This window comes from Carassius carassius, chromosome 34, assembly GCF_963082965.1.
Source record: "Carassius carassius chromosome 34, fCarCar2.1, whole genome shotgun sequence".
Classification (NCBI taxonomy): Eukaryota; Metazoa; Chordata; class Actinopteri; order Cypriniformes; family Cyprinidae; genus Carassius; species Carassius carassius.
In genome coordinates this window covers 16,947,899-17,092,077 of record NC_081788.1, presented here as the reverse complement: position 1 = coordinate 17,092,077, position 144,179 = coordinate 16,947,899, and the positions used below count along the sequence as shown (strand labels likewise).

At 39.2% G+C, this 144,179-nt stretch overlaps 4 protein-coding genes and 1 pseudogene across 4 annotated transcripts; 2 read left to right on the top strand and 3 right to left on the bottom strand.

The window, feature by feature from the left end:
- Nucleotides 1–9,643, top strand: part of LOC132114935 (acylamino-acid-releasing enzyme-like) — a 14,288-nt pseudogene extending 4,645 nt beyond the window's left edge.
- A 20,888-nt stretch (nucleotides 9,644–30,531) lies between these two features.
- LOC132114536 (semaphorin-3G-like) lies at nucleotides 30,532–60,390 on the top strand. The gene is made up of 15 exons (XM_059522702.1): nucleotides 30,532–31,001; nucleotides 43,180–43,337; nucleotides 46,915–46,977; nucleotides 49,556–49,675; nucleotides 52,036–52,126; nucleotides 52,888–53,004; nucleotides 53,570–53,718; nucleotides 54,642–54,756; nucleotides 54,872–54,941; nucleotides 55,052–55,428; nucleotides 55,521–55,612; nucleotides 55,938–55,979; nucleotides 56,722–56,947; nucleotides 57,498–57,631; nucleotides 57,909–60,390. The coding sequence occupies exons 1-15, from the start codon at nucleotides 30,908–30,910 to the stop codon at nucleotides 58,374–58,376; spliced, it is 2,316 nt and encodes a 771-aa protein (XP_059378685.1). The 5' UTR covers nucleotides 30,532–30,907; the 3' UTR covers nucleotides 58,377–60,390.
- A 2,869-nt stretch (nucleotides 60,391–63,259) lies between these two features.
- On the bottom strand, nucleotides 63,260–92,008 carry LOC132114523 (semaphorin-3B-like). The gene is made up of 18 exons (XM_059522681.1): nucleotides 91,545–92,008; nucleotides 74,425–74,714; nucleotides 74,173–74,330; nucleotides 73,064–73,126; nucleotides 68,688–68,807; nucleotides 68,493–68,586; nucleotides 68,285–68,404; nucleotides 67,941–68,083; nucleotides 67,704–67,818; nucleotides 67,533–67,602; nucleotides 66,989–67,133; nucleotides 66,512–66,731; nucleotides 66,332–66,420; nucleotides 66,125–66,166; nucleotides 65,848–66,005; nucleotides 65,584–65,639; nucleotides 64,787–64,926; nucleotides 63,260–64,593 (listed from the first exon to the last, which is right to left on the bottom strand). Exons 2-18 carry the CDS (start codon nucleotides 74,540–74,542, stop codon nucleotides 64,108–64,110), a joined length of 2,337 nt encoding a protein of 778 aa, XP_059378664.1. The 5' UTR covers nucleotides 74,543–74,714; nucleotides 91,545–92,008; the 3' UTR covers nucleotides 63,260–64,107.
- A 7,337-nt stretch (nucleotides 92,009–99,345) lies between these two features.
- LOC132115180 (uncharacterized) lies at nucleotides 99,346–129,467 on the bottom strand. Its single transcript, XM_059523576.1, has 3 exons — nucleotides 129,371–129,467; nucleotides 128,107–128,232; nucleotides 99,346–100,028 (listed from the first exon to the last, which is right to left on the bottom strand). The coding sequence occupies exons 2-3, from the start codon at nucleotides 128,185–128,187 to the stop codon at nucleotides 99,480–99,482; spliced, it is 630 nt and encodes a 209-aa protein (XP_059379559.1). The 5' UTR covers nucleotides 128,188–128,232; nucleotides 129,371–129,467; the 3' UTR covers nucleotides 99,346–99,479.
- A 10,300-nt stretch (nucleotides 129,468–139,767) lies between these two features.
- Nucleotides 139,768–142,484, bottom strand: LOC132114521 (transmembrane protein 51-like). Its single transcript, XM_059522680.1, has 2 exons — nucleotides 142,117–142,484; nucleotides 139,768–141,233 (listed from the first exon to the last, which is right to left on the bottom strand). The coding sequence occupies exons 1-2, from the start codon at nucleotides 142,455–142,457 to the stop codon at nucleotides 140,831–140,833; spliced, it is 744 nt and encodes a 247-aa protein (XP_059378663.1). The 5' UTR covers nucleotides 142,458–142,484; the 3' UTR covers nucleotides 139,768–140,830.
- Nucleotides 142,485–144,179: the final 1,695 nt, after the last annotated feature.

Genomic DNA, 144,179 nt, shown 5'->3' with positions numbered 1-144,179 from the left:
ACTGCTTAGTTTGAGGGATGTGAGTGATATGAGTTTGTGCAAGCCTGAAAACATTACTATACTTTCATAGGGCGTAAAGGATGTGTTTGTGGTTATGTGTTCAGGGGGCCGGAGGCTAATTGACTTTTGGGGTAATTAGCATGTCGTTGAAAATCATTAATTTTACTCACTTTTCCTCCCTCATGCTTCCATTCGTGGGCCGGTCTGCAGCGCTCTGCTCAGTTGTCACTGTAATGGAGTCCATTAGCTGCCCCTGGCATGGGAGGTGATCAGTCAGAGAGTAAACTGGGTAAAAAGGCCAAAACTGTCACCAAACAACTTAAGCTAATAGCGTCACCACTTTACTTGATGAAATGTGTTTAACACGCTCTCATGCTTCACTTTTCTCCCTCCATCCCTCAGATAAACACACATGACCAACACCCATATATTCCAGTCTCTCCTCTCTGTCGTCCTCTGTCATTTTTTCTTTCCACTGCTCCCTCCTTTCCACCGTTTTGCCATTTAACTTCTTGGGAGTGATGGTGCTGGAGAATATTAGGTCACTTATAAAGAACTGACATTTCCTTTCAGAATTTGAATGTTATGACTTGGCTTTAAGGTGAGACGGGGTTCTGAAACACTGTGTGTGTTCTGCAAGCAACAACAAATCCAGCAATTCACCAGTGAGCAAAGAAAAAAAAATCTGTCTGATTTTGTACGTGCTCACTTAGAACTGGACTATGTTCAGAATAGAACACTAATATACTGTGTACAGTACACTGAATCCTGCCTATTACTAAAAATAGCATGTGACAGTTAATATTTCAAATATTATGCAGTGAAGTACAGTAATATGCATTGTTTTTTCATTCTTTGGCTGTGTCTTAATTGAGAGGCTGCATTCAAAAACCGAATGCATCACAGTGGCACAATTTCAAAGCCTTCCTCAAACGCAGCCTTGAAATGCGTCCTTCGTTTCCCAGGCCATGAAGGATACAACAAATGGATCAGTCGTGGACCAAACTATCCCCAGATTCATAGTGACGAGGAGATTTCCCCCTTTCATGTAAAAGGGCTTTGAGTACCCAAAAAAGTTCTATATAAATGTAATGAATTTATTATTATTATTGCGTATCAGTGACGACAGGATGTACATATATTATATATATATATAAACAACAGACAAACAAAACGCCTGTTTCTGTCAGGTGTCTGAATGAAAGTGTCTTTTTATGTTTAGTTCTGTAATTGATTAAATTGCATTAATTTATCATTTATGACTAGCCTATATAAATGACTATAAATGAATCTTCTGTGTGTGTGTAATTATGATTGCATTAATAGCAGTTCTTTTGCTCTGTTTGTTTTAACTGAGTCAGTAGATCACTTATTTTTCTGCCCTTGGCTTCATCGTGAGCACCGCAGTCTTAGCGGTTATTGTGGTGGGATGTTTTTCCCTCCCATATCTATGTCTCAGTCCAGAGGATGCTGCTTATCCAATACTAGATGGTTTTGGCTCTACATGACAGAGTTTCTCTTATATTTACATGCCCGGAAGGTAGGATATGTCTCTCTGTGTCCATTTCTAGTTATTAAATGTGTGCTTGAGGGAGATGGAGCAATTCTGCTCTATAGTGTAGGGTTCAAACCAAAGACTTTTTGTAAACCCAGATTTGTGATACCTCACCCTGGCATCAACCCTGTCGTATGTGTATTTGTGTGTGGTGTTTTGGAGTTAAATATTTTGACTGCAGTGAAAACACTAGTGCCATGGTATCATATGACCACACCAATAGTTGATACATACCACTGCAGTGAATTAATACCATATTCATGCCATTTGGTATTTCTGTTTTTGACCAAAGCTCTATATATTAATCCAGCATTTTTTTGAGCTCCTGTCACTCTGTCCTATAGTTTTCTGCATATATTTAAACACTGTTCAGTTCATGTCCTTTGTTCAGTTTTAAATGTTTAGGCTGATAAACAGTCCTAATGAGTGTGAACGCAATCTCCCTTTAGTCAGAGGCCTGCCTCTAATCACAGTAACAAACAGAGACAGACCGGCTATAATGTTTGCCACATGTTCCTGATCACAGATCTGCAGGAATTACGCCATAATCCTAATTCAAATGACCACAACTCTCAGATTGAATTGCTGCTTTACACTGGTGAAGTCACAGCACTGCTCATGGCACTGTAAACTTAATTCAGCTCTGAGGCACATTTAAACAGTTATATATACAATATACCTTATACTCTATGTACTTTAGCCATGTAATTTGCATCCCAGTTTGTTATTATCCTGTCTTTCACATATAGGCTACATTTTGACAGAATAGGAGTATGCTGCATTCTGCACAGAACATATTCTGGGGTTATTTTATTTAACAAAAAACAAACAAACAAAAAAAAAAACAATGTAACACAGTTCTTTCGTGGGAAGTAGGAGGCGGGAACCGGCAGACAATCAAATAAGATTTTAATTACAAAATAAACACAAAACAGCGCGTCAGCCCCTCACGGACGACTGACGCGCACAAATAAAAACCAAACACAACTAAAACCCAGGCCTGGTCCTCTCTCGTCCTTCACTGTCGTCGCTCCGGTTTTATATCCTTCCATCTCCGCCGTGGGACTCGAGACCGGTGGGTCGAGCAGGTGTCGCTCATCTCCAATCACTCCACCGGCCTCACCCCGTTCCCACGGCTCTCGGCTCCGCCCCACTCGTCACAAACAACAACAACAAAAAAACATGCAGAACAACATTTCTGGCATCTAGCTGACAGGAATGAATATGATTATTTTGTAGTTTAAATCCAATTTGAAATATAAAATAATTAGTTACAAGCATTTAAAAAATGGGTTATATTTATAATATAATTAAAATTCTTTTTTATTTCTAAAAATATATATTTTTAAATATATATATATAATTACTTATTAGTTAGAAGCATGTTATATGATATGACAAATTAAGAATTTTTATTTATTTATAATATTAAAACAATATTTATTATTATTGTTAATACTATTTAAAATGTTTTAGTTTAGTACATTGTTAGTATGTTGTTTTGGCAAATATAGCATGTTATCCTAGCTGTCCTAGCTATCCTAGTGTCTATCAAGTAAAATTTTCCCGGACTTCCCAGCTGCTCTCTCTCTCTGAAGGACAGCTGTGTGATAAAGTAAGATTGTTCTAACAGTTTTTTTTTAAAGCTTAACGGTAGCAGTTCTGTTGTTTTAGTAGGAGGAGTATAAATATCAGTGTTGGAATGTTTGAATGATTTAGAAAAGCGCTCACTAGAAGACTGAGTTTGAGGGTTTCAAAGGCCTTCTAAAATTGTTCTTTCTCTAAATGCTATCAGTCAGTGTCAGACTGCACATGGGCTGTATGTTTCTATAGCCTGATTCTACACACCTACCCACCTATTGTACACAATTCATCACTGGTCAAAAGGTTTTTAACCGAATGCATCCTTGAATACACATCCTTTCTCTTTCATTCACTTCATCCCTTTTAATCTGCCAGTTTTTTCAATACCAAAAAATGTTTTGGTATTGAACTCTCTCCAGCCCTTCATCACTCGCCCTCGATCAGCTCCTTTCAGTCCATGTTTTGCTGCTTTACTCAGATCAGTGAGGGGCCCACCATTCTCTCTCTCTCTCTCTCTCTCTCTCTCTCTGATGAGGTGTTGTGTCATTAAAGTTCTCTTTCCCAGGAGGCCAAAATCTTGAAGTGTGTTCTGAATGTTACTCTCTGAATAGAATCTTTTTAATCTCAGGTCTTCCTCTGCTGAGAACTCAGATAGTCTTCTGAATCCACCAAGACACCAATTGGACTTCAAAAACAGCTCAATGTGGATTTCAATGGGAAAAGTTTGTGGGTTTGTCATAGGCTTTGCAAAAGGAGTTATTAAAGTATTTGGCAGCACAAACAATATTCAATTGACATGCAATAATAATAATAATAATTATATGACCTCTTTCAGGGTGTCTTGGTGAAGTTAAAGCCGTCAGGCAGGGTGCGTTTGCAGTATGGTGTTAGCTATGATAAAACTATAAGAAAATACAGTGATCTGGATTTGGCTGGGTGCCTTTTTAGTAGGATCCCATCTCTCTCAATCAAGTCTGCAGTCCCACAAAAACACATTACTTTCAGCAGCTTAGATACCCAAACAAGGCAGAGACAAGAACAGCAGAGAAAAAGAAAGCCAGAGGGGATTAAAACAGAAGAGAACATAAAGAAGGTCAATCATAAAAAGATATACCCTTCCTTCACCAACTAACACAATTCACTTAGCACCCCGTCAAGCAACCCTCACTCTAATAAATCAGTAGGCAGAATGAACAACCACAGAAAAGACGAACCAATGTGTTCTCAATTAGCCGCCTCCTGAGGAGCAAGAGAGGGAAGGAAAATGGTGATGGGTGAGACAGGGGACGTCCTGAAAAGAGAACGAGAGGATGTAGAGGTGATGCTTTGCCCCAGATGATTTATGATTAATGGTTTAATTATCTGCTTTTGAAGCTTAACAAAGACCATCTGGAACTAAATGTGCATCCCAGCTAGAGAAAAGCAAGACAGTACATCTGACAAGCTGATCTCTCTCTCTCTGCTTGGTAGATCAGTTAAAAACAGGAAGTGGGCCGGTGGCTATATTGTCTGTTGCTCTCACTCGCTTTCTTTCCTCTTTGACATTCTCAATTCTCTTCTTTCAGCATAATCCACTATTCATCGCTCCATTCAAACCGAAATCCCACACTGCACAGTCATGGACACATAGACACACTCACTGTGAATATATTAGAAAGAAATGCCTCAACTCTCACATCACCATTCGGTTTGTTTGGTGTGGGGCTCAAAGTGAGTGAAATTTAATTTGTGTATGTGTGTGTTCTCTGTCTTTTGAATAAAAACTGCAAACATTACTTGGGCATCTATGGTCTTTAACCTATACTGAGATCCACAGTGGGCTGTGGGTTTGGGATGAGATACTTTGGAATACTGATATTTTAGAGAGAGTTTTGAAAAACAATTTATTTCCACACAATTATTAATAAGCACAATTGTTTTCACCATTAATAATAAAAAGACATATTTCTTAAGCATCAAATCAGCATATTAGAAGGATTTCTAAAGAATCATGTGACTGAAGACTGGAGTAATGACTTCTGAAAATTCAGTTAAATATTATTTTAAACTGTAATACTAATTCACAATATTAATGTTACTGTGTTTTTGATCAAATAAATGAGGCCTTGAGCATGCTCTTCTTTCAAAAACATCCAAATAGCAACCACATTAAAATGACAAAAGAAAAGATTAATTTCTAGTTCATCTGAAACATTGGGAGCACAAAGGAGGGTTTTTCTGTTAAAATATTTTAGTTTCAGCATGTTTGCATTGTGAAATCAGATTCAGATATCGCAGAATTAATCAATCTTTCCATGGCATGCACACATATATTCCAGTACATACTCATGCATCGCCTGTGCTGACATCTTCATAATTCATGCATCTCTGGTTTGTCTTTCTGTCAGCAGTGAAAATGCTGGTGTCGTATTCAGGTTAATTATGTGCGTGTGAGAGGAAGACACTTGCTTCATGCTCTACTGTCATGAGTGAAAGACTGTGAGTCCTTAAAACCAAGCATCGTCGCGGGATAGGGGTCATGATCCTTGACCTTGGAGTTGTCCAAGTTGTCGTCTCCTTTCCAAACACAAAAAGCAGAGCACAAACCAGCCTTGTACCAAGAGAGGTACTCTCTCTCACTGTATCCTTGCAGAGCTTCTAACAGACAGCGGATATTAAAGGAAACAGTTAAAACAGTTCAGGAAACCCATTTGATACTACACTCCCAGAAAAAAGGTCCAAAAGCTGTCATTAGGGAGATACCTTTTTAGAAGGTACACTTTTGTACCTTATTTACCTCTAAAGTGCATTTTAGTACAAGGTACATATTATTTATTTATATATATAGGTACCTAAAGTCTGCAATTAGTATCTAAAGCAGGGGTCTCCAACCTTTTTGTGAGTGAGGGCTCCCTGAAGGGATAAAATAGTCTTGAGGGCTACTTGTTTGATATAGGCACACACACACGCACACACACACACACACACACACACACACACACACACACACACACACACACACACAGTTTCAAGTTTTGAAAAATACAACAACAAACATTAATATTGTTAAATATTATGACTATTGAATATAAGACAAGTTTTTGTTGTCCTAAAAATAGGCGTTTTTGTCCTAAAAAATGGGGGGTCGTCTTATATTCGCGATATAGACAAAATCACAGGGGGAAAGGGAGAAAGAACAACGGCATAAATATGAAATAGTGCAGGGCCGGCCCTGACCAATTTGCTGCCCTAGGCAAGATTTTACCTGGCGCCCCATGCATCACAGCCCATTTCACCCTGTCATTGTGTTCATGATTTAGCATATATATATATATATATATATATATATATATATATATATATATATATATATATATATATATACATACACACACACACACACACACACACACACACACACACATTACAGCAGAACTGTTTCCAACACTCATAATAAATCATCATATTAGAATGATTTCTAAAGGATCATGTGATAGACTGGATGTCACATGTGACACTGAAGAATGGAGTAATGATGCTGAAAATTCAGCTTTTCATCACAGAAATAAATGATAATTTAAAGTATAATAAATTGAAAACAAGTTATTTTAAATTGTAATAATATATCACAATATTACATTTTTTCTGTATTTTTGATCAAATAAATGCAGGCTTGATGAGCAGAAGAAACTTCTTTCAAAAACATTAAAAATAGTAATGTTTCCAAACTTTTGGCCTGTACTGTATCCCCCCAAAACTGCACAACAGTCAAAATCACAGTCTGGGGACTCAGAACTCAGAACAACTGCTAACATTAAGTTTAAGGTAAAAATAACTGCCATGAAATTATAGTATCTTACTCCTATGCAATAAATTGTTCTTTCACTACATCTCTTTACCTCTGTCTTTATCCTCTTCTCTTCTTTTTGGCACTGTATCTATCGCAGACTATGCTCATTTATAATGTGTCATGTAAATTCGGCCTTCCGTCACAATCAGGAAACTTTCACAGTGTCTAGAACTGGCGCGAGCTGCCAGGCCCGTTTCTACGAGCTGTGTGTTAACAAAAGCAGTGCTGTCTACATTGTATGCGGCGTCGGGCACGCTACACAACAAATTACCAACAACTGATCGTGCGCGCGCTCTGTTTTTGACGCACTTCAAGCACTCGATGGGCGGGGAAAGATTGAAGAGCCGGACTTTTTTTTTTTTTTTTTTGCTTTATTTGGTAGTATTTCGAATTAATGGTTTTTAAATAGTAGCCTATTATAAAAAAAAAAAAAACTCATTCTGGCGCCGAGTGGCGCCCTTAGCATTTGCCTATACCGCCTATGCCGCGGGCCGGCCCTGAAATAGTGACTGAATTATATAATTTACATACTTGCATGTAAAATTAGAAAAGCAACATAATATCTGTGTTTAACTAAATTAAAACGCTGCTCCTCTGCCGCGCGATACGCAGAGAGAACAGGAGAGGTGCGCGCACGAGACGCAGAGCGAGCGAGAGAGAGAGACAGAGAGAGACAGAGAGGTGCACGCGCGAGACGAAGAGCGAGCGAGAGAGAGAGAGAGAGAGAGAGGTGCGCGCACGAGACGCAGAGAGAGAGAGAGATAGAGAGACGTGCAGATTCTAAATATTTTAAATAATTGAATTATTTTATTATGTTTTAATGGTATATGAAATGTCACCAATAGTTATTTTCTCATTTTATAACATTATCATAAAAAAAAAATAATGAAAGATTACAATTCAGGCTATTTATAGAAGGTGCTCGGTGGGCGACTCAGAGACTCCACGGGCACCACGTTGGAGACCACTGATCTAAAGGGTGTTGTATTAGTACCTTTCCAAAGGGTGCCACTACTCCCCTAGTGACAGCTTTTGAATCTTTTTTTTTTCCTGAGAGATTATATAGACATTGCAAGTAAATTGCTGCGGAAGTGTATATTGCTAAATCAAACTTTACTTTTAATTTTTTTGTCAATTATGTGATCCTGAAAACCAAGATAAGCTTCTTTCAGGATGTTTTTCTTATAAAATGTCTCAGAATGTCCTGTTTTTTATATATGTATATCAACTTTTCAAATGTACATTCTTGAGGTGAAACACCATATGATAATGCTGGACTGATTGTGGAATTTGTAATGGAAAATAAAAGATATCATATTTGGAAATGTGTTTATGTGGGAGAGGAATTCATGGGTGAATTTGCACTGTTTTCTATTTTATGCTTGTTAATTTGAAAGCATTTCTGTAGATTAGCTTTGAATGCTGCTAATTAGCAGGGTTACCGTAGCACCCGTTTCAGAGAAATATGAGTTACATGCTTGTTTTTGTTAGGGCTTTGGGATAAGCAGTGCATGAGCACATCACAGACATGCCGCTTGACAGCGCTGCACAGCTCTGCTGCACTACAATCCATGCTTGCCATCTGATCTTTTTAATAAAAGGGATAGATAACACAAATGTTAATGACATAATCATTGTCATGATTTACTCACCACCAGGTTGCTGCAAATCTTTTTCTTCCAGACTGGTGACTGACATGACAATGAATGGCGACTGAAGTGTTTAAAGGGTTGGTTCACCCAAAATTGAAAATTATGTCACACAGTTTCAATGGAGGGACTGAGAGCTCTCGGACTAAATCTAAAATATCTTAAACTGTGTTCTGAAGATAAATGGAGGTCTTAATGGTTTGGAACGACATGAGGGTGAGTTATTAATGACATAATTTTCATTTTTGGGTGAACTAACGTTTCAAAAAGGATGCAAAACAACTTAAAAGTATCATGAAAGTGATCTACTAGTCTAGTGTTCTGTCTTTCAAGTCTTCTGAATTCATATGACTGTTCTAGCTGTGACTGCTGTGAATGAATCATTGAGTCAGTGAGAAGAACTGGATCAGAAAAAGAACTGAATCGAAAAGATCTGATTCAAACAAATAATTCACTTTGCAGTTGGTCATTGGTGCTTCTGTGGTGAATGTCTTTTCTTTTTTGTGTCCCACAGAAGAAAATAAGTCATACAGGTTTTAGAATAACATAAGGGTGAGTAAATGATGACAGAAGTTTCATTTTTAGGTGAACATTCATTTTAAGAACAGATTCTGTGACAGGATACTGTCATGATGAAACCAGGATTACACCAAGAGATGAAATATGGCCAGATGGAAGGTGTTAAGAAGATAGGTAAAGCCTGACTGTATTTCTGCTTGCTACGAGATTTCATCCCTTTTTGCTGGTTAGCATTGCTTTCTCTTACTTTCTCTCATTCAGACGTTTGAAACCTCATCCTATGGCTCACAGCTTCACTCAACATACCTTCCATCTTTCCTTTCATCTCTCCATCTCTCATCCCCTCATTTCCCTCACCATTATTTGTGGATCATTTCTGTTTTTCCTTTTCTTTGCTCTCCCCCTCTGCTTTCTGTTCAGGCGAGCTGGAAGGAGACTCCCAGTTCCTTCATGGAGGTCCTGCAGCTCGTGGCTCTCCTCAGGGTTTCCGGGCTCAGGATTTTGTAATGTTGGGAGACTTGTTTTCCCTGTATGATGCTTTGGGGCCACTGAGTGTTTCAGGGTCCACTAAACTTTCAAGAGGGCCCCATTCTAGCATGAAGACCTACACACACACACACACACACACACACAGTCTTCCTGACTGCTAAACACCTGTTTGTAATAGTATGTGTTCGAATATTTACATTTAGAGACAGGGGTTTGAACTTAGTTTGGATTTAGCCTTTAGTCTGTTTTATCTAATTTGTTTTTCACTGGTTCTCTTACGCTGTGTTGAGACCAGCTTTGTGCATTCGAGAGATTGTATAAAGTCAATATCCGGTCATACAATAGAGTTTCTTAAGGGAAAGAGATTTGGCCTTTATTTGAAAATAGTTGGTCACAAAAAACGTGTGAAAGTGTTTTCATTGCTGATGAAAGATTTTATTTATTGGTTCTGTTTGAAATGAGCACATTGTTTTTCCTACTCTTATCAAATCAGTTAATTCCTTGAAACACAGTCCCGGGTCTGTGCGGCACTATAGGTTACTTTTTCTCTCTTGATGTTTTTTTGTGCTTTACAGAGGATTTCCCCCATTGTGTTTCATTGTGTTCATCTGAAGGTCAAACTTTTCCAAGAGACAACCAAAATACACTACTATTCAAACTTTGGGGGCCAGTAAGAGTTTTTAGCCCTTTGAAGTAAATCACTTATGCTCACAAAATCATACAGGATTAAGTTTTATGAAAATCGAAAATAGCAGGTTTTGTGTAACATTATCTATGGGATGTCCCCATAAAACAAGGAAACCTGTGTGTGTGAAAGGAGAGAGGCCCCTCACTGGAAACTGTTCGGGTTTTTGCAGGGGTCAGGTGTCATCATCGGGACAGCAGGGAGAACAGAGAATAGGATGACAGATTCCCAGAGATGTAACGAGAAAGCTGTGATTGGTGGTTTGGGTTTACAGAGAGCGGGTCACAGTGGTCAAACTGACAGGCCATTGAGCACACACTGTCTGATAGGCAACCTGCTGTGGAAACAGTGAAACGCTCAGGGAGTGAGAGCTAGTTCATTTAGAGACCGAGCGGAAAAAGAGGACTAAAGGTTGAGGAGAAGAGGAGAAAGGGATGCTCGGGGTCACTCATATGTTTGCCATGTGTGAAGAAAAACAGAAGAAATCCTCACATGAGAAATGTTGTTTTTTTGTATGTGTTTAAAGGGAAAGTTCACCAAAAATGTTCACCCTCACTTTCAGGCCAACCAAAATGTAAATCAGTTGTTTTTTTTTTAATTGGAGAAATTCAGTATTACATCACTTGCTTACCTATGAAGTGAATGGGTGCCATCAGGGTGAGAGTCTGAATGAAAGCTGATAAAAAACACGATAATCCACAAATAATCCACATGACTTCAGTCATCAATTCATGTCAGATTGTCAGAAGAGAAATATGCACAGATCGAGCAAAAACAGTCCAAAACGAATATGTTGATGGATTTTAATGTGAGAGGATTTTTGATTGGAAGAAGCGTTATGGACTTAAACACAACGAGAACAAGTGATGAAATGCTAAATTTCTCCAAATCTGTTCCAATAAACAAAAAAAACTTGTCTGCGTCTCGGATGGCCTGAGAGTTAACACATTTCTGGCAAATTTTCATCTTTGATTGAACTAAAAGTGAGCTATAAATCAATATGAAATATGAAGTTGATCGTATTTACTTTATTAATACATGCAATATTAATACACCGTATTATTCATCGGTACATTTTTTTAAAGAAAAAATGCCTTTGCAATCTTTCATCAAAATGTAATAACTTGCCCCACATCTGGAATGTCTTTAGAGTTTATCCAATCAGCTATGCCTTATATATCGTTTTTGTATATCCTGTTTTTCTCTGAATTATGTTGCATTACAGAAGTAAAATGGGTTGCAAATAACATATCACTTCACTTCAAGTGAGAGGCACTAGTTATTTGTTATAAAATGTTTTCTTTTTTCAAATTTGTTACATTTATCAACTTCATTTATCATCTTTTTTACTTCTCAATTTGTTTTCTCTCCCAAAAGGTAGAACAGACTGGCCATGATGAGCTTATTAAAACCACTGATCTGATAAATTATATTTAAAATCTGCCAAAGTAAATGTGTTGGCACATGCATTAAATAACATTACTGACATTCTTTTTTTATTTTTTACTTAAAATTATTTAGTTACACATTTTTTATTATTATATGTTTTTAATGTTTTACTTAATTTTTCTTTTTATTATTATTGATATCACATATTTTGTTATATGTTTCCAGTGAAAACGTCAAACTTGTTTCTGGTAACATATGCAGGGACTTTCCCCATCATTTAGCCCACTTATCCCAGCAAGCTTGTGTTCATCTGCTTTCTCTTTTGACTACCATATGAATTCAAATCAAAAACCTATTTGAAGAACCAAGTCCTTACCCTACATTTATCTTTTTAAAATAATCTGTTACCCTTTGTTGCATCAAAGTGATGCAGAAAAGATCTGTCACTACTTCTGTTTAATCTCAGGTTTGATGTTAACATGTAACTAAGGACTGACACTCTGATAACCATTTATTTTTAATCATATTTTTGGGGAAATTAACATAAGTTTGTGCCTTAACAGTAATGTCCATAAAAATGATTTTCAAAAGAAATGAAAGAGAGTAAAAGGAAAAAATAAGAGTGGTTTATCACTGAAACCTTGTGTGTGTGTGTGTGTGTGTGTGTGTGAGAGGGAGAGAGAGAGAGAGAGAGAGAGAGAGAGAGAGAGAGAGAGAGAGAGAGAGAGAGAGAGACAGATGTGAAGCGGCAAAGGGGGAATGGTACGATGGAATGCTCCCTAATGTGTTTATATGAAACTCTGTTCATTTTTCATGTTGGTTTTACTCAAGTGAGTGATGTGTGTGAACGAGATTGGAGACAGGATGGCTGTGGAATGTGCTGAACTGTCATTGCAGGTGCCTCTCCCAGAATGCACCTCTGTTCTTTGTGTGATGTCACGATAACATCAGTTACTGTGACAATCGCTGTGCTGTTGACCTCACCCCCCAGACCCCAATAATTTTACTGGGCTGGATTTGTGATTGGAGGGGTCAGCGTAATGGGGCACCCCATGTAAGGTAGCCACAGAGATCAACTCATGCCAGACTGAATTACAACACTGGCATATACACACACACACACACACACACACACACACACACACACACACACACACACACACACACACACACACACACACACACACACTCTATTATTCACAGTTCAGCCTCAGCAAGGCTCCAGTGCAGTCACACAAGATGAGTAATAATTACATGGAAATTAAACCTTTCATTTAACAATGTCATCTGTACCTTTGCCCTCTTCTGCTCTCTCTTTCATTCTCTTTGTTTCCCTATCATCAAGATGAATTGAGCCGAAATGCAATTCTTTCAAGTGCATGTGCCCACCATGTGTTCCTGTCCCACTGTGAGTGTGTGTGTGACTGATTGACTGTGGTGAAAGCGAGCTGCCAAACTAAACCAAACCGACATAAATCTACATTTAACCACAAAGGCTCCAGCGATTAAACAAAAGCTCTGTTTCAAAACGTAGTGTGCTGCCTCACTGCCTACAACTCACATAGACTCCTGACTTCTAAGACAGCATCTTAACTTTCATGAAACCTTAAATAACTGATTTTAAACACTTCAGTTTAGAAATGAGTATAAAGTCTACCTTCAGTTTTGAGTACCATCTCAAATTCAAATCAACAACCGATGTGTAGAACCAAGTCCTCGTACTACATTTATCTTTTTCGATAATCCTTTACACTTTGGTCCATCACAGTGCAGAAGAAAATATCTGCACTTTCATTGAAACTTTAGTGTTAGCATTTAGCCAAGCTAACAACACCGTGACTGTAATAAATATGTAGCACGCACAAATATTGGGTATGTTTTGTGGGGTGACAATTTTTAATTACACAGAACTAATTATATATATATATATATATATATATATATATATATATATACATACATATATTTTTTATGAATAGAGCATATTTGTTATTTATGTTTGTCACCTCATCCATATCTTGGCTTTGATTTGTTTTTGTTTATTTGTTTTTATTTTGTCACTAAGCATGACAATGCAAGGTTTTGCTTCTCCGGGAGGGATTTATGAGATTTTGCCTTAAAATCTGGCTATTTTTTCATGGTATTTTGAATAAAGTTTATTATTTGTTTAAACGTTTATTTATCAAAAGTACTTTCTCTAAATTGCCATTTTGGATTCTGAATTCACCACAGAAACACAGGGATACAGGGAAACAAGAATTTGGCTAAAACATGTCGGGAGCGCACCTTTGATGCCTTAAAATGTTGCTTCCATAGGAAGCTCAGGTTTTGAAATTGAGCAAAAAAAGGAAAAAAAAATGTGCGGAACAGCTGATGTGAGTTTTTGAAGGGGCTTGAATTTCATGGGTATGAGTATGTGTTATTGCACCATAATTTGACATAGTGTTGTGGAATGTGTTATGTGAAGTGTGTGCATGGGTGTTGGCAGACATTTCACACCACATAGAATTTTAAGGAAAGAGTGAAATTACTTTCTTAGCACATTTTCTCTCTCCAGTGTGCAATTATGCATGCTTTATTTTATTATAATATAATGAGGGTCTAACATTACCTGTAATTACCAACTCTTATCCACCAAATACACTCCTGGGTGCTGTCTGGCTGTGATTTTGTGTGTGCTCTGTTAGATGGTCAGTGGTTTGATTGAGGGCTTTATGTCTTTGAGAACATGATACAGCACTAGCTCTAAATAGAGCACATATACAGTATCCTGCTGCTGGTCTGGTACGTGTAACATATAAAACAATATGTTTCCTGTTTTCCAAAACTGTTTCATATTTTGCTGAATGGATTTCTCTGTCTCTCTGAAACAATCATATTATATATTCTTCACTGATTTGTTTGTTTATATGAGAAATCACAAGATTCTTGAGGGAGGGTGGGGGTTCTATTTTTTCCCTAATATTCATTCATTAATGTAGAAGGGTGATTTTATTGATGGATGAACTGTAGAGTTTGTGGAATACTCTTAAATTTGAATGGAAAGGAAAATTTGAAAGCGAGAACGTCCTCCTTTTTTCCACCACATTGAATTTGCAGACTGGGCAGAAATTGTACTATAACAGGAATTAAATTAAATACTCTTAAGGAAGGAGAATGAATAAAGCAAGGTGATAAAGGAAGTTTTGGGAGTGATAAAGCAAAGGTGTGGAGGGCACACAGTGAGTGGAGCCAGTAGACACAAAAGCGCTCTGCCCCCCCCCCCCCCCCCCCCTCCCGCTCAGGCCCAGAGGGCAGCCCAGTGTCAAACTCTCTCCCTGGGGCATCTTGTACTCCAGCCCCAGGCTTCCAACAGGCCTGTGGGAAATTTTGGAAGGTCCTGAGAAAGGCCAGACCCTTTACAACTCAGAGACCTCACTTCACCTGCTTTCTCTCTCTCTCTCTATTTGGAGTAAGCTCGCTCTTTAAGGCACCACTAAATCCATGTAGACAAGTATGTGGAAGTGTTTGTGTTGTTGATTTTTATTCTTTCCCTCAAAAATGTTGTATATTCTTGTCTGTCTACGTGTGTGTATACGTGCACACGGGCATGTGAGTTTTTGGCCAAAGATTTTGATTATAATCAGATATGTGTGAGAAAAGGTCAACAAAGTTGTGCAGATAGTAGTCCCTTCAAGCATCCAAAGTTTAAATCACAAGATACATTAGCTCTATAACCCAAACCACACTAATGATATGCAATCAGCATTATTCTTTACTTTAAACTGTTCAAATACCCAATTTCACACTAAGATCCATCCATCCATCATGGCTAGATGAATAACATTGATATTGATGTTTTCTTTAATCATTTAACTATCACTGTCCCACAGTTGTGGCATAGTTTCATAAGTGTACTTTGTTACCAAAGAGATGACATGTATTATTTAAGAAAACAGAAAAATCAAGGTAAATTCAAGGTATTCCTGTAACTCAATCAGTGCAAATGTATGCAAAAAGTGTTAAAATATTACGTTTATTGAAAATATATAAAATGCTAGTTATGAAATTAGCCTGAGAAAGACAAACAGCTGTTGTGTAATCTCAAACTGTAATTAGAATTCAACAATAGTGTTTCATAGAAATGTCATCATGTTCAACAGAAGCCAAATAACACAGAACTAGGGTATCTAACTCCAGCACTGGTTTAATCAGAGATGTTGAGATTGATTTTAGTGTGGAAAAAATCCATGCAGAAAAAAGGATATTAGCCAAAATGGAAAGTGTGCCTGATATTCAACTAGCCGTGAGATTAACAGTTCTTTCCTATCTTAAATAAAGCTGGGGAGCAGATGTACAGGCCCAAGGTGAGATGAGATGTTGCTAAAGCACAAAAGAGACAGAATTATGAGGCTGTAAGATATTATGTGTTACAGTACTTAAGTTTTTTATGAACTATGGGGTTTCTGTGCAAGTGTGTGCAGCACACGCAGGAGTAAGAATGTGTGTTACATTCTTTCAGATGAGATTGCTGAAGGGAAGACGTGTGATGATGGTTGTGTGTGTGTGTGTGTGTGTGTGTGTGTGTGTGTGTGTGTGTGTGTGTGTGTGATGGTGATGGTGTGTTTGTCGGCTTTGAGAAGGGAGTGCTGAATGAGTGAGAGTTTGTCACTGAGATTTGTTTTATTACAACCTGTCCTTCTCTCTCTCATCCCTCTATCATCAGTAATCTTCTCATTCTCCTTTTCTCATGTAAATCCCTCCCTCCATGAAGAAGGCTCCATCTCTCCTCTAACATTTGGCTGACTGACACATGGAGTGTTTGTATGTGTAGGTGGAGTGTGTGAGATGTTTGAGCACATGCAGTGACTTCTGCAGGGGGTCAGTTAGTGAATTGTGCATATGTAGTAAGTACATACTCATCCTTAACTTGACCATTAACTAAAACAGAAACACAATCGCTAAGTACACACACACATAGACCTTTTATTGCATATCTCTCCTACTGTGCGGTTGTGTAAACCCACACATCTGCCTGCCAAACACTTCTGTAAAGCTATTGCACATGCACATTATTACAATAGAAACCCAGTAACAGTCCAAACACAGATTTAGATTTAGATGAATCACCCATAAATTAATAAAATAATAAGCACCAAATCAGCATATATTAGAATGATGTCTGAAGGATCATGTGACACTGAAAACTGAAGTAATGGCTGCTGAAAATACAGGTCTGCCAGCACAGGAATAAAAATATAGTAAAATAGAAAACATTTATTTAATTTGTAAAATGTAATAATTGTAATATTTTAATTATAGTTTTTTTTAACGTATTTTTATCAAATAAATGCAGTCTTGGTAAACATAAGAGTCTTATACAAAAAAAAAAACATCTTACCCAGCTCAAAGTTTTTAGTATATCTGTGTGAAAATTATGTATTTATTTTTAGTCAGGAGAAAAAACCTAAACCTGGCCAAACCTCACAAGAAACTGAGTTCTGAGCTTCAGTCTCCAAGAGCTGAAGGGATGTTGGATCAGAACATTATGTGTGATTTCCTGTGATTTTTGCTTGTCTGACTGAGGTAAACTCTCCATGGGATCCGTGTCTACTCCTTACGGACCAGTCCTACTTCTCTATTTTTTCTTTCCTCCTTCTTCTCTTTGTCTGTATTTTCAGGCTAGAGACTGAATTATTCTGGCCTGTAATAAAGGACCAGTGTCTGTGGGGTGACAGAGCAAGACAGGGTGAAGGACGCTGCAAGGTCCTGTGGGAAATTATAGTTGTGAAATTGTGTGCGATATACTCGTAAGAAACCAAACTTTTCAAACACTTTTAATAGAGTAAAACTTATGAAACTCTGGATTGTGTCTTTTGCTGTCTGTTTATCTGCTTTCTCTCTGATGTCTCTATCAGTCACACCACTTAGTCTGTGTGTGTGTGTGTGTGTGTTTACCAGCAGAGGTGTGGTCCTCTTCAGTTGAACAACACAAGTTTATGTGATCAGGAAATCTCTACTCTCCATGCACAGACATTGGCAACTGACAATACTAGTTTGACCTTTGACTCTTGTACAGTCGGGGGCTGAAAAGGAAGGAAGCGATGTAATGCCTGGTCACTTGTGATCTGCATTTGTACTAAAATATATTAATATTACATACTTTCATCATTCATAGTCATTCAAACTGATTTGAAAAAAGTGTGTAAAACATTGTAGAAGAAATCAGTCATACATTAAATACTGCATAAATATATATAATTTTTTTTTACTTGCAATTCTGATTTTATATCTCTCATTTCTCTCGCAATTCTGAGACAAAAAGTCCAAATTGTGGAATATAAACTCATGAAAGCAAGAAAAAAAAGGCAGAATTGTGAGTTCAATTCCATGGAAGGAAGCTTCCATAGGGAACTGTCATCGGAGCCATGCAGAAAAAAAGATGCATGACTCTCTTGGTTATAAATTATGTGTGTTTACTGTAGGTTACTGTATGTGTTTAACAAGATAATGTCTCTCCATTAAGCATTTTGTTTCTTGCCTTTTGATGGGAGTCACTGGTTGTCAGTGCTGTTTTTGAACCTAGATTGTCTTTAAATTTAGAGGACAGAGTACCTCATCTTCCCTCTGTTCACATACTCTCTCTCTTTCTCAGTCACTCACTCCTTCCTTCCTCTGTGGGACTGAGGCTGTTATCGTGGTGGTGATTTGTGCTGATTATGAATGTGGAAATAGCACGTTCAATAGATTATCTCTCTTTGCAACTGCAGAAAATTAGTTCCAGAACATCAGACTAACCTGTATGTGTGCATGTGTGTGTGTGTGTTGTGAGGGCATTTGAATGTTCCCACAGCATTTTTCCTAGATTATCTTGTTTTGTGGGCTGAGGAACCACACACAAACATAAAGTCCTTAGAATGAGGGAGTGATGGTTTTTATGTCATCCATCTTAAACACTTACATACGCACCTACTGCCTTTTCATTTTTTTTTTGTCTTGTTGTCCAGTAAAAATATCAAAATGTCATTAAAACAAGATCAAGAAGCAAAACTGTGTAAGGTAGTAAGATGTGTTTTCAGAGAACATCTTTATCTGAAATGATTTATTAAAATTTTCTTGTTTAAGTGTATAATTGAGGGGCTAATCCTGAAATTGCAGTCAGCAGTGTTTGAAATCTATTCTGTTTTGAATGTGTGGTTCACAGTTTTGACAGCAGTGTGTTAGCATTTGAACAAGTGCTGTAAATCCACAGTGTTGTGCAGGTTGTGGTTAAAGTCATGGGATAAGTGTGTAGAGTTTTGAAAACTGTGTTCAAGCAATGAAAAATGAACTAGGGTTTGGTCCACATGAACTGCTGCTGTGCAGACTGTAGTTAGAGTTTTGCACATGTGACTCCAGTTGTGCCCACTGTCGTTTAGCAATCAAAAAAAATCATTTTCAAAGATGTGTAGATATATTAGTGGAACAGACAAAGACAAACATACTTAAGAAGTATGAATGAGAGATTTGTAATATAATAACAATAATGAAAAAATGAATATGTAGACAAAAAGCTGAAGACAAAAAAATGAAGACACCCATGAAGACATTCCTGAAGATTTATGTTATTTTCACAAAACTAAAAAGATCAAGTGAAGATTAATTAAGCCAGATAAGGTAAAATCCTTTTTGACAAAGTAAATCTTCTGTCAGCAGTAAATCAGAATATGTAGATTATGATAGCAGCCTTCATAATCGTATAAGCTAAGCAAAGATGTTTCTGTGGAGTTTACAGTAATATGACCTTATCTGCTAACTCTGCTATTAAATTAGGATTTGCAGGGGGTCTATGGAAGGCATGGCTTGACATGAATAATGTCTTTAAGTGTGTGTCTTTGTAGAGCTGACAAATAGTTTTGTCTTCACAAAGGAGTAAGTTGATTAAACAGATGAAAGAAAAAGGGCAGAGGTTAGTGAGTGTGAAAAACAAGGCTTTAATATCCACACAGCTGTACATATGAAAAATGAATTCCATGAGGAAAAGTCAAGATACACAAACTTGAAGATTAATAGAGTGTGCTAGATTAGTGTGTAAGATTAATATTGTATATGTGTCTGTGTCAGTCTGCCAGTCTCCTTCAGTCAGTATGAGTCTGGGAATTGCTGCATGAGGAAAAATATCTGTAATGTGAAAGTTTAAAGGTCACTGGCTGCCAGGTGAACTCCAGTGGTGCTATGCCAACTTCCTGATGATAACTGGTCAGCTGCCAGAGGATTGCTGGAATTTTGCTGGGTCATCTTCACATAGCATTTGTGATTGCTGGGACATTGCCATGTAAAAAATCAATGGCTGTCGATGTAAATGCCAGATTTTGACTGGGTCCACGCCAAAAGTCAAACTGTGAGTGAATGTGGACGGGCCATATGTGTTGTACATAGGAGGATAAATGACTCTTTATTAATATATACAGTACAGTGTGTTGCTCACAATGGTATATTGTCATCTTATTTTGTAGTGCAATGGATTAATTTGTTTAACCTTGGCAGTGGAGTTCACTGTCTTGAGTTTTGTGTTTGAAAAATGTACAAACCATCTGCTTCCCCTTACGAAAGGAAAATATATTTACCAATATATTTCTTAAAATATATTGTGATATATTGTAATATATTATTTTCCCTTTTTATTTTCTAATATATTATATATTTGAATACATTTAATAATATATTGATGATACACATATAATATAATATATTGCAAAATATACAAATGATTGCCATTTTCAATATATTGCAATATATTGGAAAAAATAAATATTAAATCCCATATATCAGAATATATGCCTAATATATTACATGATATTTTCCAATATACTGCAATATATTTTTGTTTCATAAGGGTCAATATATCATTTTGATAGCACAGGTTTTGTCTTTCTCTCTTCCACGTCCCTCTTTTTTGCTCACCCCTTTGTCCACAGGTAACACAATTCCCCTTTAGGAGGTTATGTGGTTTTAACCTTTGACCCCATGCCCCTTGTTAGTTGGTGCTCAGTAAGTTGTGAAACAATTGGCTGTTTGTGGTTCTTTGGATTCCAGTGGTGATTGTCGTTCAGCAACAGAAACAATCTTTTGCCTGTCATCTTTTAAAGCTCTATTTTGGGTGTATATTGTGTGTTTGTGTGGATTTGGCTCTGGCTAATCTGCTCATCTCTGGGGAGTCTGGACACTTGACTGTGTTGAAAGTCTATATATGTCTGTTCTTGCCTGTTATGAGTGTGTGTGCACAAATTAAAATTGTGTGGCTCATTTGTTCATGCTGTTGAGATTTGTACGTGTTCATACAGGTTTAGAAATGTTAATATGTTTTAATAATACTTAATATCTTTCTGATTTTAAGAAGCCTGTGTTTTTTTGGATAGCAGCCATAGACTAATGCATGTGTGAATGCATCTAATAGATGCAGTGTGTGTTCATGTGACTGACTATAAAGTTCCTGCTGTGGCTGGTTTGAGAGGGTAATTGGTGGTAATTGGTAGTAAATGTCCAGGAGGCACAAAGACCATTTCAACTCTGATCTGTAAACACAACTGCCAATACTTTACTGTGTGTGTCCACCTTAAATAAATTACCCCTTTGTGTTGGTGGATGACTGAGTGTGAATATGGCATGGTTCTGTATGTGTATATGTGTGTGTTTGCCTATGGGACCTATTGCCTTAAAGTCACACCGAAGGATTAGGACCAGGCGCCATATGGAAATGGGAAATTAGCCTGAGGCTCCATGTGTGTGTCCAGAAGGCTTTGTAGAAAGTGCACCGGTATTTCCATTGAGACGTTAAGGCAAAGCTCCCAGATTCCTGACAGGAAACAGACTTATAGTGGACCTGTGTATGTAGGTTAGGGAGTGACTGTGTATATTTATTGGGAAGAGAGAGGAATGGTGTCCTTATGTTATTTAAAACAAGTAATATATGTTCTGTTACAAAAACCTAGTGACCAGTTAACAGGGATAGTTCACCCCAAAATAAACTTTCTGTCATCATTTATCTTCATGTCATTCCAAATCCTTAAGACTAACTTTCTTCTGTGGAACACACACACACACACACACACACACACACACACACACACACACACACACACACAATGTTTTTTAAAACAATGGAAGTCAATAGTGGCCAGTGTCATTTTGGACCCCATTGATTTTCATTGTATTAGCTGAAACATTCTTTAAAATATCTTCTCTTGTGTTCCACGGAAAAAAGTATGTAATATATGTTTGAGGAAGAAAAATGTTGCATATGACCAAACCTATGTTTACTTTAAAGAAAATAATTGATAAAATAGTTGTGTAATAAAAAAGAAAGACTATTCTACCCAATATTTTGTATAACATTGCGAGCTTTGAATCATGCTAACATCAAACTCTAACAAAGTGCTATAGAGTGCTGCAGGAATGAGTCCTAAAACCCCAAAACAAGATTTCATTTGAGCACTTTCGGTTTTATTTTCCCAAAGTCATTGAGTTTTCTGATTGGGCATTTGATTAAATTTCTGAAATAAGATTTGTGATTAACACAAACTCAGATTATTTTCACGTTTTATTCTACAGCATAAACTACATGAGCAATACCACACTCTTGACATTTTTTTAACCGTCTTAATGTGATTGTTAACAAAAGTTGTAAGGAACATTAAACAAGGAAAACTCAAGAAGGAAAACTGATCTACTCACTAGTCCACCTTCACAGCGTCGTTGTGTTTATAAACATTTTCTTGCAAACTATTAAAACTCAAACTTTCCAACCTGCAGATTTTGAATAACGATGAATAGAGTTGTCGTAAACCCATAATGATTGTGACATTTGAGTGACAGTAGTGTACAGTGGTTTGTTTATAGTATAACTTTTAACTTCTGGTGTTTACGTTTAATCTTCAGAATTCATAAAAGTTTAGTTCATTTCTGAAGATTATCACAAAACTTATTTTCTGCAGACTGCAATTATACAAAAGCCAATGCCTTCCAGCAAAATTCCAGTCTGAATTGTATTGCTCTCTTTAAGTCAAACACATTTTACAATAATTAAATCGAATAAAATATTAAAAATAAATGAAGGAGGAGGTAGTCTGGTGAGTGGTTTGGCACCTGGAGCAGTAGGTGGGGTGGATCCAAAGTTTGCAACTTTATCAAGGGTCTTGTGGAGTTTTGGGGCTGTTTAGAGGTTCATTGGGGGCAAATTGACTCCTTTAGTGGAGGTTTGGGAGTCAAACACTTATCTTAAATAAATCTCAGTTTTTTAAATAGATGGAGGCAGAGAGAAAGGTATTTGTATGAAAAAAAGTGGGATTAAGGTGAGGTCTGGTCTTCATTGGGTTCAGACAGAGTAGCAGAGACCTATAAAACCTTCATGATTGTCTATAAGCTTTCTAACACCCTCATTTCCTCACACATAGATGGACAAACACATGCACAAACATTCTCTTCATGATCTCCAAATGTTTATTCAGTGTGCTTAAATTAAAATACCATAGCCCAGCTTTGTTACATCCGTACACTGAGGCATATATCACCATTTTATGTGGCATTCCCATGAGCACACCCACAAACACCCAAAAATCCTCTTGTTGGATATCCGCAATGGCTTTTAGTAGCATTATAAATCAATGTGATTCATTCCTTATGTTGCTGAACTTTGTGTGTGGGGGAATAAAGTTAGTAAATGAACTGGACACACCCTAAACACACATGAAATTCACACACTCACTTGCCACACACGCGCATATTGATCTTGTGTTTTTATTTAGAGTGTTTTAATATCTGTGCTTTATCGAATTGTTAAAGGGGTATTTAACCTCAAAAATAAAAATTCTGTCATCATTTACTCACCCTCATGTCATTTCAAACCTACTTTATTCTTTGAAACCCCAAACAAGATATTTTAAAGAATATTGTTATTTTGGTGACCATTGATTTCCAGTTCCTAAAAAAATATTTTTTTTCCACAGAAGAAAGAAAGTTGTATAAGTTTGGAAAGATGAATGATGACAATTTTATTTTTGGGGGGTGAACTTATCCCTTAAATTACTATTTTGGTCTGTTTGTTACAGAAAGCTGTCATATGACTTCAGAAGACTTTGAATATTATGCATGAGTGTTATGGACCACATTTATGACACTTTTTTTGTTTTGGCTCTTTTGTGTCTGTTTAGGATACTTAAAGACCCCATTTATTGTAACTTCAAACAGTCTTTAATTTTTCTTCTTTTCTATTCTGTGGATGGAAGTCATTTGGGTTTAGCGGGTTGACATGAGGGAGCTATTCTGTTAAACATTTATTAAAACCTTTTCCACAAAATTAAGCTGTGTTAACAGTTAAGACCACAGAATTGCTGATGCTGATACAGACTCCAGAGGCCCCCAAAAAGACAAAACACAGCATCCAGATCAACCACAAAACAGCACTGAAATAAAACCAGGGAAAGATGTGAGGAAATAGAGGGAGGAAATAGACTGGGGAGCAGGCAAAGTAAATCGTTTCATCCTTTCATTCACTATTTTCTGTTCAAACTGAGCAGCTGGCTCTAGATTCTGTTCTGAGAATGGTAATAGCAGAGGACAGGGAAGAAAAACAGAAGGATGGATGAAAAGAGGGAAAAGGTTCAAAGGTTCCACTCTCAGAAGTTTGTAAGCATGAGCACACAAACAGTATACACACACTACAATTAAAAAGTTTGGGATTTTTTATTATTTTTATTTATTTATTTATTGTTGTTCATTTTTGAAAGAAGACCCTTAAACTCACCAAGGCTGCATTTATATAAAATCAAATAAATGCAGCCTTGGTGAGTTTAAGGGTCTTCTTTCAAAAATGAACAACAATAAATAAATAAATAAAAATAATAAAAAATCCCAAACAGAAAACTATAATATTGTGAAATATCATTATTTCACTTTTTAAACATATATGTATATTTTACATTTTAATTCATTCATGTGATGCCAATGTTTAATTGTATTACTCCAGTCTTGTCTCATGGTCCTTTAGAAACCAGTTTAATATGTTTATTTGGTGCTTAAGAAACATTTATTATTATTATTATTATTATTATTATCAGTGTTAAATACTTGTGACTAAATGTTGTGCTGCTTGATATTTTTGTTGAAATTGTGATAAATTTGAAAAAGTTCAAAAGAACAGTATTTATTTGAAGTAGAAACCTTTTGTAACATTATAAATGTCTTTACTGTAACTTTTGAGCTTTTATGTGTCCTTGCTATATATATATATATGTATATATATATATGTATGCTTAATCGATAAATAAATAAATAATTATACATTACACAAATTAAAACAACATGATAATTTATAATTGTTTATAAAAATCTAAATTATTTAAAATATTTAAATATTTAAATGCAGTAACCAATCAGTATCAGTTAATTCTCAGAACTATGTAATAGGATTAAGTATTTTATAATTTATTTGACTGGAAAATTGTTGTTCAGAGCTTAATTTTATAGATCCCTGAAGCTCAGGATGATAAAGTGTGTGTGTGTGTACCCACACTCTACAAGCCAGCTGTTGTTGGTAATTGATCTATTGCACCATGTAAACATGAATCTCTAATATTCAGCTGTTCTCACAATAAAAACAGATTTAAAAACCACACATGCAACAATGGGTATTGATGTGCACAAACCTAAATATTTATTCTAAACCATTTTTATTTCAGAAATATAGATTCACAGACCTGCAAACATACAGACCGACAGGTCACTCAAAGCCAAACAATTCCCTCTAAACACACACAAACACACACTGTTGTGACAGTTATGATTTACGAGCACTGGGGCTTTGATGATAAACAAATAAATTAAATCAGAATGCCCTGGTGGTCAGAGGTCACGAGTCATGGTCAATGACAATGTCACTATGATCATCTGTGTCAGGGTCATAACCCTAACATTGACCAATTGCTGCAAAGCATCACGCCCTCTCCAGACCGCAAACTGGAGCATATTATCAGAACATCATGAGCAATCACATTTATTCAAAACCCTTATCAGAGTTTCAGGTTATCAAATTACCTCCTCAAATTCAGCGAAGACTCAAACAGACTCATAACAAGCCCAAACCCCAAAAATGCATTCCACATAGTAGCTTGAGCGTGAATATATTCAGAACTATAAGCCAGCATGCAGAATTTAGGGTGTAACTGTAATGTGGTTTTGGGTTCAGATCTGTTCATTAATCTTCCTATTGGCCAGGGAAGGTTGAAGTTGTTGAGTATCTGGCCAAATGCCATAAATACACACTATTCTGGAGAATTTCTCTGATAATCTTTCATCAAGTCCCACATTCAGAAACACATGCACACAAAGCCCCTGTCCTCTGAGATGTCAATTCCTATAAATACATGGACCATCATCTCTCAATTTCTCTTAGGAAGCTGGCAGTGAATTGTATGTGTATAAGTATGTGTGCTTCTATCATTGTTGTAGCTGTTATCAGTCTGAGAGAAATAGCTTGAAAAGAGGAAAGGGTGGTAAGTACACTGTAATATCCTCAAAAGGAAAATAAGACTAATAAGAAAAAGAGCAAAGGAAGAGAGGAGAATGAGCTTTGTGTCAGAGGTCACAGTACAATCAAGACTTTCTATAATTGATCTCTTTCCTCTTCATGGGGTCAAAGGTCAAGCCCCAGCAGGGATTTGTGGTTACCGCACATTTCAGATGTCTAGCAGGTGGTTCACACACACACACACACACACACACACACACACACACACACACACACACACACACACACACACACACACACACTCTTTAATGAAACAACTTATCATTTTTCTAGTATTTTCATTCTAGTTTTCTTTCTTTTCTTTCTCTGGTCGGAAATCATCCAACATTTAAAGCAGTTTACCCCAAAATTTAAGAGGCCTTTATACCCAGGCCAGGACCTGTGTGGAATACTTTTTTTATGATGGATGGAAACACTTTATTGGACTATTGAATATCAACACCCATTCACTTCCATATAAAGCTGAGAAGAGCAGGACATTTTTTAATATGCCTCCAATTGTATTCGTCTGAAAGAAGAAAGTCATATACCCCAAGGATGGCTTGAGAGTGAGTAAATCATGGGGTAATTTTCATTGATGGGTGAACTATCCCTTTAAGTAAATTAAAAGTATATACTATAAATTGAATTTACTACATTTTTTTTTTTGGCAAGTGGATGCAATCGATTTATTTTAGCTACATTTAAATAAACAAATTTTGCTCAAAGTTAATCAACTAAATTAATTTATTTAAATATACCAGTAACCATTAATTTTTTTTTGTAAATTCAATGAATCATTTTTTTAAGTGAAGGTATTTGAGAGAAGCAACATTGTTCATTACGTTTATTATGTTTATCAAAAAAAATTGCCATTAATTTTGCTTTAGTTTTAGTAATTTTAAATGTTACCATATCATTTATTTACTCCATTTACCTCTATAATTGTCCTAACTGTGAAAAGCTCTGTAGGATCGCTAAATAATTAATCTGCTGTCTCCCATTAGATGTCAATTAAATAATATTTTTTGGGGGGGGGCCAAAAAGCAATACTGTGTAGAAAGAATAAATGATAAAGTAAATTGCTTGCATACAGAATGATTATTAATCTACTACTAAAACATGGAGATGAGGCTCAATCCATAGAAACACACAGCATCTCATAGCTGTTCTCTCAGCCCCCCAACATTCTGGCTGTCAGTCTAAATCATTGCCTGAATCCTTCTGTATATTTAGACGTAAGCTGCTATGTTTGGACATGGAATGACTCTTTGCAGACTTTAACTACAAAATGTCCTAGACAATAAACTAAAAGTCTGTTAAAACAGGTTCTAGCGCTCCAGACAGTTTGCACTTGGCAAACAGTCAAACTGTGTCTGAAATCTTTCCCTATATAATACACATTCTTTCTCTCCTTTTCCCTGGTCATTTCTAATCACCCGTTGCTATGACACTAACAGCTTTGGAAGCGGTGTGCTGACATCATGCACCAATGACATCTGCTTTTTTCTCTGTTTGATTGTCCTGATCCAAAGATTCTGCAGTGTCTAAATACTCCCAGAGTATCAGGACCTCTTTTGACCCCCCGGCAGAAAAGCATGTTTTACAAAAGACACCTTTTGGAACCACCTCCCCAATGCAACCCTTGAGTTAATTAAAATCAGCAAGCCGCAACAATAGCAGTGGCAGATCAAGGGAGAAACGGAAAGAGTCCTTAAGTTATATGTTCTAGAGCAGTGGTTCCCAAACTTTTCCATTCCACGACCCACCTAGACAAGTGTAATCTATTTCATGACCCACCACAATATTTGAGGAAAAAAAAGGTTGATATTACTTTAAGCCTAATCTTACTTAAAAGTTTGATGACAGAAATGAAGTATTTAAGAAAAAAAAACTTTTTATTTTAGAGTAGGCCTACACCTGAAAAAAATCACTATTAATATTTAAGTTTTAATTTTTGTTTACAGACTTTAGAATATGTAGTGTCCATAAAAACGTTAAACAGGCTCACTCCAGTGAACTGTAATCTGCGCTGCTGTGTTTTGTTGCAGAAAATGCATTCACGATCCTTCCGTGTGTGTCGGTGAGAACGGAGCACAATCCAACACTTTTTTTAGAAAAAGCATAAGAAGCAAAGCAGAACTATCTAAAACTGTTTGGAGATTAAAATAATTGTGAAATAGGTAAAAAATAATAATAAACATGTGTCTCGTTTTAAATAAACAAAAAAAAAAAAACTGGATGACATTAAGTTCAGGCAGAAATTTATTTTAGCAATGGTTAAATTAATGTTCAGCAATATCTTCAAAAGATTTCTGAACTTTGGCAAATTTTTCTCTAAAAAGAGATGATACGTCAAGGAGTATTGCATTATTTTTTTGTGCATTTTGTTATGTGGAAATGTTTAAATCTTGTAGTGTTACAATTAACCCTGCGTTTGTGCACTGCTCACCCTGTACATGTGAAATGCTTTTTACAAACCGTTTCCCGAACGAAAAAAGTGCACAGAGCTCAAACGGACGATAGAAATGAATGAACATGGCCTACCTGAAACCGTTTTCGTAACATTTGTTTTCTGGTGTATGCAATCTCATGCGGAATATAGTGTATTGAAGTGAGCAAGTTTTTCTCTTTTAATAATGCGGACCGATTGAACCTTTTAATGACATTGCTCTGAGACCTTCACTGTTATTACAACTCGTGCGCGCCCGCGCTTCAAAACACGCAAAGCACGCGGACTTAATTGCAATTCGAAAATCACACTAAGGATATTGCAGTCCTTATTAATGTTGGTGGGCTATATCATTGTGACGAGTGGGTTCCCGGTTCCCGCCTCCTCCTTCCCGTGATTGAGAAGTTTTTAATGTGTTAGACTGGTGCCGAAGCCTGGGAGGAAGGAGGGACGCGCTGCCGAAGATCCCTCGGCACTGAGGTGAATCCGCAGTGCCATCGAGTAGGGCGAAGGAGGATGCTCGAGGCGGTGGGCTGGAGTGAGTTGCCGGGGAGACGGACGCTCCTCTTTTGTATCCTTCCGATCTCCTCCGTGGTTCTCGAGACTGGTGAGTCGAGCAGGTGTCGCTCAATTCCAATCACTCCACCGGCCTCGCACCGTTCCCACTCGTCACTTTCGTGCAGCCCTAGACTGAACTGTGTGTGTGTGTGTCATTGAAACGCAAATTTAGCTGCAGCCAAGTGACTTTGTGCGACCCACCTTGTTCCATTCTGTGACCCACAAGTGGGTCGCGACCCACAGTTTGAAAACCCCTGTTCTAGAGTCAAAATAAACAGAATAGAGTCTTCCAAAACATCCAGTCACAAACATTTATAAGCATACAGAGTATGTGCACAGACCAAAGACAAAGGAAACTGGTTACTGGAGGAAAGATAAAATACTTCTTTTTTTATTGTGAAAATGTGTAAAATACTAACGTAAAACGTACTTTCCAGCTTTTAAATATTTGTGATGCCACAATCCAACCCCCCCCCCCAAAAAAAAAAAAAAAATTAACGTTTTTTTTTAGGTACAGTGAAACACTGATGTTATGTTTTTATTAAATATATTTAAATAATAACAAATCTTAAAGATTGAAATTAAAAAATGAGCTTTGTTTTCTGTGAAAAGTTGAAGAAGAATAATGTCAAATCAGCTTAAAATAGATTGTATTGTCAGTTTGGTAAACCAGTTAATGTGATCCATCATCAAGACCAGTTTGAACAGTTTTATGACAGGAAATGACCAGCATGGTTCTGCTAGAAACCATGTAAAACCAGCCACAATGCAGGTTAACATGATTTCATGCTAATATCCAGGCTAACCATTTTATAGTTTATAGAATATGGTTTATAGAATTTATGGTCACAATCCATCCAGTCTTTCTTATGCATTCAGATAGCTTTAAACCGCTTTAAGCTCTTATGATTTATGAATGGATATAAACTATTTCCAGTATAGGCTACATAATAATTAAAAGTCAATGTTTTGTGTTCCTCCCAGTGGTGTTCCTCTACTCATGAAATCCGTTTGATTAACTTGTTTGGAAAACTGCCATGGATTAGTGTATGAATTATATAATAGCTTTCAGGGTCGAGTCCTGTCAGTTAAGGTGCAGTAAGAGTTTTGTCTCGTGCGGCAGAATGGAAAGCGCTCGTGCTGCCTACTGTCGCTATGGTTACCCGCCTCAAGCGAACGCGAGTACTGTTCGCTGGAGTCATTTTGGCGCTTTGACTAACTACTGAAATTTTGTTTGGAAAGGGTTTTTGAAGTAGGCTATACACTCATATGTAAAAATAGAAATACTTCTGAGAAGGAAACCAGTTACCCGCACCTTTGATACCACTAAGAAGCGCAATGACAGAAATGAACGAATACCGGGGGGCCGTTTCGCTCTCGAGGCGCTCTCGGGGGCGGGGAGGGTGTTTCTCAGGACTGAACGAACGGACTCCAGGAGAGAGCGAGCGAGCGACAGACAGACTGAGAGAGGGACGTGGGGAAATAGCGCACAGGGGCACAGCCGAGCGACTCGAGCTTCACCTGAGACCTGGGATCACACCACTCGGGTCCAGCTGTGGATGTGCAAAATCTTTTGCGCCTGGAGTTTGTTCAAACTTGTATAAGGGGACTCAGCCCTAAGAGAAATATTTATTCCTGTTAGTGTAAAATTTTTTAATTGAAAGTGGTCCATTCAACATGGAATTACCAGTTCTGGTTTTAGTGGCTGTGGTCCTATCGTTCGGAACCAGCACTAAACTGAACGTGCCGCGCCTTCGACTGTCATACAAAGGTAAATTACATCATATTTATCTGAATGAGTTCAACTTTTATTGATTCATTTTTTTCTCTTTAAAATGGAACACAAAAGCCAAATATCTAACGAAAAGATTTAAAATGACCTGGTTCAGCTTTATCTCGCGACTGTGAAGAGAGAACACGGTCCAGTGCTTTAAGTAGATTAATGATTATTTATTCTCACCGTTTGAGAGTTAAGGTTAATGTTGCCATCCCTCGGTTCATCGTGCGTGTGAATTAGTCTACACAATTTACAGTTGTATGTGATGACAAAATGCAAAGGCGCCTTTATTGGCAATCAATCAGAAAAATTGTAATTGCAAACAGAATCTGGACTCAAATATAACACCTACAGGATAGTGCAAATTGCAGACATTTACAAAACGTACATATGAGCTGTTATGTTATATGGAGATAAGTAGGCTACAGGTAATATGAATAAATAATAATATGAATTGCGCATAATATTGTATTGCACAGTGACATTGATTAAAGGTAATAATGCACTGCATTGTTTAATTTTTTTTTTCTTCATAATGTCTACTTCTTGATTGTATGTTTAAACTCGATTTTCTTCGTCAGTGTGTGAAGTGTATTTTTTACAGTGTGAGAGACCTATGCACAGAGTTTAGAGTTATGTTTCTAGTAACCGGTTTCCTTTGTCGCTTTTCGCATATTGCCTTCCACACATCCTGCTTTGCACATTGAGCAAAGCTTTGCGCAAAGTCCCTAGTGACCTTATCAGATTTAAATCTGAGCGCCCTGTTCAACACGATTACAGTGTCGTTTCCGTTATTGCATGGCAGTGAGTTTCTCTGGAGATGTTGTGGCTGGTCTTTTTTTAAACTGTGGGAAAAAGCTACGTCAGAACTCCAGGCTACTGTTTCAGCTGTTATCTATGGAGCCAGAAGAGTCTCAATAAAGATAAATGCACACACTACATTCACATATGCACACACAGGATTCATACATGCACACACATGATTCATAAATACAAACACAGGATACACAAATGCGCACAAAATTTGCAAATGCACACACAAAATTTAAAAAGCACAGAAGATTCACAAATGCATACAAAATTCAGAAATGCACACAAAATTCAGAAATACACACACAATTCAGAAATGCAAACAACATTTACAAATGCACTCAAGATTCACAAATGTATTTCTGATGCACACACACATATACCTTGATTTACAAACTGCTTGCGGTCTGTGAACTTCACTGCATTTGTGTGTGAATTTTGAGACTCCCCTGACTTGGCTCGACACACAAAATGCCCTTTTTTAAACAGGGAATGATCTGCAACCAATCAGATATCTCCCTTCTTTTAGCCAATCACAAGAACGCACTCCACGTGGGGGATTGTTTACTTATAAGCCAATCACATGAACACGTTCACACAGCGCAATATGCCTTTGGTGCGCATATTATAGCCTACTTATTTATGAAATTGTATGAAAATACAGATGTTTAAATTAAAATTCAGGTTTATTTTTTATTATTTTTTACAAAATATAAATTTAAAAATGTCTCAATACATATAGCCCAGTGACTGCAGAAAAAAAGTTAACCATGGATTCATAAATTTGCAATAGGCAATTATTTCATTTTATTGAAATATTAATGAAAGTTAAAAAAAAAACGTACACCTTTTTGAATATTTAAATATATCTAAATATTCTTTTGGATGCAATATAGAAGTCACTTTAATTATAATATTCGGTCCCTACATGAAGAGAGAGTCAGTGGTCTGCTGCGAGAGGAAAGTGACTCTCCGATTGCGAAAAGTGGGTCTCCGGCTGCGTGAGGAAAGTGAGTCATTCGCTTAGGAAAGTGAGTCATTCACTGCATGACTAGTGAGGAAAGTGAATCGTTCGCTGCGTGAGGAAAGTGAGTCGTTCGCTGCGAGAGGATAGTGACTCTCCGGCTGCGGAAAGTGAGTCTCCTGCTGCGCAAAGTGGGTGTCCGGCTGCGCAAAGTGGGTCGCCGACTGCGTGAGGTAAGTGAGTCGTTCAATGAGGAAAGTGAGTCGTTCGCTGTGTGAGGAAAGTGAATCGTTCGCTGAGGAAAGTGAGTCGTTCGCTGCATGAGGAAAGTGAGTTGTTCGCTGAGGAAAGTGAGTCGTTCGCTGCGTGAGGAAAGTGAGTTGTTCGCTGAGGAAAGTGAGTCGTTCGCTGCGTGAGGAAAGTGAGTCGTTTGCTGATTGGCTTATAAGTAAACAATCCCCCACGTGGGGTGCATTCTTGTGTTTGGCTAAAACAAGGGAGATATCTGATTGGTTGCAGATCATTCCCTGTTTAAAAAAAGGCATTTGTGTGTCGAGCCAAGTCAGGGGAGTCTCAAAATTCACACACAAATGCAGTGAAGTTCACAGACCGCAAGCAGTTTGTAAATCAAGATATATGTGTGTGTGCATCAGAAATACATTTCTGAATCTTGTCCTGTGCATTTGTGAATCTTGAGCGCATTTGTAAATGTTGTTTGCATTTCTGAATTGTGTGTGTATTTCTGAATTTTGTGTGCATTTCTGAATTTTGTATGCATTTGTGAATCTTCTGTGCTTTTTAAATTTTGTGTGTGCATTTGTGAATTTTGTGCGCATTTGTGTATCCTGTGTGTGTATTTATGAATTATGTGTGTGCATGTATGAATCCTATGTGTGCATATGTGAATGTAGCGTGTGCATTTATCTTTATTGAGACTCTTTTGGCTCCATAGTTATCCAAAACCCCGGGATCTTCATTACTCGAGTTCCCCTGGTGCGCGCTCACCTCCCCACGGTCAGACTCTACGAGGTGCTCGAGAAAGTTGGTGCTTTTTTATGCCTGTTTATTAGGCTACCGGATTTATAGTGTGCATTGAGAATGTTGCAGTGGCCTGAGGGATTTTGAGATGTTTTACCTGTTGTAATACGCTGCTACTTTGCTATTAAAGAAAACATTCACACAAAAATGAAACTTCTGTTATCATTAACTCACCCTCACGTCGTTCAAAACCCCCTATTCATTAATGAGATGTTAAGCTGCTGTTTCATTTACCGTTATTCAGCCAGTTTTCGCAGGCAAGATGCAGTCATTTCAACAGCTATCCGTTTTTTAATTTGCGTGAGGGCGAACAATTTTCACACTAGTGGATGACCTGCGTTGACCAACAGAAAGCTGCTTGGATTGAACGTGACTTGTGTGTTGCTGTAGGCTACCTGTGCTTCATACATCGATAAAATATTGACAATAGACAATAAACATTTTTCGCTTCAAAATTTGCTGGAATTATAAGGTATAATGACAGCTTCAATTACCAATCAGTTTAATTTTATGGAAAAAAGGATCCAATGATGACAGGCTGAACGTTCAAAAGTTTTAATTCTTAATATTACATTAGGAAGGTTGCAACAGTGTTTTTTTTTTTATTTTGTTTTTTTTAGTTTCAATAATTACATTAATTAAAGTCTAATATATAAGCTATATGTTTTTGTTTAACAATCCTTGTAAAATTCATTCAGTTCTGCCTAACACCTTTTTCTGTTCCATGAAAGAAAGAAAATCATATGGGTTTGTAACAACATGAGAGTGAGCAAATAATAATTTACTATTATGCTGGTCCCTATTGACTTCCATAGTATGTAAAAAAAATACTATGGAAGTTAATAGGGACTAGTAACTGTAAGATTAGCTATTCTTAAAAAATGTTTCTTTTGTTTTCAGCATAAGAGAGAAATTTCGTACATGTTTGGAACAAATTGAGGGTGAATATTTGATGACAGAATTTTCATTCTTGGGTGAACTATTACTTTAAGAAAAACTTTGCACAATCCTAATTTACCCAAGTAGGGATAACTGCAGGCTGGAGCAGTGGGCGTGGCGAAAGATTAGGGTGAGCCGAAAGGTATGGGGTGTGTATAAGTTTTCCTTTTAATTGGCTAGGGTCAGTTTTAGTCACCTTTTGCCACACCCATTACTCCGACCTGCATCTACCCCATTTCCATTTACCTGCAGGATGCAAAGAACAAGGTAGAGACCTGCACACTTGCTGGATCCGAGTCAACCAAGTGCTGTGTGGGACAAGAATTGATGGGCGAATTTGGGTGCGGGTAGGTAGACACTGTGTGTACAGGATGCGTTAAGTTAGAATTTACTCACCTCTCAAAACGCGAGTTCTTGTGCAGTGCTGAAATTTGCGTGCTCACAAATCTTCTCATTATAACCATTATGAAAGATTCATTGTGCATATGTTCATTGTGTTATAACAGAGCTTTGTGAGATCACGATGAACTGAGATGTTAGCATTTTAGTAATTATAAAGGGAACTTTGCTCGCACTCTGCCATGCCAAGCCTATAAACAGCCTATGCTGGCTTTTCTGTTACAGTGGTAAATTAACAGTGGTTTGTGAATGTTGATGCTATAATAACAAATATTTTATCGGGAGCATTTATGCTGTTGTGGTAAGGTGACACAGAACTTACTATTTCATTTAAATTTCATGGATCTGTCCCGCGCAGGCCTCTAGAACAAGGTTTAAGGTGGTGTCAGGAATACAAAGCAGTAGTTTGTATTAATTGTTTGTGAGTGCCTCTGATAAGCTCTTTACATTAATGATTATAAGCTGAGCTAGAAGCTGGTGTCTGGTTTCACTCTGTTGGTGTGAGTGCGTGACTGGAGTGCATATGTGCAGAATTCTAATGTGCCCAGTCCCTGCGTTGAGCTCTGATTGCATGTAATCGGTGTGTGTTCTTCTCCATGGATGCACTATTAACCTTGATAATGATCAGCTCAGAGACCCATCCAGTTGGACGTCACGGCATATACAGTATTTAGATTTTCAAAACTGATGGGTTTAGAATGCATGTTGGTCATTCTACCTACTCAAAAGGCTAAAGCACACACTCATCAAGCTGTCAGAGCTGTATGGATTGGTCTGGAGGGAGCATGTTATGTTTTGAATGGGAAATGAGGGATGGCCTGTAAATGCCAGCAGCTGGGAAGTATGTGTGTGTGGATCTGTGGGGTCCTTTGGTGGGTCAGTTCTGACCTCTGCTCTGTAAAATGTGCGTGCTAATTTAGGAGGAGACACACAGTTTTTCCTCCCTCAAACACTTTCTCATCCACATGCGTTCATATACACACACTGGCACACTTTTTTATTTTATGGTTGAACATACACAGAATCCCAGAGGTGAGCGGATATGTGTTTGTTTTAGTTTACATGAATGTATTAATGAGTTTTTTTTAGTCTTGCCCAGATGTTTGTGCATGGTTTGTGAGGTCTGTCACTAAAAGAATGTTTGATGTTTCTTTTGTTTTGTTCACATTCTCTCACTCCCTAAATATTCCCAGCTCCCTGGAACCGTTTGTTTGAAAGAGCAGGCCACAGAGTTTCATGTGAGTAAGATCGATGTTTTGAAACTCTCCCATAAGATTTCAGTTCTAGATTAGGAATTGCTCTAAATTTTAAAGGTGATGTTAGAACCTGAAGTGCCACACTATAGTGACTCAATTAGACATGCTCTCTCTTACCAAAATCCCTCCCTACAAATGTACAGTTGTGCCACTGAGAATATTGTAATCAGAGATGAAGCAGGAGAGCAACGGAATGTAACAAAGTATCTGTGACGAGTGGGGCGGGGCCGAGGGACATGGGAGCGAGGCCGGGGGAAGAAGGAGGCGGGAACCGGCGGACAATCAAAAACATTTTAATAACAAAACAAACACAAAACAGCGCACCAGCCCCTCACGGACGACTGGTGCGCGCAAATAAAAACCAAAACACAACTAAAAGCCCAGGCCTGGTCCTCTCTCGTCCTTCACTGTCGTCGCTCCAGTTTTAGATCCTTCCATCTCCTCCATGGGCCTCGAGACCGGTGGGTCGAACAGGTGTAGTTCATCTCCAATCACTCCCCCGGCCTCGCTCCCATGTCCCTCGGCCCCGCCCCACTCGTCACAGTATCATTCTTGCACCACAAACTGACAGCTGCTTATAACAGCTGCTTGTGAAGCTGGATATGGCATTTATCAAGAACAATCCTCTTCTCAGATGCTCTCTGCTTCCTGCATCCCATATATGGGTTGCTCTGTGAATGTGCAAAATTATTGATGTGCAGAAAGTGCTTCAAAGTCTTTTGCTTGGCAAAACAAGTATCTGTGTGACTTAACCCACATTTACAGATATTTCAGGACGTAATTCAGTGAAATCTGTCCAAATGGGAGTTTTCACAGTGATGCCAGAGAAAGGAGTTCTGGTTCCCCAAAGAACGGTTCTTAAGAGAACCATTTGTTCTTTGTATAAAGAACATTTTTCAATTTTTCCACTATTCTATTCTTCTATACCATGGTTCTTTAAGTATCTTTAGATGCTAATATGGTACTTTTAGGAGTGTAATGTGAATATCTTTTGCCATACCAGGAAAAAAAAATGCCCATGTCACCTTGTCCATGTTCAATGATAGACCTTTAAAGGTATAGATAAAGTACTGTATGTTAACATAAACAGTTCTACATGAGTTACAGTATGTTTGAATAGTTGTTCTACAATTTCACAAAGTGTAATTGAATATTTGAAACAATAAATACACATTTTTTGAAGCAAACTCTCGATGCTGAGGCCAATTGTATTCACATTAATGTGACTTTACATCAGACTTTTAAAGTGTATGTAAATATACTGATAAATAGATTGTGTGATGGTCCAAGCAGAGTACAGAGACTATATGGAGTGTGAATGAGAAAAAAATTGTTGGATGAAATGGAGACTTACTGAGGAAATTAATTTCAGATAGAAGGTTTAGCTCAAATACATAAAGGGTTCATACAGGTACAGTATAGATAAATACAAACAGGGGACAAGAACACTTTGTTTATACTTTGCAAAATGGATGCAGGTGGAATTTTTCTGAAAACACACATTCCCTCCATCCTTGTGGCGTCAGTCAAGAGTTTGCAGTGTAACGTAGCAGAACAATGAAGCATTGTGGCGGTTTCCTCCTGGTTTGAGTTGAGTTCGTGGCTTACCGCAATTAGGTCACAAGCCCTGGATGTGAACACACGCACTGATAACGTCTACAATGGCTGCTGGTCACTTGAACTATGATTTGATTGTTTTAACCCCTTGGCTGATGACTGTCCTGGGATCTGTCACACAAACACATGCACACACTTAATTGCAGCTGTAACGGTCTCGAGCACTCTGCACAAATACAGCTGCCCTCTATACACACACGCTAACACATGGAAACATGGCTGCTAAAAGGGATCAGGGTAATAAAGGAGAAAGAAAAGAAGTGTCAGAGAAAGCAAAGAAGGAATGGAGGTATGGTGTGGACAGAATGAATTTCGTGTCATATAGATTATTTGTGTAAGAAAGAATCTTTCTTTCTTTCTTGTTAAATGTGTCCGTGTGTAGCCATAACAAGGCGTTTTGTCTAGCTGGAGTCTCACTGTGTGTATGTGTGTACAGTGGGGAAGGCACTGACTCTCATGGCTGCTGTCCAGAGGGGTTTATCTAAACCCTCACATTCTGATTCTTGCTTTGGGGAGAGAGGGGATCAGGAGAGGCCAGGGCACAAAAGAAGACAGAGGGACTAAAAGAATGATACTGACAAAAGGAAGGCTGAGAAAATAAGCTAGAAAAAGTAGGTTTGAGGGGGAGAGGGGCTTTTATGACTTTACCAGTAAGAGCTGGTGTAGCCAGATTTGCCCTGAAGTAACGTGAGTGTGTGTGATAAATGAAGACAGACAGGCAGAGACAGAGCAAGAGAATTAGAGGAAACAGAGCAGATACTATGATACTGGAGAATTAGTTATGTGAACATGTACATGCTATCAGTGAAATGTTTGGACTCATGTACTCATTCTTTAATATTACTGTTCCCCCCATTTTTGAATAATAGGGAAATCATCAAAACTATTAAATGACATAAACGGAAGTCTGGGGATTGAGAAGAGGGATTACATTTAAACAAAACTCATCATCCTTTGTCTAGATTCCATTTCTGCACACTCCAGATCTGCACACTCTCCTTCATGAGGTGCATCTTGGGATGCTATAGAGATCTTATTTATGCTGGGTACTTCTGCCTTTTTGCCCCTTTGCTGTATGGTATAACTTATCTATTTAAAAATAAAGAGAAAGAAAGAAAAGTATATATGTAACAGTTCATTTAAATCGTAATATTGTTTTAAAAATATCACAGTTTTATTATTTAAATAAATACAACCTTGATGAGTATAAGATTTCCCCAAAATAATAAAATAAAAAATAAAAATAATTCAAAAATATTTAAAAAATGTAATCAACCCCAAACTTTTGAACAGTAGTATATTGTTAAACAAGTAGTGGTGTAGGAGTGTTTTTGTACGTTAATGAAGGTATTCAATACATTTTAGATGTCTTGAATTGTTTAAGCCTTAATCTGCTGTGAAGTATTAATCTGCTGTTGATGTAGTCTAATTAAATTTGTTATTTGAGAAAGGCTGTTTCTGAAATTTGTGAGTGTGTGTGCGCACTTCTTTACGTTGTGTATATTCAGTGCCTAGGGAAGATACCATGAGATCTTCCTGTTGATGTTCAACTCTGTGAATGGTCTCCCCTGCTGCTCTCTGCACCAGCCAGTAATCAATTAGTTCCACCACGCAGCTGCTGACAGAATCAGCCTGAAGCCCCAAAAAGATCAACCTGATACTGAAATCACACACACACAGATGCATGATAAAATTCATGCAGGTTATAAAGTAATACAGTATATATGTCTACACCAGAACGGAGAACATGATCAACTTCCTATGTTTAATCCTGAGGGTTGTGTATTCAAATATTACATATTCATGCTTCCTTTCTCACTTTCTTTCTTTTTATCTCCCTCTTTCTTTGTCTCTTAATCACATACAGACACATGACCCTTTAGACAAAAAATGATATTAAAGGCACACTGCCCAGTCGGCTCTAACGCAAGACCTCTCCCTTCTCCCATTTATATTCATTTTATTACAAGTAAGTGGAAATCTAAAAGGTAGGCCAGATGCCAACAAGCATGTGTGTGTGTTATTAATGGTTGTTTAGAAAGTTGGTGGGTTTCCACTGTGTTTTAGAAAACCTTCTGATGTAAGAAAATGAGTTTAGGAGAAAGAGAGGAAGGGTATACATTTTCTGTGCTCAATCTACAGATTAACGCCACTGCAGTTCCACCTCACTCTGGAAATTCTGGTTTGCATTTATTTAGTCTTTCTCATCTCTTCATTTTCCTCTTTTTCTCATTGATCTCACACATGACAGATGTGATTAGAAGCTAACTGATTTAAAGATCATAGGGTTTGTAGGAAACCTGTATTTTTATCAGGAGTTGTTTCTGTTATATACTGTAATCAAGGAAGCCTATAATACCTGGAGAAGGCATCTATTAGGATTCCCATTCATCTTACTGAGAGATGAAGTTACACCATCTTATAACTGTCCTGTGCTAACCAGGCAAACCCTAAGCACTTGTTTTTAACTATGTCATTTATTCTGACACTATATTTTTAGTTCTTTTCCAAAGTGTTACACATCTACTGGCACACATACAGCCTCTTACTGTCACACTGGAGTTGTGTGTTTGTGTTTGTGTTATAGAGAGAGTGATTGCCAACTCAGACCTCTGTGTAGTCTCAGGTTGTCATTTTATTATGTTTAATGTCATTAAACTGGGAATTGTGAACTGTTATTTTAAGTGGGATTATTTACATAGTGTGATTAAGTGAGCACCACTGCTCACTTTGGGGGAGCGAAAAAGTAACGTGAGTCTGTGAGGACATAAGAAAAAATGATGGCTTACTCACACAACACTCTTGAGCAGGGTGTAATTTATTTACAGTGCCAACGAATAAGACAGTCCACAGTAAACTATATATATATATATATAGGCAGAGCTGTAATCACCATAGACAAGTCCCCCCCGATAATTAGAAATGGCCAAACTGTCCCGCCCAATATTTGAAATTCTTGCACTGATATTTTGCACTCTATTACATCCATTACATATATATATATATATATATACATACAGTGGGTAAGGAAAGTATTCAGACCCCCTTCAATTTTTCACTCTTTGTTATATTGCAGCCAAGTCCATTTTTTCCCTCATTTATGTACACACAGCACCCCATATTGACAGTAAAACACAGAATTGTTGAAACTTCTGCACATTTATTAAAAAAGAAAAACTGAAATATCACATGGTCCTAAGTATTCAGACCATTGTATATATATATATATATATATATATATATATATTAGAATACTCTGACAGCATTTCTATTGCTGCTGTCAACCTGTGACCTAACAAGTACAGAGCGAATGACTTGAAGAGTCGATTCTTATTAATGAATCAAAAACTGTAAACAGGAACAGTTTCTCTTGTGAAAGACTTTGTAAATGAAAACCATCAGGCATAGTCCAAACAAGTCCTGAACAAACAACTCTTATGAGCTTGATTAATGAATCAGTATAGTTACATACTGAGTGATCGTTCACATGACAACATGTAATTAAAGATTCAGATAAAGAGTTTGGCAGTAATATTGTTTTCAGCTTATTTTTTCAAAATCAAAATAATCTTATTTGACAATGGAACTGCATTTACTTTTTCTGAAAATGTATTTCCCAGTTGTAGGCCTACCAAAAAAATGTGTATAATAATTTTAAGAAACCATAAAGGAACTAGAATGATTAGTGGGAATCAAAACTGTAATTATTCCTTATGATTCCCATCTCTTCTAAGACATATTATAAGAGAAAAATGGAAAAGAATGTGAAGTTGTAATGTATATGTATATGTCTCTGTTTAATTGTTTTCATAAGCTTGTGTTTATGGGAGACTCAGGGTCGATTTATGACTTATTTAGATCATCTGCCACCATTGTGCTCTTGAGTAGAGCACTAAACCACAGGTTACCTCAGGGGTTCATTGCATTTATTGTTCCTATATGTCCCCGCTGCATGAAACGCATCCGTTAAATGACAAATAACAGGGACCTGTGACTATGTATGCTTTTTTATGTCTGCATCAGTATTTCACTGTTTGGAGTCTGTGTTCTGGAACCCTTGAAAGTTTTTTAATATCATTGTGGAACTTGCACGCAAGATTACTCTAACAAAGAAAGAACAAAACTCTTTCTCTCTTGTTCATCTTGTGAGTTTACTTGAGGTTTATATAAAAAACCTCACACAACGTGAAACCCCAGAACTGTGTTTGAATCTATTTTGACCTCTTTGCCAATGATTGTTAAAATTCAAAAGTCTTTTGGTAAACTCCTTAAATGGCTGAAAGAGAGTTTGAATTTTTTATAGAGGAGTGTATTGTGAATTTTGTTGTTGCATGTGTGTGTTTTCATAATTAGGGTTCAACATTTGGCTTCTGTTTGTGCTCTTTTCATCTGCGCCCCATTAGTGGCTTTAGACACGTGCCACCCTCTCAACGAGGCCTCCTTCTTCCTTCAGCTCTTTCTCCAATCCTCTTTTCTCTCCAACCGCACATCATATGAGGGGAATGTGGAGGGAGTGTGGAGCTGTACTTCAGGATACTAGAGAAAGATAACAAGAGAATGTTTGTGGGTGTGTGTACAACAAATGACTGAAGCTTCTTTGGTACAAATTCCTTCTCCGCATTACTGGATAGTAAACGTCAGATATGTTCTGGCTTCCTTGTTTGGTGATACAACATTGTTGCTTTCATGCGATACAACATTCTTGCTCTCTCTGTGGACAAATTTATCAGCTAGTTATTACTCAATGTTTAAGATTCTGAGATGTTCAGGTTCAGCAGAATGCAAAGTTTAGCCAAGTATGGTTAAAATGCCTCTGTTGGATAAAGTAATATTTTGACTTACATTTGCATTTGCATTTAATAAAATAGTCATACCAATAAAACACAATTAAATTTAATTGACAACAAGAGAAACAGATAAAGAGTGGTTTAGTTCTCAGAGAACTCCCATCAGTCACATTCCACAAACTTCTCCTGCTGTTCTGGATTTAAGATGAGCGTCCTCTTTCAGCACTTCATCACCATCTTCTCCTCATAAATCAGCTTGGACTAGTAGAGACAGATTTGTTGTAATTTTTCAGTTTGAATGTGGTGTTCATTGTCGTGTCATTCATATTTCATGTCTCTTTCTCTCTCTCCCTTTCCCACAGATCTGTTGGCCACAAACCGTACCTCCATTTTCAGTGGTTTTAATGGAGATCTGCACTTGTCAGCTGTGTTTTTGGATGAATATCATGACAAGCTTTTCTTGGGAGGGAAGGATGTTCTCTACTCGTTGAGACTAGATCACAAACATGATGCTAAAGAGGTAAGACATACTATCACTGCGATAAGGTTAATATAATAAGTTACCCATGGAGAACGCAGGTGTGAGAGCCCAGAAAAGTGCTAGTGTTGAGGGTCTGAATGATTGAGGGTCTGTTGCGAGAGGTGTCATGTCTGCTCTACTGGAGACTGTTATCTACAGGCAAGGATACAATCAAAAGACACTTGCATGTGCTGAAACATTTTACACATGATTTGTAAGGGGCGTGTAAAGGCAGGTTCACATACATCCTTGTGTTTAAAAAAAAAAAAAAACAGATGAAGCACTACAAAATGGAAAGTCTTGTTTTAACTTGATAAGGTGTCTTTGAAGGGGTCATCGGATACAAAATGGTGTTTGTTTGAGTATAAATGTGTCTTAGCAGTGTGTGGACACAACCACCCTACAATGATAAAAATACAGTCACTCCTTTTTTTAATTCCCAATTGTTTTGACCTGAAACAGGTCACTGTGAACAGAGCTGTTTTTGACAAGGTAAAAAGGGTGTTGTTTCCTGCTCCCAAAGTATTCTGAAGACATTTCATGAAGACCCTAAAGAATAATACCAACTTGTGGACAATGGGCATCCAATGTCCCCTTTAAAACAGCAAGCTGCATCCCACTAGTCAAAGACATCCATCTAGCATTGGTTTACATAAACAAATACTTTAAAACAATGCAGACATGTCATTTACTTCACTCTAATGGAAATTCTGTTGGCATCTCACCACCACCCCAAATCCCCATTTATTTATTTCTATTATGTATTAAATATGATAAAACTTGTAAAAATATAATTATATTAATAAAATATTTGTAGTATTTATTAGAAATATTGTAAAATCATAACTATTTAAAATAATATTTGTAATTGTATAACATTACAACTATTATAAAACCATCATTGTTAAAGTGTCTTTATACTAATATAACATATAGAATATTATACATATTATAATATTTTTTATTAAAACTTTCAAAGGAAATTTTAGAGCTCAGGCTTTCTGTCACAGACAGCAGGCCAGACATGTTATTAAAAATGTTTACTAAAAAACACACAAAAACAGCTGCTCATAAACACACATTAAAGTCATGTTAATTGACCGCGCTTGTGACAAAGACTTGTTTAGACCTCACTTAAGACATATAGACACATAAATGGTCTTGGTTGATTTTACAGGTTTAATGTCTGCTGCCCTTTTCCTGTTATTCACAGTTTTGTGGTGTAGTTTATAAGATAAAGTTGTGAGTTATGCGAAGAGCCACAGTGTATAAATAGGCACTGGACTAAATGGACTGTAAAAGCAGAAGTGCTTTGTCTAGAGGGTTTGGCAGTTTTTTGTTCATGTGAATATGTTTTGACTCAAGTCACTGGAGCCTCAACCAGTGTGGTTGTTTTCATATGCAGTCTCCAAAGTATTTATCATTGTGTGTGGCCTTGTTAAAGGATATGAACAGGAAGAGGAGGTACATTGCCATGGTGACAGACACATGGGAGTGGCTGCAGCATTTGAGGTTATGACCCCGTGACCTTTGGCTCAAGGACATACGTTTTCTGCCTTGTTAGACCCTTGAGCATTCTGTAAGGCCACCGCACTACCACTGGCCACAGTTTTAAAACGTACTACCTTCTGTACTGAGAATTTTGTTACAGAAATTAAGTCACTACTGAATTGTTCTTTTCTGTAACAATGTGCAGGAAAAGTTTTTCACCTTTTTTTAGCCAGAAAACAAAATGAGGATGTTTGGATGTGTGACTTTACGTGTGCTAGATTGTTTTGTAGATGCTATCAGTAAAGCTTCCCTGCCGAAGGGGAGGGTGCCACAGAAATCTAGCAGTGATTCATGAGGTTGTTCTTTAAGCGGAAAAATTACTCAACCCTGATCAGACTTCCTTTTTTTCTCTTGGGCGTGTATTTACCACAAATCTCTATCACCTGTTGCCTTCATCTCAGCTGATCTCAGTTCAGTGAGAGGAATCATTCACTCATTCTTTTCAGAGGACTGTCAGGTCAAGGATTGACCATGCAGTGTTTCTCCCATGGTTAATAGAGATGGGTTAATCTTAAACGGTGCATCTGGTGCAAATTAAAAAGCTGAATGAGTGAGCCAGGGTCCTTTCTTTCACACCATGGATTTATAGTATAATGCAGTGTTTTATCATTAATAATGACCTTTTAGGTCAATACAACCCAACTACAGCCACATTTGGACTATTTGTAGTCCAAGTGTCCTGAAGAATAAAGGTAATTGGAAGAAGGAAATGATTTAATGCACAGGAAGGATGCTGGGTAACAAGAGATTACAGGTTTCGGATAAAGACAATGTCAAAATGAATAAGAACTTGAAAGGGTAAATAAAAGCAAATGACTCACTAATGATTTAATCATATGGAGGCTGGAACAGGTTTGAGGAAAATCATTTCTTGAGTGATATATGACATTTTACAAGCAGTAGAAGGATTTGTAAATGTCATGTGATGCAAAAAGGTTGATTAGTCAAGTGGCAGACAATTTTATTCACAATGACTAAATCTGCATTCAAAGTGAACATCATTTCCCTGGGAACTGAACCTGTGACCTTAGCGTTGCTCCAGGTTTGAGCTACAGGAACACTATACACTGTTACACTATTTTATTTGAATATATTTTTGTTGGAAATATAATCTTAATGTGTGGCTGATATATCTAATTACACAAATTGATAATTATAAATGTGTTATATTCTGTTCGCTGTTTTGCTGAAGAGGACCATATAACTTATGAAATTAAGCTTGCATACGTTTGCAGATCTATATAAACAAAAAGTCTCTGTGAGGTCTGAACCTGACAGCGGTTCTGTTCCAGACTGTTCTGTGACACATGAGAAATTAACGTGTCAGGATGTGCAGTCACTTATAGATGTTTGAATAGAAGACCTAGCAGATGAGATTGTTTATTTCTCAATCGTTCATAACATCAGGATAGGTTTTTGTAACTTTCACACTCTCAGAGTTGTTTTCATAAATCTATCTTTATTGTTGACATTCATGGAAAAAAAACCCCCAACAAAGCATTTTCGTCGCACACCCACCCTCAGCGACACTAGCTCACTTAACCCCACATAATAAGTGGAGTCAATTTGTTAGCAATCTGTAGCTAGATTTCCCTGAAGAGCGTAAACATTGGCAATGTGGCATTGTCGAAAACAGGGGGTGCGTTCAGAAAACAACCATGTGCCGGTGGTCTCATATAACAGATAACATTAATTAACAACATTATCTGAATAACAGCCAATATCTTTGCAATTCCATTTGATGCTGCTTTATTGGCATAGAAATTTGGCATGAAACGGAAATTGCAATATTCTTTTCTGCCCTATTGGGATGAATATCCAAGTTAAATGGATTCTTGAACAAGAAAAAAAAATGTAGGGCAGGACTTGATTTGTCCATTGGAAAATATCATTGGATCATTGTTGTTCTTTGTCCATTTTGAGTTCATGGTGACTTTAATTGGTGTCTGATTTTGTTATGTTTGGATCTTTGGCAGAGTAATTAGTCTTAACAAGTAAATGAGTCCGCTTTTCCTTTTATGTCCAGATCCATTGGCCTTCGTTGCCTGGGAACCGTGAGGACTGTATTCTCAAAGGGAAGGACCCTGAGGTGAGTAAAAAACAGGCTCTGGTTCTGAATACACAAAAAAAGCTGGCATACTTTATATGTCAGGTTCTTTCATGGCTTTCAAGTCAGCTGAAATCATCAAATGTAGTTTGTTGTGGAATTTTTGGTTAGTGTGATTCTCTACATTATTTCGTTTGGTTCAATCTGGAGTTTCAAACAAAAACATCTGTCCATCTTCAGCTATAATCTGAGTGAGCTGCAGTTGACATGCTGACTGGAGAAAAGAAGCCAAACGCCCATGAATGAGATTTGATCCTCTCACTTATTGTCTTGCTTCCAACCAAGTTTGTGTGTGACTCACGAGTCTCTTAAATCCAATGACTGCTGAAGGCTGTCCCAATGCACTGAACACAGATATTCCTTTATTGTTTGAAACCCCCTTTGCTTTCTTGTTCTTTTACATTTCTTTCTCTTCATGTTCAGCCTCTCCCTTTTCTCTTTCAGCACCATGAATATGTTAATTACTGTATGTTCCAAGTTAAATCTTTCCGGTCCTCTATCCCTAATGGTGGAGGGTCTTCCACCCCCACCCCCTCCCCACACACACACAAACACACACTTGTACAGAGATAGACTCTGCATCTGTTAGTGTTTAGCATGTTTCGCTCGTAGAGTGGAAACGTGAGGTGTCGTCAGGGTTACATGCTCTGGTGACTGTCCCAGCAGTGTTGTTTGTTGTGGCAGGTGAGTGTGATTTCACAGCAGTGTTTTAATAACTCTGTTGAGTGTGTGAGTATGTGTTAGGGAATTGAACAGGATATTTGTTTCGGATATGAACTCATTTTAAGGTGTTCTTGTTACACATTACTATCATAATAACATTTAATTATGCATACTTATATGTAAATTACCCTAAACCAAATTCTAATCCTAACCCTAACCATATAGTATGTATATGTAGTTAATTAATATTACTCCGTACTTAAATGCATAATTACACTGTAACAAGGACACCTTAAAATAAAGTGTAACTGAGTTTTATGTACCACATAACACAGCTTTGACCACATGACACTTTCCATGAATAGGGGATATTTTAGGATTAAACTTAATTTTTATAGTCCACTTTATATATTCCTTTATACATTCTGCTAACTCAAAGTAACTTTGCAACTACATGTAAACTAACTCTCATTAGAGTAGTAGTTGGTTAGGATCAGTAGAATAAGTTGACACGTACTTGCAAAGTTACATATAGTCAGTAAAATTTCTGATGGGGAATCATAAAATAAAGTGTCAGCAGATATTAAGCAGACAATCTACTAATACTCTAATTACTAGTAGTTCACATATAGTTGCAGAGTTACTTATAGTTAGTAGAATGTCTAAAGTGAACTAGCAAAATAAAGATTTACCAATGTTAGTGTATTTATTTATTTATTCTAGATTTAGAGGCACAAATACCTTTTTTTGTGACAACTATTTGAAACTTTAGATAAACTACTATAAACAAAACCGAGCATGAAAATATATAGTTTTAAATACATCAAACCTCAAAAGTGGTATTCAATTATTTATAAATACAGCTTATTTATAAATAATCCATTTAATTTATTTGAATATGTACATTTAATTGAATATCTTTTGCTACAATAAGACTACACAAATCAGGGTTTTATCACAAATAAGGTTTGTCCCAAATTTTGATTACATGTCAGCAAAAAAATCCCACAACTCATAGAAAATGAATGGAAAATTGAACAGCTTAATATAAAGTTTGACCTACTGAGACTGACAAACAGCATAATATATTTTAACATTTATATATACATTTAAGTTTTAGGCTCTGATTTATTCCATGTTTATGGAAAGAGTCTGGTACATTGCTGTTTTGGATCTCTGTCATTCTGCTGGTTAACATCTGGCAGCAGTTTGAGCATCTGCCTGCATCTTTTATGACCCTTGACCTTTTGCTCATTTATGCTCCACTGATTTTGACCCTACACAGTCAATAAAGCTGCATACAGGTGGCCATAGTTAGAGTGTGTACATGTTGATAGTGTGTGTGTTTGTATGTGTGTGTGAGACGTCTTACTCTTTCTGAACCTTTTAATAATTGGAACATAAGAGCTTCTTTCCCATGTTAAAAGCTCTGATTGGTCTTCAGTGAGTGGGGATCATTTTCTTGCAATTTTCTTGCTCTTTTCTCTGATCCATTAAAGTTTTGGTGATTCCTTATGATCATGAACTGCATTTGATGATTTCACCTCAGTGTCCATGTATGTTTGTGTAAGCAATTCCCAAAACATCATTTCCCTGGGAACTGAACCTGTGACCTTAGCGTTGCTCCAGGTTTGAGCTACAGGAACACTATACACTGTTACACTATTTTATTTGAATATATTTTTGTTGGAAATATAATCTTAATGTGTGGCTGATATATCTAATTACACAAATTGATAATTATAAATGTGTTATATTCTGTTCGCTGTTTTGCTGAAGAGGACCATATAACTTATGAAATTATTAAAAGCAATTGTGCTGTAATAATCAAGATTGTACCCTCAGTTGCCACCAAACATTTTAATATGAACTCTTTTTATGTGTATGTTTGGTACAGACGGAGTGTGCAAACTTTGTACGGTTGTTGCAGCCATTTAACCGCACTCATCTACTGGCCTGTGGAACTGGAGCTTTCCAACCCGTGTGTGCATATGTGATTGTTGGACACCGCGGAGAGGTAACACACACAAATACTCCCTCCCACTGCTTCACACCTAGTGTGTTTGTGTGTGCCCATCAGGAAGATCTCATTTACTTATGTACTGTATATCAGAGACCTAATTGTTTAAGCTCAGAGATCCCCAACCAACAGGTCAGCCCTTAAGGCCAAGACTAGATCATGAGAGAAGATACGAAGCAAAAACACACAAACACACATTAATTCAGAGGATTCAGAGCAGAGGATAGAAAAAGAGAAATAATGTGTGTGTCTATTCTGAATAGAATGACTATTCTGGCATTAGAGAGCTGCTCTTTACTTCCTTTGAGGTGTTTTGACTGGTGTGTCACCACACGGGGTGCCACAGTTGTCTGACAAATAGGCATTACTACATTGTGAAACTAAACTGGCACCAGAGGTTTATTCTGTCTTTGGCACCACTGGACACACCCATAGAGTGTCTAACATCAATGACAGTAAAAACTACTGCACTACTAGAAGTACAGTTCAGATTTATGATATGGTACTGTCTAGAAACTCAAAGTCAGATGATACTATGTAAAGGGATAGTTAGCCAAAAGTGTAAAAAAAAAAAAAAAGATCACTTACTCACCCTCATGTTGTTCTAAACCTGTGTGAGTTTCTTTCTTCTGTTGAATATGAAAGAAAAAAAAACTGTTAGTCAATGGATACAAGCAACTGTTTGCTTACCAACATTCTTCAAACTATGTGAACCTGAACCACAAAACCAGTTGAGATTACAAGCTAAATAAATAAGCTTTCCATTGATGTATAGTTTATTAGGACCGGACAATATTTGGCCGAGATACAACTGTTTGAAAGTCTAAAATCTGAAGGTGCAAAAAAATCGAAATACTGAGAAAATCAGTCTTTGAAGTTGGCCAAATGAATTCTTAGCAATGCATATTACTAATCAAAGATTACATTTTGATATATTTACGGTAGGAAATTTACAAAATATATTTATAGAACATGATCTTTACTTAATATCCTAATGATTTTTGGCATAAAAGGAAAAATCTATAATTTTGACCCATACAATGTTTTTTGGGCTATTGCTAAAAATATACCCCAGTGACTTAAGACGTTAAAATATTTTAATCTATATTCAACAGAAGAACAATTTGATATCCCTTTAATTGTGTAATCAATTTTGTATTGATCTGGCACAAAAAATATCAATTACGGTGAACAGATAAATATAATTTGATAAACAGATACAATTTATTTGAATTGGGTAAATTTAAATCTGAACAAACAATTTCACTAAAATGTTTTGTTTCCCAGTGCTGCATACAGTATAACAAAGAGAAAAGGGATTGTGTATGAGAGCACAGTCATTGCTTCAGCTCTTCTGGCTGTAAAGCTATGTGTATAATAGACCATGACTAGAAAAACAATGATGTAGCGTTGCGTAATGCTACTCTGGTACTTGTTGGAAAAAGCAGTTAATTACTTAAAGAGCTATGCTATTATAAAACCAGTTGAAGTACATTGATGCTACTGATAATTGTAGCAAGTAAAAGTTAGTAGTGTTGCTAATTTTAGTTAGCTAAACCCCAACACTGTTATTTCTGTTTGGGGTCAGTTTGATGCAAATTACAATAAACTAGTAGAAAATAGCAAAAGTGTGGGGTCAGTAAGCAATCAATACTTTAAACTGAGCTGAATTGACAGCAAAAACTTAATGTTACAATAAATTATTTTTCAAGTAAAAAATATTATGCAGCACAACTGCTTTCAGCATTGATAATAAGAAGAAATATCTATTGAGCACCAAATCAGTGTATTAAAATGATTTCTGAATGATCAGGCGACACTGAAGACTCAACTAATGACTGATGAAAATTCAGCTTTGTCATAACAGGAATGCATTACATTTTAAATTATTACAATACGAACTGCAATAATAATCCACAATATTCATATTTCTACTGTGTTTTTGATCAAATAAATGCAGCCTAGTCTGCATCTTCCAAAAGAATCTTACAGCCCTCTGAACAGTAGTGTACATCAGATCATGTTTCCATTTCAGACTTCACATTTTTACACCCGTGGTCTCTAAGATCCCAAAGTAATGTATTGTGACATTTTTTAAGCTATTAGTTTTGATTATAATCAGTTAAGGTGAGGACAAGTCAGGAAATATTAAACTGATCTACAATAATAAATATATCTTTAGAAATATTTAGTTGGCCTTGGGGTCTCTAATATCCCAAACTGAACATTATTAATCCCTGTATTGTAAAAATAAATAATATATTTCTTCACAAGCAAAAGAAATTCAGACATTTGTGAGCTCAAGTTTATTTTTGAGTTGTTAAATTGATGTGAATTTTCTGACTTCTTGTTGGCAGCATGTGTTCAGTTTGGATCGCACCACGGTACAGAATGGGAGGGGGAAATGTCCCCATGACCCCAAACTACCCTTTGCAAGCACATTCACAGGTACATTTCAGTGTGTTAAGTTTCAGCATCAATGTTCATGCCACTGCATGCTTGTGTTGTGTGTTAACATGTATGTCTGAGCACGTTTGTGTGTGTGTGTGTGTGTGTGTGTGTTTTGGCTCTTGTGTGATGGGTGGAGGTTTCTGCTTGTCAGTTTTCACTGAGATTATGTCCTGTTGTAGATTGACTGCTCTGATGGAAGAATTTGAGGTGTTCTTCAGTCCAGGTTTAGTGTTGTAGGGGTCTTCTGTATGTATGTTCATGGGTGTGTTACAGTCTTCTGTGGCACAGACACATCTCCCAGTGTGTATGTGTGTATTTACAACATTGCACAATCTTGGCTTACCTCGATGGACATTTTGCCAGATGCAATACTTTTCAGGACAGATTTTTTAAATTGCATGTAAGTGAACTCGGAGATACTTTCACACACTGACACATTGTACTCATGAGTTAAACATGGTTTAATTATAATAATAATACAAAAAAAAAAACAGTAAAATGGTATGATCTCATTTTAGATGATGAAGTGTGTGTGACTTGAAAAAAACTTTTGACTGTAGCCCATATTAGGTCTCACCTGATTTATACAGTAGGCGTGTGTGAGTGTGTTTTCAAGCTGATAACATGATTTAATGAAAAATTGTACAATGGGGCATATAATTGTTTTCTTTTCCTTCCTCTCATGTAAGAGATTGTGTTCTCTGCACTGACCTTCAATGCTCTCTCTCTCTCTCTCTCTCTCTCTCTCTCTCTCTCAGGTGGAGAGCTGTACACCGGTCTGACTGCAGATTTTTTGGGGAGAGACTCTGTGATTTTGAGAGGTTTAGGGACTCGCTCGCCAATGAGAACAGAGATGGATCAGAGAATCCTACATGGTAAAGAGTTACATTTTCAGTCTTATTTCTTATGTGTTTTATAACATTTTATGGTGGAAAGGATGGTGACATTAATACATTTTATTTGTAGCAAAACTATTATTATTGTATATCAGTTATTATAGTATTATTATGAAATCAGTGTTATTATTGAAATTAAAACTTGAAAAAAATTATTTTTGTTAACAAAATATCTATAAATTCGACTAAAATAAAAAAAAGGATTTGAGATATTATTATACAAATATTACAAAAAAACATTGGTGGAAATAAGCAATTTTAGTATTATTTATAATTTGTGTAAAATGTGTTATGCCATTTTCACACAATAAATGTTGCAATAGATATTTAGTCTTTATTCATATTTAAAATAGAATTTACAATGTTTTATAATGTATTTCCATATTTTAAATCCTGGAACAAAAGTGCTCTTTGATGGAACACCTATTTAGTAATGATTTCTCAAAATCATTAGTCAGATTGGAATGATATACTACATACTTCCAGCAATCGGATATGCATTATAATAGTGTGTCTGTGTCTGTGTGTGTTTGTGCACATACAGAGCCCAGGTTTATTGCGGCCCACCTCATTCCTGACAGTGCAGACAGAGATGATGATAAAATGTATTTCTTCTTCACTGAAAGAGCAACAGAGACTGCAGAGCGAGACGATGAAGGAGCCATACACACACGCATTGGAAGATTGTGTGTGGTGAGACAAACTACAACGAATACCACATACATACAGTACATCCAGGCACAAGTAGGACAGTATACTGGAATGCTTCTAGCCTTTTCAACCAACTGTGCACAGCTGCTGGATGGTTTACATGCCTCTGAATCACACACACACACACTCACCGATTAGCCCAGTTCACACAGACACACACATACACACACTAATACACAAGGCTCTGTAGAGTAAGGGGAGCAGTACAAATCTCCCTCTGTTATTCAGAGGTCAGTGTCCAAAGGGCCAGGGTCAATTGCACATTACTGTCACTTTGAATTCTATTCATTGTTCAACTTCAGCACATTCCCAAATCACACACACACTCTCTTATACTGCAGAGAAGGTGATTATCTCCACAAATACTGATTACACAGATTTAGGATCCTTTACGCCACCCATGTGTCCTCGACACGGTAAAACCAGCTGCATTGCTTTTTGGGAATCTGTTACAGAATTTCCCCTATGGTGCCATAATCTCCATAACTGCAGCTGCCCTGTGATATTTTGTGATATTGAACCATACTTGTTCCAATGGGAATGGTTACAACTGAATGTTTATGTATAAACAGGGTTCAGATTACAGGGGTTTGGGTTGTGACCCCGTTAATTAAACCACTTCAGATGAAAAAGTCAAATGAGAACTGTCACAAACTCCGCTGTACTAGGTATTGTGGGAAACACTTTTTGTATACTAGTTTCAATGCACTATGATTTGGAATGCACTAATTATTATATTGCATACTACTTAGGACGGATAGTATACAAAATGAGACGCAGGGGTAGTTTGTTTTACCCAGCATTCATTGTGTGTGGTCTGGGGGTAAATGATACTTGACTTTTTGTCGATCTGTTGTCCAGAAGTGAATTCAGCACTTCATGTTTTATTGTTTATGTGGTTTCAGAATGATGTGGGTGGGCAGAGGGTTCTGGTGAATAAGTGGAGCACATTTATTAAAGCCCGACTGGTGTGTTCTGTTCCTGGACCTCACGGCATCCAAACACACTTTCACCAGCTGGGTGAGACAGTAAACACATACACGCCTTTTTATGTACAATGTTATATAAACTTGAAATCGTTTTGATGTCTAAACCCCCCTTGTGTGATCTTTGACTGTATGTGTTTGTCTTGCAGAGGATGTGTTTCTGTTAAGGACCAAAGATGAAACCAATCCAGAGATCTACGCAATATTCAGAACCATCAGGTCCGTCTCAAATCCCACTGAAAGCACATCTGTTTATCTGTGTTATTTTTGGGTGAACTGTTTCATGAATAAGGAGTATGTAAGTTTAACAGAATATTTTCTCTCTCTAGTAATGTGTTTCAGGGCTATGCAGTGTGTGTGTATAGTATGGCTGATATCCGTGAAGCATTTAATGGGCCATTTGCTCATAAAGAAAGGCCGGACTATCAGTGGGGACCTTATGAAGGACGAGTCCCTTACCCGAGACCAGGAGTGTGCCCTAGTAAGATCACGGCTCAGCCTGGTCGTGCCTTCCGTAGCACACTGGAGTTTCCAGATGCTGTTCTGCAATTTGCTCGAACACACCCACTAATGTGGCGTCCCATTTACCCATCACAACGGCAACCACTGCTGCTCCGCACCAGCGCCCCATACAGGCTCACACACATCACCGTAGACCGCACACAGGCCGAGGACGGATACTATGATGTCATGTTCATCGGCACTGGTAAGACAGATTGTCATCACTTCAATTAACACTCAAGTATGTTTATAACCCTGGCTGACTGATTGAATAACTGTAACCTTTGACCTCTGCAGATATTGGGACTGTGCTAAAGGTTATCGTACTTGAAAACAGTAACTCTCTCACCAACGAAGAGATCACTCTGGAGGAAATGCAGGTGTTCAAGGTCTGTGAGCTAAAAAATGTGTGTATGTGTAATGATGTGTGCATTTATTTGTCTGTTCATGACAATAGCTGAATTTTCATCCATTATACCATAGCGGCATTATACCATAGTTGTGCTGCTTAATATTTTTTGTGAAATTTTGATTCTTATTTTTTTTCAAGATTCTCTGATAAAATTTCAAATGAACAGCATTTATTTACATTAGCATTCTTTTGCAATATTATAAACTCTCAAAAAATCTTACTGGCCCCAAACTTTTTAACATTAGTGTATATGTGTATGTATGCATATCTTAAGTTGTGTTTCTCATGATATTTATCTGCAGGTACCCACTCCCATAACCTCCATGGACATATCTGTGAAAAGGGTAAGTTCATGCTTCATGCACTCTCACTATATTGTTCCAGCAAATTAATGTAAGCTAAGTAACAGAAGCAGCACCATAAAATCATTTCCCACAAAATTCCCAAGGAGGTTTTTACTATGTGCAGAGAAATGGGACTCTGCTTTTTGACTCCAAAGCAATAAAACATTCATGCAAAACAACCAGTTGCTAAGTTATTCATCATGAACCAGGTTCTTTATATCCAAACCGTCTGACAGTTCACTTACTTCATAGAAAGTCCTGGAGCCACATGAGTTAAAGCATCTCCTCACACAAAAATACAAATTGTCATCATTTAAATTTAGTTACACACAAATCATTCCAAACTCATGATGTTTTTGAATGTAATTCAAAAAAGGGATTCACACTTAGCTCCTCATTCAAACATACACACAGTTCCTCAATACTAATTGTACCAGGTATGACAGTCTTGGTTGATTGGTTTTTATAAAATTTGTATTAAATAGTTACAAAGTTTGGTCATATTGACCACTTTTATGCTGCTTTTTTTTTTAAGCCTTTTTAGAACTTGACAACACCAGTCCTTATTCACTTTTATACGGAAAATAGCAGCCAGGGCATTCTCCTAAACATCTCCTTTTGTGTAAAAGTGTTTGGAATGATATGATGTTTGACTAAATAATGAAGAATATGGTTTTTGGGTGAACTGCAATATCTCTGTGGAAAATGGAACCAAAATGTTTTTTTTCTCTCTCTCTTCCAGCAAACTCTGTTTGTGGGTTCACAGACAGGTGTTGTCCAGGTGCCTCTGCACCGCTGCAGTATGTACGGTAAAGCTTGTGCCGAGTGCTGCCTGGCTCGAGATCCATACTGTGCCTGGGACGGACACACCTGCACACGCTACCTGCCAAACACAAAACGACGTTACCGAAGACAGGACATCAAACATGCAAACCCAGCACTGCAGTGCATGGACCAAAACCCCAGCGGTAAGAAAGAAGGAAAGAAATGACAGCATTCTTAACTGAGTGCAGCCTTGCTGCGTGAATGTCAATACACCAGCGGCCTCCTGAGTGAATTTCAATTGCATTTACATGTCAAAGAGCTCACTGATGTGAAATTGCAGGAGAAGAGCAATTCCTTCAGAGATTTTAAGTAAAATTGTTTAATCGTTAGCATTAGAAACTTCAGTTCACCTTTGAGCTCGTCTGTTAGGAAGATTAATAGGGTTTGAAGGGCAATCTCACTCCAGTGGGACTCTCTGTTCGGTGTGAAATACAGTAACTGATAGTGTGATAGGTGAACAGGCAGATCACTCTTTATCACTCATCACAGAAAAGAGAGAATGAGAGGAAAGAACAAAAGAGGTGTGAGTGATGAGTGCTTGAGTGATAGCATGCCAAAGATTAGAATGTTGGTGATGAAAAGGGAATATATATGTATGTGCACACTTATAATCCTGGACTGATCTTACAATGAACCATGTTGTGTGACTGTGCACAAGTGTCAGTTTGAACCATCATGTGTTTCTCTCTGCAGTGGAGGACCTGGAGCTGACTGAAGAACGGGTCGCTTACGGCACTGAAAACAACAGCACCTTCCTGGAGTGCATCCCTCGATCGCCACAGGCCACGGTCACATGGCACATTCAGAGAGATGACTACATAGAGGAGGTGTTTTGTTGATTTAATTATTAAAAAATATATCAGTTCTGTTTAAAATGTGGATACATTCTGGCTGGAAAACTTGGAACATGTCCACTGAACACTGAAATTAATCTTGGGAGCAGTTGTTGTAAAGTCACTCCAAAGAAAAGTAAAGTTCGCACTCTTTGTTGGAATATCCCATTTTGTTTAATTATGAAATTTATTATTTTAAGTTTGTTTTATTTGAGAAAGTGACAGATTTTTTTTTATCAAATTCCACTAATTTCTCTTTTCCTCTGTTTAGGTGGTATTGGATGAACGTATCACTAAGACAGACGATGGTTTGTTGTTCCGCCGTGTGCTCCGTCAGGACGAAGGCATCTATGTGTGTCGATCTCGGGAACACGGATTCACACGAACCCTCGCACGCTTCTGGTTGGACGTCTTACACACCGACACCCTTTTGGACCTCCTGTCACGTAACAGCAAATATAAAGTATGGTCGCCGTGCCCTGCCAACACAGTCTCTACCAATCGTGGCCCAGCCAGGATGTGGTTCAAGGATGTCTTGCAGCTGATTGGTCCTTCAAACCTGCCGCAGGTGGAGCAGTACTGTGAACGTGTTTGGTGTAATGAGAAGCTGAGACGCAAACACAAAAACATGATGGACAAATATCGGCAAGCGCAGGACTCTGTGCGGAGAGCACGAGTCCAAAAGAGCACAGGAGAATCCCGAATCCGCTCTCCACGGGACCTCCACTCACAAGAGTAAAATACAGAGCCACATGAAGCAATATGGACTTCCAATAGAAAGTGGACGTGATTTTTAGATGCTCTCATACACACACGCATAAGCATACTTGTTTTTGTTTGTGGTGATGTAAAATATTATGGGTTTTGTGTCTAACAATCCAAGATCTCTCTGTGTTAATTAGAGCATTCTTGAGCGTCCTTTCCAAAAGTTCCTGTGACCATGGCAGCCGGCTCTCATCATCTCACAGTAGACCATGGCTGATTTTACACATCTCACACAGCAGCTGCAAAACCTTTTTACTGGAACTAATGGAACTAGTAGATTGGAGCGCTGCCCCTGCTATAACAGGTGCCAAGAAACATACATTCATTTAAGATACATCTGGCTATGATACAGCTGAGTGTAATACTCAGAGACTTTTTCTCAACTGAGAACTATGGCAGCATTCAACAAAACTCAGCTTGCCGGTACATTAAGCTGTAAAGAAATAAAAGTTTGGACTAATTAGACTATTTTCTAGTAACTGAATCATAGGGTGACGACCGTTGAGACTTCAACAGAACTGACTTTGTTCTTAATCATCTTGAAACACATTGCAGTCATGAGCTTCAGAACTTTGTACAGGGTTCGTTTTCTTTTCAGTTTTTGTGATCTAAAGTTTTGGTAATACTTTATAGTAAGGTATGATTTATAACTTAATACATTAGCTAACATGAAATAACAATGAATTTTACAGCATTTATCAATCTTGGTTTTTACATTTTAAAAAAATTTTTTATTACATGCTTGTTTTTTTCACATTGTATAAAATCATATTAATTTATTATGAATGTGAATTATCAATGAACAATGATATATTTATAAATTAACATTAACCTTAACTAATAAATGCTGTAAAAATTGTTCAGTTTTCATGTTATTATGTGGCTCGTTATAATACACAACTCTGATTGGTCAATCACAGCATTCTGTCGTCCATGGCAACACTGTAACTAAAACTAGCCTAAGTACTTCACTACAGACTTTCGCTTTCTTTTTTCACAGAAACGCTAATGGTGCCATTTTGCGTGTCAGTTTTCAGTCATAGTGAACATGACTGAACTTAATATTACTGCAATATAACTGCCGTGTCATGTGCACTTGTTTATTTCTTCGGTGAAAAACTGTAATTTTTCCACGACGACCACCTGACTGTACATCACTCACAAACTGAACCTTATTATAAAGTATTTCCAAGTTTTAAATATATAGCAAACTCTAATGTAAATTAGACAGTTGATGTTTTACTATTTATTCTTTCAAACGCTGTTCAGCAGCTGCAGTGGCCTTGATATGAACATCTGTGTCCTGTCTCGCTGTTCACTTACTCCAGTTCACTTGTTTCTTTGTACACCTAGACTAAAAACTCCTGCATCACTTGAACCATTTGTTTATTTATATTTAGAAAGGTCTGGAAAAAAATACAGCTTTCTCTAAAAAACGTAGTTGTTTCTACAAATCTTTCCTGGAGAGCAACCGTTTGGCTGCAAACTTTCTCCAGTGTCTTTTCAGAACTTCAGGGAAAAATTTGCAAACCGCTGGAGCAAATCGAGAAAAAGAAACAAGCTCACTTATAATTTTCTCTTCAGTGCCCTGACATGACTGACTGCATAGACTAGTTGCACTGAAACTGCTTTTTGTGAATGTACAGCAGCACTGCTCTGATTTGAACTGCTTGTGTCATTAGTTTTTTTTTTTAAATACAATATTAAAACAATAATCTGAAAGGAGTTTTGTAACTCCAATAACATCAACAGCACAATTCCTCTTTTTCACTGTCTTTAAATCAGTCGTTTTGATTTTAGCTCATTTTCTTTGTAAATAAAATACACACAAGACCAATACATTGTTTTAGCTAGTGTGTCTGATATATTTATGTTATTTAAAAGGGATTCTTGCATGCAGAAAACTCCGACCTGTGTTTGGTTCAGTGATACATAAATAAAAAACTTTTAACAGAGAGTTTTCTGGGTTTGTCTTTCACATCGCGTCCTTGGAAAGCGATAAGGTCAGCTCAGAGCGACCCCTCTTAGAGGCACCCAGGGGTTGGGTGTGACCGTTCAGCATTACAGATGTTTCTTTTATGTTTTCCAACATTTGCTGGTTTATCATGCTGAACTGAAAAGGTATTTGTCTCCTGAGATTGTCTTTGTCAGTGCTCCTCAATTTATAAATGACTCTATTCAAGTGAGGTCATACGTTAGTGTCATTAGTCAGTATGAGGCTCGACATTAAGAACAAGCACCTGTGTTGTGATATATATATTGCTGCTGGAGAACAGAGCACAGTAAAAGAGCAATAAAAATCAGAATCGAAACACCAGCTAAATGAGGCTCTAATGTGCGTTTATATGTGATGTAGTTAGCAGGTGGATATGGTTGCATCATATAACTGTAACAGAAACAAGCTTAAATAACCAAGCCATAAATAACACCTTACATTTACTTTTTTTTTTTTGGATTTAATCATTTAGATACACTCATAGCACTTGAGCAACAGCTTAGTACATACTGGGAAGTTCCAACATTGCAGCAAGTTCTGCTTACGAGCACAACAGAGAACTCAGTCGTGAATTTTCATAAAGTAAATTCATTTAGGATTTTTCCATTGAACAGCATGAAAACCTTTACATTTAGAGAGTCATCTCCAAAGTCTGCCATCACAGCCTCACATCTATCTGAAGTGCACTGAACTCGTTCAGTGAAGACTGCTGTAAACAGTAAATCACAGCAGCTGCAGGAACACTGATCACCACTGACGCACACCAATGACCCACTTCCTGTTTAGAAACATAGACAAACACCATCAAGGTCCAGTCGGACATACCAGTGTGTCCAGGCCTGTATAACACTATACTGAGCAGCAAAGCTGAGTAAAAATAAACATTCAGTCATTTACAGAATAATGCAGACTGAAAAAAGTAGGAATGGAGAGACCATGTTCACTCAACCACTATCAAGGGGCCTCATTACAAACAGTTTAGTTCAGCTTTAAACACACATACGCATTTCTTTCTTTTCCCACAACCCTTGTAATAATCCACAAATATAATATTTTCTGAAGCCCAATTAATTCTTAACTCATTTTCATTGTTCAGGGAGGTGTGTTTTCCTATGTAGCTACAAACTCATCTCTCTCCGCTCATCTCATCATGGTTTGGGTTTGTTTTGTCAGCCTCCTCTCTGAACTCTCCTGCTCTGTCTGGTCTGAGGTCAGAGTGAGAGAGAGAGAGAGAGAGAGCGCGAAAGAAAGGCAGAAAAGAAACAGAATGAATACAAGTGCAAGAATCTATAGGTGAGTCAGTGAGAAGATCTGTCCCCCTGTATTCTTAAGTCAACACTTCTAATGAGAGTCAGAGGGGTTAAGAAGTCCTATGAAGAGTTAATTAAAAGTAATTAGAATCATCAATCATTACAGCTGTCACAGAAAGGAACATTACCAGTTAGCAGACAGAATGGAAAATGTGTAGCAGGTGGTCATGTTTTATATTGTCTTTATAAGCATATTCAATAATACAACTAAAATAATAATACAAATAATATATTAAAAAACAGAAAGAATTTCATAATTATTGCACGTTGTTTTATTTTTTTGGCCAATAATGTGATGCTCAACATATTTCCTTCACTCGTTTATTATATATTTTTTCTACTTTTTTTTTTTAATGAATTACTTTTTCAATTATATTTTTATTTTAGTTTTTTATACAAATAATCGTACCCTATGAAATCTGTACGCTTTTAACAGAATATTTCATAGGGTACGATTATTTGTATAAACACAGCATGCACAGCAGCGCGCTCGAGTGGTGAGATCGCGCTACTGCATAAAAAAGCTTTTTTTTTCTTAAATTCTTACTCTTGCTCTATAAAAAATAAAACTGAGGAGTTATTCTAAGTAAATGTATGTTTTATTGTGTTAATCATTTACAGTCTGATGCAACATTCCACAGAGAATAATACAGTGTTAATGTCAACTTTGGCCTTTTGTTGACGTTCACAAAATGCAACACACTTTCCCCCAATGTACAGAAATCTGAATATTTAATAACACAAACACATAGAGAGCCTCTCTTACATTGAGACACACACACACCCACGCTCTTTTCTTACACTCTCTTTCAAAAGATGAGAAGCGTCACAAATACTAGTAAGAAAATCAGATGAGTTTGAAATGCTGTTTGAATAGTCTTTTAAATGACCCAAATAGTTACTTTAGAATTATTTTAGGTTAGGTCTTTAAATATGTATTCCAAAGAAAGGAAATTATTTCAAAATATACACACAAGGATGTTCTCATATTCTCCTCTATCAAAATGGACATTACACATGTAGGTCAGTTTTATCTCAAACCACCACAACACATTAGCTTATCGCGCCATAAATATATGTTGAAAACAAGAGATAATCTCAATAATCTTTTAAAACATGGTCTTCCCACTGTGTAAAAAAAACACTCATCAAGATGTTTTAAGTCATGCAAAAAAACTACTTAGAAAATGGATATAAATACTACCACATGATAAGCCGCCAGTTCCACTCAAAACATTTTCACATCCATTAAAAAATTAATCGGAACTGATTTTTTTACAATGCCAATCTCAACCCTGACTCAACAGAAACCATAAATACCCACAGACACCAGATGAGGGCCCTCAGACCGACAAAGAACACAAACATAATACATTAGCCGTGCTCTTCCAGTATATAATGCTCACAGAAGGCTTATTTTTATCAACGGTTAACATACTGTATATGGTAGAGCTGTATAAATAGCAGGAACATCTTTCTTACACAGACACATATGCATAACTTTTCAGATTTTTGTCTAATCTAAAATGGTTTCTCTGTATATTAATTCTACCCATAATGCCCCCGTACATTAATGTTGTGTCCAACTCGGTCTCATTCAACACATAATCAGAACACCTGAAACATTACTTAGTAAATCAAAATAGTTCACCTTTGTTACTTTACAGAACCGCTAGAAATGTAAAGCTCAGTGACCTCTTTAGGCTTGCAAGGTATATAATTACCGTTACATAAAAAAACATTTACTTAAACACTCTTACAGTAGCTACAACCTTACCAGATCACAAATCTGCAAAAGTTTCTTCTCCTTATGTTTGCTTGAAATCTTGTTTTAAGTCTTCAAGCAGTGACAGAAGAGTGATGGTGTTCATCTGGTGCTGGTGAGTCAAGGGTCTGTGAGGTCTCTGTTTCAGGGCCAAAGTGACAGAAGAATCTAATATACAGAACACATGTTGCACAAACAACCAGATGAAAACAAGAGGATGCATGTATTTACTCAATGTGTGTCCACAAGAGCCTGTGTTTACATAGTTCATGCACGCCTTTGGGTCCTCAATTTCCGATCAATGCTTTTCCTGTTACAATTCAAAGGGATATTTGGGATTTTAGGACCTTGACTTTGTGTTAGTATTTAGATGAACTGGATGGAGCGTGGTTTTCTGAATAAAATCAGGAGTAATAGATGCTGGCAGCAGTGGGATTGGGGTCATGGGGGCACTAGATTGAGTCTTCAGACTTGAGATGAGGGCAATCGAGTAAATAGAGACAAGCAGTGGAGTGTCATCACAGGGGTAACGAGAAGCAGAGCAGGTGATAAACAGTCAATAAAAGAGATGCTGTATGAGAATCTGTCCACTTCCAGTGGTTTTTGCTCCCGTCAGTCCGTCTCTCATCCCTTGTTACTCTCCAGTGCTCCGCGGCGATCTGAGGGCAGGTCTCCCATCATGTGTTCTGCGATTTCGCCCTTTCCTCACTTCCTTCAGGTGCTTCCACTTTTTAGAGTGCAGCGGGTCATGAACCGGTGCCTTATTGGCTGTATCTGGAGAGCTCTTCCCTGATAGGCTGTGCTTGCGTGACCAAACTTGCTCGCAGATCTGGTCGACCGTGTTTAAGTTTGGGTGATCCACCAACTGCATGAAGTCCCTGTACCACAGCTTTTGATTGGTAGACTGCCCGTGATTGGCGTGGGAGTGGGCGGGGCTGCGAGGGATAGGAGCTGAAGGGGCGGAGCCAGCCAAAGGCAAAATCTCCAACGTGATCGCGAGGATAGTCTGGGTGAATCCGTGTTCCATTGCATGACACTGATACACACCGCTGTCTCTACGCACGGCTCGCCTTAGCAACAGGCCTCGCTCAGTCAGCAAAACACGCTCATCTAAACGAACCTGTAATTACACACACACACTAAATGCATCAAGTATCAGATATAACCGCACTGATAGGAGAGAGAGAGTGAAAGTTATTAAATCAAACAAAGACACACATTTATCATCTCTTATCAATGCTGTCTGTATCTGTCTTTCTCATAATAACCCCACATACAGTATCTGCCCCAGCCTGCTCTCTCCTCTCTCTCACCTCCTCCCGGGAGGTTTCCGGATGCCTCTGATAGGTCCATGTAATCTGGGCCTGTAATGATTTCGGGATGCATTCCAGGAAGGAGCTGCTTCCATCCACAGCATACAGCCTCTTCTCCAGAACACGCTGCTTCTGATGGTCTGCAAAACATCCCAATGTAGAAGAGATTAAGATAAGGCATTAGACAATCTAGTTCCTCATATTAGACTGAAGACTGAAATTTGTGATTTGCATAGACTCAATAATGTGTATAATGCACTGATATTAAAATTCTTGTCAATAGCAATAAGACGTTTATTATTTTTATGTTATATTGGCAGTATTAAAATGAATACGAATTTTCTGTAGAATACACAATAAAATTGTTTTAAATGCTTCAAGTTAATTTATACATCACAATATTATATGGACACTGTGACCAAACTTGTATTTGTTTTTGCAATTGGGTTGTATTTTATTTTACTTTTTTGGGATGAAATGATGTCGGATGACCCTATGTTGGCTTCTGCATTTAGCTTTTTGCCAGAATTCTCTTATACATGGAAACTTCAAAATAACAGCATTTATTTGAAACAGAATTTCAATTTAAAAGTATTTTTGTCACTTTTGATCAATTTAATGTCTTTTCCATTTGTTTTTAATTGTAGTGGATTTTTAACTCTGATACTCATGTGCTGATTTGTGTCCCACCAGTTAAGAATCACTGCTTAAATTCACATTGTGACTGAATAACTGCGCAGTAGTGAGAACAGAGAAATGGCTCCTCTTAGAGGCTGACAGAGGTTCTGCAGTATTACCTCCTGAGCAGAGTGCATTAGGATCCCCATTCCTCACATCCTGACGCCGGAACCTCCTACACACATAAATACACATACACAAACATATTAAAAAGTCTTAGCATAACATACTTCTTCAGGTTTGACTGTGAAATGCAGTGGGGTACAACAGTTAGAGACCAGTAGTAAAAATACCCAGGTTTTCTATGTGGTCACAACATTTTAGACTCCACTGTACATGTGTATGAATAAAGCCTTGTATGGCAAGCATGACTGAAGCTGTACCGTTTTGTGTTTGGTAGGTAGCGTGTGCAAGTGTGTCCGTCCCAGGCACAGTATGGATCTCGAGCCAGGCAGCACTCGGCACAAGCTTTACCGTACATACTGCAGCGGTGCAGAGGCACCTGGACAACACCTGCGTCCGAGCCAACATACAGCTGTTGCTGTAGAGAGAGAAAATAATCACATGATTCACTAATGCGCTGCTTTCATGTGTTTCTGTAATACTGTTTAAAAATAGCTAATCTGCATATATTTTTTTAAAACAAAGACACATTCTCACCCGTTTAGAGGAAATCTGCATGCTGATAATAGATGAAGAATCCTGCAACAAGCACACAAGAGCTGGTTTTACAGATATTTTATTTTAATTTTAGGATATTTTCTTTAAATGTAAAGTGAAGCATAATTGCTAAAGACTTACTTAAAACAAGAAACTAAACTAAAAAAAAAAACTGTTTGCAATTTTACACACACACAATCCTCTCACCTTGAAGAGCTGAAGCTCCTCTAGCAGAAGCTCTGTGTTACTCCAGCTTCCCTTGGGCACAGAGATCACCTTCAGCACAGAGCCGATATCTGCAGAGAGACGGAGAGAGACTTTAACCAAAGCCACAACCAGCAAAGATAGTTTAGTCTAGAGAGTATTTGCCAATACTCAATATTCTACCTGTGCCAATGAACATTACATCGTAGTGTCCATCAGCTGCGTTGACCCGGTCTACAGTAATCTGAGTGAAGGTGAATGGGATTCCAGTGCGCAGGAACAGCGGCCGGTCTCCCAGTGGAGTGACTGGATTAAACATTAATGGATGGTGCCTTGCAAACTGGATTACATTATCAGGGAAACCTTTAGTGGACTCAAAACTCCCAAAGGTTTTACTGGGACACTGAGGAAGAGAGAAAGAGATATGTGTAGAATCAGAGACACAATCCGTCTACATCAGCAAGTCCAAACCTATGAACAGTTAATGACTAATCTATATCTACTCATGCTTTTCTAACAATCACAAAAACAAATGTATATTCCCACAAACTTGTTTTGAAATGGCATTGATGCTTCTATTTATTTAAAGTACCGTTCATTAAGAAAAAAAAAACCTTTGAACTATAGTTTAAATGTGAGATACGAGCACACTGTTCTCACCATGCCTGGCCGAGGGTACGGCACTTTACCCTGGAATGGAACCCATTGATAATTGGATCCCTCTTTATGGGCAAAAGGTCCTAAAAATGCCCGGCGAATGTCATTCATGGTGTAGAGACACACCGCAGAACCTTGAAATACGCTACTGTAAGACACAAACACACACACTTTACACTACAGGGAGATAAAATAGTCACACAAATGCTGAGTTCAAGTATTTTGGCCTTTCTTTTTTCTTTCGTTTTAATTTAAATGAAAATCATGCCTTTTCATATGACTTACTTTCTTCTGTGGAACAAAAAAAGAGCTATTTTGAAGAATTGCTTTTGTTCATATTAAAGTCACTAGGGTCCAAAATAATACTGGACCCCAATGACTTTGGAGAAAAAAAAGAATACATTTAGCCAAATATTTAATTTTGTGTTCTACAAAATAAATATAGTTATACAGGTTTGGAATGACATGAGGATTAGTAAACGATAACAGAACTGAACCTTTTGGGGTGAGCTAAGCCTTTAAACCACACCCTTTGATGAACTCTGACCTTGAGGTGGTAAAGACGGTGTAGATCAGCGGGTTCTTTCGGTCACGGGTCTGCAGCAGGAACACATCCCCTAAAGGTCCAGACAAAGGTCAGACGGCAATGAAATGCAATTGTCAGTTATAACAGCATAATTTAAGCCTAGAGTCTGTGTGTGAGCGAGAGAGTTCTTACTAAGTTCATCAAAATGTGTTTCAGTGCCATCATTGCCTGGTACAGAACACACCAGACGGGCCTTTAGAAATGTTGTCCACTTATTTACTAGGCTGCGCTGTCCTCCCATATCGTTCTGTAAAAAAACAAAAAAACAAAAACAAACAAACATTAATTTAAGTCAAAATGATCAACTGCAGCCAAAGGCCATTAGGAGTAAAAACATATAAAACAGCGCTGATAAATCCTGCTCCTAACCCTGCACAGCTGACCAATCCTGGAATATGTAACCTTCCCAAATCCCTGAGCTTCTACAGCAGTTTCTCTGAAGAAGAAGAAGACTTTATCATCATCAGGATTCTCACTCTCTGGAACCCCAACTGCTGCTATAAACTTGGGCTCTGAAAAACAGCATTATCATAGGGTTCATTGTTATTATACAAAAAAAATATATGTATTGCAAATTATAATGGAAGATTAAGATATAAAATTGAATGTTCTCTTTTCAAGAATTTTCGTTTCGTATCACCCTGATTTTTTACTTTATGCAAAATAAATAAATCAATCATTTGTTTAAGATAACCTCTCCTACATATACGCACCATTGAGCCAGCGAGAATCATGTGGTTCTGTTCGTATGGAGGGCCTTTGTCCCATGCTTCGAAAGATAGTAAAGTCCCGTCCCATTAAATCAGTGGCCACGCCTGCATAAAGCTCATCACCTATATGATGATGTAGAAATGACTACTGTTTAGACATGACGTAACAGAATCTAAATGTAAGACAGAGAGTTGAACAGTGGCAGCTAACCAATTAGAACAGATGCTGATGTGTGGCGTGGGTCGTATGGACTCTTTCCTTTTCCATCTTCTACCATAGAGGGGTCGATTTTAAACACATGATCCTATAGAGATAAAGGAAAACGAAGCAGTGTATCTGGCCAACTGAAAGTCAAACTGGGGCTGTATTCCACACACACATGCATCCAGATGCTCACACACTTACCTCTATCTTCTGTCCCACCTCCACATACGCACAGGAGGGGTGGAAAGCCCCTGTCCCACAGGCGTACAAGTGAGTCCGATTGTAGTGGTGTAGCACTTTCACATAGTTAACGCAGTCCGTCTGCAAAACATACACGCACAAATCAATTTGATGAAAGACATATTTTACATACTTTCACTAGTTCATCTGTCAGACAGGGAAACTGTCAACATCTACACTGAATATTAGTAGCTCAGAGTCAAAGGCAGACACAAAAACACACACACATATCTTTCTCTTAAGGGACCATGTATGGGGCGGATCAGAAACAAAACTTCATTTGTTACATATCCTTGACAACAGTCTGACATGAGCTCGCTTTAATTCCGGAACTCTCTGTAATCACTTGCACACATAAAAACAAAGACACGTTGACTGTTCAGCTGACACTCATGGACACATATAATCTCTCTGTTTCTCATTTCCCTTGTGAATGTGCTCGCTGGAGCATGCCGAATTTCCACGGAATTCCAGTGCCTGGAATCACTACGACAACAGGAGGGAGCGGGAATATCCAGATTCCAGGGTAGTGGGAGAGGATGCAGGGACGAAGCACAGAGAGCAAATGTGGAAGAGGAGAGAAGGGCCGAAATGAGACGAAAAGGAGGGACATGAGATGTGAAAAGACGAGATGAGACAAGGATGAGGTGAGAGGACATAACCAGAGAAGGGAAGACAAATCAGAGATAACCATAGAGCTCAGTTGAATTTGAATATGAAAGACAGCAGCAAAGAAGAGACTAGACGAGAGAACTAGTGAAGAGACAAGATGAAATGAAACAAGAATAGACAGCAGAATTTACTCATCGTTGTAATGCATTTATGGAATATGGCAAAAACAAGGTATCTAAGCAGGCAGCATAATCATGCTAGATTAAAAGATGTGTGTGTTGTTTGTGTTTTGTGTAACCTCTCCATTACCTTTACAGAAAGATGTGATTGACATGTGCCCTCCTGCCATGCTTAAACCCTGCACACAAACTCACACAGACACACACATACACGGCTTGTGGAGAACAAAGGTCTCTCTTTGAGCTTAACACACCCTGTGAAGAGTGTGTGTGTTGTACGGTGGGGGGGGGGGGGGGGGGGGATAGAATCATCGAACACCAATTAAGTTGCTGACAAACTGTGTTTATACAGAAAAGGGTCTTTCTCTATACCTCTTGTATACACACACTAGGGCTTCTGTTTCAAGAGCTTTACAGCCCTCAATAAGGGAAGGATGTGTTAGGTGTGTGTGTGTGTGTGTGTGCGTGTGTGTGTGCTGATGGGCTCTTTGAAGTGAGCCCACGAGACAAAGAAAAAAGAAAGAATGCGAGGGAAAGAAAGAGACAGAGCTTTAAAATGAACAGTGTCTCTCAGGAGGAATAAGCCATATACAGTATGTGTGTGTGAATTTGTGGTGAACTTTCAACTTTGACCTTTTATGAGCCTGATCATTGGATCCCTGTGTGATTGACCACATTTAGTCAGAGAACATCAGCATCTACAGCTTGGTATTTTGTCATTTTGGAGCTTAAAGCCTGGAACACACCAAGCCGACGGTCGGCCGTCGAGCAGTTTTTGTGTCTGTTCAGCTTAGTGAACGAGTCAGTGGACGAGAAAAATAGCAAAACAGCAAGCAAAGTCAAAACGGTACAGATAGAGGCTGTTCTAATGATATGTCATCTTACCTGATTGTTCCTTGGCGAATATTTCAATATTAACACGAGAGGAGTGGAATAAAGAAAGTGTTTAGCAGGATTAATATTCAAAACAGTAAGCACGCGCTGCTTTGTTTACGGTTTGTATAACTTCAGCCGACAGCGTCAGTTTCCCTTTTTGAATGACGAATATATCTGCAGAAATAGACAGTTGTCTCATTTACACGCAGGCGCAGAACGCGCATTCTACCTAACAGTCGGCAGTAGTTCTCTCGTGTGTTCAAGTGCAGCTTTTTACCCCGACGCGAGGCGACAACACAGTTGGCTTTCATCAGCGATAGTTCGTCGGCGTCGTCGGCTTGGGTGTTTCAGGCTTAACAGATGTGAGCACTATGAGCTGTGGTTGTGTGCCAGAGACTGAAACAGTGAGAAAGAAGTAGGACATAAAGACACTGAAAGACAGAGTTGCAGAGAAGTGAGTAAACTGAAAGCAATACTGAGTGAGAAATCAGGAGTTTAGACTGAGAGACAGAACAAAGGAGAGAAGCATGAGAAAGTGAAAGGTCAGTGGGAGAATCCCAGGGAAAATCTTAAGTCTTTATTCATGGAGGTCTGGTTCTGTCCCTGCCGTCCTACACACCTACATGTAATGAGGGTCAACTCAGAGGTCAGCGCACTGAACAAAGTCTGTTTGTGTCCAGTGTTGCCAGATTGGATGGACGATTTCCAGCCCAAAAGCTCACAAAAACCCGCCCACTCCAACAAAAATCCGCCCAAAACTTTAACTAACAAAATAATGTGATACAGCATGTCAGTCAAAGGTGTTAAGAGCCATTTTAACTCCTTAAAACTAAATAATAAATAATAACGTTAGATAAATTTCCCATGGATCAAATGGCGGCAAATACATTAGACAATTACCGAATATGATTAAAATAGGTTATGCAATCAGTCACCGTCAAAACATTTGATTGATTTACAATTGATTTACTGATACCCTCGAAAAAACATATGCATCACTTTCAATGTCAACAGTCAGAATTTTAAGTGATAGGAAAAAGCAACGTAATTAGGTAGCTATTTCACACTTGTTTATGCACACATATAACAGTCAAAACTGTGTTGTCATTCATTGATAAATACTGTATGAAAATTAACAACAACAATAATAATCGCCATCCGAATCCATGAGTTTATCACTGAGGTGGTATGTAAATTTATTTTCACAGCGGTCCACATGAGAAACGATACCGCCCTAATAGGGGCTTTAGTCTTTTGTGAAGTTCATATTGTAGAACATTACATTTGCACAGTCAAAACTAAGAAGATATACCAATCTGTACTGTTTAAAAGATAAAAGACAAGATAGTTTAGATATAGATTAGATATAAATAGATTATGTTATAAATTAAATAATTTAACTGCTCTATTTTAGGAGTTGCAGTAATATTAGAGTCTTGGGGTCATCTTTCCCTCAACAGGTGTAATTCACGTTTTGAGTGTTAAAACACTCTCCCACTCTTTACCATGTAACATATATTTAGGCATTATGATCACTCATACAGTTCATACAATTAAAATTAGATCCGTTATTGCTCATGAATCATCACGTGTGTCTGTAGATCACTAGTGATTGGCTAAAAGTACGGCCGCGATGTCCACATCAGTGTCAGCACCTCTGCACTGCAGTTTATAACAACGTGATGACTGTTCAGATGCAGTATATGCACACTTGAGCTTGTTTGTTAGCCAATTAGCCTATACAATTTATGTTTTTGAAAACCGCCAAACTGACCCCAAACCAGCCCAAATTTTGTCCACCCGCCCAAGACAATTTTTACCCGCACAATCAAATTCAAACCGCCCAATCGGGCGGGAAGCCGCCCAATCTGGCAACACTGTTTGTGTCAGTTCTCATTGTCAGCTGACCTCAGTCAGTTACCCACATCAGAATGAAGCCCAACACACACATATTTTGAAGTTACACAACTTTACACAGCCTTTACAATAAAGAGCCATTCAGACAGACACCGTGTCCAAAAACATCCCACACATATCCGCTTAACACCCCAGATAACACACACACACACACACACACTAAAAACATGAATTATGACCTCTTCACAAACATGTTGATCAATTTAAAGCATCTTTGCTGAATAAAAATATTCTTAAATATATTTTTAATTCTAATTCTATATTTCTATAAGCCTTTATATACATCTATTCTATTCTAAATCACTCCATGCCAGGAGTTATTAACCTTTATAGACCTAGACTCTTAACAAACCTATGGACCCTCACTAAATATAAAAACATCAGATTTTAATCAGTAACACCTTATTACAACGTTCATCAGAAAACTAACTAAAACTGTTACTACAATATATAATGCTTATCAGATAAGCAAGTGTCCAACAATATTATAAAACTTTGAAAAAAAAAAAAAAACATTTTTTTTTTTTTTTTTAAGTATTTTCATAGACCCCACAGACTCCTGATTGAAAACCTTGGCTCTACACTGATTTATATCTGTTCATGTTGGAGCCGTTTGGAAGAGATATTTGTGATAGCAGTGCTAATAGCTTAAGTGTGTGTTTGTGTGTAAGCAGCTCATAGGAGAGATGGTAGTGATAGATGGTAGACCGGGTGTGTTGGTGACCACAAGATCTGATTATTGCAGACACTTACATTGATGTCTTTCCCTGCCCAGTTGCATTCTTCTCTCCAGTCAACAGGTGCTGGCCAGTAAATCTGAGAGAGTGAGAAAGAGTCCAGAAGAGAGGAAGAGTTTTGGCTAAAGGTTAGGACCTTTGCAGGGATAGACGTGTTCAGTAGCTTGAGGGACATTCTCACTGAACCCCATCAGAGACACAGTTAAAACATGTCCAGGGGCGATACACAAATGCACACACATCTGGACATATTTCCCTTAATCACACCTGTGCGTGCTTGCATGAGCCTAAAGCCAGTACACAGTGACTGACAACTCTCACTAATCATTCATTCTTTTTCCTTCCTAAAGAAATAAAAATCCATCATTCTGTCATTCACATGTTTACTTGACCACTATAAATAATGTGGCATGACTTTAAAGACTGATTAATTTTACAAAAAATAAATGCTAAGGCTTCCTGACTGGATCTCTAGCATAAATGCACACACAATCTAATCAAATGTGAGAGGCACAAAAATGGGTTATAAAAAAATCCAATCACTTTATTGTAATCATTTCATTTGTTAATTCCAGGTATAAACACTAGACTACTTCATTTAAGTAAATGTATGCATAGGAGTTAAATAAGCAAACATTCTTAAGAATAAAATTACTCATATTTTCTTCTTATTCCAATTTAAGAATAAAGATAAGAATATTTTGCATTCCAGAAAAGCAAAAAATAAAATAAAATAAGGAAATTGAAATAAAACATTATTGTTATGATGATGTATATATGTTATTATATACATAATTAGATTGTAGGGTGTTTGTAATGAGTAATACCTCATTCTCAGTGTAGTATACAATCATAGTCAATTTATTCTTCAAATATTTGTGAATATCTGAAGAAATTTTCAAGAATTGCATTTAATACAATTAAATTAAATTCCTCTTCCGAGGAATATTTTTGTGAAACTGTCCCCAGGATGCTTATGCTGTATATCAGTGAGCTATGATTGACAGGGTTACACATTTGTTTAAAACTTAATTAGCTGAAGAGAGAAACACAGTACAGAAGGGAAGACTGTTTCCATTCACACTTACATTTTGGATGGAGTAAGGAGTAAGGAGTGTGCTGTACCTTCTGTTCCTGTTTACTGATGTTGTCGAGACTGAGAGATAACAGAAAGTTACGAGCTCCAACAAATAGTCGCCCCCTCTCCTCGTCCAATAGGAGAGTTCTAAAACAACACGAACGCTCCAAGTCAAACCGCTTAATGCCGTTAAACTGCTGGAGGTCTGGAAAAAAAACATGAAAACACAAAGAGTTAAACATAGAAACCTTAACACATGTATGCAGATACAAGTATGTAGATGTGATACAAGCCATCACCTTTATAAGACAGCTTCATCCGGGGAGAGGAAGGTGAACTTCCACTGGATGAAGAACTGACACCAATAAGCCCGAGCAGGACCAGCGAGCTGCACATAATCATCATCATGGTCATCATCTTCTGAGGAACACCAGAACCTCTCGTCAGTTTTAAACTGCAGACAGCTGCCACACAGATGATCGAATGGGATGCTGGTTTTCGTGGTAGTTGTTGCCGTGATGGCGGTCAGTTCTCCTGCTCAATGATACAGTGATGCTGTGGATGTGGAGTTTCCACTCTACAGTGAAAGCTGGACACCAGAACAAAAAAAAGTGTTAGATTTTCATCTCTTTTTCATAGCCACTATTCAGTCCTTGCTGACCCCTTGCTCACCCACTCCTACAACACACCAGTCCGATAATAGCCATGATATTTCAGATATGCAGGCGCGCACACTCACATGCTTTTATTTCAGTAGCAGATGGTCTAAAGCTACTGTCCTGTCTAAGATGAGAAGGGAGAAATCTGATCTCATATTACACACACACATACAGTACATATATACGCTCTATCACACAGAACTGGATGTCAAAGCAATCGGTCATGTTGAGCCTTTCATTTGGTCTTTTTATGGTTCTGGTCCAGGTTCACTGCATGCCCAAACTGAAAGCCAAGATCCACTCACTCAGAAATCAATCCTGCTCTCATTTCAGACCAACAACATCATTATTTTGTCTTGTGGGCCATATGTAAACCTATTATGTGAAATAGCTTTTTCAGGGAAATACAAAAAATTAAATAAATTGTATATACTTTTGTATATATGTATAGACTATATACTATATATAAATGTATATACAGTACAGACCAAAAGTTTGGACACCTTCTCATTCAAAGAGTTTTCTTTATTTTCATGACTATGAAAATTGTAGATTCACACTGAAGGCATCAAAACTATGAATTAACACATGTGGGATTATATATGGAATTATATACATAACAAAAAAGTGTGAAACAACTGAAAATGTCATATTCTAGGTTCTTCAAAGTAGCCACCTTTTGCTTTGATTACTGCTTTGCACACTCTTGGCATTCTCTTGATGAGCTTCAAGAGGTAGTCATCTGAAATGGTCTTCCAACAGTCTTGAATCAGTTCCCCGAGAGATGCTTAGCACTTGTTGGCCCTTTTGCCTTCAATCTGCGGTCCAGCTCACCCCTAAACCATCTCGATTGGGTTCAGGTCCGGTGACTGTGGAGGCCAGGTCATCTGGCGCAGCACCCCATCACTCTCCTTCTTGGTCAAATAGCCCTTGATGCCTTCAGTGTGACTCTACAATTTTCATAGTCATGAAAATAAAGAAAACTCTTTGAATGAGAAGGTGTGTCCAAACTTTTGGTCTGTACTTTATATATATATATATATATATATATATATATATATATACAGGTCCTTCTCAAAAAATTAGCATATTGTGATAAAGTTCATTATTTTCCATAATGTAATGATAAAAATTAAACTTTCATATATTTTAGATTCATTGCACACCAACTGAAATATTTCAGGTCTTTTATTGTTTTAATACTGATGATTTTGGCATACAGCTCATGAAAACCCAAAATTCCTATCTCAAAAAAATAGCATATTTCATCCGACCAATAAAAGAAAAGTGTTTTTAATACAAAAAAAGTCAACCTTCAAATAATTATGTTCAGTTATGCACTCAATACTTGGTCGGGAATCCTTTTGCAGAAATGACTGCTTCAATGCGGCGTGGCATGGAGGCAATCAGCCTGTGGCACTGCTGAGGTGTTATGGAGGCCCAGAATGCTTCGATAGCGGCCTTAAGCTCATCCAGAGTGTTGGGTCTTGCGTCTCTCAACTTTCTCTTCACAATATCCCACAGATTCTCTATGGGGTTCAGGTCAGGAGAGTTGGCAGGCCAATTGAGCACAGTAATACCATGGTCAGTAAAACATTTACCAGTGGTTTTGGCACTGTGAGCAGGTGCCAGGTCGTGCTGAAAAATTAAATCTTCATCTCCATAAAGCTTTTCAGCAGATGGAAGCATGAAGTGCTCCAAAATCTCCTGATAGCTAGCTGCATTCACCCTGCCCTTGATAAAACACAGTGGACCAACACCAGCAGCTGGCATTGCACCCCAGACCATCACTGACTGTGGGTACTTGACACTGGACTTCAGGTATTTTGGCATATGCTTCTCCCCAGTCTTCCTCCAGACTCTGGCACCTTGATTTCCAAATGACATGCAAAATTTGCTTTCATCCGAAAAAAGTACTTTGGACCTGCACACGCCTGTGCACGGTGGCTCTGGATGTTTCTACTCCAGACTCAGTCCACTGCTTCTGCAGGTCCCCCAAGGTCTGGAATCGGTCCTTCTCCACAATCTTCCTCAGGGTCCGGTAACCTCTTCTCGTTGTGCAGCGTTTTTTCCACACTTTTTCCTTCCCACAGACTTCCCACCGAGGTGCCTTGATACAGCACTCTGGGAACAGCCTATTCGTTCAGAAATTTCTTTCTGTGTCTTACCCTCTCGCTTGAGGGTGTCAATGATGGCCTACTGGACAGCAGTCAGGTCGGCAGTCTTACCCATGATTGCGGTTTTGAGTAATGAACCAGGCTGGGAGTTTTTAAAAGCCTCAGGAATCTTTTGCAGGTGTTTAGAGTTAATTAGTTGATTCAGATGATTAGGTTAATAGCTCGTTTAGAGAACCTTTTCATGATATGCTAATTTTTTTAGATAGGAATTTTGGGTTTTCATGAGCTGTATGCCAAAATCATCAGTATTAAAACAATAAAAGCCTGAAATATTTCAGTTGGTGTGCAATGAATCTAAAATATATGAAAGTTTAATTTTTATCATTACATTATGGAAAATAATGAACTTTATCACAATATGCTAATTTTTTGAGAAGGACCTTCATATATATATGCACAAGCTTATAATTACAACTGCACAAGTGTGTGAGTTCACTTGGCCATCATGTCCTCAGAAAAATGTTGTTTATTTTAGAACAAGAGAAATCTATTAGATATTTAAGTAGTTCTGTTTAATTACCCCCCCCCCCCCCCAAGCCAACAGTCCTCATGATGAAAATGGCTTAAAAGCAACTTAAACAATGTTTGTCAATGAAAATGGAAACAGGAAGGTTGGTGTTAGGCTTAATTTAAAGTTAGACAACAAAAATATCATTAAGCTCGGTGTAAAAACTAGACTATCCTCCAGTGTGTTGATTTTTGTATTTAATTTAAACAGTTACAAATATAGCAGCTTCCTAAACCAAATATAAAAGTTCTTTGTTCTTACTTCCTCCCTTTCTGTTTCTAATGCTGTGAATAATAGAACTATTCACACAGGCATACAGCAGAAGTCTCATAGTAAAACACACACACACACACACACACACACACACACACACACAGTCCCTCTGTCTGTAGCGCTGCCACACTGATTAGCTGTGCTAATTTACCATAAACACAGTTAATATGAGCTACTGCAAGATTGTTTGTGTGAGAGAGTGACACACAGATTCAAGTTCATCCAGCAAGTTTCACACCCCATCCTGAGAGATTTACTGTATAGAAGAATAAAGCAGAAAAGTGCATCCCAGCGCCCTTCACATCTCTTTAAGCAAAGAGACTGTGCCAAAGCAGCAAACCATACATCATCATTACAGCCAAGGCTGGAGCAGGACACGCTCACACACACATACACGCACAGATGAAGACTCTTCCACAGGAACCAGACCTTAAAACCAGACTAAATACTGCTAAATCCCAAAAAAACTAACTATAATTAACCTTAAGATCACAACGACAACACCAGAAAAAACAAGCCAAACAAGAGAGAGTGAAAGAAAGAAAGAAAGAAAGAAAAGAGAGGGAGGTAACTGTGTCATAAACCTCTCAGTTCATGACACTCAAGTGTGAGCGAGATCTTGAAGAGAGAGCGAACGATTGAGGCAGAGTGAAAGAGAAAAGGGAGAAAGGAGTCGATTGTTCTGCTTGAGCGGCTCGTCTGGATTGAGAACAACTGTCAGAACCTCCAGTAAGCGAGCGAAAGAGAAAAGAAAGATTGAAACGCGTGAGGAAAAGCCTTTGCTCACATGCAGGGGGAAATAAAGGGATAGTTCACACAAAACAATTTCTGCCATCGATATTTCACCCTCATGCTGTTCAAAATCTGTACAACCTCATGAGAGTTCACGAGAATAGTAGAGATCCCGGATTTATTTATTGTTCTTCTGAATCAGATCTTTTCACTGAATCAGATGACTCTGTCTACAAAACTAGTCTACGTGGCTGATTCGTTCAGATGATTTTGTGAATTAATGACTTTCAGTGACTTTTAATGAATTCTGGTCTGTTCTCTCATTAAATTATTGTATGGTCTCAGAGCACTTGGAATATAGAGCACAAGCTGTATGAACTACTTTCAGGATACTTACTTAGAAAGCTTAGCTTGAAAGCTCCAGTATTGCAGAGTAATTGCTTGTAAAAAGTGTCCAGCACATTACTCTAAATTTCAGCTTTTGGGTTTTGAGTAAGAAAGAAAGCCATGTGGCTTGAAATGACAGTCTGAGTACACAATGATGTTTTGTGTTCGGGTGAATTATCCCTTTAAGAAACTGCCGGTAACCAAGAGTTGTTCTTCTTTAGGACAGACAGAAGAAAAATAGAGAGAAGAGAACTTTCATTCTTCGGTCAGTCTTTGTACTGAGAAGAAAAACCCACCTTGCTGACTTTTCTTCTGTGTTTCAGACTTTATAGGTCCAACAAGGGCACGCTGGCACAATAACAGTTACTCTCCCCTCTGGGGCTCTCTCTCTCTCTCTCTCTCTCTCTCTCTCTCAGGCACATAGATGTGAACATATAACTACTCCAAACTCTCTTGCTTTAGATCAACTACTACACTCACTTTAATAAGATAAAACTATGTATACACACAACAAAGCCAGACACTAATCCCTTCAAAGAATTAATTTGGTCGCTCTTAGCCCTAACAGAAGTGAAACAGCAAGTTTCAGCATGTGTGTGTGTGTGTGACTGCAGTGATCTCCCAGGTCAGCCACAAGCCCTCAGTCCATTTAGAATAATACACACAAGTACAAAGCTCTCTCACACAGGCTCTCTGTCAGAATGATAGATAGAATGAACTTTAAATAAGACAAAAAAAGAGTAAAGCAAGACACAGAAAGAGAGTTTAGGAGAGAAAGAGGTTAAACGTGTACTGTACCAGCTGTCAGACTGAGTGTGAATTTGAGACTAGCATCACTATTAGTATTGGTCACATTTAGGATTAGTGAGATTTGAACAAACCTGTAACCATAAGCATTACACTTCGGTATGTAACTTTGCCTTAGAAGCCACGAAAAGCTCTTGCACCCATGTAGAACACCTTAGTAACTGCACAGAGTACCTCTAATGCCCTACGGAGAAAACCTGGCTAACTCATAATGCTCCAAACACTTTAGTAACTGCATACAGTAGCAACACCCTGGCAGACTCACAAAACACTCAAGAAACCATCTAAAAGAAAACCATCCAAAATAAACTTGCCTGCAATTGTATAAAAACCATCCACAACACTCTAGTAACCACTTAGAAATGCCGTTGCACCCAGACCACCCCCCCCCCCCTTTGTGAAAATGTAAACAAATCTATTTAGGATCAATATTTAAAAAATTATATAATGCTTCACTATTCAAAGGATAATTGGAATGTTTTGTATGATACCATAATACCAATGCCAAACACAAACCCACACACACACACACACACACACACACACACACACACACAAGGCAAGGATCCATGGTTGCGGGGCTCTTTGCAAACACTTCTGAAGGGTTAAGGACTTAAATGGCAAAAAAAGATCTATTCTCTCTTTTGCTGTTCTCTGTCTCTCTCTGTGTCCCAGATAATAGTGCTCCTTAACCCCAGTGTGGTTTTCTGATTACCATGGTAACACTGGTTATTTGACGTGTGTGTTGCTATATAATCTTTAAAGTCTATTAAACACTTTAAACCCCTTGAGTTCAAGAGGTACTCCGATACTGTACTCAGAGACTACAGATGCGTGTGTTAGAATAGGTGTGTGTGGACACATATACAATGTACTGTTAATGTGTTGTTTCTGGTGTAGAGTTTGTAGGATCAGCTGTGTAAAAGAGGCCATAGAGTGGTGTGCTTTTACTGTGGTTTAATCAGAAAGTACCCCTGTAAAATAACAGATGTCGTCATTTCAATACGTTTGCCAAAAAAATGAAGGGTGTATCTCTAATAAATGTTGAATAGAGGACACAGACACACTCTGGAGTTCAGAAAGTTGCAAACTTTTGTCCCTCACTGCAAAATCCCACGACTTAAACAAATGAGCATTACGTCAGCAGGACCAGGTGATGTCAAAAACAGCTGATTCATCACACTTACACATTCACTGCTTGTTAAGGGACTAGTTCTTTCTGTGAGCACTTTTCTCTTATGTAATGCAGAAAGTGACATAATTTCATTGGACTTCATAAAAAAATAAAATCTCTTAAAATACACTCTTCGCATTTTCACTAGTTTATTTAATTTGTCCACTCAACATATTTTATGCATCACTTGATTTTTTTCCTTCTTTCTAAATATAATGAAAATGCCAGTGTCATTTTCATCACATCTCAAATAATGTATTGTGTTAAATAAAATTTTGTGATGGAAATGACAGCATTATAAATGACAATTATAATATTGTTTGGGAATAAAAAAAAAAAAGATAAATAAATAAAAACAATCCCTGGGACAAAAGTGCCCAAACTCAAAGGCACACCCATAAACCTTGTGTTTGATGAAAACCATCAGAATGACTGTCCTGTCTATGGACAGTAAAAGTGCGAGGTCAGGATGGCAGTGTGTGTGTATGAGATGGACTGATGTCCCTGTGCCAGTGATGGATTCTGGGTCAGTGTTTCTTGAGGTGACTCGTAGCTAATCACCATGACTGCGGTCGACACGGCAACATGACATAAAACAAATTCCAGAACTAAGAGGGTGATTATCACCAAGGCGACATCGCAGTGTCACCTACTCGGCTCCGAACATAATACTCAAATCTGATTGGCCAGTAGGCTAGAACCACAGCAAATGGCTTAAAGTTTTGGGACTGAGGGTGTCATAGCTCACCCAGCTGACAGTTATATGTGCTAATTTAGGCTAAAGGCACACCAGCATTCAGAAGGTGAAAATTACACGCTCCTAATCTAAGCCCTGGTTTAAGAGTTTTGTTTATCATGGTTCTGTTTTCTTTATACACTCTCCTCTGACATTCACAAATCTTCCCCTCTGAACCTGTGATTAGGGTCTGCACACATTCCACAAGTTTCTCAAACTGAATAGTATCCATAGTCTCTCTATTTCACTCTCTTATTTTTTCTCTCTTCCTTTATCTCTCCCTCAGGGTCAAACCATCATGAAGTTAAATCCTTTCACCCATAATCCTCTGTGTCTTTGAAGTGGGCAACAAAGTAACACAATTCACACACACAATCATACACACATGGTTACTTAGCCATCTAAGGACTTATCTTAAACTTATGTTTTTAATTAAATCTAATTAAATACTATAAATTACCCTATAGATAGCACACAGAACTTTTACATCTTTAGAATAAAAACATATTTTATTTATTTAACAATTTTTCCAAAAGGGGATTTTTTTTTGTAAAATGTATCTTGTTTTTTGTCCTCATCAATGGGGTCAGAAGTTATACTGCAAGCGTAAATCAGTTAACTTTAGCTAAACTGTCAATTATCCATTATTATTAATGTTATTTTTTGTGAAAAAAGTAAAATTTACTGTCAGTTATCCACAGCTATTTTGTGTGAAAAAAGTAAAACATAGCAGAAAAACTGAAAATATATGTTAACTTAGAGCCCTGCACGGGCCTCAAATCTAGGCCCGAGCCCTGCCCTGGCCCGAGACGCTCAGGCCCTAGCCCGACCCGTGTCTGACAGCTCATCAGAATTATCAGCCCGAGTCCGACACGAGCCCGTGTTTTTATTTATTTATTTTATTACACAGCAGAAGCCTGCCCTATTTGCAACAATTAAAAAAGGGGTCAGTTTTGTGTTATGTTTCTTTTCATTTCTTTATCAAGTTAATTTAGAAAAATGTTTGGAGCATTTTTTTTTTTAAAATGACGATTAACGTTAATCAGCCGAGCCGACAGCGAGTATAAAACATATTTAATCAATTAAGCCTCTCAAATTAATGCTAATACTTTACTTGGCTACAATAAAATCCATAGATATAAAACACTTCAAGAATATCACACAGACAGTTAGTTTAATATATGTTTATTTATTAAACCACAGTGAGTAAAATAAAAAAAAATGAAATCCTGAGGCAGGCTCGCAACAGCGCTCGCAAACGAAATGAGAAATAGCCTACAATCTAAACAAATTAAATTAATTAAAAACAAACTTGCAGGTTATCTTACCTCAAAAATGTACCACAGAACATGTCCATTCTTTTTTCCATTAGTTTCCAACAGTTAAACGAAAATAAAATCCAGTCAAATGAAAAGTTAGAACAGTCTCTTACAGAGCATCGTGGAGAAAAAGAATAGCATCCAGAGTGGAAGGTTTTATGGCCAACTAGGCTATGATTAATACATTAATTTAGAGGCCTATAATAGCTACTACTACAATAAGTGGATATAAGTGAAGTATAATCGTGGGTCGCGCTGACGGAAAAGCGTGCGTGCGTGCGTGAGACTGTCATGTCAGTATAACGGGTTGAATTATCAGATTATGAAAGTTATGAGGTTATGAAATGTCTATGTTTGTTTTTCTATGGTCGCCGTCAACTTCTTATTTCTTTTTTATTTTTATTAATGTCTAAAAATATAAATAGAAGGATAACCCAAAAAAGGCCCGAGGCCCGGCCCGCATGTGAGCTATAACGTGAAAATTGGCCCGAAGCCCGGCCCTAGGGGCATAAATAAGTCGGGGCCCGTCAGGCTCGGGCTGAAATGCAGGGCTTTACTTTAACTACAGCTAAAAAAGCCAAAATTAAGATAAGGACGTTAAATGTTTAATTGTTCCCTCCAGAATAAAATTAAATTATATTATTTAATGTAAGCTCATAACAATGTATGTAAATACATTTATATGGTACTTAATAAATGTTATTATAGTACCAGGCCTAAAAAGGCAACAAAACTGTTTTTTGTTTTATAAAATAATGTGATGCGGGTCTCTGCTCCGTTTCTCTATCCACTAAGGAGTCCTGGCCTGAAAACGTTTTAAGACTCCAAGCTAAGAACATACACACCTTCCTACTTCTAGAACAGAGACAATCTAAAATCTAAAATCATAGGTTTTACACATAACTGTTCCAGTTCTTTTGCACCACACACAGCGTATTCTCATGAGACCAATGTAGCGCTTGTCCCAGACCACTTCCGTCTGGTTATTTTCCATGTCCTAAAACAGCAGTAGAGTGTGCACACGCACACACACACATACACTGATGGGGTCAATCCCTGGCCCCACCCCCAGGTAGGATTATAGATGACTGACAGGTGCTTTATATGTAAAATGACACTGATTAATATGACTTCAGCCTTTTCTTTTTGTTCCCTGTTCTTTTTCCTTCCCTCTCTGTTTTGTCTAGGAGAAGTGCAGGTCACACTTATGTGGATGGCAGTGAAAGTGGATTCAGAAAACACTTTGACAAGTCTTCATACTCTCCCTTTCTTCACACACAGCGCCTGATTCCCTGTAGAGACTGAAGATCTGTTCCCAGTAAGGGCTGTCAGAAGAGATTCTGGAGACTGGATGAAGAGACAGTCTGTGTGAGTGTGTCACAGCATACCCTCAGGAAGCTGTCAACGCCTCTGGCACGATACTAATGATCATATACACACACACACACACAGCGGTAACATTATTCATTGGGATGGTGAGAGATTATCAGCAGCTTGACTGGTTTAGCTTTGATTGTGATGGGATAAGTGTGGTGGATCACTGCTGGAGTTTTGAGCCTTCGATCCATGAGTCTCTGGGTGTCAGTTCCAGACTAACCTGATGGGACCATCATAGCATATCTCTCTCTCTCTCTCTCTCTCTCTCTCACACACACACACACACACACACACACACACACACGTTTGTTTTTGTGAAAAGTGGGGACATCCCATAGGCGTAATGGTTTTTATACTGTACAAACTATATATTCTATGGCCCTACACCAACCCTACACCTAACCCTCACAGGAAACTTTGTGCATTTTTACTTTCTCAAAAATTTGGAAAAATGGGTACATGGGTAATGTCCTCATAAGTCACCCTCTCCTTGTAATACCTGTGTCATACCCATGTCATTATACAAAGTTGTGTCCTGATATGTCACAAAAATAAGCACACACACACACACCTTGTTTCTCAGGTGACTGGACCATGCAGGTGGGCCATTTAAGGTTTCCAAATAACCTGGGAAATCACCCTTAGAAAGAAACAGAGCAAGATGTACTTAACAGATCAAGGGAAAAAATATCTGCCTGAATTGGTTATATATAATGGAACAAATTACTTAATGACCTGCAAACAATAAAAAATGTGCTGTATAGAAGATTTACATATATATTAGTTTTACAGAAGCAACATCCACATAGTAACTTCATAAAGAACCCTCTATCACAAACCAGAGGGAATATGCATACAGATACTCCATCCTTACCTTGTACACCCACACAATCGAGTAACATGCACACAAAGAAGCTCATATGGAAGCATAAACACTATGAACACGGAACAGTAGGGTTTCTAGACATATGGCAAGACAAGTGTCAAATAAGCACATATATATTAGTTTTACAGAAGCAACATCCACATAGTAACTTCATAAAGAACCCTCTATCACAAACCAGAGGGAATATGCATACAGATACTCCATCCTTACCTTGTACACCCACACAATCGAGTAACATGCACACAAAGAAGCTCATATGGAAGCATAAACACTATGAACACGGAACAGTAGGGTTTCTAGACATATGGCAAGACAAGTGTCAAATAAGCACTGTAAACATGGATAAGCAGATCCACACAGTAGACAGCAGACAACAGCCTTGTGTGTGTGTACACTCAAGACTGTGTTTAGTTTGGTGAATGTTTAATTTAATTCAGTAATGAGCACAGCTGCAGGAAAACTGAACAAATGTGATTTCACACTGAACAAACGGCCTATACAGAAAGAAAGAAAGAAAGATAGAAAGAAATGGCTTTAGTTATTAGAATAAAGTGTCATTCTACACGAAAAAATAAACAAATATGTTATTTAAATGGAATTATAGGAATGATAGCATGACAGTGATGTAATTCAAAGACTTTCAATCTATCAAACAACAACTCATTTGCCGACATGAAATGGAAATCTATTTTCTAAACGGGTCTTAATAATCTCATTTGACCTTTGACCCTTATCATTTTAATCAAAATGTCATAACCGACACTTCTGTTTTAAAAAGATAGACATCTGGTGACATATGACCTCTCCAATCATTAATCCTGCCTATTTCTTGCACTTTACTGCACGTTCTTATTCAGATATGCCTCCATCCAATCAACAACAAATGGAGAACCAATCACTTGAATGTGCATTGCCAAATGGAAGAAAGGACACTTGTAAATAAATTACATAATTGTATTGTTATGGATTCACCAAATAACTTTTAAAGAAAAGTTAAACAAAATAAAATAAGATTAAAAAAAAAAAAAAAAAAACTAAATTTTATGCTGTTCAAGTCTGATGTATGATTTGTGATTGAAGTCTCCAAAAGAAATCAAACAGGAATTCTTGTCATTGACTCTACTGAGCTCTCATCTCCCAACCCCCCCCCAACACACACACACACAAACAATTTGCTGTATGTTCAAGAAAGGTCAATACCAGCTGACATCCAGTCCAGAAGGTGTCAGTATTAATGGAAACGTGTGGGAATTGCTAGATTAGCAATCACTATTTGACTAATTATAGAAACATTCTGACCGCTAACAAACCACACAGTAATAAGGAAACCAAAGAATTCCACATTTATCATCTCCACACATATACAGTACACAGACAAAACTGCCCCACTATCTGCTCTGAGGTGCCCTAGGGCAAATAACCATTGAGGGTGTGTACAGCAGTCAGGTGTGTGTGTGTGTGTGTGTGTGTGTGTGTGTGTGTGAGTGTGTATGTGATTGACAGGTATTGATTTACTACAGCTGAGAGTGCTTCTGGCTATAGAATCTCAAAGGGAATGCACCTTCAAAACACACACACACACACATTATATTTCACTTGATCGATTTTGCAGTATGTAAATATGAAGAAGAGTATATAGAAATGCAGAAGAGTGCTGTTCCACTTATGAAATCAAATAAGTTTGCTAAGAGAGGATTATTTTCTCTCTTACTCACACACACATTACACACACACTTAAGCAGGTAGCTTGTTAGGAGTTTGTGGGCATCAAATCTAAATCCGCAACCACCTCCATCTCTCCTCATCCTGGGACTCCATTTTTCAAACACACACAAACTGCTCGTGCGCATCTGATATCTTCTATCTTCTTTCATTATTTAAAAGCTGCTGCTGAACACACACTTCAGTCGACCACTACAGGGTAATGAGCTAGGATGCAACCCAACCACACACACACACACACACACACACACACACACACACACACACACACACACACACACACACACACACACACACACACACACACACACACACACACACACACACACACACACACACACACACACACACACACAGCATACTACTGAGGGGTGTATGTAGGGACACTTTCTCCCCACGTCCATGCACACACACACCACTTCTACTCTCTGATGAGCGTGAGCTAATCCACACTGAGGGGCCTGCTCCATTACCCATAATCCTTAATGCCTTTTTAATGTATTGTTCTTTCTTTTTCTCTCCGACTGTCACTCTCTCTCTTTCTATATATAAATAGTGGCATCTTTAGCCACTTTCTGTGTGTCCAGTCACACTCAGTCCAGTTCTATTAAAGGGCAATCTATCAGTGTCAAAGAGGCATTTGCACCTTTTAAAAGGGTGTCACACTGTATTCCGTCCCCTATTACGAACAATTCATAGAGCTCTAGTGAGGCTGAATGTGAATGGCAAACAGTTTAGGAAGTTAGTAGAGCAGGAGACAGAGGAATGTTACCTATATAGCTTTGATGCCTTCCATTAACAATTCTTTTGAATTTTTGGAAGAACTATTTGGATGAAGGAAATCCAATTCTGTTCCCTAATGCTGGGTTCTTTTTAAATAATAAAATAAATAAAAATAAAAAATGTCAGCGCATATTTCATGAATTTTCATAAAATCCCACTGACATAACTCATCTTTCCAAAGCAATCTACAACTTGCAGGTCATTATGATTTATCTGTTGCCTCTTTAACCATGGCCACATAACAACAGACATACACACTCACAGGCACTACACAAACAAACATATTCCCTGCTTTAAAAGCATGTGTTCAGGAATGTCTCTCTCTTTTTAATCAAGCAGCAATGTTTTGTCATCTTTCAGACCCATATGAACACACACACACACACACACACACACACACTTCTGCGGGCACTGTCTAGTGACATCATACCACTATAGCCCTGACTTAAAACTAAACATACAGTATAGTGATGGAAAAATACTTTAGCCAAAAACAGATTCATCTGAGAGGGGTTTATCAAGCTCAGTGTAATGTGATATCTATGTAATCTATGTAAATTTGGAATGAGACAGGATTTATGACTGCTGAAAATTCTGCTTTGTATCACGGTAATGACCATGTAAAATATATTTAAATAGAAAATAGTTATTTTCCATTTGCAATAATATTTCACAATATTGCTATATTGACTATGTTTATGATCAAATAAATGCAGCCTTGGAGAGCATAAGAGTGGCACATTTTTTAAAAGTAGTGTATAGTGAAACTGTTTGTAGTGAGTGTGTATATTGAAAGTGTGCATATGTGAGAAGTGAAATGTGGCAACAGCAGCACAAAAGACTATCACAATGCCCTAAATCAGCACATGCATAACCCCCTCTCTCTCTGCCTCTCTCTCTCTCTCTCTCTCTCTCTTGCTACAGTATCATTACAAAAATCACCACCCTCCTTCACTGCTCTCTAATTCTTCCAGGTCTATCATTCTGTCCTTATCTATTCATCTTCCCCTCTCCCCCCAGAGTAAGAATGTCGTCGCTCCTTCGGTAAACTGACCTGTTCAACATTTTTTCACTTGTTGACTCAATCCTGTTCTTTTCTCTCCATTTTCATGTCCTGTAAAAACTCTTGGTGGACATTCTCAAGAAAATCACAGACACTCTGCATATATAAATTCAATATCTCAATAATCAAAACAGGACGATAAGCTGTTAATGGCCAATGAGTAACACATTTACAATAAAACAATTATATGCTACTTTGTCTAAAAAAATAAAATAAAAATAAAACACCAAAAAATAAAATAAATAGATTTAAATGCTAAAAATAAATGTAAGCATTACAACATTTTAATACAGCACTGTAAGCAAAATATATATATAAGTATATATATTGATCAAATGACATACAGTTTCTAGAAATTATACATAATACATAAACCAGGTTGTTGGTTTGTATTATACAAAATTTAAACAGAAAAAAACCCACTAACATCACAAAATATTACTTTTCTGAACAGTCATCTTTATGTTATTGAGTAATACATTTCTGATAGATATCAGAATGGCTTGTCTGGATATGAAATCTAATGCTCATCAAGCAGAGGAGGAGACAAGAGTGACCATGTTAGATTTATACGTTTGGAATGTAGATCTGGAGAGCTACTGCAGTTATCTGCATGATGTTTTTAGCAAGAAAGGAGGGAGTTCACATAATCCCACACTTTCCAAAAACACGTGGAGTGAACCTCTCCTCAATCCGCCCACTACACCATGTGCCACTTTACATGATAGTTTTTAATCTGGTTTTGGGCCACAAGACACAGTTGTTCATGCTTTCAGTCTAGCATCCACACACAGTATCTAACCGTGAGGTAGGAGGTAAGGATCTGATTGAGCTTACATCTTCATTTGGACTGAACATCTCAAAATAATGAGTCACTGATTCACATTGCTGTTCTAGAGACGGTGCTGCAGGCACAAACCCATTATCCTTAACCACAAAAAAAGACAAATAGTCTTCATCTGCCTACAGCTTTCATAATGGTTAAACAATGGAGAACAGATTATGTAACAAAAGTATATAAAAAAAACTTTTAAATTATTTTCTGTGGTTGCTTCATCTAACAAGGAATATCCTGAAACTTAAGGTTTCATATTAGGGTTGCCTCACTTTTTGACCAGCAGCTTCCCACAGCTTTTTAAGCATATGTATGTGTGATTACATAAACATAATTTTGATTCAGACTGATTTCGTGATCTGATTCAATGGAGTAACTGAAAAGAACTGACTCAAAATGATTCGTTTACAAATCTGACATCACCATGGGTTGTTATCAAGTTTAATTCTAAACAAAAGCTACATAGCTGAATAATATTTTTAAGCCAAAATATAGTCTTTCCCATTGTTTTTATGATTTTATTAAATGTAGATGATTTTCTTCAGGCCTGGAGAACACATTGTAAGATCCTTGAAATATTTTCCATGGCTTTACAGTACTTTACTTGGGATTCCAGAAACATTTATAGTGATGTATAGAACCTAATGTGTCCAGGCCTACAGCTCCCACCAGAGTTAAATAGTACTACACTCCACAAAACAATCAATAATCCCACCACAGAGACATCCACCCACACCCACCCGCACTCTCCTGTCAGAAAAGAAACTCCAGCAGTGACAGGACATCTGACAACTGTGGTCTAATAGATGGATATAAAGGGCCCTAAAAGAGAGTGTGAGTTTGTGTGAGGGTGAAAGCACAAGTGTGTGTGTATGTGTGTGTGTGAGGAGGGGGAGCCAAATTAATCTGGGGTCTGATACCCCCCTATGGGAGCAGCTCAATTAACGATCCACACCGGCTGAGGCACCGGGCTAAAAGCCATCTCACTCCCAATCTCTCTTACATACGCTCTCTCTATCTCTTTACCCACCCCCTAATCCTGAGAGCAGGAATCAAGGAGCCAGAGAGAAATGAAGAAAGTCACTTGGAGATGCACATTAAAGCATGTCTGGGACCTTTCAGTTGTGTGTGCATGAGTCGTTGCATGTAATTTCATAAAGCACTCACACCCAACACAATGCTCGCTCAGAGTCGCCACTATAACAACACAACATTCGGTTAGTGAGTATACACTCTCATCTTGTCATCTTTTGATTAATCTGTGATGGTTTTGGGCTTGGAAATATAAAAATCAGGAAATGTTAATGATGGAGTGATGAAAACAATCTATTAATCTCTTGTTGGAACCAAAAGAACATCATCCCATGAGCAACACAGGAAAAGTCAGAGTTACACCAGGGTGAATATTTCAGCAGAAACACACTTACAGAATGAACACATCTTTCTCTATCACTCTTCCATTCTTTATCTGTCACTCTCTCCTTCCCTTATTCACAGACCATTTAATCTTTTAATATCATTCTATATTAAGAAAACAGTCCAGATAGGTCAGTCCACACACATACAGAGAGACACACAATCTAAACTAGTTTTAATAACTGGAACAACATGACAACCCATGATTTATCCATATATTACACAAGATCTCAGACTTAACTATATTCATATCTAGAAACACAATACCAGGCCATCATTCATCCACATACTGCACAATATCTTAAATAAACGCATACACAAAGAGGTCGAACAGCTTGTCGTATCGGAGGGCTCCCTTCCCAGTGAACACACTCTCACTTTTTCAACTAGCTGTATGGCCTTTATTCAAATTATTCAAGTAAATATCAAAGGATCAAGCTATTTAAAAGCTCTTCAATACAAATCTTAACTAATCACAAATTAAAAAGGGAGAACCATTCACACACACTTCTACATACAAAGACTCAGCATTATTATAAATTGCTAGAAAATAAATTACATTTACCTTTTACTCCTTCAGCCTTTTTTAGTTTGTTTTCTCTTCCGAGAGTCCTTTAAGCCTCAAGTTCATCCATTCCTGACAGGTGCCATGGTCCCGTAGACTCCAGACGAACGACAGGCTCACACACACTCTCCACAGTCTCTCAACAACACACACACACACACTGTGAAGAGGAATGACAGATCACAGCAGCAGCAACAATCCACACGTGGACATTTGTCTTCAATGTGAAGTCCGAGACTTCTTTTAATTCGTGTTTCTGTCTTTTTTTCCCTTCTCTCTCAGTCTCTTCTGTCCTGGTCTGAAATTATTGTCCAGTCTTCTCTCTCACTCTTTCTCCTTTATTTTATTTCTTAGCTCCTAATTCCAGTGTTTTTTTTCTCTGTCTACCTTTTTTTTTCCCTTCTCTGCTTTGGTTCTTGCGCTGACTGCTACCGCAGAGCTCTCCAGCTTTCCCTCTCTCTCTCTCTCTCTCTCTCTCTCTCTCTCTCTGTCCCCTCCCTCAGTCAGCCACTCCCTCCTGGATGGCAGGCTATTATGGGTGGAGACTGGTCAGAGGTAAAAGACTTTCTCTCTCCTCTCTCTCTCTCTCGTGAGGGATGTACACTATGAAAACACTGTGTTTTTTATTTTGGAATGTTTTTATTAATTCTGGATAAGTTCCAATGGTACTTTAGCTTACCTTTGGATTGTAATGAGGTAAATTATTAAAGAGACAGTTCACCCAAAAATAAACTCTCCCTTTGTCATTCCAAAACTTGTATGATTTTCTTCTCTGGAAAACAGAACATTTTTGAAGAATAGTTCAAGTCTAGTTTTTTTTTCTAGTCTTCTGAAAGGTTTGTTTGAGGAACTGACGAACAAGAGCAAGTCACCGAACAAGGTGTTCACTGCACATCTTTTATCAGACTATTTTAGCAATGTCTGATTCATGAATAAATGAGTCAGATCTTTAAGGAATCAGACCTAAAACCAACCTAAATGATTTGTCCACAAAAACAGACTGATATGGTTCTTAAATTCAATGTTCTGGTTGCAGTGGGTAAATAAAAATTCTAATTGTGGTTTGTCAACAAAAGCTATTGTATTACTTCAGATAATGTGAAGTATAGTGCACATATCATATGAATCAAATATATTTTTTAATTGCTTTTGCATCCTTTTTTGCAGCATGAAAATTCAGTTCCCATTCATTTTAATTGCAAAAAAAAGAACAACCAGTGCATTTATACTACAAACGAGCTTATCACTACAAGCCCAAGCACAAAGTGAGCTGCACTACACACTTTCGAGTGGCGTCATTATGGCACCAAAGAGAAACTCTAGAGAGAAACAGTAAGCAAATATGATTTTATCAAGCTCTCAAATACCTATATCTTGATGCTTTTATTCTCTTTCCCTCCTTTTGTTTCACAAACACACAACAGACCATCTTTTTCTAGGTGTCTGGTACCTGAAATCACAATAATCAGAGATTGTGTAACAAGTTTCACTGTGAGAGGGAGAGATAGAGGAAGTGAGATATTAAGAGAGAGAGAGCTGGCCCGTGTTATATGATACTTACCATAAGCTGTCATGGAGACCTGATGTCGTCAGCAGCATATAATGTACACCTTTGTTTTCCATTGGCTTCACACACACACAGAAACAGACAATAACACACATGCACAGGTGTAAGAATGATTTAAAATATAACTGGATATCTTAAGCAAGAAAAATAATGAATAAAGTAACAAATTATTACACTCAAAGTGAATACCCATTCACAACCAATTTAAATTGACACATTTCAGATTGAAACAGGAAGTTCAATGAGACAAAAAAGGGCAGACAGGACATTATTTTATCAGAACTTTATGTAAGTTTACTGAAACAATTTGACTATTGGGTAACATGATCCATTAGTCCATATAGCCTAAGTTACATGAGCAAAAAGAAAAAAGTAAAAGAGAAAAAAGGAAAGTGGTGTGAAAGTCATTTTTTCAATATTTGGATGAAATATCACAAATGACATTTTTTAGATTTGGAATAACATGCTCGCTGAAAGCACATTTTTCATTTCGAAATAGGTTGACAGTGGTTATTAGGCCTTGTGCACATACTCTTAAAAATAAAGGTACATGCCTGACCTTGATGGTTCCATGAAGAACCTTTAACATCCATGGAACTCTGCCATTCCACAAAAAGTTCTTTGTAATTGAAAAAGTTTATTTTCAGACTTATTCACTGAAAGTTTCTTTGGGGAACCCAAAATGTTTCTTCTATGGCATCACTTTGAAAAACCCCTTTCAGAACCTGAGTGTAAATGGAAACAAGCACATTTTGACCTGTTCTATCCCACTTTTCTATTTCTTTTCCTCTAAGCTGAAGGATGATGGAGAACACATACTGTACACATACACAGACATGGTCCCTCAAGACTACCCTAAATGAACTAAACACACACAAAATTACACAATCACAAAATAATGTGCGTTCATTTAACCTGTCTTATTTCTGAGAGATAAAACCTTGCATTAAATTCCCAAGTTAATATCACTTGCTTTTATCTTACAGAAAGCCTACAATAAGGACAGGTTCCTGTAATTATGCAAGTATTCCAGTACAACCATGAGTTGAGAGGCTCGCTCAAGGGTTCTGCGGTGACAGAACATGATGGCCATCTTGGTAACTGTTCATTTCATGGGTTGTCCCAATTGGAGATTAAACCTGTGAGCTCTGCTACCACATCAGCGCTGTTACTCCACACAACCATTATTCCTCATCTTCATCTAACCTCAGAGACAGTATAAAGAGGACAGCATATCACTGGTAGAAAAATGGATGTGAGGAATCATAATGCTGAAAATATCAGCTAAAGTAATGTATAGTAGTCCTATCTTTTAGTTAAGAGTCAATTGTCTTTTATAGAGGCATTGCTTTCCATTACCTATTCATGAATGTACATGTGAATTACACCACAAATAAATAAATAAAAATAAATAATAATAATAATAATAATAAAAAGCATTATCAAATACTTGATTTTATTTTATTTAAATTATATATTTTTTCCAAATGCATTAAATTATGGCTATCAACAAGTAAAATTAAATTAGCTCAAATGTATGGAAAATTTAATGTATTGATAATAAATATATAAACCTGGTATATTGTATATATATATATATATATATAAGAAATCTTACCCACTTCATTTCTATTTGACTGATACATATGCTTTATGTTATGTTTATTAGTTTATGTTAAAACTATGGTTGGAATAATCCAAATGGGTGGATATTTTATATGCAGTTTAATTTTTTTATTAAAAATTTTTTGTGAGTACATTTTTCTACATATTAGTGTTAATAGCTGGACGAGCCTGAAATGGCTTGCTTCAAAGGGACTTTGTTTGCCCACATTCACTGTCATTTAAGGCAACATGAAAACAAGAATTAATGCTAGCTTTGATTTTAATGAATAAATAATACCCAGACTAATTTCCTTTTTCATTTACACATTTCAATTATCACAAGGTTCTGTCATTCAGAAACATATCTTTTCATATCCCTGCTATAATGATGACACTCAACTCTACCTCTCATTCCATCCTGATGATCCAACGATAGCTACTCGCATCTCAGCTCGTCTAACAGACATTTCTGGCTGGATGAAGGACCATCACCTTCAATTCAACCTGGCCAGGGCAGAACTGCTTGTGGTTCCAAACCCATCTTTTCATCACGACTTCAACATCCAGTTAGGCACATCAACCATAACTCCTCCAAAAACAGCCAGAAACCTTGGAGTTATGATTGATGACCAGCTGACTTTCTCAGACCACATTGCTAAAATTGTCCAGTCTTGCAGATTTGCTTTATTCAACATCAAGAAGATCAGAACATGCAACACAACTCCTTGTTCAAGCTCTTGTTCTGTCCAGGCTGGACTATTGCAATGCCCCTCTTGGCAGGTCTTCCAGCCAGTCCTATCAAACCTATACAATTAATCCAGAACACGGCAGCAAGATTAATTTTTAATGAGTCGAAAAGAATGCACATCACACCTCTGTTTATCAATTTACACTGACTAACAATAGCTGCTCGCATAAAATTCAGGGCATTAATGTTTGCCTACAAAACCGTATGTAAACGCTACATACGTTTCCTAATGTTACCACATGTAATAATAATCATAATGTATAATGTTATCTCTTTATCAACTGAACTGTCTAGTAACCGATTTAATTCAATTAAAATATTTTCTAAATTCATGAATAATACACGTGGCACTTAATTAAATAGAACCTCATTCTCACAAATGTTGTCATTTGTAGCTTCTTGTGATATCATTATTGTTCCCACAATGATCTGCATTGTTGCATTATGGGAATAAATACATTATGAAATCCATTTAATCATTTCACAATCATTTAGAAATGTTGGAAAAAACAATTCAGTCTCATGTGAAGGCTTTTCCGCTCAAATGTTTGTGAAATACCATGTGAAAAGAGTAGGGTAAGTTTGGCTAGCTTATAATGGAATGACTCAGTCTAAAAGTCTGCCCTTTATGTCATGAATCTCTTATAGAACAGAAGTTTACATAGTCTTGCTACCGTAATTTATTCAGTTGTGAATGTTTTGAAGAAAAACTGATGTGGAAAAATGCCATGCTACAAATCACAGTAAGATCACATAGTATATTCAATGGCATCATAAATCACATAAGACTAATTACTAAGTATTAAAGAGCTTTTATAGTTGTAATGGCTTTTACTGTTACAACTAAATCATAAGAACATACAACTACTCCCTTCACTTATGTACTCGCATGATTTAAAAAGTAAACAACTCAACTATAGCTGAAGCGGGGAACAGTGAGCCATAGTATAGCTGACCAGAGATGTAGTATATTTTGTAATTTCTGCAGATCCCTCAATGATTTTGATAATTAATGATACTTAATACCTAGTTCTCTGGCCAGAGAGCTAAATCAAATTAAAATGTTCCCTACCTGGTCCCTCGGTCTCTCTCTGTTATTCACTTCAGCCAGCATTCCTGATGGACTGAGCGGAATTCAGGCATTCCGGCCAAAGTCTTCTGCACACACAAAGTGCAGTGGAATTCTGATGTTGTTTCAAAATGCAGAGCTGAGACCCCTCTCACTTTAGACAGCGAATGCATTATTATATTGTGTGTGATTAGTTTTACTGCCAGCTGTCTGGTCAGCATAGTTCCCACCAGATGACCTTTTACATGTAGCTTCCCATGTTTGGACCCTACAGCCAGGGCACAAGTTGAGTGTGTGTTATTGTGGGGCAAGAATCTGTCTTGTTACCTGCCAACAAAGTACAACAAAGTGATGCTTCATAGTTCATTAGCAAGTTGATGAATGTGTTCACACACACACAACTCAAGGTTTTTGCAAGCATTGTGGCACATCTGTTATCAGTGTGGCCAAGTCCTTGAACACAGTTTATCAATCACTATTGGCTCAGTCAGGATGAGAGAGAGAGAGAGAGAGAGAGAGAGAGAAGATTGTGTTGGAATAAAAGAGGAAGGGATCAGAATGTGAAAAAAAGTGGAAGAGGTACACTGCGGTTCCTGGCAAAAGTAGATTCCGCTGTAACATGCTTGAGTGTGTGCATGTGTTTTGGATACAGTGTATCTATGCACGTGTCGTGTGTATGCATCACTCAGCTCTAGCATATAAGCCTGTTGTTATTTATCATGCCGTGAGGTCGGGCCTTGAAGTCACCATCCAAAACGACTGCCACCACAACAAATACCTTTAAAGAACCAAAGAATTAGACTTCAAAAAACATGTGTTAACTATTAAACTGCAAAGTTGAACAAATAGAAGTCAGGTATACTAACATTCAAAATTTTGGCTTCAGTAAGATTTTTTTTTTCTTTTTTCTTTAAGAAATTACTTTTATTCAGCAAGGATGCACTTAAAAGATTAGAATGTTCCAAGATTTCAAACAAATAGTCCTTCCTTGGAACTTTCTATTCTTCAAAGAATCATGAAAACTGTATCATCGTTTCCACAAACATATCAAGCAGCATTAGTGTTTTCAACAGTGATAATTAATAAGAAACTTTACTCAAATCAGCATATTATATCAGATTATCAGAATGATTTCTGAAGGATCATGTGACACTGAAGACTGAATAATGGCTGCCAAAAAATCAGTTTTGCCATCACACGAATAAATGACATTTTAAATGATAATAAAATACAAAGTTATATAATACAATTTATTTTAAATTATAATAATATTTCACAATATTACTGTTTCAACTGTATTTTTGATCAAATAAATGCAGCATTTGAGAACAAAACCACAACACAACACAAATGGCTTATGCCCTTAATTGTCTGTTTTAATCCACAGACCTATTTCCTGTTACAGATGTGTGCTGGTCATGGGGAACCATACAAAACACACAAAATTCATGCTAGCAAAAAGGTCATTTAATAAGAAAATAATGAGCTGCGAGATGTGGAATGAGAACAGAGAGAATAGTTCAGTGAGAATGAAATGGAAAGAAAAGTTCATTTTCAGGAAATAGTTTCATATTCATGCAACATAATTGTACAGATGTCTGTCTGTGATTTCTAATCATACTTTATGACAGTTATAAAGTCACACACATTTGATATTTTACAGAAGTATGCTCAAAGTTCGGGACTTCCCTCTGCTATTCAGACACTGTAATTGAGAGACTTTAAAGCACTGGGCTTTTCCCTGACACACACACACACACACACACACACACACACACACTAACTCACAGACACAAATGATCAAGCCACGTGTGAGGGCCTCGTATAACTGCAGCTAAACTGGGTTTAATGATTATCAAGCTAAACCCATCAGCACATAGCTCTGATACTGAATTTAAAATACTGAACATTCTAATATACTGAATCAGTAAGTGTACATTCAACATACACACTGATGTTCTGCATTTACTAAAAATATGTATTGTCTATAAGCTTGTGCAAATGTAACAACGTTTATGATCAGTGCAAGATGAGTCATCAATTTTAGAGACATTTCTAAACTTGTTCAAACTAAGTGCATATTAATGTTTAGGAGCTGAAGATATGAACTGAAAAAAGAAAGATGAAAAATGCAACAGACAAACAGTTCATTCAAAGCTCTGAATCGACTTGCATAGAATCAGCTCAATCTGTTCTCAATCTGTTTTCTCTTCCTTTCATCCTGCCATCTGCAAATTTACCCTTTCTGCTTTTTATAGCTCAAAGTTCCCTTTTTCTGAACTTTTGTCATATCTGCTGAACCAGTGGCTCTTAGCTGGTGGGTAAATAATAAAATGCAAATAATAAAACTGCACATGATTTTTGAGGTCATTAATTTTCTCCAATATTTTAAAACTAAGATGGCCCTATATCAATACTGATCACGTTATTATAAATATAATTTTTGTTAATATGCTGCTCTTTGTGAAATATAAAGATAAAATTAACAAATGATGAAACGTTTTGTCACTATCAAAGTGTCACGATACACAGGGGCAAGGAGCGAGGAGATGCAGGAGATTTCTTCAACATGAATTTTAATTTAATAAATAAACTCACAGAAGATGTATTAACAGCCGACAAAGAAACAGAACAGGGAACATATATACAGGACTTGATGAGGGGAGGATGAGGAACACCTGGGTAGGTGCTCTGAAGGTCCTTCAGGACAGACAAAGGACAGTGGCCCCATTCAGGGTGCCATGGTGGAGCAGGGGACTCAGGAGGCCATGGCAGAACAGTCTCCGAGGCCGCTACCCCAGCCCCCACCTTACTAACCCCCCACCAAAAAAAAATACTTGGGGAAATTTACGGTGCTGTACTCAGGGCCTGGACCCCTTCCTGGGCTTGACAGGGGATCAGGAGCCCTCCCTGGGCTTAACTCGGGAACAGGAGCCCACCCTGGGCTTAACTGGGGATCGGGAGCCCTCCATGGGCCACGTGCTGGGGTTGGGCTGACACTGGAGCAGACTCTGGGGCCTGGGCTGACACCCTTCTCCTCACCCCTAATTTCCTCTTTTGGATTGGGGAGAAAAGATGTGTTCTGGGCCAACACTGGAGCGAACTCTGGTGCCTGGGCCGACATTGGAGTGAGCTCTGGAGTAGCGGGCACTGGAGTAAGTTTTGGGGCTGACGGGCTTGCCGCATTAATGTTTGTTGGGCTTGCCACATTAATGTCCTTTTGGCTTGCAACATTAACGTCCTTTTGGCTTGCATATGAACCGGCGGCGGGCTTGGGTGAGCCGCGGATGGTGGCGGGATTGACTTGGGGACCCCTTGGAGGGGTTCCAGATCAGAGACTCTCCAGATGACTGTCTCCTTCAAGTCTGGGAGCTCCGTGAGATGAAGGAACGTCATCCTGATCTGGAACTGCACCGTGAGGGTTTCCCCCTCGAGGGAGCTGGCGAGGGTGAGTGGCATAAACGCCCTCGCAAAGATGACTGGGTCGTGGCTCACCTGAAAAAAAGACGTGGAAAACACATGAACTCACAGAAGACATATAACAGCCAATGAAGAAACTTAGAACAGGGAGCACATATATAGAGGACTTGATGAGGGGAGGACGAAGAACACCCGGGACTAATGATACAACATAGAAATAACCTTGGACAAATAAATGCAAATGGTGAACACCTGGAATAGAACACAATGGAGACAGGAACACACACAAAACATGGAACAGAGTCTGACACAATGACCATCAAGACATACAGTACTGGCAACTAGTTAACAGCATAAGATCAGAGTCAACAGTGATACAGTAAATTCAAAAATGAGATACAGTATGAGGTGTTCGACTGATCAATGCTAACGTACCGTATAATGTACCTAACCGAATAATTGTAGAAGTTACTTGGGACTGCAAAAAATAAAACAACAACAAAAAACAATATTTTCAAACCAATATTAAAAATTTCTAATATGTTGTTGACATGAAAAGTCAAATATTGGATCAAAAAAGATATTTTGCTGCAACAACATCTGTGAATTGGTAAAAACAAGCCAAATTAGCCAGACACCATGATATTCTCGAAACAATGAAAAAAGTAAATATGACCAAGATTACGTCACAATTTCGACCACAATTTGTTGGCTGCTGAGAGCATGAAACCGTCGAAATTCAAGAGACAAATCAAACAATCTAACTGTAAAGCCAGCAAATCACACATCTGCAGCCTTTTACATGTTTGCAAACTTGTCAATTTTTGCTTGTTGCTGGGCTTACACAGGATCTCTACTTGATGTCTATTGCAAAACCTGGGTTTAAAGCAAAACCACTGTTGAAAAATACTTTTTAACAATTATGCAGTTTGTTTGGTGAACAGTGTTCAAAAATGACCAAATCTTTGTTTTGGTAAAGCATCTAAAACCATGCAGAAATGAAGTGACCGAAAGAAGAAACTTCTCTTTCATCATTCATCTCATTTTTCATCCGCTCTGAAACAACTCTCTCTCATTTCTGTTTGATCTGTTCCCAAACCCTTTGATGCGCTGTGCCATATCATTTATAAAAATGAAGTGTAAGCACACGATCATTCTTCAAAACACACTCTCAAGTTTACACACACACACACACACACACACACACACACACACATGTTCATATTAGCTATTAAAAACTGCCCAATAGACAGATGCCAGCTGCTCTTTGGTGTAGTCCTACACACAAACATGCACAAACACATACATAAGATGGAAGGTAAGTTAGTAAAAGTTTTTTACTCTTTCATCCACTTCTTTTACTGATACAAATCCCTAACTGTCTGTAAAACAGTGAAACACATTTCTTTTCTGAACTTTTTTCCCACTGACACCAAATTCACTTTATTTCCTCATTCTCTTTCTTTCCCTTTTCTTTCTTTCTCTCTCTCTCTCTCTCTCTCTCTATCTTTCCTCCTGTTCATTGTTAAAACAGATGTTTGTCTGGCTCTTCCATCGTTATGAGCTGCTTTGTGTGTGTGTGTGTGTGTGTGTGTCTGTGTCTGTGTGTGTGAATAAGGAAACTAAAATGACTGAGCATTTAATATTGAACATGTGGGACAGCAATGAACTCTGGGTAAAGGAATGACCGCTGGCATAGATTAAAGCTGCAGGTGACTGTAAGTTGATTATTTACAGGTCTTTGTGATTAGGTATGAGATCTGTTACATCAGGGGTCTTCATAGGTGGTCTAAAGTACTTCTGTAGGTACTAATTTTCATGAAAAAAACTATGAATTAATATAAAAATTTCCCTGACTAAGGATTTTCATAGTCGAATCGGAATTTTCGAATCTTGCTGATTTTCGACTGATAGTCGAATCATTGGTTTGGGGGTGGGGCAAAATACATAGAGTCAAGTCAGACATTCGACAGCCATTATTACTGATGTTAACACAAACAGGGAAAATGTGTAACAAATGCCTCGCAGATACAAATGGGGTAACTAATGTTTTTATGTTTTGATTAAAAGATGTTTAACACTAAACGTCAGCGAAACCCTAACAATTCACAGTTTTTACAATAATCCTTTCATTATAAAGTTAGCCTATATGACAGTAGTTATTAATGTTCTGCATTTCTGTTTTGAGCTGCGCGCGCTGAAAATGACCAGTAGAGTGAGCATTTGATAGCAAGTTTTTAATCAATGGGATTTAACTCCTCATTTTATGTAGAATATGCTTCGTTATTTATACAACATAACGTTAATATTAGGACTAATATGCTTGCTATCTGCAAAAAGAGCCCGAATGCAAATGAACGTGTCTGCGCGGCTCTGAATGAAAGTTCTCGGTTACTAACGTAACCTCGGTTCTCTCTAGAAGAGCGAACGAGTACTGCGTCTTAGCTAAGACGCTACGGGAAAAGTCTCTTTTCACGAAATACTGAAGCAAAAAAATTATCCTTAATTTTGTATTTTTGTAAAGCGCATTTGCAGCAGTACACAGCCATAGGCGAGACGGCTCCCTTGCTCATTGGCTGTTCTGCGGCAACTGCTCAGCCTATCGAGCACAAGCTGATGCAACATTCGAGCCCTTCATGCCACTTCCCGCCGAAACGGGTGTGGCCCAACCTATAAAAGGAGCTCGAAAAGGCTGACTCACCTGATTTATTTCATCGCCGAAGCGAACCAGAGTGAATCGTACGCACGGCAGAGAACGCAGTACTCGTTCGCTCTTCTAGAGAGAACTGAGGTTACGTTAGTAACCGAGTACGTTCTCTTACGAGAGCTCTCTCGTACTGCGTCTTAGCTAAGACGCTACGGGAACCCCATGTAAAACGCCGTGCGTGCAGGGATCACACACCAATAAACCTGAAGCAACGCCCAGGATTTACAGTGCACAGTCACCCGAGGGACTCACAGAGAGTCCAGGACAGGAAGGGGGGAAGCCCTCCGTCCCATATCTAGCAGCATTCGCAGATGCGGCAATATGACATCACACAGCCGAGGCAAGGCCTGACCAATGTGGCAATGCGGGTCTTACGCAATACTGCCCATATAACAGTCGGGAGTGCATAACACTCATGAACTCAGAGTTCCCCTCAGGGCCCTGATTCGACTATACCGACAGCAGCCTTGCTTGCAAGGCGGGAACCTCCAGGTTATAGAACCTGATAAATGTAGACGGCAAGGCCCAACCTGCCGCCATACATATATCCTGCAAGGAGATCCCAGTAGACCACGCCCACGAAGAGGCGACACCCCTTGTGGAGTGTGCTCTGACGCCCAGTGGGCACTGAAGGCCCCTGGAAGCATAAGCTAATGCTATGGCGTCAACTATCCATCTGGATAGAGTCTGTCTCGAAACCATTCCCTTGGAACGTCCACTGAACGAGACAAACAGCTGCTCAGTCTGTCGAAAGACCTAACAGGGCAAAGAAGACTCGAGTCTCTATCCTCTCCTGACACCGACAGGGCAGACAGGGCAATAACCTGAGCCCGAAACGGCGTGTTGAGGGACTTCAGCACATAACCGTGCCTAGGTTTGAGCATGACCCTTGAGTCATTAGGCCCAAACTCCAAGCACGACTGGCTCACCGAGAGCGCGTGCAGGTCACCCACACGCTTCACTGAAGCGAGAGCCAACAAGAATACTGTCTTGAACGACAGATGCTGGAGGCTAATTGATTGGATAGGCTCAAAAGGGGGACCCTTCATGGCCTCCAAAACCGCCGCGAGGTCCCACATAGGGACTGACGGAGGTCTGGGAGGATTCAGCCTCCTAGCTCCTCTAAGGAAGCGGATGACCAAATCATTCCTTCCTATTGACTGACCGAGTGCTGTTTCAGAAAACGCTGCAATGGCCGCGACATAAACTTTGAGCGTGGATGTGGCTCTGCCCTTATCCAACAGCTCCTTTAGGAAGGAGAGAACCTCCATCACCTCACAACTAAGGGGTGAACATCCCCGAGCTGTGCACCAGCTGGAGAACACCGACCACTTCGAGGCATACAGCCGTCGTGTCGACGGAGCTCTAGCCTGAGTGATGGTATTTAGCACTCCCACTGCGAGATCAGCGGGTAACCGTTGAGCGCCCACACATGGAGGGACCACAACTCTGGTTGAGGGTGCCAAATCGAACCCCTGGCCTGCGAGAGGAGGTCCCTCCTCAACGGCACTGGCCACGGGGCGACGTCTGCTAACTGCATCAAATCTGGGAACCACGGTTGGTTCTTCCAAAAAGGTGCTACAAGCAGTATTGAACATCTCGTTTCTCTCACCCGTTCTATCACCGGCGGAAGGAGGGAGACGGGAGGGAAAGCATAAAGCGGGCAGCACGGCCATCTCCGTGACATCGCGCTTTCGTTCTTGGAAAAGAACGCGGGGCAGCGAGCGTTTTCGTGGGAAGCGAAGAGTTCCACCTCCGCCCTGCCAAATCTCTCCCACAACAGCCGGACTGTTTGCGGGTGAAGAGACCATTCGCCCGTAGGATCATTGTCTCTGGACAGCCTGTCTGGACCCAGATTCTGTAGCCCAGGCACCTGAACTGCCCTCAGCGAGCGCAAGTTGCGCTGAGCCCAAACCAGGAGGCGTTCCGCCAGCCCGTACAGGTTTTGGGACCCGAGACCGCCCTGGCGATTTATGTAGGACACCACAGACATGTTGTCCGAACGGACTAAGACGTGGCGGCCCTTGATTCGAGGACAAAAGTGCGTCAGCGCGTTCTCCACTGCCAGCATTTCCAGACATTTGATATGATGGAGCCTTTCCCGTTCTGACCAAAGCCAAAGGACGGTCTGCCCTCGAGCAGCGCTCCCCATCCCGAAGTGGAGGCGTCCGTCGACACCATCCTCACATTCGAGGAAGTCCCCAGGCTTACACCTGATTGGTACCAGCCGTTTGCTGTCCAGGGTTTCAGGGCTGTGACGCAGTTCTGATCGACCTTGAGACGCAGTCGGCCAGATACCCACGCTCCGCGCGGTACCCGCACTTTCAGCCAGAGCTGCAGGGGGCGCATGCGGAGCAGGCCCAGCTGCAGAACCGGAGATGCTGAGGCCATGAGACCCAGCATCTTCTGACAATGTTTGAGCGAAACGGTCGCGCCGCAGCGGAGAGAACTCGCTGCGCGCTGAATGCCCAACGCGCGCTGTGGTGACAGCCGCGCCGTCATGGAACATGAGTTCAGAGCTATACCCAAAAACAGTATCGTCTGACTGGGGTTCAGCGAACTCTTCGTCCAATTGACACTGAGACCGAGCATCTCGAGGTCATCGAGTAAAACGGCCCTGTGCTCCACGAGCTCTGCTCGTGATTGAGCCAGAATCAGCCAGTCGTCCAAATAGTTCAGCACTCGCACGCCTCTGAGTCTGAGAGGAGTGAGCGCTGCGTCCATGCACCTCATAAACGTATGAGGAGCCACGGACAAGCCGAACGGCAGGAATGTAAATTGATATGCCTGGCCTTTGAAGGCGAACCTCAAATATCGCCTGTGACTTGACACTATCTGAATTTGAAAATACGCGTCCTTCAGATCTATTGACATGAACCAGTCTCCTCTGCGAATCTGTGCGAGGAGCTTCCTGGTCGTAAGCATTCTGAAACTGCGTTTCACCAATGCCTTGTTAAGCTGTCTAAGATCCAGTATGGGCCTGAGACCCGCGTCTTTCTTGGGCACCACAAAGTATCTGCTGTACAGCCCCCCCTCGCTTTGAGCTCGAGACACAGGCTCTTCAGCCCCTTTGCTCAACAGTTTTGATATTTCGGCCCGAAGTATGTGTGCTACTTCTGTTTTGACCATAGTTTCGACGCGCGCTAAAAAGCGCGGAGGGCGTTGAAAAAACTGTAGCGAGTAGCCTCTCTTTATAATGCCTAGCACCCAATCCGAAACCCCTGGAAGCGCTGACCATGCATCTGCATGAATGGCTAAGGGCTGAATGCGAAGCACGCTCTGTTGACTGGGCAACGGCGGCGCTTGGGTGCGCTGCACCATGGGCGTTACGCCTGTGGCATTTGAGGCGGGGAGCGCGCTGATCACAGCGGGCAGATCGCTCCTCCTCGACCCCATCCCGGTGCTTAACCGATTGGGGGAGGGCTGAGCGGGTCCCGTGGGACTCGTGATGTCTCCAAGTAACTGTGGGCTGCAAGTGTGCACATTTACCACTTTCGACTCGCTGTCTGCCTGGGCAGAGCGCAGGTGCACGGGCTTAGTTTTTACAGAAACCCCGCGCCGTGTGTGACAGTGTATGTGGGCACTGAGGAGTGGGCACGTTTACTATGTGGCGCGCGCGACAGACCTGAGTCGATCTTATGTGCGCGAGCCCTGTGTGCAGGGCTGTGCTTATTTGTGGAGATGGGCACTGAGGAGTGGGCATCGTCACTACATTTATAGCACCATCGGCCGTGGCCGGACGAACGTGCACAGGTTTCGTTTTTACAGAAACCACATGACGCGTGTGACATAGTGATTGTGGGCACTGAGGAGTGGGCACGTTTACTATGCAGTGTGCGCGATCGACTTGAGTCGCTTTTATGGGCGCGAGCCCTGTGTGAAGGGCTGTGCTTACATGTGGAGATGGGCACTGAGCAGTGGGCATCGTCACTACATTTATAGCACCATCGGCCGTGGCCGGGACACCAGAAATTACACCTTTTCGGGAAATATCTGGGTAGCCGTGATAACGTTTTTTGTGTGCAGGCAAGCGGGCAACCGTACAGGCTTGCGCATTGCAAAAGACGCTGAAACAGTCACAATCCCTGGAACTGAAACAGCGGCGCGCTTAGGTGAGAGTTCGGCCGCGGCGACTCGTACACCGGTGCTTTCTTAGGATGGCTTCGGGGCTCCCGGCCTCACCGTAATCCTCTGCCGCGGTCCCCGCGGCGCAGGGCGACGGCCGGTAGAGCGAGAACGGGGGTCTCGAGCTGCGTTGCTGAAGCTGTTGTGATAACGGCTTTTTTTTTTTTTTTTTTCTTCGTGTGCAGGCAAGCGGGCAACTGTGCAGGCTTGCGCTTTGCAGAAAACGCTGAGACAGTCACAATTCCTGGAACTGAAACAGCGGCGCGCTTGGGTGAGGGCTCGGCCACAGCGGAACCCGTACACCGGCGCTTTGAAGAAGCAGCCATCGTGTGTAGTGCAGACGCAGCCTGCTCAGCAGCAGAGGGCGGACAAAGGCGCGTCGCTATCGCCTGTTCCACCGGCGGAAGTGTCTGGTAGTTCCTGTTTTTAGCATCATCCAGTGTGGAGAATGCTAGTGAGACAGACGAATGAGTTCGCGCTGAATATGGAGCGTTTCAAGCCTTTGCCACCTCTTCGTGAAGCTCAGGAAGAAATGAGGCGGGATTTGAGAAGTACGCTCATCCGAAAGGAAACTACCATCCAGTCGGGAACGAGAGGGGGGCGCTGGTGCAGACCACTCGAGGCCGAGACTCGTCGCGGCCAGCGTGAGCACTAGCCTCGGCTCCTTCTCGATGTCAGCTCGTTTGCTGGGCTTCTGAGCAGAGGGCGCGAGATCCTCGGAGCTCGCCCAGCCCTCACTGCCCGAAGCTAGCAGAGAGCGCATGTCCTCTTCCCCCGACGCGGCCCTGAGATCGACTTCCTCGGACGACGCGGCGGCAAACAGCGGGCGCTGCCCATCGGGAAGCGATGCAGGGGAGGCCGGTGAAGCAGGGCGAACCGGCGAGCTCAGTTGAGCTGAAGACGGTTCCGGAATCCGCTGGAAGCGGCGCTTTTATGGCGCCTCAGCGCAGCGGAGAATGCAGGCTCAGAGAAAAAGGCCAAGCGAGTCCTCAGAGTCACCATGGCAACAGCTCGCAGTGAGGGCATCTACCGTCAGCGAGCGCGAGCGCTGCATGATCTTCACCCAGGCAGGAGACACAGATGACGTACCGGTCTCCCTCGCTGAGTGGGGCTCTGACGAGCCGCAGGAAGGCATCTTAAAAAAGACGCAAGCTCTTTTACGAGTGTGTGTCGCAGGGCGAACACACACACACACGCATAAAGAACAGTAGGATATAACAGAATTGAAAGGATATGTGTGCCGGAGAGCGCAGCAGGAACGGCAGTGGAAGGCAGCGAAGGCCAGCAGCTTCAGAAGTGGCTCGTCCAGACGGCGCTTGCTTCCTTCGTGATCCAGCGATGCATGAGCTTCGCTGAAGAGATGAAAAATCAGGTGAGTCAGCCTTTTCGAGCTCCTTTTATAGGTTGGGCCACACCCGTTTCGGCGGGAAGTGGCATGAAGGGCGCGAAGCTACAGCAGTTGATTTTAAATCAAATTAAGTCGATGTAATTTTAAGGTAAAATAAAAATAATTATTCTATACAGAACTGACATTTACTTGGTTTTTCAAACGTGTATGCAAGTTCTACTTTACAAAAAAAAAATCATTTCAGTTTTGTCACAGTTTAGTCCGTTTCGTTTCTCATCCAACACGCGAGAAGTTGAGCTGAACATCCCTTCACTGTCTCCGCTTGTGCAGGTGCGGAGAGGTACAAAAAAAAAAAAAAAAAGTGACGTGACATACGGCCAAGTATGGTGACCCATACTCAGAATTCGTGCTCTGCTTTTAACCTATCCAAAGTGCACACACACAGAGCAGTGAACACACACACACCATGAACACACACCCGGAGCAGTGGGCAGCCATTTATGCTGCGGCGCCCGGGGAGCTGATGGGGGTTCAGTGCCTTGCTCAAGGGCACCTAAGTCATGGCATTGAAGGTGGAGAGAGCACTGTACATGCACTCCCCCCACCTACAATTCCTGCCTGCCCGAGGATCGAACTCACAACCCTTGGATTGCGAGTCTGACTCTCTAACCATTAGGCCGCAACATCCCCGACAACCCCCAACCCTTCCTTCCATTGCTGAATGGCTGCCCGTGTCCTTCCCACAGATTTCAAAATGCTTCCAAACAAATGACATGATAGCGAATGATTACAATGTAGTCTGTGTAAAATACAGAGTTCTGCTTAAAATACACGATTGGCAATCGACCGGTTTTGGTCTTTTTTCAGCCAATTTTTCTGGAAGTGCGACCACGGGGGCATGGCAGAGACTTTACTTTGATAAAGAACATCTCTTTGGATTTGAGACTTTAGTCTTTGCAACTTTATAGATCTTCTTCATGCACCAAGAGCTTGTAACACTCTGCAGAGAAAGAAAAAAATTAAATCGCAACATAGAGTATATTACATTACTTTGGTACTAAGCACATGTTTTCTATAGGTCAGGCATGTAATACTTATTTTTACAGAATATTTAACAGGGCACCATCTCTCTATCCACCAAGGCATCTTTGGCCTGCTAAAAGGCCCCGAAGACAGACCCCGCAGAAAAAAAAAAAAAAACGTTAAAAATCTTTATTCTTTATTTATTAAGTTATCACTGCATACCAAAAAAAGTACAGTCGAAAGAAAAAACATTGTTAATATCACAGAAACATTAGTGTGTATTTTTAATATAAGCTTTTATTTGAAAATAGTAATATTAATATGATGTTATTCGCTTTTTAAATGTTATTTATTATTTATATTTAATAGTATTTATATTAAATATTATATAATAATATGGCTTTATTTATTATAATTCTTTATAAATTGTACATTTATTTATTTTCATTTACAATATATAAATACACATTTTACAAGGTATGTGATTCATATTGTATGATTACAAAGTTACACACACTGAAGTTCATATTTTAATAAAAGTTTAAGCAACTACACATTTCAGAATTCATGTCACATCAGCATCAGGCACCATCAGGATATTAAATTTCTTTGAATGCCATGTGGCTAAAGAATTGATAAGGCCTCAAGGAACTCCTCATGCAAACTCAGGCATACACACACACACTCTGCCAAACATCTACAGTGTGCTTGTGTGTGCATGACAATGTTATTTTGTGGTCTGAACTTGAAGAGAATGCACAGAGCTCTTGAAGAGATTATTGGCCTCTATTTTTTAACCACCCGTTCTCAGTCCCTCAAAAACTGAACATTTCAGGGGATCGGGGAATGGAACAACACATACAAACCGACACACATTTTCTGTGGCAACCAGCGGTGGCTACAGCTAATGAGGTGTGCAAGGACCAAGTGGCCACACAGACGAAAACAAAGAGCTCCATTTGAACTGTCCTTGGCCATACACGCTCATGTTGTGTCTCTAGTAGTTAACACAAAGGGACAGCCAGAGTCACTGGAGAGAAAGATCCACTGAAAGAAAAGGAAAAGAAGAAAAGAAGTGTTGAGAGACTCTGGGGGAGTTCACAATGATGGATTGTCCATTCAACCTGCCTTTGAACTGCATGACTCTGATTCTGATTCAGATTCATTAGATTCACAATTAATGTGACACAGTTCTGATTCACTCTAAATCCAACAAAGCTTGACTTGCTTGAACTGAATTACATGGTGAAAGAATGTCATACTGAAGACATTTAAATTGAATTTGACCATGAATAAATATAATATAATATAATATAATATAATATAATATAATATAATATAATATAATATAATATAATATAATATAATATAATATAATATAATATAATGTTTAATTCATGTTAAATGTGCATGATATTACGCTATATTTAAATACCAGAAATTAAACATAATATAGGCGTAAACTATAAAATAATATCCATTCAAAATGTGTAGGGAAAGAAGTAAAACACACTTTCAAAAAAAAAAAAATCTAGCTATATTTAATAATTAATCAAACCAAACTGAAACATTATATTTAATGATTTTCATTTATATGAACTAATATAAAACGTCTCAAGGTTACGTATGTAACCCTAGTTCCCTGAAGGAACGAGACGCTGCGTTGAAACGCTTTTGGGGAACGTCCCTGACGAGACCGACTCTGAATATCGTGTGCAATCAGTCCATCGGAAAGGCGTGACGTCACGGGCGGGGTGACGTAGCGACCAGGAAGCTATAAAAGCACGTGCCGTGCAGCTGGCTTCAGCTTCGATTAGAGAAGCAAGCGCCGGCAGGGGTGCCGGGAGTATGGCTCTGCGACACAGCGTCTCGTTCCTTCAAGGAACTAGGGTTACATACGTAACCTTGAGACGTTCCTTTTCAGGAACTCGAGCTGCGTCGAAACGCTTTTGGGGAACGTTGTGCCCACGCTGCCAGACTTCCAAATCCCTGCCTAGTGTGTAGTCAAAAGAGCACAGCTAAGACGAGAGAACAGAAGAGCCCGTCGTGGCTCGCATGTCAAGATCGTAAAATCGGACAAATGTGGAGGGCGTGGACCACCCCGCAGCGTTGCAGATGTCCAAGAGGGACACACCTGCTGAGAAGGCCTTGGAGGCCGCCATACCCCGAGTAGAGTGAGCCTTGGCCCCCAAAGGAGGGGGAAGACCAGAGGACTCATAGGAGACGTTGATAGCCTCGACTATCCAACGACTAAGGGTCTGCTTGGTGGCAGGAGAACCCTTGTTAGAAGGACCGTAGCAAACAAGCAATTGGTCTGATTTTCTCCACAGGGCAGCTCTGTGGACGTATGCGTCCAGTGCTAGCACTGGACACATACAGTTTAGCTTCTCTTGGTCTGGCTCCCGAAAGGGAGGAGGACAGAAGGCCTGCAGTACGATAGGTTGTGGTGTCACAGAGGGAACCTTCGGAACATAACCCGCTCGAGGGTATAAGAATGCTTTGGCCATACCAGGGGCAAAGTCTAAGTAAGTAGGGGCCACCGAAAGGGCCTGAAGATCTCCAACTCTCTTTAGTGAGGTGATTGCCAGTAACAGGGCAGTTTTAAGTGTCAGATGTCCATCTGAGATATCTTGTATTGGCTCGAATGGAGCTTTACAAAGAGCCTCCAAAACCACAACCAAATCCCAGGGGGGAACACGGGATCGTACTGGAGGTCTCAGCCTCAGCGCACCGCGGAGGAAACGTGTAACTAGAGGGTGTCTACCCACTGACTGACCATTGAAAGGGACATGGAAAGCAGCTATGGCCGCCACGTAAATTTTTAAGGTGGAGTGGGATAACCCCGCAGAGAGCCTGGCTTGTAAAAACTCCAGAACTGTACCAACTGGGCAGTCTGCTGGGTCAAGCTGGCGGTCTCTGCACCATGAAGTGAAGAGCTTCCACTTCAGGGCGTACAGTTTCCTCGTAGAGGGAGCTCTGGATTGGAGTAGGGTCTCAACAACCTCGGTTGAGAGACCAGCTGCTAACAGCTGTGCCCCCTCAGGGGCCACACCCACAGCTTCCACAACTCCGGGCGAGGGTGAATTATCGTGCCCTGCGCCTGTGAGAGTAGGTCTGTCCTGATCGGTATCTCCCACGGAGAGCCGTCGAGGAGCGAGACTAGATCTGAGAACCATACTCGGCCCGGCCAGAACAGGGCTCCTAGTAGTAGACGGGCCCCGTCCCGGCGTACTTTCGCCAGAACTCCCGGGAGCAGAGCGATAGGGGGAAAAGCGTACAGACGAAGCCTCGGCCAGGTCTGTACCATAGCGTCCAGTCCCAGAGGAGCTGAATGAACTAGAGATAACCAGAGGGGACATTGCGATGTCTCCTGAGTCGCAAAGAGGTCCACCTGGGCTGTGCCAAATACTCTCCATATCTGCTTCACCACCTCGGGGTGAAGCATCCATTCCCCGGGCCTCGGCCCTTGTCTCGACAGTATGTCTGCTCCCACATTCAATCTCCCAGCAATATACACTGCTCTGATCGAGAGGAGTTTGCCCTGGGACCACAGAAGGATCTGGTGTGCCAGCTTGTACAAGGGGCGCGAACGCAGACCCCCCTGGTGATTGATATAAGAGACCACTGATGTGTTGTCGGTGCGCACCAACACATGGTGACCTCTCAGGTCTGGGAGGAAATATTTCAATGCTCGATAGACTGCTAGTATCTCTAGGCAATTGATGTGCCATGTTAGATGGCGACCACTCCACAGACCGCGGGCAGGGTGGCCACTCATGACCGCACCCCAACCGGTGAGGGACGCATCTGTCGCTAGCGTTACACGGCGAGAAGGAACTCCCAGCACCGGGCCCTGATTCAAGAACCAAGGTTTCCTCCACATGTCTAAGGCACGAAGGCACCGCCGCGTAACCTTGATAACTCGAAGTGGATTTCCCCTCGGTGAAAAGCCCTTGGACTTGAGCCACCACTGTAGGGGTCTCATGTGCAGCAGGCCAAAATGTATCACGTTGGACGCAGCTGCCATCAGCCCTAACAATCTCTGGAATTGTTTGACAGTGAGTAACTGGCCTTCTTTGACTCTCTCGACTGACATGAGGATCGACTCGATCCGAGCAGGAGACAAGCGTGCCTGCATCGTGGTCGAATTCCACACTACGCCTAGATAGGTGGTTCTCTGAACTGGAGAAAGTACACTCTTCTTGGCGTTTAGTCTCAAACCCAGCTCCCCCATGTGTGCGAGAACGACATCTCGATGTCGAGCCGCCATCTGCTCTGATTAAGCTAGGATCAACCAATCATCGATATAATTTAAGATGCGGATGCCCTGCATACGGAGGGATACCAGAGCCGCATCCATACATTTCGTGAACGTGCGGGGTGAGAGTGCGAGGCCAAAGGGAAGTACTCGATATTGATAAGCTTTGCCCCCGAAAGCGAACCTCAGAAACTTCCTGTGTTGTGGAAGGATGGATATGCGGAAGTATGCGTCTTTGAGATCTATTGTGACAAACCAGTCCTCGGATCTGATTTGAGCTACAACCTGGTTGACAGTGAGCATTTTGAACTTCAGTGACATAACTGAGCGGTTCAGGAGACGTAAGTCTAAGATCGGACGCAACCCCCCATCCTTCTTTGGAACTATGAAATACCGGCTGTAAAACCCGGATTCCCTGTCTAGAGGAGGGACCACCTCGATGGCCTCCTTCCTTAATAGGGTATTCACTTCTTGTTCCATAACCAGAGCCTGCTGGGGGTCGACCACAGTCGGTGTAACCCCGTTGAACTTCGGTGGTGGATGACCGAACTGAATGCAATAGCCTCTTTCTATTGTACGCAGGACCCATTGAGATACATTTGGCAGTAGCTTCCACGCTGCTAAATAATCTACTAAGGGAATCGAGGGAGGGAGTCTCTCGAGACTGACCTCTGGTGTAAGAGGCCCCCGAAGGGGCGGCGAGCATCCCAGCTCCGCTACGCTCACGGGCGGAAATAACTGGGGGGGACGAGGGAGGAAACTCTGGAACGCCGCCGCCTGCTTATGTGCCTCCTGGAACCTGTCGACGACAGTATTAACTGTGTCGCCGAACAGGCCCGAGGCTTGAAGCGGGGCGTCCAGGAGGCAGACCCTGTCTCGTTCTTTAATTTCTGACAGGGTCAGCCACAAATGCCTCTCCGCGGCCACTAAGGCTGCCATAGACCGCCCAATTGCGCGAGCGGTCTCCTTAGTGGCGCGGAGGGAGAGATCAGCGGTCTTTCTGAGTTCTTCAATATCTTCAGACTTAATCCCCTCCCCCTCATCGACATCTCTCAGCAGGTCAGCCTGATAAGCTTTCAGGACTGCCATAGTATGAAGGCACGCCCCAGCCTGACCTGCTGCCACATAACCTTTGCCCACTAGCGATGATGTAACTCGAAGCGGCTTAGTGGGCAATGTCGGAGCCTTTAGAGACGAGGCCGAACCGGGTGACAGATAGCCCGCGAGCGTCTGTTCGACCCGTGGCATCGCTCTATAACCACGCTCTCCCAGTCCCATCACGTTGCCATAATATAGTGAATCAGGGCCAAAGAGGCGGGTCGAATACGGGTGGTTCCACGATCTCGATAACTCATCATGGAGATCGGGAAAATACGGAAGGCTCCGACGTGGAGGTGGTTGCTTCGGCCGCAGAAAGCGTTCGTCTAATTTGCTTCTCTGCGGCTCAGTCTGTTTCTCAGCAGGCCAGTCGATTTTTAATTTATCTACTGCACGCGTGACCACCTCCAAAAGCTCCTCATACTGGGGCGACAGGGGTGGCGAATCCCCAGCAACAGTCTCCACATCGACCTCCTCGGAGGACGAGAGGTGAAGAGCTGATCCCTCACCCTGGGGGGAAGAAACCGACGAGCGTGCTTCCGAACCCAGGGTTTGGGCGCCGGATCTGGCAGATGAGGAAGGAGATAAGGACTGGCCCGTCTCCATTCCTTCTGACAGATCCACCTGCGAACCCCACGAGTGCAGCAGCCGCTCTGCCTCGGCAGAAGCGGGGCCAGCACCGCGAGGAACGCTGGTGAAGGCTCCCTCCTCGAAGAGAGCCCTCCGGGATCGAAGCGTCCGCATTGGCAATCGTTCGCAATGCGGACAGTCGGCCCCCTCGAGAGCCGACTCAGCGTGCTTCAATCCCAGGCAAGCCACGCACAGCCTGTGTGTATCCCCGCTCGTAATGTAGCGAGGGCAGGGAGGAACACACAATCTGTAACGTGGCTTGGAATCGCCCTTCAAATGTTTGGTCTTTTGCTTTTGCTTAGGCATATTGAGCTGTTTTAGCAATCTTTTTTAAGCTAAGGGACAGACAACAATAAATAGGACCAACAGGACAGACTTTTGACATGCACACACAGAGCGCTTGCTGACAGATTCGAAGCTGAAGCCAGCTGCACGGCACGTGCTTTTATAGCTTCCTGGTCGCTACGTCACCCCGCCCGTGACGTCACGCCTTTCCGATGGACTGATTGCACACGATATTCAGAGTCGGTCTCGTCAGGGACGTTCCCCAAAAGCGTTTCGACGCAGCTCGAGTTCCTGAAGAGGAACCTGCTTTTATTGTGAGTTTTTTTTTCCAGAGTTTCCTGCCATAAAGAATATGAAAACTATTCATTTATATGCAGTGCTACAGACAAAATAGAAAAAGAATAAAAATACTCTTGCAGTTTTATACTAGTAATTTAAAAATAAGACCTGTTATTGATCAATATTCTTATTGGTCCAATCAAAATTAATCAGATTTCAGGGTCAGATTTACAGGTGAGGGTGGGGCTTCAACAAATCTGATCAATCTGTCACTTTCCTTTGATTTAGGGAGTAGATTATGGTTAACCCTTGGGGTACCGTGTAAATGCAAATAAGAAAATGAATATAATAATCATTTAGTCATATAGAATTATTCACAAGTACAACAGTATTAGCATCTGATACCCTCACTGCACCAGACTTTTCAGTATGGCATACACAAACTCACAATACTTTCATTCAAAGGCCAGGGATTTCTTTCAGTTTCACCCTCTGTTGCTAATGCTTGCTCTTGTCTAACATTACCTGGCTGAGCGGTGAACCACAGAGAACACACAATGTGCCAAATTAGTAAAGAGAGACCCCACACACACACTCAGCCATACCCACATCTCACTCCCACAACACACCTGTCAGCAACAGTGAGAAAGACTGAGAAAGAGAGATGGAAAATATCCTTCATGCTACATGGCCCTGAACCGAGTCAACGGCCCATTTTAAATCTCTGAGAGCGTGCACTTAGATTGTGTGTGTATATTGTGTTGTATGCGGAAGAAAGAGTATTTGAGAAGGTATGTGCTTAACCCTGTGTGTGTGTTGCTCAACAGGGAAGGAGGAGATTAAAATGTGGTTTGCGATTAAAAGTTAGTTTATAGCATGTAACACACACACATACTGTACGACCACAGAGCACAGTGGGCATGAGAGGGGTTGAAGGTAACTTTGCAGATGTCCCTACACGGAGGAGGGAGAAAGCAATAAGGAGAATGAAAGAGGGAGGACAGACTGTAAAAGATGAATGTTTAGAAAAAATAAGGCATACATGAAAAAAGTAGGAAAATAAGAGAATGGCTTTATCATTCATTATGTAAGAAATAAGCAGGTTTGGAAATCAAGAAACTGCTCTTATTCATAACTGGTTCATATATGTACTAAAATTATTTGAAAATATTCCCTGCATTTTTTAGCAATCAACAACCAATGCAAACAGTGAAATATACACATTTTGGTTCATTTTAGTGAATCAAAAACATACACATGATTCCTGAAAAAAATGAAATGTGAATCAAGAATGAAAAATTAATGAATTAAACAAGCATCTGGCAACATTTTTTTATGTTTTTATTCATATTCCTTTCTCAGATTCAAATGATTCATTAGTGAAAACATTAAATAACTGGAATTCCTTAGGATTCCCATCTCTAATCATACCAGCTCATACTGTAATTACGGTTCTCAAATTTCTAAATGCACAAAACACCACCAATGAGCGGTCAAGGGATTGATGATCCAAAAATGAAAAATTCTGGCATCATCTATTCCCCCTCTTGTGGATCCAAAAATATGTATCACTTTTTTCTGTGGAACACAAAATAAGATATTTTAACCAAACAGTTTTACTGCCCACTGACTTCCACTGTATGGAAAAACTGAGACATTTCTTTCTTTTGTGTTTCACAGAAGAAAGTGGTTCAAAATGATTTGGAATAACTTGAGCTCACTAAACATACCGCAGTCACTAAACATATATATACTGTGTTTTTTTTAAATGCAGGCATCAAAATATCAAAATAGCTTTATGCAGAAGTCGCACACCTGACCCCTGTTCCCATCCGTCTCTATCATAGAACATGCTGAAGAAAACATGTCACCAATAAACCAACCTCAGGGGAGAAAAAGAGACTGATAAAATGTGCACTCCGAGGGAAGGAAAGATTGATGGGAGCATTTGCAGCACATGTGAATGTGCAATATATTAGCACATATATCAGCATAAACCTCTGCCCCTCTCTCTATTGCTCTGTTCACCTGGACAGGTGTGGGCTTGTTCTGAAGGACAAGTGCTGGGAATGGTGTTTACATGGTCTCACATAACAGAACAGTGCACAGTTATTTCCAAGATATTGTTCAAGGTAGATATAACTAAAACAGCAGGTCAATCTCAGTATGTAGAATAATAATAAATATGGGTTTTTACTACAATAGTCAGTTCTTAAACTCTTTAATTTTGGCACTCCATACAGGAATATTTAGTTCAGTATCCTTGATCCTTGAGTGGTTTTCTTCAGAGCAGTACCAAGGACACAACTGTAAACATGTAATTGTGGTAACCTTAATGGGTAAACACATTCTCAAACTTTCACATTCATTCATTCCTTTCCACCTCACTCCTAAATTGTCTCTCTCTATTATTCTGCCTCTCCATTCCTAATCTATGACTCAATAGTATAAGTGCAAGAAAGAGAGAGAAAAATACAGAAAGAGGACAGAGAGAGGAAGAGGACGAGGAGAGAATGCACCCTCAGGGTGCCATGTTGTTTGGACCTGCCTCCCCAACTCACACACATACATATACAAGGGCCTAAGATACAGTAAACCCTATTTCTAGTATATAGAAAGAGATGTACTGCAAGCAATTGTTATTACTGTATATACTGTAATGCTTTTAACACCTTCCTCCCCCCTCATGTGAGAATGAGACTAGACCGGGAGGGCGAAATGAAACTGATGGTGGAAATCACACCATAATGGGGTGTCAAAGAGGAGGAGAGAAAGAGGAAGGTAGTTGTTCCAAATCCCAGTGAGCTCATAACATAAAGGCTGCATCTGAAACCACATACTTCCCCACTATACCGTAGTATGTCATATATTGGCATATATATATATATATATATATATATATATATATATATATATATATATATATATATATATTGCCATCTCTGATTCCATTAAGAAACTTTAATGTCCATTGAACCTTTCTATTGCATTATATTGTATCTTTACAGTGGAAAAAAGGTTCTTTAGATTACTCAAATGTTGTTCACACTAAGAAAAATGGTTCTTTTTAAAAACTGTTCACTGACTGGTTCTTTTGGAAACCAAAAATGGTTCTTGTATGTCATTGCTGCAGAAAACCCTTTTTGGAACCTTTATTTTTAAGAGTACATGCTTGTGAAAATATTTCCTCAAAATGATTCAAAGGATGTACCTACTCAGAAAGTATGTGATTTCTGACACAGCCAAAGTTTGTAACATAAGGTAGGCTTCTAGATAATGCTGTCTCCCAAGACTTCCTCGTTTTGGTCAAATCCTAAGCCCCCATTAATGAAGAAGGCAATTCCAGAATGCACTCACTGCAACAAAGAACATAAATCCAAAGCAGCAGATGAAGCAAGTTGAGCAAATGTCAGTGTAAAAAGTAAGGGAAAAGTACATAAAAAAATTGTTAGGCATAATAAAAAAAAAAGTTCAAGGGCAATTTTTGCTAATTTATCTTGGGGCACTTTGTTCATTTTGGTGGCATTTTTGCCACAAGCCCTAGTTAATTTCCGACCCTAATGTGGATTCATTTTTAAGGTTCCATGAGTTAAATGTCTTAGAAGTCAGCTATCTATGCAAGAAAAAAACAGCTCACTAAGTTCTGGAATAGAGTCAGAATGTTACATTAGAAGGTTACCCAAATAACTGAGGCAAAGGGGTGGTGTTAATATCAGCTGATCCAATAAGAGAAAGAGAGTGAGGTTTATATCACATAATGGGATAAGCAGCTTGTTTCGGGCAGTATTAGAGCATTAGGATGTATTAAATGTCTAGTGGTTTAGCCGTTGTTGGAGAAATGTAGCCGTTTTGCTAGCAGGTCTAGAGAGATTATCCTCCAGAATATTTCTGCATTTCACAATTGTATTTTTAGGTTAACACTGACATTATGTTTCTTATTACAAAGTGCCTAGGCAAAATTCAATGCTGTGGTGCTCGCCAGTGTGTTCCGTGGTTGCTAAGGTGTTAAGAGTGGTTGTTATTAAGTTGCTAGGATGTTAGATGTTTCTAAAAGTGTCCCCCAAGTTTCTATGATATTTTGGTTTCTATCTGTTTCCATCTCTTCCTCTCTCTATGTCATTTAAGGCAGAAGGACCCAATAAATCCATTTCTAAATTCACCCTGACATTATAGTTTCCTCATAACTCATGTGATTCACCCTTGGCATGTACCATGAACACACGTATCCAAGTGTGTGTTCGTTGAACTAGTGTGTGGTAGGCTGTGTTTGGTCTTGTCCCTCTCTCTGTGTTTGCACTCACTGGGCCGATGACAAATGCAAAATGCCAAAGTGTGGATGTGTTTATGTTTCATATTGATGTATTTATTTGTAATTGTACTCATGTGTGTGAATCTAAAGGTGGTCTTTGTCTGCAGGGTTCACACCTGCATGCATTATGTCCAGTACCTATTGCATATCCTGCAAACAATAATTTCTCTCTATCTGTGTGTGTGAGTTACTGTTTTTGCTCTTGGGTGTCACAAAGGGGCCAAATCTAAAATTCCATAAATAGAACACAAAAAGAAAAGGAAAGGAGGAATATTTTAAAATTTACCATCATCTGCTCACTTGAAACTGATTTTTCCTGGAACAATCTTAAAAAACAAAGTTTGCATGTTGAGTTTGGGCACATCTGTTTTTATTTTGCTCACAGTGATAATCCAACCAAAAAATGTAAATTCTGAAGTGTGTAATATCTGCATCATCATAAAGAAATTCCAAAAATAATGACCATTTACAAACCTGTTCCTGAAAGTCACCCTGTTCAAACAAAAAGTCCTGCCCCAAACTTGCACCATTGGTTAAGCCATTGTTTCTATGTCAGTAATGGAAAAACAGAACAATATTTTGATATATGTTTTTCCATAGAGACAAAGTTCCTTACATTATACAAGGAGAATCACCCTATGAATGGCTAACTTACAGTTGTCTCTGCCTGCATTGTTAAGATGGGATATCAGAAACTATATTAAATGAAAATAATTACTTCAGTGTGACAGAAAGGAAGATAAATCAGAAGAAAGAGCGAGAGAACGAAAGTGATGAGTTTAAGTGGGTCAAAGTCTTGACTTTCTTTCAGTCCAAGACAGTGGCCTCTGAGCTGTAATGAGTATGTGGGACAATGTGTGTGTGTGTGTGTGTGTGTGTGTGTGTGTGTGTGTGTGTGAGAGAGAGAGAGATAGAGAGAGCCAGCGTGGCGCATTACACTTGCAGGTAGACATGTGCAGGCTGTATCTGAGGCCCAGAGGACCTGCAGTTCCTCTCTGAGATATAAATCAGTATGTGTATGTGTATGTGTGTGTGTGTGTGTGTGTGTGTGTGTGTGTGTGTGTGTGTTTGGCTGTGTGTGTATACACTCTACAGATCAGATATATTCAATGGACAGCCTTTTTTTCCACTTTCACACAAACATGCTCATTAGAAGTGAGGGTAGAAGTGTGGCTTTTTCTCATAAGCCAAAAAACAACAACAACAACAACAAAAAACACAAATTGAGTTTTAAGAATGTACTGAGAGCTTGTCTGAAAGATTAAAATGTTATAATACTACAATCAAATATATAAAAAGAAATTCATAAAGAAATTAAAGACTATTATTTTAAAATACTTCAGATTTTTACTAATGGATGCAATACTCTTTTACTGTTTCTCACAACCTTTTTTTAGCTCACGGTTAAGCACACCTTGAGCAACCTAATGGCCAACCTAAGGCCTAGGTTACACATTTTGACTTGCACACTGTGTGTATATGAGAATACACGCTTAACACAAAAACACACACTATTGGCAGTCAAGGCATTTTAAGTCAGTGTTTTAGAAAGCTATGTAAACATATTAATGGTATTATATATTTTCTCCTATACCATCACATGACATGCTACTACTATGCATTGCTACTACTTCCTTTTTTGCGATTGGTCTTTATGCATACCCTGGGGATATCTGGGAGATGTGATTGATGGACGAGCAGATAGATGGATGGTGGCATGGAGAAACAAGATAGCAGCTGACTCTGACACCCAGGGAGTTTCTGAGGAAAAAATTCTGCACTCTAGGAAACGCAAGAAGATCTTTCTAATCTGTGCTGCTGATAAATCAAAATCATGAATCTAACGCTGATGAAAGTGGCTGATCTGATCTGACCATAAAAGTGATCTGAGGAAATACTTACATAAGTTAGACCTGAGATATGTGAAAATGATGTTCTCAGAAACTTGTGTCTAAATTTATGGAACACACTGAATACTTTACTAATGCTCCAAATTACTTGCTTTGGAAATTACCATGGTCTTTCCACTTAGAAAACTTTTTCAAATCTCAAGTCAAGAATTAAGATAAGAAATGTCTATAATATAGCAGCTGTTCTTAAACCTAATATTAAAATATATGGGCTAACTTCTCCACAATGATACTTGGCACTGGCCTACAGCAATAAATCTTACATCATGTCACCCCATGACATTTTTTAAATCTGAGTTTTAGTCCTAAGAAGCCACAGCAAGCAACAGCCCATTTTTTGTTGTGTTGACTCACCCACTAAGAAATCTCATTGGTCCAAACTGTATATTAAAATGAAATTACTCAGGAAATTCCTGACTACACTGCATCTTGCTGACACGACAACAGTAACTGACAGGGGATGAATCATGGGACATACATCTTTTCTCCTACTGACAGGTGCAAATGTGGAGCAACTTACTGCAGCATTAAAGGTACAATAGGAGTTCTTGGAAAATGCTAACATTAGCCTGATAGCACTGAAAGTGAACGTCCCACTCAACTTGCAATCACCATCCAAAGCCACGCCATCCTGAACGCACTTATTTTCACAGACCAGAATAGCAGAGATAACATTACTACAATATGCTACATCAGCGGTCCAATTCCAGCCCATGTTCCAAAGTGAAGTAAACCCCTGCTCAGGGAGTTGGGAGCAATGAACACGGTGTAGGGATCATATCAATTGGAACACAATTAATTAACGTAGATCACTTCTAATGAGTTGGTCATCTGAATCGGGTGTGTTAACTAAGCGAGACATGCAAAATATTTGTGCGAGGACTGGAAATGGGAACCGCTGGGCTACATCATGTCTCATTCACCAGCAATCATGAACTTAATGATTGCTATTGGGATGTGAAGAGACTTTCAACCAGCATAACAAAAAAAGTTTCTGAAGACAATCCCCTATTGCACCTTTAAGTTAAACTTTTCAATGCCAAACTTGTCACTGTTACTCATGTGACTGGAAGTCAGCAACAGATCATGCTCTCAACACCTTTAAAAAATAAAAGTACTTTATTGACATTAATAGTTCGGTGAATAATCTTTAACGTGCATGAAACCTTTTCATTCCACAAAGGTTCTTTATAGTAGAAAAGATTTTATTAAAATTATTTAAATGTTCTTCACACTTCACAAAAAAAAAAAAGTTTTATATTTAACAACTGTTCACTCAAAGCCAAAATTGTTTCTTGTATAGCATCGCTGCAAAAAAAAAACCTATTTGGAACCTTTATTTTGAAGAGTGAATGTTCGAGTCACTTGCAGTATGTAAATCTGAGAAGGTCTGCTTTTATGCACACACATACTCTGGTACATCAGCCTTTTCAGCACGGTCCTGTTTAAAAATCCTTACAAAAACCTCAGTTCTTTGGATTTTACAGACAAATTACCAAATGTGCCTTCACTCACACATACAATGTGGACACACCAAATACCTGTACCCACACCCACCTACACAAATACCAAGCGCAGTAGACACTGGCAAAATCAATGTGGTGTGAAGTGTGAGTGTGTCTCAGAATGTGTCTATTAAGATGATTTTGTTTGATCAATGGGCCATTCTTCAGGTTGATGAATCCTAAAACACATCAAAAATGACTGGAAATATTTAATAAAATTTTGTTTCAGTTTCTCTCCCAATTCTTCCTGTATCTGTCTGTATTCAAAACACACGCGCTCAACACTGGGAGCTGTTGTCAGTGACATACCAAAATCCCACCCATCCTGCCACCTGCTACTCAGTCATCTCACACTTTATTATGGGCTTTAAAGGGATAGTTCACCCAAAAATTTAAATTTGACTTTTATCTGCTTACCCCCCAGGGCATCCAACTTTGTTTCTTCAGTAGAACATAAACTGAGATATTTAAGTCATATAATGCAAGTAGATGGGAATCACGGCTAAAACATACAATAAAACAAAACAAAAAAAAACATACACAAACAAAACCAAATTAAACCCTGCGGCTCGTGATGATACATTGATGTGTAAAGACACAAAACGATTGGTGTGTGCAAGAAACTGAACAGTATTTATATCGTTCTTTACCTCTGATGGACTAAAATGCCTGAACTGTCTGAAATGTACTGCGCGTCTTCTTTTTGCTTGCTTTACGGCGGATCGCAGACTTATTATTGCATTACTGCCACCTATCTCTCAAATGGACCATTGACACTCTATCTACAATCTCAATTGTAAGTGTCAATGGTCCATTTGAGAGATAGGTGGCGGTAATGCACGTATTTGTCTGCGATCCGCATCATGGCAGGCTGTGTCGAGGACGTGCAGTACATTTCATCACAGTGAAACATATCTCACACATATCTCAGTTTGTGTTCTACTGAAGAAACAAAGTCACCTACATCTTGGATGCCCTGGGGGTAAGCAGATAAACATCAAATTTTCATTTTTGGGTGAACTATCCCTTTAAGTAACTATGGCGACTGGCCAGGTTGGCAAGTGAATGCTGAGGTCACTGAGGTGGGCGGGGTAAAGCCGCATGCCCCAGACATCACAGCACCACACACACTTACACATTAACTTCTCCATGGAAATGACTTCTGGCCTTCTAAGCACAGCTAGAAATCTACAACTAGATGCTGCCATTGTGTAACACACCCAATTATACAAAACTTTTATATTCACTTTAGAATTGTTTTAAATACACTACCATCCAATAGTTTGGGGTTTCCCTCTTATGCTCAACAAGCCTAAAGTGTACTTAATTCCCTTGATTTTAATTTCTGAAAGCTGAATTTTCCGCAGCCATTACTCCAGTCTTCAATGTCACATGATCCTTCAGAATTCATTCTAATATGCTGACTTACTCAACAAATTATTATCAATGTTGAAATCTGTTGTGCCGCTTGATATTTTTGTGGAAATCGTGAAACATTTTTCTAGGATTCTTTGATGAATAGAAGGTTAAAAGAACAGCTTTTTAAACAGAAATTTTTTGTAGCAATTTAAAAGTCCTTACTGTCACTTTTGATTATCATTATTATATGGTATACAGTATTATTGTAGTACTTAAATACATCGCAGACAAAAAAATTTCACTGATGTATTCTTAAAAAAGTTACTTTTTTAAAATAACAAAATTAATGTTTACAAATCTAAAAAGTATACAAGTAAACAAATGTTTCTAACAGATTCAAGTGCAAAAGAACAACTTAGTGTATAAATGTAAAAAATGCACTGTATAAGTAGAAACAAATAACTGAAAATAAAGTATTTGATAAACACTGATAAACATAGCGAATACAATACTCAGAATGACTGTTTGAAAACATGTAAATACTGTATGACTTCTTTTCTTCTCTGTGACAAGCAGGTGTCAGAAACAGTAAGTTGTACAGCGCTGCATTGTGTAGAGGGGTAACCAGGGCAACTTCTGTATTTCTGCTGTTCCATAAGCACCACCTACTGTCAGAGGGTTCATTTGCATTTTCATTCAACACGTGATTTTCATTGTGATAATTGGGTGAATTTTGACATGCTTACATGCAATGTTGTACATTTAACCCAGCTGATGGAAAAAGAGGCTAATCCAGATAAAAAAAATTTTACTCATGGTATTTTAAGTCCCCACGATAACAATGCAGTGCACATTCATTACGTGATATACTGTATTACAGAATACCTGCACGTGTCTATTTTAAACAGTGGTGCGTGCTTTTCAATGTAACTTTTCACTCAAATTGATATGCTTATAATAATTTTGTAATGAAAAACATTTATTGTAGTAATTGTATGTTTGTTTATATATATATATATATATATATATATATATATATATAGTATACACTATAAAAACAAAATATCAGCATCTTTTTATCTTCTGGTCTCAAAATGGACCCCACTGTATTTAACCTTTCAGTTTTTATTATTTTTAAATAAAATATAATTTTGTCAACTATAAACTCAAATGAGGTGATGTTCTGAAAGGTCAATAAACCATAAACAGTATGAAAACAAAACCTGATATTAGTGCCAGGACAATGACACTGCAGGCACAGTAACTACGGGCACAATCAAGCATATCTTTGTTTACTGCCAAATACACAATCTGACTCAGAAAGAAAGAGTGAGAGAGATGAGCATACGAAAGGAATAAAAACACCATATCGAATTGGCAGAATGTGGCAAACGTGAGAAAGAAGAGAAGGAAAATAAACAGGGGACACAGGACAAGGTTCACACGGTGATCAGGATAAAGACAGACACACAACACACACACTGCAAAAATATTGTTTTCTTAATCTTTTTTTTATTATTTTTGGACTGGTTTTGATGTTGTTAGTTTTATGCTTGCAAACCAGAACAAAATAATCTAAATTTCATGATATACCCTGTCTACATCTTATTAGTATTATTATTTATTCATTTATTAATTCAATTTATTTTACATACACCATTTTTCCAGTAAATTTAACTTATTTCAATTAGGGGTGTCGTGATATACCCATACATGCCAACCCTCCCTAATTTTCCGGGAGACTCCCGAATTTCAAAGCCCCTCCCGAAAATCTCCCGGACCGCCCTTTCTCCCGAATTTCTCCCGAATTTCTCCCGTTTTCCACCCGGACAACAATATTACAATATTGCTATACCATCCGTCACTGGGCGCCATTTTAGACCAAACGCTTGCGCTCCCATGGCGTCTGTCGTTGCTATGCAACCAAACTGCGCTCTCCATGATGACGACGAAGAAGTATCAATATAATTGATTTCTAGCCTCACCTCGGCTCGCATTAGCTTTACTACTAGATATATTTCTGGAGATGAGAAGGAAAAAACCCGCCTGGAAAAAGTAGCGCACCACGTTGCTTCCACGCGCACCTACGGTTGAAATAACGACCTTGAGCGCGAAAAAGATGCGATATGTGAACGGCCCCTAGAAGCAGACGTCTGAAATGAAAGGCAAGAACAGCTATTTATTTAGCTTTAGACTGTTACATGAAAATTTCAAAATGAAATGTCATAATTATAATGTTTTGAGAGTTTACTTATGTAATTGTTGCATTAGGCTATGAATTAATAAATGTTTATTGATAAGATCTAGCTATTTCATATCTCTTCATTTACAGTAGCTAACAAATTAGGGTCTAACCTCCTGAGGAGAGGCCTTAAGTAATTGAATTTGTCAAATAAATGAATTACATTTTTCTTTGCATTTGTGTATGTGATATTATATATGGCGACACATCGTTTGTGTATGTGATATATATGACGACACACAGACACCCCCCCCCCCCCCCGGTCCTTTTTAATATCTCCCTAATTCTGAGGTCTCAAGGTTGGCAAGTATATACCGGTATATAATATACCGGTATTGATGATAACCATGATATTCAAAGCAACAGTTATCAATATTGTGTTAATTTAGTGTGTGACGATATACCGGTATTAGCGATAACCGCAATATTTAAAATGAACAGTTCTCTTATGATAACTCCACAATGTAAATACTCCAGTGCAGGACGTGGTTGAGCTCCCAGGTGGCAGTATTGTGCCGTTAAGTTGGTCGCAGTGCCATGCACTTTTCTGTCTTGTTATTTTATAGGAGCTTCAACGAACATGGAGAAAGCCACAGTCCTGCTTTATCAGTATCCTTATGTTCATTGGGTGAAAAAGAAAAACTCAATAAACAAAGTAAAATAATTTGACATATACCCCCCCCCCCCCCTCCCCCAATGTTTCTATAGATATCACGATATATCGATATTGTGAATTTTTATGGCTACAAATAACCGTGATATGAAAAATCTAATATCATGACAGCCCTAATTTCAATGATGTCTGGGTATATTTGTATTGGAAAACAAGACAAAAATACTGCTTAAAATTATTTCTTGAAGTTCATGCAACATTCACATACCCAACCAGCCCCCACAAACCCCCCTTCCCCCCTTATTTCTGAGTTCTTCATGTTTCTCTTTCAGTCATTCTTTCATTATTCATTGAAGGAACACAGGTGCACCTGTTTCAACTGACTCTTTTCAGAAGAGCTACCATCAAATACACACATAATCCCTTACTTCACTGACACACACACACTTTTGTAACACCCACCAGCTTGCTCACTACGGAACATACTGATGTCTGCCCTTCGACAGAGGGAGGAAGAGAGAGGAGGCGGCAGTCAAAAGTCATCAGTCTTTCTTCCTCTTCAGCTGTATTGTGTTTACAGTGCGTCACCTGGAGGAAAAAAGAAAGAATAAAGAGCCTATGGATGGAGAGAAGAAAGGCAGAACAAAATCAAAGGATGAAAAGGGATGGAGGGAATGGAAGCGGTGGAGTGGCCACAAAATGGGCAAAATAAAGCAGAGGATGTTGTCCAAACTGAAAAGGGCTTTTTAAAGCTGCCCTCCCCTCTCAACTGCTCTTCAGGCCTGTGTGAATGTTTGGTGTTTCTGTTCTCAAGCTCAGGAGACAAAGAGAGAGGACGAAAGCAGCTCATAGACGAGTGAAATGAAGGCAAATACGGGACAGTCAAAACAGAGTTTACTGACTGCATGTTCGAGGAGTGTTACTTGCAAAGTTGTTCAAAAGATTGCACTGAACAAAACGGCACACAATAAAGATGCAGATGTACTGAGATGTAACAAGTGGAAAATATCAACTGAATGATTATTTGAAAAAAAAAAAAAATATATATATATATAGAAGAAACCTGGGTTCCTCTTTCAGTGAACAGTTTTTAAAAGAACCATTTTTTTTATGTGAACAATTTTTGTAACATTACAAACTCCTTTGTTGTCTCTTTTCATCAAGTTAAAGCACAATTTCTGAATGAAAGAATTCATGTTACTGTCCCCAAAATGATAGTGACCATCATTCATTTATATGTGAATGGTCCAAATATATCATCCATCCCAAAACACACTTCACCTTTAAATATGCAATGTATGTACCTTTTAATATAAAGCACAAATTAATAGTGTACTGTTTTCAGGTATGAATGCAGTAATGATCATCAAATGTGTGAACATTTACTTTGATTACCAGAGTCTTGGGGTTTCCTCAGATTAAATCAAAGCTGTAACACTTAACTCTCTGAGCATGTGTGTGGTTTTTCACAAATCATGCTGAGCACATTCAAGTACTTACAACAGCTCTTTATGCTATCCTGAGACTTACAGAAAGAGAGAGAAAGGCAGAGAGAGAGACATTGTGTCTTCCACTGCCCACAGTATTGGTCAGTGTGTCTGAATTCCCCACAGCGGCTCATATCTCACACAGTATGACCTCACACCATCCTACACACACTTAAACAAGTGAGCTAACACTAAAGAATGGGACACAGTACGAAAAGAGGACAAAAGATTCTACCCACAGTGTTGAATATACTACAGTGCAGTACTGTCTTCCATTTCCTCCCCCGTTCTTTTCAGCTGTTCATTAACTGAGTGACCATTCTGTCGCAGTAACACTGACTGGAATTGATTTGAGTGTATAGCTCTGGTGTGAACGCACTGCCACCTACTGGATGAATGACACATGACAGCAATGTTACAGATGGCAGCAGCTTTCGTGAATGAACTTTTTTTTTTTCTTTTCTTTTTTTTGCTTTTCTGGACACTGTCGTAACACCAGGTGCGTCATTAGATCCTTTTTACCGGGGCATGAACCCCACTGAAATATCACCTGAACCCAGTAAAATATTAAATATAAATACTTGTCTGACGATGGATATTACAGTATAACAATCATTTCCCCCCGATAATATTTCAGCAAGCACGTTGTGGGTTTTCTATCTGCTGTTTAGCATAAGAATATATAGTATATATGGGTCATTCTACAGAAACGTCCACTTTTGATATGGCAAAATGTCTTAAAATGTATTTATTTTTCTAACATTTAAGCTTATCACATTATTACATTACCTTTTGACTTTATTAATACATATAAATGACAGCTTAATTATTTTTCTCTTTAGCTTTTTTGTGCAATTATTTCAAGACCAAATGAACCATTTTTTGTCACTGGTGTTACCTTCTTTATCAATATAAAAACGATTTTATTAAATATTTTTCTTGATATTTTTTTCAGCACATGTATGGATGTTTGAGACACAGAGTAAAAAAATTTTAAAAAGTATTTTTTCTCCCAACCGCACTTCTCAGAATTCTCAGAAAAAAATGTCTGAATTATGAGATGTAAACTGAGAATTGTGAGAAAAAAACTCAGAATCGTGAGATAAAACGTTTTTTATTCTGTGGCGGCAACTGGCTTCCATATAGGACTCGAGGAGATGTGCTCCTGAAACTTCTCACACCTCTGCTATGACGACATTTAACTCCTGAAAGGATCTCTTCATGCCCCATGGACATATCACTTTAATCTTGACAAGACTAGGCACCTCTTCTTTTCTCCCATAACAAAATCTCTCTTTACCCTAGTCAAAGTTCAAGAAGTCAATCCTTCCAGGTGTGTTCAAACTGACCAAATCTTATTTGAGTGATATAATGACTGACAGATCCTATTGTTTTATCCTTAAAAACATTCCGAAAACATTTGGAAAAAGGGCATAAATACAATCATAAGGTCAACTTTATTGGCATAATTGTCAGATAAATGATAAATGAGCGTGTAGTGTTTTCATTTACAAATGAATGATTAATTCCTCAAAGAAACACAAAATAAATTAATTTATGTAACATTTATTTATGATAGACTTCATTTGAATGCTGACGATCGTATGTAATACAGCCCGGTATCCAAGGCCTATTGTTAATATAATAATTTGATAATGTAATCATTTCTATAATAAATAATATAATCATTTCTTAATTCAACATAAATTATTAATGAATAAATCTCTGATAATCCCACGTTGCTATGGTCACGAAGGTTTGTTCACGCATTAAACTTGTGGCCACGAGAAAAACATGTTTCCTCAACATAAGAAGTCCGTGACCACGTGAAATAGATGTTTTTCCCTCAACATAGCATCTCGTGGCCACGACATAATGTCATGTTCCCAAGAGTTGATATGACGTGGCCACGACAAAACTAAGTGAACCAACCATGTCACCCTAGGGGCACCGTAAGATCCAGGCTTATATGAAAGGTGACACTTCCAGCACCCTGTTACTATTGTGTGTATATATATATATATATATATATATATTTTAAAAAAGAATAATAAGCTATTTTGAAATGTTATATCAATGTAATAATAAGCTATCAGTGAAAATGACTAAGAATATTAAGGCACATTAAATATATTTACATCATTCTTTAATTATTGCCATTATGCCATTTTTTAATGAAGCAATTGCATTAATGTATGATCTGAATTTAAATGATAATAACAATAATTCAAATAACTGTTACAAATTTCAATATCCCAAGGTAATTAGAGATTATAAAATGCTACAATAAAAAATATCTGAATATTTGCATGATAACAATCAAGTGCCATGGGAATTAGGCCCAGTGGATCTTTTAAAGGTCACGTTCGTGTTTTTTTGAAGCTTTGATTATGTTTACAGTGTGCAATATAACATGTGTTCATGTTTCGCGTGTAAAAAAAAACACAGTATTTTTCACACAATTCACTTATCTGTATATGCTGTTTTCACTTTCATAAAAACGGGAAGTTCTAGTTTGGCCAAATTGATATAAGCTATTCTGTGTCTTAAGACAAGTTAAGGTAGAACAAGTTGAATAAAACATTTTATTGTATTTCTACGGGCAGAGGAGAATAGCCAAACCAAAAAGAAAAAAAGAAAACACAATGTAAAATTCATAAACTTTACACAATGGAATGCGCACATGAGTGGGGCTGTAGTGCAGAACGAAAGTCTCAAAATTCAAATGAATCAAATAGAATCGACTCAGAAGCTCAGAATAGACGCGGATGAATGCACGCGCGTTACCTGATCCACAACTGCACATTTTAATCCCTACATGCACAAATTATGATCATTTTTTATCCAAACTATAACGTTTGTATTCACAAATATGTCTCTATTTGAACAAAATGCTTCACATTCATGTAATTTTTTTCTCTGCAGACACCGGTTGAAAAGCATTTGTTTCAGTGTAGTGACGCACATTCGCAAATTTTTCAAATCGTTTACACATTCATGAATTGCACCGGGCCTTGTTCCTTAGTAGTTGTGTGTGTGTGGCACGTGAAATGCTGAGAACTGCAAAAATGAAGTCTCAAAATCCAAATGAACCGAACAAGATCGACTTGAACTAGATGTCAATTAATGCACGCGTGTCACCCGATCCATGTATGCATGGATTACTTTTTGCACAAGCAATTTATGATATATTAATGCAGAACAGAACATTTTTATTCGCAAACATGTCTGTATATGTACAAATCGCTGCACAATCATTTAATCCCGAATCAAATTGAAAGGCATTTGTTTGTGGTTTGTAAAATACATGTATAAAACTGATGTAGTACATTCATATTTTTGCGTGCATCTATTAATCATTTTGAGTCTATTTTCATTCTATATTTAGTGCCTCCAATTGGGCAAATAATGCAATTTCTCCTACTGTATTGTAATTTCTGCCAAATTTATGGGTCCATGACTTTAAAATACTAAAATAAAAATGTCTGAAAATTAGCATGGGAACAGTCAAGTGCCTTGGGAATGAGACCCAGTGGAACTTTCAACGTACCATCTAAAGTAGCTGAGATACAGTATAGCGCCTCCAATTGGGCCAATAATTTATTAATGGTAAAAATCAATTGCCCTGGGAATAAGGGCCCAGTGGAAATTTTAACGTACCCTCTAAAGCAGCTGAAATATAGTGCCTCCAATTGGGCCAATAATTCAATTTCCTCTTGTTATTGTATTATCTTATCTGCCAAATTTATGGGTCCATAACTCTAAAATGCTACAGAAAATTTTCTGAAAATGTGCATGGTAACAGTCAAGCGCCTTGGAAATAAGATTAAGTGGAACTGTTAATGGACCCTCTAAAGCAGCTGAGATATGGCACCTCCAATTGGGCCAATAATGCAATTTATCCTGTTAATGTGTTGTCATATCTGCAAAATTTATGGGTCCATAACTTTAAAATGCTACAGTAAAAATGTCTGAACATTTGCATGGTAACAGATAAGTGCCTTGGAAATAAGGCCTCAATGGAACTTTTAATGCACCCTCAAAGTCAGCTGAGATATAGCGCCTCCAATTGGGCAAACACTGCACTAACTCTTCTAACTGTATTGTCAGCGTGTCTGTGAATTCAAAACGGTACATTATCCAACAATACAATGGCTCTTTCGATTCAATTCTGTTCAGTTCACATTTATTTATAAATAAACTATTTATAAATATACTTTTCACAGTATATGTTGTTTCAAAGGTGCTTTATAGAAAAGCATGTTTCTATGTCTAAGAGCCTAGTCTTTAAGATGATATCAAAGTACAGTTGGAACATGCTAAAAATTACAGTATTTACAAACATCTTATATGCGTTTAAGCAAAATGAATGTCCATTTTAAAGCACTTAACTTGATCTTTCTGTATAATCATCCAGAGTTGGTGTGATGTTCTGGAGTTGGTGTAAGTGTAGACATTAATAAAACACAATCTAATAGGTAGAAAAAATTATTTATGTCATTATTTTATGACTGCCGTCTGTAGCCATGTTTCAAGTCAAACGCATCTACTGACCAGTGGCGGCTCCAGACAATTTTGATTGGGGGGGCAATGGGGGGTCCTGGTCATTCCAAGCGGGGTCTCATGAAAACCAACAAAAAATACAGTGGACACGGCTAATAACTGCATATTACTGCTACTAAACAACAAAAACAACACAGCATATCAACTACATTGTTTTTAATTAATTAATCAATTGCAGTTTGCAAACAATATGCTCAAACTTTAAAGGGTTGGCGTTTTAAATGGTTCGCGTCTCCAATACGCATTAATCCACAAATGACTTAAGCGGTTAACTTTTTTAACGTGGCTGACACTCCCTCTGAACAGGGCCGTGCAGAGATCTTTGGAGGGGCAGATGCTCAAAGTATAAAAGGGGCACATGGAACAAGGCTTTAAATGGCGCTGTTCAAAATATCAATACAGCAATATATTGTGATGCATTCCTTGCTGATTCGCGTATCGATATGGATGATTATGTATTGATACCGCAGCAAATGCTTTGATGCAGTTTTGAAAAAGAAACAATAGAGAAGACAATTTTAAGTTTAAAATAATAATAGCTCTGGGATTAGAAAACTGAAATGTCTTAAATTGTCCCAACCTGATGGCTTTTTCTTCTCTGTTCTACAGAATAATTAAGAACAGCAGTTATAGTAAAAACGTCTCTAGGTTACGAATGTAACCCTAGTTCCTTGAAGGAACGAGACGCTGCGTCAAGCGCTTTGGGGAAACGCCTTTGGCAAGATCAACTCTGAATATTGTGTGCAATCTGTTCAATGGAAGGGCGTGACGTCACAGGCGGGGTGACGTAGCGACCAGGAAGCTATAAAGGCACCTGCCACGCAGCTGACTTCAGCTTCGAGTAGGGAAGCAAGCGCCGGCAGGGGTGCCGGGAGTATGGCTCTGCGACGCAGCGTCTCGTTCCTTCGAGGAACTAGGGTTACATTCGTAACCTAGAGACGTTCCTCTTCAGGAACTTGAGCTGCGTCAAGCACTTTGGGGAACGATGTGCCAACGCTGCCAGACTACCAATCCCCTGCCTAGTGTGTATCCGAAGAGCACAGCTAAGGCAAGAGGACAGAAGAGCCTAGAGCGGCTCGCATATCGAGATTGTAAAATCTGGCAAATGTAGAGGGCTTGGACCATCCCGCAGCATTGCAGATGTCCAAGAGGGACACATCTGCTAGAAAGGCCTTAGTGGCAGCCATACCCCGAGTAAAGTGAGCCTTGGCTCCCAAAGGAAGGGGCAGACCAGAGGACTCATAGGAGACGTTGATAGCCTCGACTATCCAACGACTAAGGGTCTGCTTAGAAGCAGGGGAACCCTTCTTAGGAGGACTGTAGCAAACAAGCAATTGGTCAGATTTTCTCCACAGGGCAGCTCTGTGGACGTAGGCGTCCAGTCCTCGAACTGGACACATACAATTTAGCTTCTCCTGGTCTGGCTCCCGAAAGGGAGGAGGGCAGAAGGCCTGCAGTACTATAGGTTGTGGCGTAACAGAGGGAACTTTAGAACATAACCCGCTCGAGGGTATAAGAATGCTTTGGCCATACCAGGGGCAAAGTCTAAGTAGGTAGGGGCCACAGAGGGGGCCTGAAGATCTCCAACTCTCTTTAGAGAAGTTATAGCCAGTAACAGGGCAGTCTTAAGGGTCAGATGTCTATCTGAGATATCTTGTATTGGCTCAAATGGAGCTTTACAAAGAGCCTTTAACACCACGACCAAGTCCCAAGGGGGAATACGGGACCGTACTGGAGGAAACATGTAACTAGGGGTGTCTACCCACTGACTGACCGTTGAAAGGGACGTGGTAAGCAGCTATGGTCGCCACGTACACCTTTAGGGTGGAGTGAGTTAACCCCGCAGAGAGCCTAGCTTGTAGAAACTCCAGAACTATACCAACTGGGCAGTTAACAGGGTCAAGCTGGCGGTCTCTGCACCATGAGGAGAAGAGTTTCAACCTCAGGGTGTACAGTTTCCTCGTAGAGGGAGCTCTGGATTGGAGGTGGGGGTCTCAACAACCTTGGTTGAGAGACCGGAAGCTATGAGCTGTGCCCCCTCAGGGGCCACACCCACAACTTCCACAACTCTGGGCGAGGGTGAATTATTTTGCCCTGCGCCTGAGAGAGTAGATCTGTCCTGATCGGAATCTCCCATGGAGAGCCGTCGAGGAGAGAGATCAGATCTGCGAGCCATACTGGGCCCGGCCAGAACGGGGCTACTAATAGAAGACGGACCCCGTCCCGGCGAACTCTCGCCAGAACTCCCGGGAGCAGAGCGATAGGGGGAAAGGCGTACAGACAAAGCCTCAGCCTGGTCTGTACCATAGCGTCCAGTCCCAGAGGAGCTAGATGAACTAGAGAGAAACGGAGGGGACATTGCGATATCTCTTGAGTCACAAAGAGGTCCAGAAACTCTCCATATCTACTTCACCACTTTGGGGTGAAGCCCCCCGGGCCTCGGACCCTGTCTCAACAGTATGTCTGCTCCCACAGTCAATCTCCCAGGAATATACACTGCTCTGAGTGAGAGGAGTTTGTCCTGGGACCACAGAAGGATCTGGTGTGCCAGCTTGTACAAGGGGCGCGAATGCAGATCTCTCTGGTGACTGATATAAGAGATCGCCAATGTGTTGTCGGTGCGCACCAACACATGGTGACCTCTCAGGTCTGGGAGGAAATATTTCAATGCTCGATGCACAGCTAGCATCTCTAGACAACTGGTATGCCATGTCAGATGGCGACCACTCCACAGACCGCGGGCAGGGTGGCTACTCATGACCGCAGCCCAACCGGTGAGGGACGCGTCTGTCGCTAGCATTACTCGGCGACCAAGAGCTCCCAGCACCGGGCCCTGATTCAAGAACCAAGGTTTCTTCCACATGTCTAAGGCACGAAGGCATCGCCGCGTGACCTTGATAGTTTGTAATGGATTCCCCCTCGGGGAAAATCCCTTGGTCTTGAGCCACCACTGTAGGGGTCTCATGTGCAGGAGGCCAAAAGGTATCACGTTGGACGCAGCTGCCATAAGCCCTAACAGTCTCTGAAACTTCCTGACAGTGAGTGACTGGCCTTCTCTGACTCTCTTGACTGAGGTGAAGATTGACTCGATCCGAGCAGGAGACATACATGCCTGCATCTTGGTCGAATCCCACACTATGCCTAGATAGGTGGTTCTCTGAACTGGAGAAAGTACACTCTTCTTGGCGTTCAGTCTCAAACCCAGCTCCCCCATATGTGCGAGAACGACATCTCGATGTCGAACTGCCATCTGCTCTGATTGAGCTAAAATCAACCAATCGTCGATATAGTTCAGAATGTGGATGCCCTGCATATGGAGGGGAACCAGAGCCGCATCTACACATTTCATGAACAAGCGGGGTGAGAGTGCAAGGCCGAAGGCAAGTACTCGATATTGGTGGGCTTTGCCCCCGAAAGCGAACCTCAGAAACTTCCTGTGTTGTGGAAGGATGGATATATGGAAGTATGCGTCTTTGAGATCTATTGTGACAAACCAGTCCTCGGATCTGATTTGAGCTACAACCTGTTTGACAGTGAACATTTTGAACTTCAGTGACATTACTGAGAGGTTTAGATGATGTAAATCTAAGATCGGTCACAACCCCCCCATCCTTCCTTGGACTCCCTGTCTAGAGGAGGGACCACCTCAATGGCCGCCTTCCTTAATAGGGTATTCACTTCTTGTTCCATCACCAGAGCCTGCTGGGGGCCGAGTACTGTCGGTGTAACCCCATTGAATGTCGGCGGTGGATGGCCGACGATAGCCTCTTTCTATTGTGTGCAGGACCCATTGAGATACATTAGGCAGAAGTTTCCATGCTGCTAACTAATGTACTAAGGGAATCAGTCTCTCGAGACTGGCCTCTGGTGTAAGAGGCCCCCGAAGGGGCGGCGAGCGTCTCAGCTCTGCTACGCTCACGGGCGGAAATAACTGAGAGCAGTGCTCGCTCACCTCAGTGCCCAACTCCCGAGGGCACTGAGGTGAGACGGGCACCGTGTAATGAGGTGGACATCGCTCTACCCCAGTTCACAGAGCGCTTGCTGAAAAGACGCGAAGCTGAAGTCAGGTGCGTGGCAGGTGCCTTTATAGCTTCCTGGTCGCTACGTCACCCCGCCCGTGACATCACGCCCTTCCATTGAACAGATTGCACACAATATTCAGAGTTGATCTTGCCAAAGGCGTTTCCCCAAAGCGCTTGACGCAGCTCGAGTTCCTGAAGAGGAACTATAGAAAACACTTGTGCCTCGACATTTTCCTCTTTCTCACCAGCCTCTGTCTCCTGGCTTGCTGTTACCTGCTCTCTTTCTGTCACTTGTGCCTCTACATTTCCCTCTTTTTCTTCCTCTATATCCATCTCCTCATTTGATCTATTACTTTCCACTCTCTGTCCATCTAGGAACAAGGCTCAATTTACTATTTCAGCATTAACCTATTATTTTAACCATCACTACTACTCTTGCACCTAATCAATAAGTCCACCTTAAATATTGATACAAAACATTAAAAAACTGATACACTCGAATATAGTGATTAATATTATTATTACTGTTGTAGATGTTGTTGTCTAAAATTGAACACCTTTGCAATGTAAACAAATGACAGGCTACATTTGTTATTCATATCCTTCACACTGCACTTTGATATCAGGTATATTATGCATTTTTTATTGACATTGATATTTTTACATTTATTTCCAGAGAGATATTATTGAGTTTACAGGCTAAAGTGGTCTTGCTGTTGTTAACACTGTTGCTATTGTAGAAAAAAAAATATTTGTCTAAAATTATATTTTAATTCATTTCTGAATTTTTATTTTTATAATGATAATTCAGAGAATGAGAAAATCTGACTAAGCCTTACCAGTGTTGTGATAATTATTTTTAAGTCACTCTACGTGTTAAAAAATAAATAAGTACTGTAATATAATAATAGTTTAGTCAAATAACATAAAAAAGACCAGACCCTTTGATGCCTGTGAAACTTTTCTCCCTCAAACAGCACGCTAGTGTTACTTCGGCACTACAGGCTACACACAGCAATATAAACAATATATCTGCATGTTCTCACATAACATTGTTCTTGTAAAATAATAATATGTAAATAAACATCAAAATCACTTCGCTGAGAATGAAACACCACTTACCAGCTGCCACGTGTTGAAAATATCCTTTAGCAATTAAAATATGTGCATGCAGTGTGAGGAATCCTCCCGGTTGGAGGTCGTAGTCGTAAGGTGAAAGGCCATCATGTTGGTCATTTTATTCACGGCTAAATTATTATTAATAAATTGTACTAATATGATGATTTGGCGTGGGCAGACATTCACAAAAGGGGATGTTATTACAAAAAAAAATTCGTGGAAATTTTGCTTTGACAAAAGGGCACTTAAGGGGCAAAGGAGCAGGTGCTCAAGCGAACCGGTTCTTTCGGACAGTTCGATCAAATTAATCAGTTTAAAAAAAAACGGTTCACCGGTTCTTTTGCGCTCGATGGAATGTCATTGGCGATGACTGCCCTTCATTCAAGCCTTCGGTTTACCCGCGCTTATAACATTAGCACAGAATCAGTTCAGAATCAATCATCAAAAGAATCAGTTAGGTTCAGACGTGTGTTTGTCGTCTGATTCACGCTGAATCACACATGCGCAGTTATCATCAGCTCCTCGGTTCTCGAATCGGACGCGTCTGACAGAAACGGTTCTCGGTTCAGTGTACAAATAAATTTCGAAATAATTATTATTTATTATTGCCCTCGTAGTTTGAAGAGAAATTTTTTTTAAATATCTATCCCGGATATATATATTTTTTAATCAGGAAGAGGGTGGGGGGTCAAGGCGTTTTTTGGTATGGCGCCGCCGGTGCTACTGACGCACTCGTTTAACAGCAAGGATCACTGAACAAATTAGTACACAAAAATGAATTAATCCTTATATTGAACTGATTCTACTACTCAGAGACTGACTTTATCAGTTCAGGGTGGAAATTTGTAATATATTTTTAGAGCATTTATCATCCAAAAGGAAAACCAAATATTTATATACATATATATATAATATTCTTGATCAAACGCATCCACATGTCAAATTCTTTTTATTTCTCATTCCATACTAGCTTACAATTAGAATATAACAAAATAGAAAAGAAATAAAATGTAAGAAACATACAACGTATCATTAAATTGCACATGACATTCAGCAACATTTTTCCATCCATGTCTGTCTTAAACTGCAGAGGCATCAGCAAAATTTCCAAAAAAAGAAACACTGATTTCAGTAATAACTAGCTGTGAAAATCCTAGAGCAGTAACACAAGTGCAGACAGATGACTGGGAGCTTGAACCTCAAAGCATGGAGATGCCACAGCTGCCCTATGAGAAACACAGTTGTTTTCACACTAATAAACATTGAAAAGTTAAAAATAAAGGGATGAGTGTTTGTGTAATCAAGTAAGTGAAAATGTCAAGTTAGTGTCTGGTGGTGCGTGTTGGTGAGAGAGTGATAGCTGCAGGGTCAAAGAACCTCTCTGTGTCGGAGAGACACATACTGATGACCTCATGGTTTGTCACTCTGGCAACAAGGTCACTAAGAACAAGCGTACTTACACACAAACACAAAAAGTTAAAGCCAACATAGGAAAAGCAAAGTTCATGGAAAATTTACAAAAACATCACATGCCCTCACACCCCACACACACAAACAAATCAGTGCAAAAATGCAACAGTGCTGATGTGACTCACAGTTTACAGGATCACATCTCTTCTGAAATTCTTGTGGACGTCCTATGAAATAAAGGTCTGCACAGCTTGGATGCTGAATTTCAAGTCTGACAAGACCAGCCTAAATCAAGACCAGCAGTTGTTCAGTAAACATCTTTCCAAGTTCCAGTTCAGTTTTAATCCAATCAGCTGCAACTTATTTATTTATTTTTTTTATAAGGTTTTTTTTTTTTTTTGATAAACAGGAAATATACACCCAACACAGGAAGACATAATGAAGGCTCTCCAACTTGACACACTACTGCCTTCTCTGTGCTGCTGATAGTGGGATGTCCTGTCCAGAGGATTAATATGGAGTTCAGTGCAGTAGTAATTCGTAAAAGAGGTAAGCAGACATTACACCGCAGTGCTAGTGTAAACCTCACTGTTGTGTGTCTGTAGGAAGTGGAGGGACCTTATCGTCATACTGTGGAGGCGGTGTGAGGGGTTCGATGGTGAACACGTTATTCTGTTGGATATCACTTAAGCTTTTCCTTCTAAGGTGGTCTGATTTTATGCGCCTAATTTTAAGGGGAATTAGCTTGCGCCCGGGACGGCTGTTTCTTCGGCCACCCGCTCCAGTGCTGGGGTCGATTTGGGATGAAGGTCTGCGTGCCGGGCTGAATCCATCCTCCACGGTGCGCTGATCTTCCTCTAGTTCGTCATAGGCTGGCAGCTGGGTGATGCTGTTGTTCCGCTCAGATGACTGACTGATGGGATACTGGCCACTCATTACCACCTCCTCATAAGTGGGGACCATGTGGTTTTGATCTAGTTGCTCCATCCTAGATGCAAAAATAAATGCAAATTTACAACCATTCACAGAATATTTAGCTCATTATTACTTAAACTATCATTCAAAACATTTGGGGTCAGTAAGATTGAATCAATACTTAACACTTTTATTTACCAAGGATGCATTGAATTGATTAGAAGTAATAAAGATTTTTACATGGTTACAAAAAAGAATCTTGAAAACATGTATCATGGCTTTCACAAAAAATATTAACCCCCACAACTGTTTTTAACATCGATAAGAAAAATCCTAATTTTGCCTCATTTTAGAAAAGTAACCATTCCATTCTAAAGTCTGAAAGAAAATACAATAATTTGTACCTCAAAAGGACAACTTTATAATCTAAAAATGACATCCTTGATGATATACGTGGCTGACAAATGCGACCTACGGAGGGTGCAGCGTTCAAAATGAGACCGAGACAGTCATGAGGGTCTGCAGAGGGGCTCTTTATAATATAATTTCATGTCTTTTTTCCTGCATGTCGGTTGGACCACATTGCTATGGCAGACACAGTTTTTCAAATATTTATTAGCAGTAAAGCAGTTTGGTTGAAATCTTTTTTTTTCTAAGACATAGTAATACAAGCTTATGCCAAACTACTTTATAATGTTTAATAAAGAACTTAATTATTTCCATTGTGCTTTTTCCCCCCACTATGATATCAGGAGAGTTGCGTCAACCTGACATATATGACGTTATAAAATGAAAAAGAATGTTAATTCAGAAACTAAAAAAAGAGTCATTAAGTGAATTCAAGTCACTGTATGTCTGAATGACATTTTTTTTCAGTCATGTCATTGGCCTACTTGTTTTCATAAAGTGTAAGAATGTGGCTGCACCTGGGTGTGTATTTAACAGTATGTACTCACGTTGCCCCCTCCCCCTGTGTGTTTGCAGGTGTATTGCCAGCTTCCTGTCCCCTGGCTGCCCGCTGTTTGTTCCGTACGCTCAGACACACAGACAGCAGCAGAAGCGCCACTCCTCCCCCTACTAGGACGAATGCCACGGATGAGGTCTCTCGAGCTTGACCTTGATCCATGCCGGGTCTGGAGCTGTTCCCTCCAGACCCTGCCGGCACCACGCTCCACACAATCATTACTATCCCCAGAGCGATGAGGCCCACACCCAGCGCAGCAGTAGCATACTGTGCCCCAGAGCTACTGCCGCTGGTCCTGCTGGGACTGGGTGGAGTCTGGTCGCTGCAGGACATGCTTCCAAACCTTCCCGTGGACTCAAATCTCCTCTCCTCCTGTTTGTCGTCCTGGGCCTGTCAAAATGCCTAAAAACCTTATCTCATTTTGTCCTGTCTTTTTTGGAGCACTGACCCACTCTGTAAACAGAAAATCAAATAAAGGTGAATCAGCAGAAAAGTGATTGAATCATCAGACAGACTTTCATAAGAAAACCTAGATCCAGACGCAGTCCCTCCAGTAAAGCCAGTGTTAAAATGGCATAGCAGTAACCCAGCCTCTGCTTCCACAGTGATAAGGTTTTTATCAAAGCATATTTATTGTGTGCACACTCACTGGTAGACATGTTCGACTTGCCTAAATTCCTTTCATGAGATTAAGCAGGTGTCCCTTCAACTGAGCTTTAGTTACAGGTGCACGAAAACTGAAGAAAGAGGTTGATTCAAGAGTGAAGTGAAAGAGTTCACTGCTTTCACAAATGCAGACTTCGGTGAAATTTCATCCGTGCTCTGGAAGGTTTACTTTAGAGTGAAAACCAGGCAGCTCCAAAACTCCACAAATGTCATTCACTAACAATGTGATATTGTTTAACAAACACACACACATACTAAAGAAAGCACATCATAACTCTGCTGTGTCATGCCTATACACAGCTCCTAGTATCTCTACAGGCAGGTCTGGGATAAGCGCTCTTACCGCACCCTTGATCATTTCTCAGCCTTATAGCAACATTAAGCCATGCTCTCAAATCAGTGTAAATGTTCTACATGTAGAGCCAGGTAGTTTATAATGGAATCTATTTCCTTGAGCCATGATTCATTATGCTGTGTGTACGGAAAAATATAGGCAGTTGCTCATGAGCTTTGTGTTTGTATTCCTGCAGGGTTTTTAAAGTCTCCATGGACAGACATTATTACATTTCCGGCACAGCTGACTTGCTGAATTCAATTACTTTTACGCATAAGCAAGGTTTAGTAAGTTTCAAGCCTAAAATAGATGCACAACATAGAATTTACCTAGCACGTCTAAGCATGCAGACAGATTGAATTATGATAGTGAATACGCACTGGGGAATGGCAGGAATTTCCTTCCCTCACAAAAGCCACTTCAGTCAAATCAGAAAAAAAATAAAAATAAATAAAGAGAGCCACATGAATTCACATATTACACAACAAAGTGTACCAGGCCCCAGAAACTATAGCAACAGCCTACTTAGAGGTCTCTTTGAGGGAAAAGTACACTCACATCCAGCATCAGTTAAACTTAATGGGATAGTTCACCAAAAACTATGTCATCATTTAAAGTACTCAAAAGGACACCCTAGGGGCAGTTCAAACTGAATTTCGCTTTCATGATTAAAAATGCAAAGTGGAAGGGACAAAAGGTCTCCATATGGGTTTTAAACTTATTTTAACTTGAGCACCTTATGTTTTTATGCACCATGCAAAAACGTTAAAAAATGTGTAAAGCTAATTTTTCTTTCTTGGTGTTCCTTTAAGCATCACCGTCTGAAAATCTAGATTTTAAACGTCTATACGTGTCAATGGAAACAAAACATATTGATAAGTTAAATATTTTTTAACGCAAACATTAAATGTAGGCTATTAATGCAACTATAACACGACCAAAAATCCTGTTAAACACTACGAGATAGCAAAAGCAAGTAATTCTTTATTGAGTGAACACATTTGCGTAAAAATGGAAATCTATGTTTAAATATATTAAGATACACTTAAAACAAC

Coding starts and splice junctions, on each gene's coding strand:
- LOC132115180 (XM_059523576.1), bottom strand. CDS start 128,187: ATGACTTTTGACTGCCGCCTCCTCTCTCTTCCTCCCTCTGTCGAAGGG. Junction 100,029..128,106: donor GTTCCGTAGTGAGCAAGCTG/GTGGGTGTTACA, acceptor TCTTTTTTTCAG/GTGAGCCACGACCCAGTCAT.
- LOC132114536 (XM_059522702.1), top strand. CDS start 30,908: ATGGAATTACCAGTTCTGGTTTTAGTGGCTGTGGTCCTATCGTTCGGA. Junction 31,002..43,179: donor CCTTCGACTGTCATACAAAG/GTAAATTACATC, acceptor CCTTTCCCACAG/ATCTGTTGGCCACAAACCGT. Junction 55,613..55,937: donor AGGAAATGCAGGTGTTCAAG/GTCTGTGAGCTA, acceptor ATTTATCTGCAG/GTACCCACTCCCATAACCTC.
- LOC132114523 (XM_059522681.1), bottom strand. CDS start 74,542: ATGATGACCATGATGATGATTATGTGCAGCTCGCTGGTCCTGCTCGGG. Junction 68,084..68,284: donor TGATTCTCGCTGGCTCAATG/GTGCGTATATGT, acceptor GCTGTTTTTCAG/AGCCCAAGTTTATAGCAGCA. Junction 66,167..66,331: donor AGGAGCTTCAGCTCTTCAAG/GTGAGAGGATTG, acceptor TGCTTGTTGCAG/GATTCTTCATCTATTATCAG.
- LOC132114521 (XM_059522680.1), bottom strand. CDS start 142,457: ATGTCCTGCAGCGACCAGACTCCACCCAGTCCCAGCAGGACCAGCGGC. Junction 141,234..142,116: donor ACACAGGGGGAGGGGGCAAC/GTGAGTACATAC, acceptor TTTTGCATCTAG/GATGGAGCAACTAGATCAAA.